This window comes from Drosophila miranda, chromosome XL, assembly GCF_003369915.1.
Source record: "Drosophila miranda strain MSH22 chromosome XL, D.miranda_PacBio2.1, whole genome shotgun sequence".
Classification (NCBI taxonomy): Eukaryota; Metazoa; Arthropoda; class Insecta; order Diptera; family Drosophilidae; genus Drosophila; species Drosophila miranda.
Genome location: NC_046673.1, coordinates 12,228,022 through 12,343,830, shown reverse-complemented (window position 1 = coordinate 12,343,830; position 115,809 = coordinate 12,228,022). Strand labels below are relative to the sequence as shown.

Genomic DNA, 115,809 nt, shown 5'->3' with positions numbered 1-115,809 from the left:
TGGCTCATATATGCACATATATATGGAATTTTCCTTGTATACACACACACATTGACGCAGACGACATGTGTGTGTGTATACAAGGAAAATTCCATTTTCCATACTCAACTGTACTGCTTCGGAATTCGAATTGCCAACCGAAACATTCGAGGCAAAAAGTGTTCAAACAGGCGCCTAACCGAGGGCGAGTGGGGGGACGGGTGACGGGGGACGGGGAATATAGTAAGTCGGTGGGTGGGTGAGGTGGTTGCTTTTGCCAGCCCCCTTCTGGCTGTAGCTTTGTCGCTGTGGCTGTGGCTTTGGCCGAGGGGGCGCTCTCTGTGGCCTGGCAAAAATAATCTGGGTAAATTTTTAGCATTCGCAAAAAGTTTGCAGTTCACGGTAAATTCTCATTCGATGGATGCTGCCTGTGGCACCCAATCCCCTGCCCTGCCGTACCCTGCCCTGCCCCTTGGGAGTGAAGTGGCTGCTGGGCAAACAAGTGGATGGATGGAAGCAATGGGAATGGGATGGTTGGGTTGCCTTTGCATTTGCCATTGCCTCTCCGTATGAAATCAGCTGGAAGGAGAAGCATGTCCGGGTCCCTAGTCCGGCTTCCCGGCTGGGTTTCCCTTCAGTTGGCTTTGGTCTGATGCCAAGTGATTTATATTTTTGATATGCAAAACATTCTCAAACACATCGTCAGGGGCGTGGACAAGCCACCGTCGAACATTTGCAGAAATACACGACTACGACTGCGAGTACGAGTACACACAGATACACACGCCATTCAAAAGTATGCGGGCATTCGTCCTCTGTCCTCTGTGTTTGTATGTTTGTGTGTGTGTGTGTGTGTGTGTGCATGGGTGGAAGACCGTTGGCTGGATTTTGTGCGAAATCGGGAAATTTTGCAAAATGCTCTCCAGCATCCCAACATCCCAGCATCGCAGCTTCTGCCCCTCGTCCCCATCCAAATGACAAATATGCGAAGGACATAAGCATAAGCAATGGCATAGGGACACTCGCAGTCACGGGATAAGCAGCTGAGGATGGAGAACGGAGAACGGAGAACGGAGAACGTAGTCCTCCTATACTCAACTCCTCCTTCGCCTTCGCTGTCGTCCTTGTCGTTGGTTCTTGGTTCATCTTGGTCTTCGTCGTCTGCCACTGCTCCCAGCGCCCATCTCCCAGCTCCTGGCTCTGCCTCCGCCTTTGTGTGTGCCCGGATGTGGTCGTTAGATTAATGCGCTTTGGCAACTTGCCAGTACATAAAATCTATGTATGAGTCCCGCCGAACACCGAACACTGAACACCGAAATACGTATACGTATACGTGTATGTATGGATATATATACGTACATCCCACATACATCACACATACACAGAAAGATAAAGAGACTTCGGCTCCATTGCGCTTGGTTGGAGTTTGGAGCACACGTTCCACTGTTCGTCCTGGACCCTGGAGAGACAGAGACAGAGTGTTTCCAATGCTGGGTACCAAGGGGTGGAGGGAATGGCTAAAAGGGAGGTTTGGCCAGCATTAGCGACCATCGAAGTCACTCTGCGCCATGAGTCGAAGGGCAGATGCTCTGCAAATGAAGATGTTCCCGGTATTCGGTATATCTCTTCACAATAAGAATAGATAGAATACAGAGGCTTTTTCTTGGTTTTGTTTGACCGAAGATCATCAACATTTTTAATGCTTTATATTCATCCTTAATGAAGTATTGTAATCATGTCATTACAATAGCTCGAAGAACTAGGAAAATTAATCTAACAAACAAAAATAAAACAAAGGTTATCTAGACACCTTAAAGATCTACTTCTGTTGTACTTTTACAGACAGTTTCACTAATGATTTTGTCAATGAAAATGGTTTTTTTAAGGCTATTCGAAATTTTGATTATTTAAAATTTGTGTGATCATTGAAAGAGTTTATTATCTAGCACTAATTATTCTTGATTCTTCATGTATGTTTGAAAGCCAAAAAGACTGTTCCTTAAAGGTTTCTTAGCTTGGGTTCTTAACCCTCTGCCGGTCTTGTTGTTGTTAACTGAGGCTTAACCCTTGGACTGGCCCAAGCGTGCGTGGCAGCTGAGTCTCGGCAATCCGCTCGTTAGTCCAGATTCGTTTCCCTAACTTTATTGGATTCGAATTTGCGCTCTCCGCAGCCTGATGGCGGGATATTGATGGCTTTTGCGAGCTGCCTTCATTCGGTTTCGCTCATTTGCATATGCCGCTCGTCCTCTGGGGGAAAAGGGATGGGAGCATTGGACGGTGGGGAGGGGGCGATAGGACATAACGAGCGATAATGCTAATGCCTTTATGGTGCACACATAAAATTTCCTTTTTTCGCGAACATTGTTGCTCGATGGCGGTGCAGGAGCCAGATGGGATGCAGGAGATGGTCCCGGGCATCCTGGCGATTCTTGGCCTGGAGTTGGGCATGTGGTAAGGGGGAGGCAGGGCCAAAGGGTGGTGGTTCGGCTGCCATTTCAACTGCCATTACGGGGCATCGCCAGCAAAAACATTCGCGAAATGAATAACAAACCCACCACTGGCCCGTGTGACCAGCTCTCGACCACCACCATCGCCCTCGCCATTGCCAGTGCCACCGCCACCGCCACCACCCCCCAAGGAATCTGCCACCTCACCACCCACCCCATACACCCAACAAAATTCAACGCTTGCAAAAATTATCCCAGAGACGTCTCAGTTTCGGTTTAAGTTGTTTTGCTCCTGGTCTTTGTCCTGGGCATTGCCAAAAACCGAGACCAAACCAACCCGGACCCAGCCCCGGACCCGGGCCGTCAACTTTTGGCCATATGTAAAAGGCGACCGAGGGTGGCTCCCCCTTCATCTGTGTGTAAGTGTTTCGCTTTTCTCCCGGCCTATGGGTGGGTGTCTGTGTGTGTATCACACTCTTATATACGACTACCGTACCCCCATCATACATACATATATATATACATATGTGTGGGCTTATGTACGTACATGTGCCGTTTGGACTCTCGTTTAGGGGATGGTCGTCTCTGACAGAAACAGCAAACTGGCCTCCACCCCATCAGCACGAAGAGAAGAGATGCCTCGCATTTGTTGGGTCTTTTATGTCCACCCAAAAAATCGATCGCCTACTTTAATTAGGTTTGCGACTGTACTATCTTTTTATGGCAGAAGAGCAAAATATCAGTTTTTATAGCAACGATCGTGTGCTGCATACTTTTAGGTGCTCGATCATTGAGCTGACACCGGAACTAGTTCTCTTTTTCCAATTTTGTAAGTGGAACATTTCGGGTAAGCAATGTCGTATATTTTGTCTATAAATTCTTCCTTCAAATTGGATCTTCTATCGCTCATATTCATACAGCCCATATAATTAATCTGAAACTTTTGGCCTGCAGCACGTGTGCGCCACCTGGTGACCGGGCTAGCTTCGACGGTTCGCACACAGAGGGCGCCAGTCTTCTTATTGGACACGCGCAAACGTAAATGCCAATTGGAAGCCTTGAATTGGTTGCGTTGCCAATAAGGGTGGTTTCTATGGACGACAAAAACACACACACGCAAACAACCAGAGCTCCTCACACATATGTAAATCATAATGTGTGTACATGCATACAAAGGGATGGTTGAAGGATGCCAAAGGGACGGCAAAGAAAAGGGTCGAATTGGTCAAGGAACTCTAGAAGTGTTCGTGTGTGGATTTCCTTTGAATTTGTTTGAGATATATGGAAATGAGAGTGCAAGGGTCAATTTTCAGGGACCAGAGGTCGTCAAGAGGTGCGATCTTCAATTAAATGCGGTACAAATAACTAATTATCCCAGGACTTCTGGGTATCATGATATGGCTCCTGAATTGCTTTGGAGCCGCCTTTCTCTGTATATTGGAACTGTGTGGAACTGTATGGAACTGTAAATCAATGAACAATTTTTCAATTTCAGTCTCTTCTTACACGATACACCACAGAATGCCCTCCATTCTTTGTCTTTTCGTTTTTTTCTTATAAACAATTTCTTAGGGCACAGCACTCAACTGTACCTCTGTTTTTTTAGTATTTGGTGTGTTCTCTAAACACAACTGAGCTGTGAGTATGTAACGTCAAGGAATCTGAGATCCCTGTTCCTCGTTGTCGCGGGTCTCAAGATGTCATAAATAAAATGCTCAAGTCTGAAGTCTGGAGTCTGGAGCCTGGAGTAGTGGCTCTGAGCAGGGCAATAGAGTGGTGGTGGTGGCGGTGGAGCGTGTGTTTATAGAACGGGATCTCACGGCACATGTGTGTCTGCCACTCACATAGGGACCCAGAGGGAACCAAGAGAGAGGGCAGCTACCCCCGCTTTGACCTTGGAGGTGGGGCAACTTGAGATTTCAATTGAGAATGGTAAACATCCTGCTGCTGCAGTTGCGCAGAATGTCGGCGCTAGCCGGGCATCTCTAACGCACACATCACATCTTGCCGCACCATTTCAAGTGTCTTTCAACGCGGCAACGAACATTGCAACAATAACCAAGCCCAGGGACCCCACCCTCTGCACGTGCACCCTTTGCAAAGGGTTGTCAATGCGGGATCGTAATTTATGCCTTCAAGAGGCGCATCATCCTGATGAGAGTAACGGCTTACAACGGAACCAGATCGATACGAGTACATTGGGGCTACTGAAGAACAAAATGGACTGTACTGGCAAATCAAGCTGAATAGAATTAATATTTTACGCAATTGAAGGTCTCCATTCCTGTACTAAGAAAGTACAACTAATTGAGTATAGTACCAAGATAACATTCTACTAGTATTTTGATTGAACTAAGAATACAATGACATATGCCTACATTTAGGTTGATTAGTTGAGTTTTTACATGGGATATGCATAGAATGCACATACCACTTGAATCTATACAGTTCGTCGGTTTAGAAACCATCAATGGTTTTCATATTTCACCAGTTATGACAAGAGAGTTTCCTCGAATATCCCACAGAGTTTTCTCACCATCGAGAGGGGAGGACTCTGAAGACCGCCATGGACAATGGACAATGGGATGGCGGAGTCATCATCCGCATCGAATCGCCTGACAAGTGCGCTGCCTCTGACTCCGACAATTGTTTTATGATTTGGGCCCTGCTGCCCGGGCAATTTGCATACGGCAGAGACAATGGGCCTGATTGTGCGACTGAATGCCATGTCGATGTCGATATCAACAAAACGTCCGTGTCACATCACCGATGGTGATGGTGATGGTCGTGTGGTTGCGTGGTTCTCTGTGAGATTCTGTGATTCTGTGATGGGTTGGGGATTGCGTTAATTAGCGGCGTGGTGCGGCCATGTCGAATGTTTTCGTATCCAGACAAAAGGGCAAATGCATGAGCTGATTGATTCCGATGTGATGGACAGATGAGGGCCATGCTATGCGATGCGATGGCTGGAGGGCTGGACGGCTGGAGAAGGAACGTGTTGCAGAAGGAGCAGCCGACGCGACGAGCGGGGACCACCCAATGCTGGCAGACGGATCAGGGCCATTGAAACCAATACGTCAAACGTGAGATTACATAAAAACCGCAAAAAATCTCCAAAACAAAGGAGCAAACACACACATGAGGCACATCGAAAGCAAAAAGGACGCAGGAGGAGAAAAAACCGAACCGAACGCTGACCTTTCGCCTGGCATTGTCCCGACGCAAATACTCGTAAAAAATGAATGGATGGCGCAAAAAGCAAAGGCAGCAGAAGAGAGAGAACAACGAGAAGAGCCAGCATGTTTAATATTAAATCGGGATATAGGGATATCCCTATCCCTATCCCTATATACTCGTAGCCCCGACATCGTTCGTTTTTTCCGCATTCTGCACGTTCGCCGCAGACCCAGGATCCCTGACAGCTCTCTTGGTCTTGGACTTGGGCAGCCTCCTGCAGGCTCAGCCACAGCCACAGCATCAGCGGACAATGAATCCTGTTCTGGGCATGGGCTGGGTTCTGGTCCTGGCTCTGGCTCTGGTGCTGGTGCTGGTCCTGGCCACCCAACAACAAAAGACTCTTTCCAGCAGGGGGAATGGGTTGGATTGGATCTAGTCATGGAGTTTGCTGCCGAAGTAGTGCCAAAAGGCAGCTGTGTCAGCCAGAAATTTGCAATAATGGCTCTGCATTAGCAGCTGAGAAGGAGGCTAAAAAACCATGTCCAGCCATTCATTTATCCCCCTGTTCCCTAAGGTTTTAAGCTATGAAACAGTATGACATGACTTCACCCTAAATATAAAGAAGGTGAAGATTTCCACCACATTATCTTATAGCTGGAAGACATTGAAATTGTCGGTCGATGACCAATTGGAACAAAGAACTATTTTGAAAAAAGTAACTAAGCCAGACATTAATTATTTTTATCAGGCATATAATCACAATTTTCGTAGAAAACATATCTGTGCTTAATTTGTACTTATTTATATTTTAAGCAATCTCTGGTAGTCATATTCTTATATTTTATGAATAAAAATAGACCAGTGAATAAAACTTCGACAGGGAGAGGATACGGGTATTGATTAGTTCTTGAAGACCTAAAATATGTTTCAATGAATCCTTATTTACTACTTGGTGAAGATCTAATGCTCGCAGGATATTTTGTCTATCTGAGTACTGGGCTATAGAAAAGACATTTTATCAAAGACATTGCCAGAAATTCGAGTAGGTCAGGAATGTCTCTGAATCGTGGAATCCTGAGTCCTGGAGAACCCTTTCACTCTGTCCTTCCTTCTGCAAGCTAAGGTCTGCAGCTCCATTGCATTTAGATGAAAAAAGTACAATTATTTATTATTCATTCGTGTTTTACTAATTCCAAGATATAGACTCAGAAGTAAAACAGTCCGAGTGTGGATTGGGGGATGCTAAATATAATGATAATGTTGATGATACCCCCCTACAGTACTACCAGCTACCGCCCTTTCAAAAACCCAACCGAATACACTGATAGAAGATAAACTGATATTTTTGAAGAGCATCCGACCAGCATCGCCCGCCCTTGGGTCGTGCCCCAGACAACGTTCTTCAAACACAAACAAAACACACAAAAACCAGAGCCCAAAACCATTTGCAGCCCTCGAAGTCTTTGGGCTAATTTTTGTTATTTTGTTACGTTTTTTTCCTTATGGCTGGATGCAGCAATTCAATAAAAATAAATCTCAACCGCAAACAGAGTGTTCGATTCAATGGACAGCGGCCGGCTGCCGTTTGAGGGTCCGCTGAACAGGGGGATTGCCCCTGGAATTTGAATATGGATTAGACAAATCGTGCGTGCAACGTTGCATGCGGCGTCAATTTTGCATACGCAAATACCTCACGCCCCTCACGCTCTGGGGTCAGTGCCGGACCAGAACAGACCATAGACCATAGAGCATAGACCCACAACATTGTAGATCAAACCCTCGGACCATCGGACACAGGATGGGATTTAGAATGAGGGGAAGGAGAGGGACTTAGCGGGCGGCAAATTGATTTTATCGCCGCACGAAAATGCGTCAGATGCCAATAAAACAATTTGACGGTTCGTTCCTCGTCCTTTGTTCTCACATCCTTGATGTTTGCCTGTGTGTGTGTGTATCTGTGTGTGTGTGGGTATTGTTTTACCCAAAAGTCAGATGAAGGCAGCAGCGAAATGACCAACCACAAAAAATATGAATATTCATACAGATATTCGGATATTCGGAAGGAAATGAGGTGTATTTCGTAACAATTCTGTATCATGTCTGTCATGTCGCGAAACTTGACAAACGTTTTCCAGAGCTTGAATTAATGTACTCCACTGTACTTGTTGCATAGAAGTGTGGATGGATGAATGTATCAACAAACATCGATAGCAAGATATGTAGAACTAACTTAAAGAATATTCCCTGCTTCTAAAACCACCAGCTCGGGCTAATTCTTTCAGGATAAAGGATGAAAGGATTCCCAATTCGAATCCCATCTAGCCACAATTTATGGATAGATCTATAATCGGAAACTATAGTGAAGCGATCGCCGTTGAACTTGACTTTGGCATTGGGAGCGGAATAGAATGGAGAAGGGGAGCAGATCGAGGCGACCCTCGAAACATTTTTGGACCAAAATAGATAGATTCTTATGACTGCAGTGGGATGCAACACAGACACACACACATACGTATAAACACTGTCTCTCACTCGAAGATGGAGTGACTAAAATAAACATGCGCATCCGTCGGACTGCAGTTCCCCACCTCCCCCCCCACCCAGCACAGATGCGTGGACGCTGGAGATGAAAATGATGCGACCTCTGTTGCAGTCTCTGCGGCTACCACCGCTGGAGCTGCTGCTGATGACCGTGAGGATGCCACTGAGGCGACAACTAAAGAGTCAGAATACAGATACATCTAGTAGCAGGGGTCGTGCACGTCAGAGCAATAGTCTTACGTCTGAGGGGGAGATGGAGATGGAGATGGAGATGTACCCGCAACTCCTGCCGGCGGTGTCCACATCACAGCACATCCTCTATCTGTACGTTGCATGGCCACGCACATGTGCACGCCTTCAACTGAGTCGAGGCCTCGGCGGCCTCGACATTGCACATCGCCAGCGCCATTGCCATTGCCATCGACGTCAATGGCATTGTGTAAGGCAGAGAGCGAGTGCGAGTGCGTTTGACATTGACATTGCTGCTGCGCTGTTCCTCTGTTTACTTGACGTCATATCGAATGTGTGTTTCATTTAGCCCAGCCTTTAGGCACAGCAGCAGCAACAGCAGCAAGACTCGCCCCTGGCAAAAGATAGCCGCATCCCCAGACTCAGATTCAGCCGCAGTCGCATCCTCAGCCATAGGTCCCAGTATCCCTGATATTGATGCGCCACAGCCGTAGTCTTCGTCGCAGAGGGTGTCTATTTTTAGTGTCCATTTCGATTTGTGTTACTGTACTTTGCATTCCGCTTTTCCCCATTTCCCATTTCCCAGTTGTGGTGCTCATAATCCGTTACAGATACTCCGAACCACACAGGCAATAAAAACGGGAAGCAGTCGAAGGCTGGGTTTAGATAATCAAAAAACATTGGCAATGGATTGTCCAGGGAAATTTAATGTGGTGACACATGAGATAAAACGTAGGCGAATTTCCCTGGAAATTCCGATGAAATCTCAATCCAACAGCGAGCAATTGTTTTTATGGCAGCTGTGCTATGTGAGCTTTTAAATAGCTTGAGGAATTGTTCAAGTGCTATTTTAGGATACATATGCATAAGTATACTATATATGGAAGCATTAAGGAGATTCTGTAAAGGCCAGTTTTCTATAGGTTATTCGAAGAATGAAAATATTGCCTCCCAAGAAAATTTGTTCAATTTGAGACCCCTTAACTACGAGTATTCCTATGGTACATTATCCAATATCCAAAAAAAAAAAAAACCCCATTAATTTATGCGTTTTTATTCATGTTCGAGAATCATATGTCTCTTCATAAATATGTACATATATCATTTGGTTCCTTATCCTCCCCCCGAGATTTCTGGGAAATTATGAAGACATTGACCTAGTGAAAGAGGGAGGGGGAAGATCCTTTCAGAGCAGGATATGCTGCAAAAGGAAATGGGGATCGGAAAGGGAATAAGAATGGGGATGGGGATGGTATTGCACAGAGTACTTTCAGGGCTCTGGGGGAGGTCATGGACATCCATTTCCACCCCACTCCACTCCACTACACAGTTGGACCATGTGACACATGTGTGTCCATTTGGGTGCGTTGGCTCCCTTATCCGACTCCGACTCCGACTTCGACTCCGACTTTCGTTTGGTTTACATTTCTCGAGTGGAGCAGTGAGGCCTGCATCCGCTTGCTAATGATGCCGGCGAGAGATGCAGCTCTGTATCTGCATCTGTAAATGTATCTGCGGCTCATGTATCCGTATCTGTCTCTGTATTGGGCTGGCGCTGCCGCTGCTGCTACTGCACTTTGATTTATTTCGGCGCTTTTCAATTCCCACGACAGCCGCAGCAACAGAATCGCTTCGAGCCATGAATGCAGATGCAGAAATCCATATCATACTCGTACTCGTGCTCGTACCCATACGAAATGCGCCACTTCCTGTACCCGCGAATATTGAATAACCCATACGATGACGGGACGATGGCCTGGGACCATTCGGCATTGATTCCTACCTCTTTCCCTTTCCCTTTTCCCATTCCATTCTAACTTTTTCATTCTTTCGTATATTTTTTAAATATTCATCCTCGTCCCAAGTGGTGCAATGTCCTGCCAAATGGTGAAAGGGCTGCCAAAAAAAGAGTTTACCCCTAATAAACCGGAACTAATAGAAAAAACTATGAACGGGAGGACGGTAGACAAAGGTCGTAGACAATTTTTTATAGGCATTTGACATGGCCATTCCGGTCGCACAGGGGCAGCAGCAGCAGCAGCTATTTTTTATGCAAACAGGAGAGAACGAGAGTGAGTGCACTTCCCATCTTCCGTTTCGCTCCTTTCATTAGTTGACTATAATTTATTAATTTACATGCGTCCTTTGCATACGCACGCCATAAGGGTACGGGTAAGGGTGCATCCCGCGGGAGAGAGGGATAGGGTAGGGTAGGCACTCGGGTCACCAACCAGCGGCCGCATCTTCAGGGTAACTCCATGGCCAGACCTCGAATGACCCGCCACTCTATCTGATCCCATCCCATCCCATCTGCATCCACATCCGTATTGTCAATTCCAAAATAATTTCGCACCCCATTCCTTGGTTTTGTTCAGGGTTCACAGCTTTCCTTTACCCTGATTCAGATTGGGTTCACAGGTCACAACGCATCATAAAAAACGAGAGACTCACGGTCTGTGTGATTCGATTTTCATATTTATGCATAATTTTTTGGGATGCAAGGGAAATATAATATTATGTTGACCAGCCAGCATTCTGTAGCATATTGTAATGTCATAAAAGGTCAAAGGTAGAACTACTTGAATAATTGTTGTATTATTGGGCCAACTTGGATTCATGCTGAAAGTGAAAGATCACCAGAATGCTGCCAAATAAGCAATGAATGCTTCATGAATGCGCTTAATACTTTCCTTAAAATCAGATCAGATCATCACTTTTCAGTTTAAACGGATGTAAAATCTTCAAAAATGAATTAATGCTTGTGCATTTTTGTTTTATATTCCTTAACTATATAGAAATTAAACAAAAAAAAAATTACAATTAAAAAAGAACGGCTTCTTTATGAGTTTTTATTATTTTCGAAAAAAGTCAAAGTATCCATTTTAGTACAACTATTTTTTTTAAAGAATATTTATTTAGTGATTAAGAGGTTCAATTAAGTAAGGACTAGGCCTCTCCTTATTTGTTTTTAGTCCTTTGAGATCTTTTCTGGTCTAAAAACAATATATATACATACATACCCTCCCTCCTTGGCAACTAATATTCATTAAATAGTTCTTTAAGGCATCTTAATAACCATAATCTTCTTTCAATGTCTATCGGAAAACCTTCATTAGTTAACTTTCCGCCATTTCCCCCGCTATCTCTTTTGTTCAAGCAAATCCCATCAACTCTTTCCGTTCAATGAAATTTCGCCGACTTTTTGTGGTGTTCTATCCAGTCAATTGATTCGGAATGACCAAATCGTTTGACTCCACAGCTATTTCATTAGTTTCTTCTGCTATTTGGGTTTGAGTTTTGAGTTTTCGGCTTTCGGCTTGTGTTTGGCATTTCCCCTGGCATTGTTTTTCCTCACATTCGGTCCGAAACAGCAATTAAGGTGTAGATCCGCAAAAGGATCAATTGTTGGACACTTGGTCGCTGTGGTTTTTATTCTTCCCTTCCCTTCCCATTCCTGCCCTTCCCTTCTCTACTTCGTTTTCTATTTTGGGTTTTTTTGATTTTGCCGTCAGTAATTAGAAGGGAACCCTCGGCCCTTCCGACATGGTGCGGAAGAGCCGTGAGCTAAGCAATTTTCGCTCATAAACGCTCTTCATTGAACAGCATTCGACGCTCCCCGAAACGGTCGAAAGATGGAGAGGGACAGGAGATTAGGGCCAATGTCCTGGGAGGAGCAGGAAGTGAGTGTACTGACCGCAGTCGACACGAAAAATGAATCGCCTGCCAAGTGCAATGATGAGAAGACCGACCAACCTGCGATGTCCTGCTGCGTCCTGGTCCCACGTCCCAGGAACAATCTCAGGCCCCGTCAATGATGCCCATGCCCTTTGACCGCTCTGCACGCTTAACGGTACCAGATGGGCCTCAAACCCTCTACAATTGAGGCACAGGCATTCGCACAGGTAGAAAACCGTCTGTTTCGGATTCAGATTTGGGTTCAAGCTCGGGCTCGGGTTCTGTTTCTGGTTCTTGGGTCCTGGCGCTGCTGCTGAGCTGTGATGTGTTTGTAAACACGCTGAAAATAGAATAATAGATCAAAGACAGATACAGATACAGCAATACGAATACGAATACGAACGCGATCAGCATGCCCGACAACGGTACTGAGACAGAGATGGAGATACGGCCGGTGTTCTGGAGATCCTGCACCATGGCACTTGTGATGCGGGTGCGGGTGCGGGTGCGCATGTGCACGATCATTCCGCAGTGGCCGCGACGGACTGTGGGAATCACCGGAAATCGCCGCATGGACCTGTCCATAATTTCCCCCCATCCGCTAGCGTTGCAATTGGAAATTTGTAACACACATGCTGCACGTCCCCGTCCCCGTCCCAGTCCTTCATTGGCATTCCAGCCGCATGGCGTTTCCTCCCAATCAGTGGTGCATCAGGTGTCTGTTCTTTTGGCCAAAGAGCGTTTGTTGATAATTATAATAATTCCCACGCAACGGTCAAGCGGGTAATGGGGCACACCTACGGATTGATGGGAGTTCCATGGGGAGCTTAAGGATCTCCCGCTCTAGGAAATCAGGATATTTAAAGAATGAAATTATCTGAATCTAGAATCTAAAATCTTTCACCAAACTTTCTAAAACCTCTTTCAAACACATCCTTTAGCATCGGCAGGTCTCTCCGCTGAGATGCGTTATATCCTCGAACTTCCTACAGCTCTCTTCTGCCTCTCCCATGACCACTCTGACCCCTCCACTCTCACCCCTAGTCCCTTCCATTTACAGTTATTCTGTGATTGAAAACAGCAGAAAAAGGATCTCAGTGCTTCAGTGGGGATCAGATCGCGGGGGTAGAGTATCTTTCATTGGCCTGAATAGGCGAATGGCGAAGAGGAACGGCGAACAGCGAATGTCGAATGGCGAATAGAAAAGGAAACTTAAGACGGTTGGATCGTTTTTATAGCGGTACCAACATCCTGCGCGGCGGATCCCCAGCGGATCGAAAAACGGACCCGCGCCGGACGTGGGACGATCTTGCATACTTGAGGAACAAATGCCTAGCGGTTTCTCTATTCTTCTCTTTTTGTTCTTTCTTTTTTACGTTTCTTTCTTTCGTTTTTTACAAATATTATACAATGATCTAGGGTTTCCTAGATCCCTCACTCTCTCCACAAACTGCTCCATGGTTGAAGGTTGTATACATTTTCGCACGCCGTCCTTTCTTTAGGCCCCTCAAAAAATAATAGCAAAAAAGAAAAGGAAAATAAAAAGGAGGAGTAGGAGAAGAAAAAAAAAGGAGAGGGGCAAGCAGTGCCCACATGAAGATGCTCTGATCTGATGACGATCGTTTTTCAATGGCTTATCTTCTTATGGTGCAGATCCTCCGGTCCGTTGCCCAACGAAAATGTGATTGATTTTAATTGGGGACCAGCAGCAGCAGCAGCAGCAGCAGGAGGACGTAATATTATTTGCCAAAGTGATCCTCGTAGATCCTCGGTGATCCTCGTATTCTGTTTGTTCTCGATCGACACACACATGCTGTGCACTAGTTGGATGAGATAGGATCTGGGGACATCTTCGGACCAGATTGCAATGTGTGCAAAATCCATTAGATATGTGAGATCGCTTCGATGGGATTATGAGCTCCTTCCCCTGCCTCTATCCCTCTCTTTTAGTAATCTATTTGCTTAAACTGCAAGATCTAAGGCTACCTAAGGGACTTTCCTTTTGGGCCACCGACTAATTGAGATTCCAATGTATTGTCTTTGAACATGATCCTCGGAGGAGGAGAAGGAGGATCATGTTGTGTCATTTACATGCTAACTTGGCCATAACACGATCACCAGAACATATTCGAGTATGTGTTCCTGATTTTGGAAGCTCTGGTAATTATTGATCTGGGTGAGAAATTGTTTTGCAGCTGTGAAGCTTTCTGTTTGGATTGGACAACACTGTCTGTGTCTGTTCTGTGTCCATCCATTCTCTGGCTGCATCCCTGGCCCCCTTTTTTGGAGCTGGAACACATAATGTGACTGCTGTGAATTTCACGACTCGCCAGTTAGCTGCCTGTTACTCGTACTCTGTACTGCTGCTGCCCTGCCATGAGAAAACCAAAGACGAAAAGAGGGAATAAAGTTCAAATTGCTTGAACTTTATGGTGTTCCAAATAGACCAAGTCTGGGAGCAGAGACCAGCGACCAGCAGAGACTGGACCAAGCCAATTCGGGACGAGGGCAGCTGGGCGGCAGGTTGTCCCTTTTTTGGCCAGGTCGGGATACGGTACGCGGTACGAGGCCATTGTGGATGGAGATGGAGTGGACAAGCACCCCAGTGGCTGAGGCATGACCAGCGGTCATGAATTGGAATTGGAATTGAAATTGGAATCGTTCTATGACCAGTCTCCGGGCTTACTTCGGTTTTGGTTTTGGTTTAGCTGTTGGTTCGTTTCGGTCAGGCTTTTTTCCTTTTGCTTTTGTTTTTGGGGTTGACTGAAAATTTGCCTGGCTCTTCTTCGCGCTGGCTGCTGCTGCTGCTGCTGCTGGCTTGGCAGGCGCTTTTCTCCCGGCCTCTCCCGGCAATCAAAAGTCAAAATCTTTTGCTGGCTAGCCGGCGAAAACGTGATGCAGTAGGAAATGCTGACGATGACTCTTTGGTCTCTTGCTCTTGGAGTCTCCCTCTAGCCTCCCTGATGCACATGATGGCATTTACCCACACAGCCAGACGAGAGGCTTGGACAGCCACCAACCGTCTAACTGACTGACTGACTGACTGACTGACTCTCTGGCTGACTCTCTGACTGACTGAGGAGCGTCTCTTAACATGGACTTGGCCAGACATTAGCTAGCAAATGGCACAATTGCTTTTATTGGCTGGCAATGGCTATTGCATAGCTCTAGCTGTGGCTTTGGCTCTGTGGCTCTATGGCTCTATGGCACCATGGCGTTGAGTGCAGAAGCCGCTCCCGTTGACAACTTAAAAATTATGAACATTTTGTGGGCTTGCCTGGCGTGTCTGGTGTGGCGGCTACAACTACAGGCCCAAGCTGCGCCTCTTCCAACTGATTTTGCCCCCGGGCCAGATGAGTCGTCCAATCGCTCCCACAATTCCGTATGCCTTCTGCTGTACGAGTACGAGCTGTATGCTATATGCCCACGCTCCAGCGGCAGGCAGTCCGAGTCAAGTTCGCACTTGGAAGACAAATTGAGAGAGGCGGCATTAACAGGCACAGATACACAGATACAAGTTGCAGATGCAGATACTTCTTGTACATTTCGCAGCTCTTTCTGGCTGTGCTGTGCTGTCTGTCTGTCTGTATTTTTAGTTGCTGCTGCCTTTCTGGCTGTGGCCAAATGTGTCAATTGCTCGGCTGGACATCCATTTGGTATTTATCTAGCTGAAGAGCCACAGACCCATCGGGGGGCTCCACTCTGCGCGGAGGGAGACTGGGTGGCTGGGTGGCTGGGAGGCTGGGAAACTCGTGAGTGAATCTCTGGCATACAATATTTTGACAATTCAAAGGATTCTTCACCCAGCAGCAGCAGCAGCATCATCTGCAGCATCAGCTCACCTTTTGCTCACCGCTCAATGCTCGTGCAGTATTGGAGCTGGAGCTGGAGCTGGAGTTTGTGATTGTGAAACTGATTTTGTTGGCCCGGAGTCTGGGTCTGGTCTACGTCTACGTCTCTGGCGAGAGGTTTGTCGATTTGTTTTTGGCTGCTTGCTGCATGTGATTTTTTCGGCAGTGACTGGCATAAAAAATCCTTCGACCGCTTGCGGCTTGTGGCTTGCCGCTGCCTTTACCTTCTATTTTAAGAATTTTCGTTTGAAAACAATTTGGCAACGATATCTTACCTTGGCACAATAACGTCGCCAGCCAACAATCATCATCGTAGTCGTCATCATCATCATCTGCAGCATCAGCGATCATCATCGAATATTCGACAGTTGCAACTTCAAACTCAACTTCAGCTCCAGCATCAGTTCCAGCATCAGCATCAGCATCAGCCTCATCATCAGGCATCGGCATCAGGCATCGGCATCGGCATCGGCTTGCAGCTCGTTGGCTGGATGCTCATTTACATGCGCTCGCTCGCTCCACTCTTGAGGCCAAGACAGACTTTCGGCCACGTTAAGCCGAAAGTTCGGTTACATCTTGGGCAGTCATGATTATATCGTAGCTCGTCCCCTGTCCCGACTCCGACTCCGACTCCGGCCACAGCTACAGCTACAGCCGCCTAAAACACTCATCATCATGTCGGACAAACAACCTTGTTGCCTCTTTGCAGTGGAGTGTACGTTTTGGGGTATGTCGAGCTCTTCCCCCCGCCTCCGAATGGGGATTCCCTGCACCCTGTCATTGCTTCCTCGTGGCGCTAATGTGGCCGCCGTTGCAATTGCTTTGCCTGCCACAGCCACACAGCCACACAGCCACAGCCACAGCCACAGCCACAGCTTGTGCTGCTCCATTAAAGCCCAAGTCGGAGTCAGAGTCGTAGCCAAAGCCAAAGCCAAAGCCAAAAGCCTGGCCTGCCGCATATGACAGGCGATGCCGCTTCATGCCCGACCGACATGCAACCCAAAACCCGCAACAAGTGAGAACATTGCCGATAAAACGGGTATTGACCGAGGAGGTACCCTGGGATTGTATGTGCTCCTCAATCGAAGAAGAACGAAAGAGGCCTCTAAAACTGATAATAGATCGTATTTGTTGAGGGATTCAAGTGTCATAAACTCTTACCAATGATGATAGTTATACTGTGAATGGATACACCCGGCCCCAGAGCAGCAACCAACATCCCCTTGGGCCCAAGCCAACCCTTGTGAGCTACTCCCTCCGTTTACAGGGTATCGAAGCAGTGCGCGAAATATCTCGACATGAATACAATCTTTTAATGATCGTGTGTAATTTACAAACATGTGGAGATGGCAAACTATTGCACGCTGCCACTGCCTTCATCGTCGAAGTTGGAGTTGAAGCTGAAGCTGAAGTTGGAGTTGGAGTCGTCCATCACCTGACCCCAACTCGACTCGCATACAATCACTCACATTCAGCTGGGGACCTGAACGGGCTGCTGCTTCGACTTTCGGTTGCTTTGCACCTTGATTCGGTGCATCATTCACCCACTAACTGATGTCCGCTCCGACCGCCGCTCTGATCAGCTCCAGCTCCATCTCCATCTGCATCTGCATCCCTACCGATGCATGGAATGGTCGCATTTCGCAAGACAGCAGCCACTGCCACAACAGCAACAACACAGCGAGACGCTCGTTCACATGCCACTCAAGAAGTCGTGGCACTGAATTCCCTTCCACCCCCACACCACCCACCAAATGGAGAGTGCCCACCACTCGCATTGGTAGCAGCATCACAGAGAGAGAGAGAGCAACCGTAGAGAGACCGAAGATGGATTTGAACGTTTTGTGCAATTACAATAACTCAATTTGTACGGCCAGCAATCGTTTGTCAATTGCACTCGTACTCGTAGCAGTCTCTCTCTCTTTATTTCTCTCTGCGATCCCCAAGGATCTCAAGCGGAGTATCCTCCCCTCGAGGAGGGATGTTTTTGGGTACATATATCCACAGATTTGACCTGGTATTTTCTGTTTCGTTTTCAATTAGCGAAGAGAAAGGCAAAGAGAAGGGTTCCACTTAGTGGAGTCCGACTGTGGTCCGCCACAGATTGATCAATTAACAGCAAAAGACGTGTGATCCACCAAACGATTGTTTAGTCGAGCATTCGATAGAATTCGATCCAAAATAGGATTAAATTTTAATAGAACTCTGCGTTCTTAGCATCCCAGATACCCCATCGCCCATCGGCTGTTGCGTACCGTAAAGTGTGTTGCCACACCATAAATGCCAGAAAGGGTTAAGCAAAACACGCAATGACGTCTCTTACTTTGCCACACGGACAGCACTGTGCCACCTACCAAATTCCAGTAGCCACTGACCGACTCCGACTCCGACTCCGACTGCGACTCTGATCGCAAACCGAATCCGAATCCGATCCGCTTTCGGCCTGGCCGTTGAACTAATTTAATCGACATTCGCACGGCCTCACGTAGATGGAGATGGGGCTGAAGATGGGACTGAAGATGGGACTGATGGTGGGGGCTGGAGACGGAGCAGATGGGGGCAGTGGCTCGGTCGTAGTTTGTTTCCCCGTCCGATATTGTTAATGCATTTGTATCGGATTGTACCGGCCATCGCGTATCGACGTATCGCGTATCTGTATCTGCTCGTAAGTATGACTGGGACGGGGACTGTGCTTAGGTTTTTAGTGTCTGGCGTTTAGCATTTTCAATTTACATATTACACGGCAAGTCAAACAAGAGGAAGATTTGTGACCGGTCTTCTTTCGGATTGGGCCCCTCCGAAAACACACAGAAACAAAAACGAAACAATTTATTGTGACACGAGGTAATTGCCTCGGGCTGCATTGCCTCCTCCTTTACTGTTGCCTGCTTCTCTGTTGCCCCTGCTGCCGGTTGGCAACTAGCAACTTGCGACTCGATAAGGGCATTGTACCGGGGTCCAGCAATTCGAGCATCACTGTCTCATAATGGGAATTTACTAAGACTAAGACTGAGACTAAGACTAAGACCTAGACACGGGGGATACGGTCATCAAGGCGAAGATAGATCAAGAGGCCAGTTCAGTGCCAGCACGATGAAGAAGGCAGGCAGCAGGCAACAGGCAACAGGCAACAGGCAGCAGCAGCATCAGCATCAGCATAGGAAGAAGACTTGCAAGAACTTATTTGGTGTAACAATTATTTCGTGATTTAATTTCGACCTTTAGCGACCAATTTAATCGATCCCCACACAGAAGAGCCATATAGCTGCGAACCATTGTTGGCTGGCCAACAGCATTACTGGCACTGGCACTGAGCTCCGGCTATGGCTTTTAGCTAGTGGATAGTGGATACTGCTGGATGGATGTGGCATGGGGCATGGGGCTAGTGGCTGGCGGAAACTGGGAGTGGGCAGCAGGCAGCAGGCAGCAGTCAGCACTGGGAGCAACCTCAACGGCAGCAGAAGCAGCAGCAGCAGCAGCAGCAGCGGCAGTGGCGGCAGTTTTCAGCTAGCGGTTCGCCTTCATTGTTTTGCCCCTCAATTCGTGCGCGATATTCTGTGGCAAGCCTGTTGTGTGCAGCGCAGCCCACGGGGCAGGCTCGACACTGACAGAAAATAAAGAAAACCCAAATATCAAGCAAGAAACCACGAATAATCTTTAGTATACGTTAGTTTTGAGAGCTCTGAAATTAATATTTTGGGGGCTATTTCATGTGCAAAACTCGAACTTTGATGTATCTTAAATATAGTAAAAGTATCTACATTTGACACAATATAATGACAATTGGTAAAGCCACAGGATGCAGTGCCACATTTCAATAAAGAAATATAAATAAGGGAATAATGTTACCTAATTTTCTTTCAGTGTTGGGGCAGCATGCAGCAGGCGGCAGGGCAGCGGTCGGCGATTGCAGTTGCAGTTGCCAAGAGGCAAGCTTGGACTTGGTCTACAACTAAGTAAGTTCCCACGTCTGCGCCGACGCTTGGGCTTTGCTTTGCTTTGCTTGGCTTTGGAGCAAGTGCTCGGCTCGGCTCGGCTCGGCTCGCTCTGCCCCACTCCCTATCCCTCCCCCGGTCTCTCTTCCTCTCTGTCTTTCTTTTGGGGCAACCGCGACAATGTCCCCAGAAGCGTTTCGAGCGAAAATTTAAATTTCGCACCGCGCCATCATCATCATCGTGGGCCTGGGTCGTCTCTTTGTTTTGGCCACTGAGCGAGCGCGCTCCGACTGTTGTGGCTCTGTGGCTGCCTTAAAGCCATTTGCCTGCTGGCCGTCCTTAGTCGGGGGTCAGGTCTGCCATAGTCTCAGTCTCAGTCTCTCAGTCTTTCAGTCTTTCAGTCTCTCCGTCTCAGTCGCTGTCTTGGTCAGTCCAACACGATTACTGGCCGCCTAATAATTGCCATTGATTTGGATCATGGGAGCAGGGCCTCGAACTGGTAGCTGAGGCTAAGGCGGAGGCTGCGGCTGTGGCTGTGGCAGTGGCCGGGCTTTGGCAGAAACTGCTCGCAATTTGTGAAATTACATAAATCAGCTTTTATTTATTTATACATTTGTTGAGTGGCAAAGCTGAGAGGGAGAACCGAAGTTCGATTGGGTTGGGGGCTTGGGTGTCGTGTTTCAGCTACCAACTATCGGTTTCCTGTGCCCATTTCCATTTCCATTTCCATTTCTAAGCGTATTCCCATTTCCATTCCCATTCCCATTCCCGCCATTGATTACTTATTTTCCCAAATAAATATGCATAGTAAATTGGTCGGTCTCCTCCGTGGCAAGAGGCTCTCACTGCAACTGCAACTGCAACTGCAACTGCCACTGCATCTTCGGCTGCGGCTTCGGCTGCGGTTATCGAGCGGCCATCTCGGAGACCAGCCAACGGTGGCGATGTCTCTGCTGATCGCTAATCGATCGTCGGCCTACACTAAAACCAAATCGTATATAAATAATTGAAAAGAGATGGGCGTGTGGACTCTCGAGAGCCAGAGAGAAAGGCGGGAAAGAAGGGCAGCAAAGTATCGCTAAAGAGTGTCCCATCGGCAGTTTAATTAAGTTATTATCGGTCTGCCATGATCAGTGGTGCACTGGAGCTTTTAAAGAATACAGAGTAATCGAAAATTATTAATAACCGATTAAATACCGATTGGCTTAAATATTCCATGATGATCGATTATATTATATTTACAGAACTATCGCAAATTATCGACTATCGATTAAAATCGGGTTCCAGACACTCATAATTGATAATTGACAGATATGTGCTCGATTTTCGATAGTAAAATCCGATAACTATTTTTGGTACATTAAACTAACCCTAATATGATTACAATCATAGTATTGCCATTAATTATGTTGCATTTATCACTAATATACATATTTATCGATAAGCTTTAGCTGAATCGATAGTTATTGGTAGAGATTTATTGCCCTCTGTCTCGTTGTTCCCACATTTGTCACATTAAATCGCCTACATTTAGCGATTAATCACTCACCTTGCATCGCTTTCAATTGACTAACCACATGCCCCACTCAATTTTAAGCCCCTCCGCTGACCACTTGGCGTCTCGTTTGGCTGGGAAAGGCCTTTCCAGCGGAGGAGGCACAGGTGGAGCAAAGCCCAGTAAAGGAGGAGGAGCTGCAGAGGTGGATTTATGGACTCGTAGTCGGAAGTGATTAGAGTGGTGTTACCCCCCCCCTCCTTTGGTAGTGCGTCCAAGCTCTCCTCCTGTCTGGGGTCTTCGTCCGTCTGTGTCCGTCCTGTTTGTCGTGTTCGATTGACACGTTCCAAGCGCGCCCCCCCCCCGATATCCCCAAGCTGGAAATCGGGAGAGAGAGGGCAACGCAGAATTGGAATCGGGAATGCGAATGCTGGCAATGCGCAGACGCCAAATTCATTCATTGAAGTGGAGCTGATCCGAGCAGATCCCAGATGGAGATGGCGATGGCGATGGCGATGGAGATGGAGCTGAGGATGGAGTGTAGCCAGGCGATCTGCTGGAATCGTGTCTGTGCTGAAATTGAATGAGTTGTGCGCGTGAGCCACGATCAAGCGAAGGCTGCAAATGCAGATGGAGATGGAGACGAAGGATGGAGGATGGGAGATGAAGGTGGTGCAGCAGAAGGAGGTGGTGGTGCGGGTGGAAGATGCAAGCAGGAGGAGGCAGGCGACTGGAGACTGGAACTGGCAGCAACTGTAACCTGCAACTGCGTAGCGGTGTCGCCTCAAGCCTCCACAGTAGTGGCTGGATGCTAGATTGACTTGGACCCGAACCAGGGGCAGTAGTGCATAGTGGGTGCCCACTGTTCAATGGAGGATGGAGTACGAAGCGTGTGGCGCATGGTTCGATCCCGCTTGGGTTTTGGTTAATGAAGAATTATTGTGGCTCATTGTAAATGTCTCTAATTATGGTTCATTAATCAATAAAATGGTTTAAGTCGTTCGCTGGCTCTGGTCTCTGGTCTGTGGTCGTAGGCCTGGTCTTTCCTGGTCTGCTCTGGCTTTGGCTCTGGTCTATGGTTCCTCCTCTGCTCTGTGGTTACTCCGGTCTAACCCCTGGCTAAAATTATGTTTTTTAGAGTTGAGCACGCCGAGAGTGCTTTATGTTGCAGCCACATGTATCGACATGTGTGTATGCATGTTAGGCCAAATCGTGATATTTCTATAGTGGACACACGTTGCCCCCACTCTGACTCTCTCTTCTCTCTCGTTCTCACTCTCTGTGTCTCTGTGGCTCTTCTGCTCTGCTTCAAGTACAAACGAAACTAAACTAAAACTAAACTAAGCCTGAAATTGCTCGCTTCAGTTCCGCTGAACTTTCTTATCGCCGCTCTTCATTTAATGGCCTAATATGCGTTCTCTCCGTTTTGTCTGCCAGCCCCATACTACACCATTTACCATAGACCATATGCCATATACCATACCATCGAGGCATTGACAATACTTAGTGGAGCCGCCAGCAGCGACCAGCGCCAGTTGATAATGGACCCCGAGCCCCGGCTCCTTCTCGCTCCACTGACTGAATGGAAGAGCGCCCTGGTCTGGCCGATGGGTTCTTTGGACGTCTTTTTGGAGTCAAACTTCAACTTCCACTCCAGTTCCAGCTCCAGTTCCAGGCCGCCAGAGATCAATGTGCGCCATTCGTTGGCGACATTCGTAGTCGCGTCCAAAAAGTGTACGTCATGCACATTTAGCCAGAACACAGATTCACCCATACACGTACACCCCAATCCTCCTTGTGGCCTGTACTCGTACTCGTACTCGTACTCGTACTCTAAGGTAGATGACACCAGTCTCTGTCGCCTCTGTCGTCGTTGTCTCTGTATCGTCTCTATAGATGGGGTTGCAACGCTCTTGGCGCTTTACCGGCGTGAAATTGGTTTAACCCACTGGTCACAATTGCACGCACAAGAGCAACAGATAGCCAAGAATACTTTGGAGCACATTAACATTAACATTAACTGAGCCGCGAAAGCGACAAGGGGCAGCCAGCCCGAAACCGTCGACTGTCGACCGGCGACCAGTCTCAGTTCCGACCCGGCCAAGACACCCCAGTCCCCCGTCCCCCGTCCCCTTGACTCTATCCCTGCCCCCCACTTCCACTCGCGTTATCTTTGTCTCGGTATCTACACATGTGTACGAGTATTTGCCTTTTTGGACGCTTGCCGCTGCCCCTGTCCTTCCAACTGTCCCTCCCTGTCCGTATCCACGAGCATATGACAATTTTCGTGTGTGTAAAGTGAGTTGCATTCGTGTGGAGTCGCGGAAGTCATTGCACTGGCAATTAGCCCCCGCTCTGGCCACTGGGACTCTTGGAAATCCAAATTAGATGGTTCACTCACCAGATCAACAGATTGGGAGACACTATTCTTTTGAGTGAGGGACCCTTGCCCTCAAAGACCAAACCTTTTCTATCTTTAAGTTGAGCTGATTCTGCGGGGGGCATATTCTAAAACAGAGGGTGTTCTAGTAGCATTTTTAATCCACATTTGCATAGTAATAAGCAGGTGACAAACCATTTTATTGGAAGTAATCATAATATGGTTGCACTCGGGCTTAAGAAACGATCAGGGACTCTTTTTCTAACTTAAAGTTGAAATTATTTACAAAGTTGCTAGTACTATATGGAGTTTTTGGTTGTCTACAGGTATTCCTTATCCAAATTCCCACTAGATTGAAGTGAAATGGATCCCTCTGCGGTCATTGTGCCTTCCAACTTGGAGAGAGATTTATCCACAGTCCTCCCAGTAAACCAACTTTAAAATCATAATATCTTTAAAGAGTGCACTATAAAGATTGGAACTAAGGAATATATCCGCCAAAAGAGCCCTTGGTCTCCAATCCAATCCTTCAATCTGAAGTAGCCCTAGTTCCTAGTCTAAGCTCTATATCAGTGGGGTCTATGGGGTCGGTAGTTATTGTATGGAAATGGCCATTTGAAAGATGATTGTCGAGACTGACTTTTTGATCTACATACTTGAAGATAATTCCCTTGGCCGCTTTCCCTTTGGGCTTTGCGGTCTATGGGATACAGAGCACCGCACCGCTTTGCGTTTCGTACTCCTTCTATCATTAATCTGAAGTAAAAAAAAATAAAAATTGTACCTTACTTTATCGGGCCATGGGCATCTGGAGAGCTCTTGCCGGTTAGCGGTTAGATGCGCTTAGCCTGGCTAAGAGTGATTTTTAATAATCGTCGTCTTCGTCGTCATCATCATCAGCGTTGCGTCGAGGCAACGTCAACATCATTCCCATTAAACGAGGCAACGTCACCTACAACAAATAGTGGCAGGCAGCAGCGGCAGCAGCAGAAGTGCCAGTGCCAGTGCCAGTGCCAGTGCCAGTGCCAGACACAAAGCAAGAGCAAGAGCAATAATACGAGTAATAATAAATATTTCTAAACAGTTAGTTACATTAAGAGCCGCAATGAAAACAGTAACTCACTTGTAAAGAAATAATTTGACTCGCACTTGGACTTTAATTTGCCACACGGAGAGGCACATCGTCTCTCTGCGGTGTGGGTATTGGGCAGAACGCTCTGCTTTTCTCCAGCTCTCCAAAAAGAGCTCCCAAAGAGGGGGCCATATGGAGAGGCGACAGTCAGCCATGCAACGAAAGCACACTGGAAAAAACCAACGTACCAATAAAGGCACACGTGCTTCGACCTCAAGATAACCAAAGAAGAGCAGGTTTCTCAGGAGAAAAGGGAAGAAGGTGCCGCAATTTATTCGGCTACAAAATACCATATTGGCCTCATATTGAGCTTTTGTTTCTTTCTGTGCACCTCGGTGCTTGGGCACTTGGTAGGAAGCCACTCACACGAGAAGCGTCTTCGTTTGTCTTTTTGCTCAGTTCCGATCTTTTGATGATAATCAGCGGCTGTCCTCAAGCCCCCAGTCCCCCCCAGTACCCCCCAGTACCCCCAGTCGCCGCTTAAGCAAACATTTGTGTTTGCCTTTGGTGGGCAGCGAGCGTGGAAACAGTTTGGGAAATCACATGCGACATTTGCTCAACGGCAGGAGAAGGAGAAGGAGATATACTCATACTTGTACTGGTTATAGGAGGAGAAGCAGCCGTTGCTCCGTCCAGGGAGGTGGTAATCTTCCATAGATACTCGTACAGATGGGTACCACCGAATGCCTCTGCCTGCCTGTCCATGCACGATTCCCCCCTCTTCAAGCAACACCCACCCCTATGCCGCATGCCGCATGCCGCATGCCGCATGCCGCCTGCCTCAATCCAAGTGCTAGTCCCGTGGTGGCCCCGTTACATGGCAGCAGCCATTTGGCGACAGTTTTGCCAGCCTTCTCGCTTGCTGCTTTGCTGGCGACAATTTGCTTAAAAAATAAATCACGAAAACCACAGCAGGAGCAGCTCCAGCTCCAGTTGGCCATTCAAGAGCCGCCACGACGAGGCCACAATCAAATGCTCGGCAATATTAATAACGGCCCAGCGACAGAAAGAGCCTTGGCAGGGGATCCGGATCCTCATCCATTCGTCCATCGATGTAGTCAGCGACTAATCGAGGGATCGATCAGTCGATGGTCTGGGTTTTTGGGTGAACGACCTGTTTTGGATATGCTATAGCTAAACGATCGATACTGTAAGAAATGAGGTACAGAATTGGCTAAAAGAAAAGAGGGTCTACCACTCGACATATCGATAATGAGTGAATATATCGATATGAATTAATTGCAGCCTTGTCTCGTTAGCCTTGCCGTTGTCCGCCGCCCACTCCTGCTCCCAGGCAAGAGACATCATTTTTATTCTCTCTTGCCATCCGAAGGAGGAAAACCTTTATTTTTCCCTACTGCTGCTGTTGCGGAGGTGTCAGTGGTGCCCCATCGAAACGGTAGCACGGGGATGGTGGTGGGGGGGCAGTGGGGCAGCGGCACATAAAGTCTGCGGAATTGTCAAATGAATTACATCCGACATATGTATGCTAAACTCACGAATCTATCTACGGCACGATTAGGACACAAGCTCGAAATGCGAATGTGCCACGCGGTGGTGGTACAGCATGCTCGTGTCAGCGTCAGCGTCAGCTCACACCAGACTCAAAAGAGTACCAGTGGTGCTGCTAGTGCTGGTGGTGCAGCAGTGCCAATCCAGTCCTGGGGCAATCGTAATCGTGGTTATGACAAATTTCAATGTGGCTCTTTTTTTGGTAGACCAGAGGGCAGAGAGCAGAGCAGAGCAGTCAGTCAGTGGGTGCTCCACTGTACCTACGTACCGCACTGTAGACACTGTAACCACCGGCAAAAGCCCAACTCTGGCATCAAAGTAATTGGGACCTTTCTCACTTTCACGCGCACAAATTATACGGTCGCGCAATTTTCGGTGTCTGCCCGAAATAATGTACGAACTTTCTTATTTCAGTTGTGCTCATCGTCATCGCAGTCATAGAAGTCGCGGATCCATGGCCCCTGTCCCTGTCCCTGTAGCTGTAGCAGTCGCTGTCCCAGTCCCCAGTCCGTGCCCCTGGGGCAGCCCCTCCCCTACCTCTAGCGTCTAGCGTAAAGGCTATAGCTCCTGGTTCATGCTCATCCTCATCTCATCGCTTCGTGTTTGGCTAGTCATGACTTCCGCTCTGGCTCTCCGACTGCACTTTGGCACACATCCAGAGACAGGCGACAGCGGCAGCAGCTACGTTGCCCCATTATGTGGCATGTAGAGCGCGCTCTGTACGTACATATGTGTACTCGTCGTATGTTGCACAGTGGCTGCTGCTGCTGCTGCTGCAATGTTCTGCTGCCCACACAACTCGAGCAGGCAGGCAGACAATCGAAGGCGCTTGATCGATCTGCAAAAACAAAAAGTGCTCTGATTGAGGTCCATCCCAGGGATCCAGGATGATGGGAGATTTTTCAACATTTCCTCCTTTTCCATCCAGCCCTTCGCTTGGATGATGCCACATCCGAGAGTCCGGCATAAATATTTCATACGGGGCCAGGGGCTAAGTTCTCTCCACCCCTCCCTCACTCTCGCTCGGGCGGGGGTCAGCCTTATCGGCCTGGCTTTACGGCCTCCTCCCCATTTCTCCTGCTCCTGCTGCTGCCAACGAATTTTCTTTTCACCTTTTCAAACTGGCCAAATTAAAAGTTTTGTTTGCGTTCACATAACTTTTCAAAGACTCTTTGAATGTGGGCCTTGGCCAGTGGAAGGGGCACATGGCAGGAGTTGAGTGGCTGCTGAAATGGGCGGAGGGCAGAGGGCGGAGGACGAAGGACGGAGGGTGAGATGTGTCCTGGTCATGTGTGGTGCGTGTCCTCCTTTAAATTTCCTTGCGTTCGAGCGCAAACTTTTCAATTCTTTTTTTCCATACCCTTTCTGGGGGTATTAGGATTTTGCAGAGCAGAAAAAGTATATGTATTCTTGATTGGAATCCCTTTTTTTTGACTTAAAATTGTCTTTAGATGCAAGGGGAAGATAATCGACTGGTGTCTGAGAAACCACCTAAAATCTTCGAAGTAAGACTACACAATTTTTAATATGAACAATCTTCTTTGAGATATATTTTTGTAAGAAAAACTTGTTTAATTCCAAGGATAATTGAAATAACTTCGGAACAAAATCATAAGAAAGATGGACCCACAAATGTATTCTGGAGAGGAGCAACTCAAAGTTCAGCTAAAAATCGAAACGATAGCTCCCCAAAAAGAGGGAAGGGTATATATCGAAGGGTATATATTGATTCGTCTCCAAAAGCCTTTGGATCTTAGGTGATTTTTATTTTTGCTTGTGTTGTGCTTTTCCCTTGACGAACCCAAACCCCCGCCGAGTGGGGGAGGTCTTTCCCCCTGGAAAAGAAGTGGAAAGCAAAGGAAAAGAAAAGACTGCGCAGGAAGGCTTATCAGTTGGACATGCTGTATTTTAATTGTGGGCACTCGAGTGTGAACCACATGGAAAAGGCACACCCGGGCAGTGGCAATCATGTGGGGGGCAGGGGCAGGGGCAGGGGCAGGGGCACGTCGCAGCCGAAGCCGAAGCCCCCAGCAGTCGTCAGGTACAGCAAGCGACGACCCGCACAAATGGCCAGCACCAGCAAAAAATGCCAAGTTTTGTTTTTGAAATTTTTGTGTGGTTATCGGCACAGGGTTTTTTTTTTGGAGGGGGGGGCGGGGGGTTTTTTGATATCAAGGCATTCCTCACCACGGCTCTGGGCCTCGACCCAAATTGAGTTAGAACTTCTTTTCTGGGGCAATGGGGCAATGGACATCAGGAGTCCATTAGCTAGTGGATGAGAGGATGAGAAGGAACTTCATTACGTCTCTCGGTAGCCGGGAGATTTTAAATCTCTTACAATGAAATCTTAGCGACAATCTGTATCTTCCTTTCAAGCTGAAGCTGAGGCTGGAGCTCCAGTGACTCTGTCTCTCAGATTGAGATTGAGACTGTGACTGCTCCCATCCGCCTTCGGGTTGTGGTGTGGCTGTGGGTGCGGTTTGGCGAGCGAGAGACAGAGAGACAGAGAGAGGGAGAGAGATAGAGAGAGAGGGAGAGAGATCCCCAAGAGATCTGAGAAGATCACTGCCCACCCACTCACATTTGCATGCGGCAATTGCCAAGCCCAGTCCACAGTCCCCAGTCCCCAGTGTCTACAGTCGACAGTACCCAAGTCCCCAATCCCCACAGAGTGGCCCTGGTGGTCATCTCTTTGGCTAGCCCCTACGGTTTCTTTATTGATGACTTTTAACAGCCAAAGCAGCGTCGTTTAAATAATGAGCCCATGGGTCGAGGCCACCAACTGGCAGTGCTCTGTGTGCTCTGTGCTCTGTGCCCACACCTCCGCATTGGCTGTCAGAGCAAGTCATCGCTGGATCGGATGGATCGATCGATCGACAGACAGGCGGAGGGACAGACAGACCAGACAGATCGCTCGCTCGCTCGCTGTCCTAGGATCTGCTCGCCATCTCACCGTCTCACAGCTGCCACACATTGGGCAATCCATTGCCCATTGATTAGGCAATGTCCGTGTGCATGACTAATTCAAAATCTCAATGCAAAGTGTCGACTCACTGAGCGAGAGCCCTACCTCTCTGACTTTCTGGATGTCCAGCTGAAATGCATCAGATGCCACAGATTCACTTTCAATTTCGCGCTGTCCGCCATCCGCCAACCGCTGTCCGTTGTCCGCTCAAGCGGGAAATTGCCCAAAAAGGAAAGGCAGCTGAGACCCAGGGCCCAACGCCAAAAGGTAAGTTTGATCGAAGCGAAAGAAAACTGAAGCTCCACATCACTCAATCAGCAACATACTCGTACTCGTACACTCATACGCATATTGGTGCCATATGATTAGTTCTCAACGTCGCGTCGTCGTTGTAGTCGCTGGGGCATGACAATATTGTACATCAGATGGCTGAAGAACGAAGCCAAACCAGAACTGAGGCTCAGTTCCAGCTAAATCTCGGCCCAGGCCCAAGCCCAAACAACAACATCATCATCATCCAAGTCGTTGTCGTCGTTGTTGTCGTCTTGTGTGCCATTGATGACCAGGAAAGTTGGGCGTGGCCGGCATGCCCCGTCAATTGCCCAACATGGGCATGGGCAGACTTTGTCTGGAACTGGAACTGGGATTGGGATTGAGACTGGGACGTTGGGGCACAGCACAGCCTATGCTTATCCCAGTATCCCATGAGGCATGGGCGCGTGTGCACACCCAAAAAACAAAAACAAAAGCCAAAAAAAGACACACAAAGTGCGATCGCTTACAAGTACAAAATTGTCCCGGCCTACGCTCTCTGCTCTTTCTCCCGACTGTTGCTGTTGCTGTCTCTATCAGTTCGTGTGGCACAGCAGACGGGAGATGGAGATGCAGCAGCAATGATATCATGGATATCATGGATATCGGGGGCATCGAATGGGGAGCAAGACATAACATAACGCCAGGTACGCCCCAGCTGTAGCCGCAGCTCATTTGATATTCATTGATGTGGAGCACCACCAATAAGGGGCACGGCCACGACCACGACCACGACGATCTGTGGCATTGCTGGTAGTGGTGGTGGTGGTGCTGCGTGGAAGGTGGATGCGAGAGTGTAGGACTAGCAGGAAGTCCCCCAAAAATTACAGATTACAGAGAGGAAGGAGCTGTCTATTGGCACCGTACGATGCCTATATTTAATCAACTTTTTCGACTAAATACTTGGATTGGACCTGGCCCAGTAGGCCTTCGAGTGGTGGTGTCATGCGCCACCTTAACAGCATTTTTTTGCCAGTCCCATTTGTCATTTTGGCCAGACCCAAGCACCAAGCACCAGGCACCAGTCGCAAACCCAGGGCCAGACTCAGTCGCAGACCGAGGCAGAACGAGGCACAGAGCAATTCATTCATTATGTGGATGATTTTGTGGCCGGGGCCACAGTCATTCGAATTCATAGAGCAGACTGCGTGGGTTGTCATCGCTTAAGCTAAAGAGCAAACACCACACCACACCACACCACACACAAACAGCGCGCAAAACAAAAGACTTTGGAGATGTAATAAGTACTCAAGAGAGAGAGGGAGAAGAGAATCGGGGGGGCACCCCGCGATCATGAGGTGAACTCATGCATACCCTTGCCCCCTATCCCTATCCCTATCCATATACCTATCCCTATCCGTATCCCTATCCAGCTGCTGCCAGATTTCTCTGTTCTCTCAGTGTGATCCTCTCTCATTTGTCATACTCGCATCTATCGTAAGTATCGCTGGGGCAATGACACACCCCATCCCATCCTGTACCAGTCGCAGGCCCCTGAATCATCATCAAGCGACAGATAGAGAGATATGCAGTACCTATAGCTCTCTGCCCAGCCGGCAGATAAGTTTCGCATTGTGCACTATGATGCGCCAAAAACACACAGAAGATTGCCATCGAGAGATATCCCATCCCGCGAGAGAGATATTGCAATTAAGATAAACCCGCTTACGGCATATGCGAACCACAAGAAACCAGACTAGGGACCAGGGACCAGGGCTAAGAGAGCTATGAGCCCAAGACAAAACCAAAACCAAAGCAGACCGAAGGCCCATAGGCCCGAAGGAGAGACCCGACTAGAGCTTGGGCCCTGTGCCGCTCCCCCTTTGGTTGGGGCATCGTGACTCTGCGTCTGTCTGCCAGCTTCATTCTGCCATTCCCAGAGCACGCAAAAAGGAAAGAAAACCCACGGGAAAAGTTGACTTTTCCGCTGTCTACCTCTGGGGGGAGATCCTACATCAGGAGTGGGGTTCCAAATGGTAGCCCATGAGACCTTCTAACGTACTTTTAGCTTCCAGAAATATTTGCTTAATCCAAACGTACTCTTAAAACAAAGATTTTGGGAATCACCTACCCGCCCAGAGTTCTTTGGAACAATGGAAATGGAAAAGGATCTATCTGTTTCCGCTCGGATGGCATGGAAGTTAAGGACTAGCGAACGAAGCGAGTGTTCAGGTGGCTTGCCCTCTAGTATTCCATATAATTGCAAGTCTTAGTCCTATGAAACCATAAAACAACTCAATCAGACCCCAACTACAATGATTCTAGATATCGTGAGAGGTATATTCCACTGACATTCCATCGGTAGGATACCACAAAGGGATGGCATGTCCCTGTGCCCACTGTCAGTTGACATTTCTGAGTGAAGAACGCCAGTTTTGTGTCCTCTACTGGAAAATCGTACAAATAATAAATGTGAAAATGTATAAATATCTCCTCTCACACATTAGAGATGAGATTTTCAAGTTCACCCCCTGCTACGAAGGCGGTTTTTCTCTCCCTGTCTCCCTGTCTTCGTGTATGCGTACGCGCGTTGGGGGCTGGTCAAATGAAGCCAAAACCAAAAACGATGCCAAGACTGCCAATGCCACTGGCACTGGCAGTGGCGGCTGGCGACTGCCAGTGTGTTCCATCTTGAGGCCTGTCCCCTGTGTGATCTCCACATTGCAGAGACTTAAAATAACATTACGCCCGCGATGTGCTGACGATTGTGATCTTCAGAGAGGGAGAGAGAGCGAGAGCGAGAGAGAGCTAGTCTCCTTCTCCATGTGCTGCTGTCTCTGTCTCTACTCCTGGGTCTGGGTCCGGGTCTTGGTCTCTGTCTCTGAGTTGGGTCTCGGCTATTCTGAGGGGCGCACCATGTGTCTGCCATATGTTTGTCCATGAGGCGATGCCAGCCAGCCAGAACGGACCGACCGACTGTCCGTGGGGCTGTACTCCATGACACTCCACTCCAACAATCCACAATCCATTCCCAATCCGAACTGCTCTGATCTGTGCTCTCCTCTCCTCTCCTCTCCTCTCCTCTCCTCTCCTCTCTACGGTGGACCGAGAGCGAGACCGGGACCGAGGCTGACACCGACCCCATCATGTCATGTCTTTTGCCTTTTTGTCAATGTTCTTCCATTTGTGGACACACTTGAGATTCCATTAATTCCAAAATATTTTCATTCCCATCTTATTTTGTTCCCCATTTTACTGAAATTTCAAGACATCTCTCGCTCGCATATATCCATCCACTGTGTACTGTGTGGTTGTTGTCGCTTCAGTTGTCACTGGCCTTATTTATGGCTAAAAATGCTACCGTTTCCCCCCGCCAACGCCCCCCACCCATGCCCCGCGAGAGAGCTGAAAAATTGTCACAGTTGGACAGTGTACATTGTCGAGCGCAGGGCCGCCTCAAGATGATCGCATCAGATCTCTCGAAAGAGAGCAAAAGAGATGACACCACACGCACTTGAGTAACGGAATCTGTGCTAGTAGTAGGGGGTGAGTAGGGTAGGGGTAGGGGTAGTGGTAGTAGAGGGTTATGTGAATCAGAATACAGACTCTGAAGTGGACCTCTCTCCGGGTTAACCGCAGTGCACTGAAACATTGAAAGCCGAAGCGGAATGTCGATCGCCAAAAAGAGTTCCCAAAGAAAAACAGTTGGAAAATCCATCTCTCTCTGGGAAACCCTGAAGCGGTTTCGTCTCCGATTACTGCTGGGGACACTGCCCATCGGGATTCATGTAGGTGGAGTGCCTTCAAGTGCTCGATGCACTTGTGCTCGGTATTCAATTAATATTAGCTCTGGCAATGTTTCCTCAGATCTACTTAGATGTTTGCCGATGCCTTGAAGGGGGTAAGGAGGGAGGGTCCTTAGGTTGGGAAAATTTTAAACGGCAACTACGAAACGGCAAAACCATTGAAAAGATTCAGCGATATGAGTGATCCTGAATGGTATTGCTCAAGGATCACACGCTAAAAAAGGCCAAAAACTCTCACAAATAATGGAAATTATCTTTCATATCCAAGAGCTACATTGAGAAAATATTGAGATAATGGAAGAGATGGTAATATTTAGAGATCTACAATGAGCTCCGATCCTGGAGGATCAAGGAATATACAACTCCAAAGATCTTCTTGAGATCCATTTATTTTATCCCTAAGATCTCTGTCACATCCAGGAAGTATAATCCGCCCAAAGAATCCAAAGAAACAGTGAGCACCAAAATGAAAGATAGTTCTCTGGATCACAGACAAGAAACCCCATCTAGGCCTCCATTCCTTCAGTGATTCTATTTGCGATTCCATCACCCAAATCCTTCTTCCACCGAGTCGGAGGGTCCGCAGGAGCAACCACCGCAAGGCAATGAGGACATGCAGCGGTTTTGTTGTTAGCGCTCCTTCATGGCCATCGAATGTATAATCGATCACTTGGGTGGCCAGGACACGCGGGCCTGGCCCCTTTTGGGCCTGGCCAACGCTCGAGTTTGTTGGGTCATCTAAACAATGGGCTGGGGGACTAGGACAGGGACAGGGGCGAGGACGAGGACAGGGGACACCAGCAAGAGTCAGGGACCAGAGAGCAGAAGAAGACTATATCAAAATGTGGCACTCTGGCATTCTGTACGCCCGCCCGCTCCGCTGGTGGTTCCCGCTGCTTGTTAAATCGATAAACTTTGTTTAGTCCTCGGAAACAACAAGAAGCAGCCGGAGACCGGCCCAGAGACCGAGACCCAGCGACCAAACATACAGCCAGCCCATAACCGAAACCACAAAGCCGCCCGGCCGACCCGGCGACCTGCCAAACGTTAGCCATGGCTACGCGGCCCCTGGGCCTGCGATTGCGGCCTCCGTGGATTGCGTCAATCAACAATTTGTCAACGGGAACGTAACGGACCCCCAAAACAAAGCTCCACTCCACATCCAAGCGATGATTCCAGCGATGATTCTTTTTGGCTGTATATTCTGGTGTGACATTAACTCATTTGGTTTGCGGCATAATCCTTAGTCCTTTCTGCTGCTGGTGCCCCGAATTCTGCCCTGTCCTACCTCTGCCTGTCAGTGGCTCGTTTAATCGATCAACGGCCAGCCGCTGGCATTGAGAATCGGTGCCACGGGTGGTGCAGGTGGCAGGTGGCAGCTAGCGGGTGGCGTCGCTGCTTCTGCCTTTGCTGTTGCTGTTGCTGTTGCTGTGGCTGGGTTGAGTAACCGATGGATGAGCCAATGGTTGACACAGCGGGACAGTGTGTATGTGACCCCCAAATCGATCTAACAAAGCTGTTCACGCGACAATTAATAGCTGGCGGTGCCCCACAGAAGCCTGGCACGGACAGCGGAGGCACAAGGAATGGGGGGAGGGGATGGGTGGCTCGGGTATGTCTATGGGGTTAATAGAGATTGTGCAAGACTGGACCCAGAAACAGACACAGACCCCAAAGAACCACAGAACCGGTAGCCGTGATAATGGCCAGCCGTTGGCCAAACGATTGAGCTGCGATCGTTGGATGGCTCGATGGCCACTTAGCCAACCGGCAATCATTTTGGCCAGGCCAGGCCAAGCCACGCAGCGGCAGCAGCGGCGGCCTTAATGCTAATGGATGGATGGAATGGAAGCCAAGAGTAGTCTGCTGATCTGCTGGCCTGCTGCCTGTCTGCCTGACTGCTCCTGCCCGTTGGCCAAGAACTAGAGCTCACTCTTTGGCCACGTCGATGCTCTGCAGATTACGGATGGGGGTCGAGGAAAGCCAATTTGTCGACACTTCTGGTGGCTGGACATGGATCCGCCGCAGGATCTCAGCTCCTCAACCTCAGCTGGCATAATGATGCAGTTGCAGTTGCAGTTGCAGTGGCAATGGCAGTGGTTGCACTTCCATGCACTGCAGTTTTCTGCCACTGCACCGCGCCGGAGTGCACTCTAAATCTCAAGCATCTTGTGCCGCTTCCTCTCTTTTTGGAATTTACCTTAGTCTGCTCTGCTCTGCTCTGCCCCGATGCTGCGTTTCTGCCCCTTTCTGTGGCACATATGTCACATGCGACTTGCCCGTCGCCCCTCAAGGCGGTAATTGTCGGCAATTCTGTAATTTTCGTTATTGTTGCTCGCGGTTTTTGTTTTATTTTGGCTTTTTTTTAGTTTTTTTGTTTTTTTTTGGTTTTTTTTCGGTTTTTTGTCAAGAAATAAACACAAGAAACAAAATGGAAACAATATTTCTTACATCTCGCCGACGACAACGGCAACGACGGCAATCGACAATGAATCGGTTAGAGCAGAGGCCGTCCATCGATGCCGATGTCGATAGCCGACGCTACACAGAGCCCTGCCTCCATATGCATACATTATCCATCCATCCATCCGTCAGTCCGTACCTTTAGACGAACTCGTGTATAACTGCCTTCGAATGAGATGAATGTTTAATGGATGTACTCGCAATCGCATTCGCACTCGTGAATTCTTGAATGTGTGAATCGGTGGATGTGTGAGGCCGTTGATTGCGTACTGCAATTGAGGCACTCCGAATGTCTTTCGCACTTGGATTCGCATTCGGATTTGGTATCGCGATGGTAATTGCTACCCTTTGATCGCGCCGAATCGTATACGTAACCTAACTCAGGACCCAGGAGAAACTACATAATATTATTTGATGATCAAACACTACATTTAACTCGATCTTAGCATACATAGAAGGAATATATGGTCAGAACTTCCACTTGGGAATATTATAATGGTATAATAACTAAAAGTAAAGAGCACCGCTTGCCGAATGTAATCGATAAGGGACTATGCGATCCGCTTTCCGGTGTATAGTGCTTCTAACGGGATATTAGAAGGGGCTTTGCTTCATGCTATTCGTAGCGAGTGAGTCTGATCGCCTATGGGACATTTGTAAACCAAGTAGCGTAGTTCCACGAACACAAACTTAAATCAATGATTGGCTTACAGGTTAAGTAGCTGAAAGTATCTGATATCGATCTGTTACAATCCATTCTTCTCCAGATAAACTGAAATCGAAATTAATAATTTCGTAGATTATGGCTCTAACAGTTAGAGCCCGTCACGATCTTGAGCTTTGATGCTCTGAGAACCATAGGAAAGATTGCGCAAAATCTGTATTTTGTATTCTGTACCTATTTTTATCGATGAAGCGCTTTGCATGAGCCCAAAGATAGGCCGATTTTTGTTGAAACTTTCCAAAAGATTCAAAGTCTATATTGAACGAAAAGCTATAAGATACTCCCTTAAAGAAACGACCCAAAAATACGAGTTGTATATGTATATACAGATTTCCATGTCAAAATTTGATTCCCGAAAAGCTTAAGATATATTTTTTATTTGTTTATAGATAACAATGGATGGCTTTAGATATACCCAATCCCATTCATGGTTAATTTTTTGGGAAGCCCCTCTCCGACTCCGGGCTTATGCCGCGCTCCGTGCGTCCTCGCGCCGTGCCGGCTGGCCCAGCGCTGGCGAGGCGACTGATAAGAGCCATGGCTCTGCCGCCGCACTTAACCCCATCCGACTGCCCAGAAGAAGCCCTCCGTCCCCCTGCCAGTCAGTCCCCATGACAATCCCTTCAGCCCTCCATCCCAGCCATCACCTTGGCGGCATATCGTCGTGGCACACATTGTTTTCTCTCGCGCTCTCTCTCTCGGACCAGGGCTCGGGCTTGGTCTCGGTCTTGGCATGAAACCTCACCCTCTCCAAAGGCTCTCTCTCTCTCTCTCGCTGGGCTTTTCCGCCGCTGCTGTGCTCTCGCTCAGTCAACTCGCTGCCTACGCTGGCAGAGCAGCATCGAGTCTCTCTCTCGGTCGGTCGGTCGGCTACCTGTACGGCGTGAGAGGCAGCAGCGTCGCCGGCAGCCGCAGCAGCGATAGCAGCAGGTGGGGAGGGATGGGCGGTGATAAGGGGTTGGGGGGAGTTAGGAGGCTGTGTGGGCCGAAAGGGGGCGGCGATTGTCAAACAAATATGCGAGAGCACCGACGGCCAATCGATGACGAACGCGCGTGTGCGACGCTCGTGTGTGAATGTCGTGTGTGTTTGTGGCTGTGTGCACATGCATGTGTGGGTGCACATAAGCGCCGATATATATGCTATAGATGTGGACATGACTCTCCTTTCCGCCCCAGCCCTCTCCTCGAACCCATCATGCGTGTGTACGGAATGGGGCCTCTGGACACACTCATACGCACTCAATTACATGTGTACACCTACCACCCCTACCCTCCCCACTGCACCCTCCCAGTCCCAATCCCACTCCCACTCTTCCACCCACAGAGACCACTCACACACACACAGATAGTCACTATTCACAATTAACAGTAAAACAAAAGCTCGCATTCACTTTTGGCCCCTCAGCGAGAGCACACACACACACACACTGCTCCTCCGTTCTCCCACACACACTTCTCCCCGCACTCGACCATACACATATGAGTGTGCGCTGGATTCCCATATCAAAAAAGAGCCTGACATTAATGGCTGCAGCGACGTCAGCGACGTCAGCGCAGCGTCCAGTTTGGGGGCCACCTTGCAACCTGTTCGATGTTGCGGCTCGCAGCGAACCAACAGCTAACTCCATCTCTATCTCCATCCCTCTCTCGCTTACTCTCTTCCAGACTTCGAAATATATATTGACCCCACCTGAGGAGGGGTGTGGGGGGGCGAAGGTGTTTGGTTGCCCCGAGTGAATGCCAGATCATTCATTGATTCATTCACTGCCGATCTGCACCCTCCCTCCCCATCCCTCCTCCATCATCTACTGCTGCGATCGCCAGCAAAGCCCACCCACCCCCCAAGCCCCCTGACACCAAACCACGTTGCCGGCAGTTCGGTTCGGTGTTGGATTCGGTTGGCGCTCGGCTCTGGCTGCAGCTGCGGCCCCCCAAATGACTAGATGCAACCGAGCAGCCGCGTGGCGAGGACGTGCCCCACAAAACGAAGCAGCTCCACCACGGAAAACCGCGCGAATCTCAAACGGCGCGAAAAGCCGGGAAAACTTCGCGTCTCTAGCGGCCTCTTTCCTTTTACTCTCGAGTGAGTGTGCGGCCAGGCAAAGCTGAATCTGAATCTAAATCTCTGCGGAATCCTGTTGCGGCTGCTATTAATTTTTGGGCGCGCGGAAAGGTGCGCGCGCGCTTTAAATGTTGCTTTGTTGTAGTTTTGTTGTTGCTTCATTCATTCATAAAACGCCGGCCGCTGTCGCCGCTATTTCCGTTGCCTCTGCCGCTGCCGTTGACGCTGCAGTCGACGCAGCCGCATTCACAGGGGTTGCAATCAAACTGCTGGACAATCAAACTGCTGGCCAGTCTTGTCCATTCCACCCATCCACACACAGACACCCAACAACCCCAGCCCCGTGGCCACATGCACATGTATAGCCACCCCCCACCCAACCAAATAGTTACCCCTTCTCCAAAGCACATGTGTGTGTTGTGTTGTGTGTTATCAGCGGCGACTTCGCTGCCCGCGCTGCGTCGAACCTGGCTCACTCACTCGCATGCCTGTTCGCTCGCACTGCCTGGCTGTCCACCCACCCGCACATACGCACACACATGTGTGACGGCCAACGGACCAACGAGTGGCAGCGCAAGCCAAATAAGTAAACGCTGTAGCGACAGCAGCGGCAGCAGCAGAGCAGCCCACCCAACCCCAACCCCAGCCCACCACCAAACAAAAACAACAACCACCATCAAAGGGCTGGATGGCTGGCGCAACGGTAAAGCTTGCTGCGTTGGCGGCAGCATCAGGCAGCCGGGCCCAGCGTCGGCGTTGACGCTGCGCCACGCCGGCATCGCTTAGCCAAAATCAAATTTTCAGATTGGCATTAAAGTGCAAAACCCTAAATAAAATTGAATTATCTGAACGTGTGCGTCCGCAGTCGCTCGCAGGACATCGACGCGTTCGGACATGTTCGCCTTTGCCTCTAACTAGCTCGAGCTTAGTTGAACTCTCTCTCACATAAACACACACATACATACCATTTCACAGCAGCAACAGCAATAGCAGCAGCAGCAGCAGCAGAGCCACTGCTCTCGCTCTCGGTCTCGCTCTTGCTCACCCTCACACACGCACGGTAGACCGACCAGCCACAGCCAGTCGTCGTGTCAAGCTTTTCGGTCTGCAACGACCAGGTTCGTGTTCGCCGCCACTCGTTCGCTGTCGCCGTGGCTGGTGTTGTTGGTATTGTTGCTGGAGTGTTGTTGGAGTTCGACGACAGTTGTCGGTTGTGTGCTGTTGGGCTTTGTGCTTTGTTGGTTGGACAACACAGATACACACATACAGCCATACACAGTCATACACAGAGAACACAACGGCACATTGCCGTGGCAGCAGAAGCAAAAGCAGAGGCTGAACAGCGCCACAGTCGCAGCCGCAGCGAAGAAGCGCTCGCCGCTAGCAGTCGCAAAGCAGTCGCGTACTTCACTTCCGCCGTTACCGTTAGCACCACACAAAAACCGGACGACGACAAAAAAAGCTCCCGCCATCCGTCGCGCCACAAACAGCAGCAGCAGCAGCAGCAGCCGTTACTGGAGCCCCGCCGCAGCAACCCGACAAGCAGCAACAATTAATAAACAATAACTAATATTAACTACTTTTCTAACCTCTCTCTAAATGTAATACCATCCTCTAAAAGTAATACCCAACACAACAACCAAACAACTACAGCAACCAAACAACAACAACAACAACAACAACAAAAGAAGTGCAATTTTTTTTCAAGTGTGAGCAAGTGTAAAAACAAAAAGAAATCAAAATAAACGAAAACAAAAACAAAAACAAACGCAAAACAAAAAACACAGAAGAGGATAAAAGATACTCCAATTGGAGAAATGATAAAGCTGTTTCCCAGCTCCTATTGTCGGGGGGGGAGCGATATCTGAGAGACGAGAGACGGGACACACCGACAGACAATATGGGTGGCAAATGCAAAAATAAAACGAACGAAACAAACAACTGTTTTCAGAGGCCGCCACCAAAAAAAACTTCTAACTGAAAAAATACAAACAGCAGCAGTAGAATCCCCTGTGAAGGCATCACCACCGTCGAGGAGAGGAGTAGGCAAATAAGAACAGAAACGGTTCCTAATACGAAGAAAAGCGGAAGCAGGAAGGAAGAAGAAGCAGCAGCAAGAAAGAGTGACCCTTTCTTTGCCATCATCCAAGCCAGGGTCACAGATCGAGCCTTGATGGCATCGCAGCCCAGAAAGGATATTCCAACTGCATTTAACGCGCGCGTGTGTCCATTGTATGTGTGAGTGTGTGTCCTTTTTTTGGTGTGATAATTAAAGGAAACGCTAAAAGAAACCGGGTGCAATAATAACGTAAACGTAACGGAACCTAGAACAAGGAATAAGCAAAAAAATCTACAACGAAAAACAAAACAAACAAAAAACCTACACACGTATCCGGTCAATCGAAAAACGGGAATCTAGTTCTAGGATTGATACCTCATAGGACCGTTACATACCACCCACCGTTGCCACAACTGGTAGCGGGGGGCACCCCTGTGTGTGTGTGTGTGTGTGTGTAGGTGTGTCCGAAGCCTGGAAAAGGAAATCTTTGGAAATTGGAAAGAAAAATGAGAATTAAAATGCCAGCGGTCCGAATTGCACAAGGTAAGTGGAGCAGGGCAGCTTTCAACGGATGGGAACACCACCATATTCTTAGTGGAATGTGCTTCTATTATGTATATGATCTATTGTTTACGATTCTCATTCCAATTGGACGCGATGTGTTCCTGGTTGGGTATACGATGCAAGCATGAGAAAGCTCTTCCCCAGAAGAAGTAGCAAGAGTTCTATGATTTGTAGTCCATGTCAGGGTCATCTTTTGCTTTCAAAGTGCAGTAATATATGTACATCATGTGGGTTGGGGACCAACTGACCCATGGAACACCTGCATCTATTAAGAGTCGGGGTCACCACCTGTCATAGTTTGGCATTTATTTGAATTCCATTCACTTTTTGAAATAGATTTTGTATCTTATAAATGAATCTATACATTCCTTATTGGGGTTCAGTTCGTTTACTTGGATTCTCCTTCATTTCCTTATGAAGCTCTATTTTTCAATATCTTACCCAATTTGAATCATCAAATCATTTCACATGCTTACTAGTGACCTTTCTGGATAATCGATAAATTTTCCTACCTTTTGATGAATGACTTTTTTGGTTTATATCCTTTGACACTTTGTCAATAACAGATTATCCCCAAGTTCATGTGGACCCAACACATGAGTGTACGCTCCCCACCTGGCCCATATGGCACGTCTTCCTCTTCCCCCGTCTGTTTGTATCTAGTCGGAGTTATCGCTAGGCGATATCGCAATGCGTTAAATCAGAGCCCCAGTACGTCCGTCTAACCGTTCGTTTTGGGTGTGTCCCGCCATGATTTTTCAGATTTTGGTTTCGCTTTTTTGTGCTGATTTTTGTGGCATTGGCGTGGTGTTGTAAAGTCAGTCGCCAGTCAGACATACCCTTTCAATTTTCGGCTCCACGAATGCCCTATCCCAATGGTCGAGGGGTTTTCGGATCGTTTTTGGGGCTCTCCGTCGCTCGTTCAAAGGGAAATCAAGGTGGCAGTAAACCCATAAAGCAGCGGTACGGCCGCTTCGTCGAGCGACGCCTGCCCATGGGTGTATCCCCCCATATCATTGTCATAATATGGATTGTGGTCCCCCCCCATAAAAAATATTGTGGATTGTTTCGCCCTGCTTTTGGTGGTTTCATTTTTGCACAGATTTTCCACACACTTTTATTTGCCAGACACCGTGCAAGCGGGGGTCAGTGAGGGGGCCGTGCAGAGCAAGCAGTGTTATCGGATAGATATCTAGATAGCGTGAGTGGACAATGACGCACTTCGGTCAGTCGAAAAGAGCGGGGGAGAGAGGAAGATGGAGAGAGAGTCACGAACCCCCTTCTCGCCCCCCCACAAAAGTTTTTCAAGTTCTTTTTTAAAACAATTTTAATTGCTCGCAAAGTTGTTTGTTTCGGTTTTTTGTTGTTGTTGTTTTTTTGTAGATGGTTTATTTGTCTTACAAATCAAAGTCAACAAAAGGCAGCACCACGCCCCAGAGCCGAAGCCCCCCGTGCCACCTTTGGTGTTGCGCTTTTTCTTGATAAAAAGTAGAGCGGCTGCTGACGATCGCTTGGACCGACCTGAGGCTTGGTTCTGAGAAGTCTGCTGTCCCCCCTTATCGATATCTTCGCATTCTGCTGTCCCCGAAAATTGCTGTTGTTCGAAATAGCCCCCACACCCCTGTGGCGGTAGGGGCGGGGGGCAGGGGGTGGGCCGGGGTCCTATCATAATTAATTGCTACAATTTCAATTTTGATTTTCGATTCTCTTGTTCTTGGTTTTTTTTTTTTGGGTCTGGGAATCTTTTTTGTGGGATCTTTTGGAGGCAGATGAACATTTTACAACATTTCGTCATGCCCGTCACCCCAATGGGCATACTGCCTCTCGGTCTCTTATCACAGGTGTTGGGGTGGGGGGATGGGTGGTCGTGGTCGTGGTCTCTCGCTTATCACAGGTGCTGGGGCATAGGCATGTGTGGGATGGGTGCTTCACTGATGAGTAATTTCCGAGAACAAGTCTTTGCTTCATGTACGACAAGTGATTGAGAAGTGCCCCAAAAAAAGGGGAGTGGGTGAAAGGTGTAGCGAGAGAGCTGAGTGGCGGAGATATGCACGTTCTTTGGGGGTGGGAGCCTGAAGGAATCGAATATTTCGATTGCAGAAGCTATCCATTTCGTCTCGATTAGTGCGACCATTCGATTACATTTCGATTGGTTTTGTATCTTTCATTGCCATCAATCATCGATGGGCACTCACACCATCAGTCGAAATCAATAGGTATATCGAATCACAATCAATATATTATTCATTCTAAATTCCATAATTCATTATATTTGTGTCCCAAAATTCCACAAAAATATATTTTTAAAGTTTCCCATAAGCAAACGGCCGGTCACGAAAAAAAGTCTGAATAATCATGAATCAATCGCTTTTTTGGTATTTTTGGCACCTATTCAATCCTTTAAATGACCCCATGAATGGGTGTACTCATGACTCGTGGCACGCGCCGACAGTCAAAGTACTTTTGGTGCCGTTCGGCTTCAACGCACAGCCGTCCTGGACAGGCAATCGGGGGTACTGGCCTCCTGGTCATCACCAATCGAGCGGCACGCGTCCGTTCCGTTCCTTTTTGCAGCTGGAAGAACGGCAGGGCTGCACCTGCAGCAACCCACCTGACCCCCACCGATTCGATGACCGATTCCGATTCCCTCCCCTCTGCAGGGCTGCAGGTTGGGCATCTCATGGTCGAGCGCCGTGTCCTCGTCCTCGTCATAGTCCTGGCGCCTGGCTGTGCCTTGCATTTGCTGTTGTTTTTTTCCTGGCTTTTCGCTTCGTTTCTTTTAATTTGATTATCGACCAAACAGTGTCCATTAAATGGGCGAAAGCGACCGACAGACCAGGCGACCAGAGCGCTGCCCCTGCCGTTGCCTGCCGCTGTTTTTTTTTTGTTATCCTGCCGCTGTTTCGGGCGGCGCCATGACAACCACCGACCACCGATGGGTGCTCCTGGTGCTCCTTGTTCCTGCTTTTGGGCTTTTGGCATTTGCAATTGTTATAACAAATAACAGTGGCAGCAGCAGCAGCAGCAGTGGCAGTGCCTTCTCCTGCCACTGCCTGTGCACCCGCAGTGTCAACGTGTCGTCATGTGGACGTCAAACTTTTGTCCAGCTGCGGCCACAGTTTTTGGGATGCCTCCCCTTCCCACATAAAAAAAGGGGGTGTGGATGCCAGGGACTGGGACTGGGTCTGCGACTGGGACTGGGCTGAATGCCAACTCTTGTATTTATGTATAATTAAACTGCTCCACAGAATGGTGGGGCATGGGGCACTCTACAAATTGAAACGGGTCTCTGCCTCCGCCAGGGGAGAGAGAGAGGGAGAGCTGGGGCGAGAGCGCTCTGGTCGCTGCGGGAGAGACGCCAGCGCCAGCCAACCAGGGACTCATATGCGAGCAGCAGCCGGGAGTCCGGACAGAAGGAAGAGCAGCCGCGTCTCTGTTCCTGCCACACTGCCACTGGCAGCATAATCAGCCGCAACAGCGGCGCAGCAAGTTACTTCCGCTGCGGCGGACTCTGGGAGTCGCTGGAGTCCATCGCTGGGTGTCCCAGGATTTGGGGGGAGCCAGAGCCAGAGACAGAGGCAGAGGCATCATCCGGGAGTCCAAAAACTGTCTCCAACTGACGCGGCAGAATCGTCTCCTTCTTCGTCTCGCGCTCCACTCCGAGGTGCATCCGCTTTTTGGGGTCCTCCAGGACCTTCGCCACGGTTTTGTTTGTTTGTGGATGGAGCTTCATAATATTTTCTGGAATTGTTTTGCACTTGCTTTTGTCTTCGCAATTCGCTTTTTGGCTTTTGTTTTGCTTTGTTTTCAGTTCTATTCTACGCTTCCACGCTCCTTCCCCGCTCCCCCTTTCCCACTTTCCTTTGCCAGCTCCTTTTCTTGTTGCACATTTTCAGGAGAAGATTTTTGAGAATCCCAAGAAGAAGTTTTGCAGTGGGGACAAAAGTCAGGGAGCGGCACAATGGGCGCAATAATATCTGTGTGAATGCCAAAGGAATTGAATGAGTGCCTAAGAATGAGTACAAAGAATAGGTGCTAGGAGTGAATACAACGAATGAATAATAAAAGGAGCTGTGGGGGAGTGGGCGAGCCACTGGCCAGTGTCCAGTGCTCCTCCTGCCCCTGAAACGTGGCGTATACGCAATGCGCGTTTAAACGAAACGATTGAGAAATGGAAGTCAAGCTTAAGCTGTGGAATGGAATGGCAAGTGATACAGCTGGGCTTTCGGTGGAACAGAGGAATGCCTTCGTTTGCAGAATGGAAGGGAAGAGTGGAATAGAGTTAGAGCTAAAGTTATCCATTGGCATGGAATGAAGTGTAAGATAGAGAAGCTCTTAAGCAGTGGAACCGAATGAAATTGAAAAGTGTATGTAGAATAATGAGTTAAGCATAAGAATGATGAATCAGTAATCCAATGAAATAATGGTCAAGCGAAAAAGTCGAGGACCAGTTTCCTCAAGCAATACCAAGCTGTACCATCGAATAATCAGAAAATAAAGTAGCCGTCAAGCAGTCCAATCGAATGCCGATCCGAGGGGCGTATACAAGTGTTTAAGGAATGGAATGGAAGCAGCAGAATAGAGTAAGAAATTCAATCCTAAAGCAGTTTAAATCTCTTACAAAAATGTCCTTCGAAGAACGATTTACCAAGCAGAAGGGGGCGAAAGTGCCACGCCGCGCCACCCACAGAGGCCAACAAGTTAATGAATCTCTTACCCAGACCACCCCCTTCTCCACCCCCGTCTTTTTTTAACGCCCTTTGTTTTGCTACGCATATTCTTTTCAGTATGTTTGTCCGTTTTCGCGTCCTTTTCAGCTCTCCGCCCATTTTCCTTTACTGCTTCTCAGTTTTTTATGTTATTTTTTTCTCTCTTGGTATACGCGTATTTTCTCTGTTTTTCTTTGCTTGTGTTTTATTTTGCTTCTGTTTTCATCGGGGCTTTCTTTGCCGCTTTTCCTTTTCTCAGAATTTGCTTAATTTTCTGTTGCTTTTGTTTTTATCAGGCTTTCCTTTGCTGAATTTCCTTTTCCTTGGATTTTCTCGCGGTTTTCCTTTTCTTTTCGCTCTTTTTTTTTTTTGATAATTTCCTCTTTTTTTTCGGTGTTGTTTTATGATGAGGAGGCGACCAGGACCACCACCCGCGTCGCTTTTCCGTTCGCTTGCCCCGCACTTTGGCAAACTTTTCACTTTCAATATGGGCGGTGGGATGGTGGGATGGTGGGGTGGCGGGGCGGTGGGGTGTGCTGCAGTGTCTAGAACTTGGCACCTTTGTCATAGCTCCCAGTGGATGGGAGCCCCACTCTCTCCACCCTCTCTCTTTCTGTCTGTAAGCAAACACAATTTTGTATTCCTTCATTGCCGGCTGTTACTTTTCCGTCGTCTCCTCTCCTTTCCTTTGCCACGTAGCTGGCGAGCAAAACAAACCGCAAAATTCTTCGTGGAGGCAACATCTGATGACTGGATGGGGTGGGTGTAGGGCAGGCATCCTGCCAGTGCCCTTCCCCCTGCGCAGGCGCCTCCCCATTTTCCTAGGCGCGAACTCACATTTCAATGGCATTTTCCGCATTTATTTCGAGCGCTTCTCACTTCATTTTTTCCCCTAATTCTGCACTCTTTTAACCCCCGTTTCGCGGAGCACGTGCCGAAAGCGAATCCGACACTCGCTCAAAGGCCGGAAACGCGCAAAGATCCTCGAATCAAAAAACCCAACCGAAATTACGGAAAAAAAATCATAATTATTTTGCATAAATTAGGCCAAGATCAAATAACTCTTCATAAAGAGTGGAGATGGAAGAGGAGGAGGAGGAGGCAAGGTTTCAGGGGGGAAGGGGCATCGTTTGAGGGGGAATCAATGTGATTAGTTTCAGACCCAGAGAGAGAGAGAGAGAAGTCATTCATTAGGACCCATCCGAAAGGGCTTGGCCAGCGCCTACGCAAGTGTCATGCCACAGAGCCCCCAACGAAAAGATGTGGCAGATGGAACCAGCGTCCGTCTCTGTGGGCCCCAAAAGAAGTGGAAAAGAAGCATCTCTGAAGAAGAGTCTTTCCCTCCGAATGATGATGATGATGATGGGACGTAAACCTTTTGTCTTTTTGGTCTACATGGGGTCTCTCCTCCTCCTCCTCCACCTCCTCGTCCACCTCCTACTCTGAGGTTTGTTTCGCCTTTTTTTAATTGAGCCAAGCAATTATTATTTCGCTGCCTTCGACTCGACTTGAACTCACTCATTCATTGATTCGTTTGCTCATTCATTGCGTTTATAAATAGCTCATCGGTGGCTTGGGCCTGGGGTCCCCGGGTCTTTGGGCCACAGATTGAAAATGATGCACGGCCCACGCAATCGGCTGCGGTGGTGGACCCCAAACGTGAGTCCCCACCCAGAGAGAAGAAGAGGTGGGTCTTGGGTCCGGCACTGTATGTACAGTGCGTTGTAGGCTAGTAGTTTCAATTGCAGACAAACGGGATATTGGGTGATTAGCTTTTGGAATCAAAAAATGTTAAATTATTATTATTATTAATTTAAAAAATAAATTAATCTTTCAGCTATCGACTATTATCGATTATCAATGGAAATATAAATATAAAGGCATACAGATGGTATACAGGCATGGTATACAGATATCGGTTACCGCTGATCAAAATAAGTTATCGAAAATCGATCAAATGATCGATAATCGGTATAAGCTATCAATAATCCATATCAGCTATCTATAATCGCTATCGTCCATCAATAATCGATATTGTCTGTTCGTATAATTTATCGTCTATCGAAAAAACGATTAAACAAGTTCAATGCCAGATTGTTTTACACATTCGATACGCACTGTTTCCGATTCCCGCATATCGGTTACAGTTTTTTTTGTGATTTTTGAGATATTTGTTTTGTCTTCGATTTCGTGTGGATCTTGTGGATGGATTCTTCTCTTTTGGATTTCTTGGGACACCCATGTGGGTGTTTTTGGCAGCGAATTCAATAAAAACTTCACAGCCAATGAGCTGCAGTTGTTGTTGCCGCAATTATTGCTGTTGTTGCCACAATATTTGTTGCTGTGGCATGTGACCAACTCCTCCTCAATGATTGCTGCTGTCTGTTTGTGGGTGTGGGTGCGGCCGACGGCTGCTTGGACGGATGGATGGCTATGTGGTGGAGATGGATGCGGTTCTGTTTGGATATCTTTTGGTTTCATTTTGTCTCCTCTCTTCCCCGGTTATTTTTTTCCTTCATTTTTGAGCTGTGGCATAATTTAATTCAATGATTACTGATTTTAAAACGAAGCCAAGATGCGAATCCCAGTCCAAAGACGCGATGCGACGCGACGCGACGCGTGCGTTGCTCTGTGACTCAAATAAATAAATCAATCATGGCCCGAAACGAACAGCTACGCTTCTCGGATTGAGGTCTTCTTGGAGCTGCGCCCAGGGGACGCATCGAGCGGAGAGGGAGGGGCTGGCATGGGCAGGGGACCCCACCTTCAAATGCATGTGGATGGGCCTCGGGTCCATGGCACTCCCCATTTCCGTTTGCCAGCGATTTATATCGGCCCATGGCATGGCCCCCCTCCCCCCTCATCCTGTGTGCGCCTCTCTCTGTGCCTCTACCTCTGCCTCTGTGCCCCACGCATCTTATCAGCATAATTATTATCATTAAGATGCCATTGTCACATTGCCATTGCACACCTTAAAGTGGAGCCTGGTGGAGCCAGACGGAGATGGAACTTGAGATGGATATGGAGTCACGGATGAAGGCCCTGCGTTGGCTTCGGAGGAGCCTTCCTCTCTGCTCGAGCCTCGGGAGTAGAATGGGGAAGAAGTGGGTGCAAGGAGGAGTGATTGGAATGCAAGATGAGGACACATGTATACGATTCGTGAGTGAGTGGCCAGAGTGATTTCTCTTATTCTTCATGAGTGCATTCATTTAGTCATTAGTTAGACCACTCTAAAGTGAGTGTATTCGTATCCTCTCTTCTTCTACTTCCTTCCTATACAATCACCTTTCTTCTAGACATTCTTCTTGACGATTTCCTACCTCTTCTTCTTGTTCTCTCTTTGTTCTCCTCCTTCATTTATGTACACATAGCCCCCGTATATGTACGTCGTGTAATTTTCTGATTTTATTGCCCATCCCATCCCACGGATTCGCATTGGAATCATTTTAAATGGGGGGCACGCGCTCGCTCACCAATCGCCAATCGCCATTCGTTGCGCTTAATTCACATGCGTCCCACACACACACGCAAGCACACGCACACACCCTGGCTCCCCTCTGATGGGTGTGTGTGTGTGCGTAAATTGACTCTCTTCAGCAGTCTCCAGAGTCTCCCAAGACGCGCTCTGCGTCTCTGATCTTTGTCACCGTTTGCCTGGTCTTCCTCGCCCTCGCCTTCACCATCTGCATCTCCTTCTGTTCCTCTGGCCTGCACCTCTTTCCACCTTATTCTACTCCTCCTCCCCCCCCGTCCTTCCACCGCCACACACTTCACCGTTTCTTATTGTGTGTGGTTGCTGTTGCTTTTGTTGGCGTTGTTGACGCCTCCCCTTTTATTTATTCATTCATTTTTTGTTGCTTTTCTTGTGCGATAGAGAGAGAGGGAGAGTTTCCAGTTACAATTCCACTGATAACTTATTTACTTTTGTGGGGCTTTGGGCTGTGGCTCGCCGTTGGCTGCCGCCCTCTCGCCAGGGGCTCTGCTCCCCTCGCTGTTCGGAAAGCCCCTCTTCAGTCGATGACACTGGAATCAGTCACGGGTAGAAGAGATTCATGCCATGCCGACTATTGTCAGTGGGGGTGGAGGGGGCTCCGTGATCGGTCCCCTCTTCCTAAGCCTCTGCCCAGCTTTGGTCTGCTCTGTCTGCCCTACCCACACACACAGACACACAGCCACACAGACACGCGACGACCGACACCCAACTCTGCCCAGTCGCTTCGGTTTGGTTCGGCTTTCGTTACGCTTCGTTTTCGTTTTTTTTGTTGCTTCGTTTGGCCCCTGGATAGCGAGCGTCATCATCTTCGTATCTATCTCGTGGCTTCACGGCTTCGTAGCTTCGGTGGCGATCGGCTGGCGACAGAGTGAGAGAGCAAGCAAGCAAGAGGCGGCATTGAGCAGGTTTTTCGTTGCTCTTCCTCCCCGCCCCCTCCCCGTACAGCACATGGCCCCCTTCCATGATTGCTTCGTGTGGCTTATCTGCCGCCGTGTTACGATTTTGTTATTGCTTTTGACTTTCTGCTTCACACCTGTCTCCGTCTGTCCCTCTGTCTGTCTGTCGATCGGTGGGTAGGCTCCCCATGCCTCCCCCATCCCTTGGACTGTACTGTGCTACGTCAGCTGTCTCACTGTCTCTCTCTCTCTCTACTTCGCTCTCTCTCTGTCTCGCTTTGCTCTCCCGCTCGGCTTGTGTGCGTTGGACTTTTTGATTGGCCAGACCTTGATATCAAGTCGAAAGCACAATACAAAAAGCGGACAACAGAGCAGAGCGGAACGGAACGGAACGGTAAAAGCCAAGCCCAACGGTCTCCGGTCGCTCCATCTCGCTCTGGGCTCGGCCAAGACGCCGTCGTCGCATTGTTGCGTCTGCGCCGGCGCAACAGCAACAGCCACAGCATCAATGCAGAGGCGACGCCATTTTGCAATCGCCATGAATTAAAAAAAAAAAAACAACAAAAAAGTATGAAAAAAAATAAAACATTCCTCAAGAATCTTTTGAGAAGCTCTGGTAGTCACAGCGGGAGTCGGGGCCACTGCATTGGTCGTCCGTCCCCTTCACAAAAATAAAGGGGTTGTCCACCCCTCAAGAGGGATACGAGGGATAGCTGAAGCACGGATTCCCAGATTCCGGCGGATCTGAAGCTTAATTGAATCCCGAATTCTGGAAATCCTGTGACTCCGCTGCCAAGAGTTCCGGGCTGCTCCTTCTGGCTGGAGTCCAAAAGGAGTGCTGGACCCCGAAGTGAAGTCAAAAGTGCAAAGTCCTTACAATGCATGAAAATTACCGTTGCAAACACACACATGCACATACATACATATGTATGTACATACAGGCACTTCTTGTGCGTGTTGCATACATATGCTGCAGGAATTTATGCATCAACAAACACACACAGCAGAAGGAAGAATGGAACAGCTGGGTGATGGTGATGGAGCAGGCCGCATGGAGATCCTTTTGCTCCTTGTCCGGGACCCAGAGTCACTTTGCATCATCATTTCGACGAACACAGGGGACGGAGACGGGGACGGGGACGGGGACGGGAGGAGGAACACAGTCGCCATTGTTGGGCCCAAGTTGCGCATAATTGAAACATAAAACGCTTGGACACCAATTCACAAAAGCCTGGTGCCCTCCAGTCCCCAGTTCCCACCCCCTGGGAGAGCGAACACCCCTTGTGTGCATTGTGCGAGGCCCCAAAGAAAAGAGACAATTGTGTGTAAGAAAATGCAAGGCCCGAGCGGTATTCAAACTCAAATGTGAACGAGAAAAGGAAGGAAAGTGCCCTCCAAAGTGGCCACCAGTGGCGAACCAATGGATACCCTAGAATGCATACCTTTCGTATGGCAGCAATGGGATATAGTCATCCGATTTGGTTGATATCTGTAGTCCAACCCTTAGGATAGATTGTAACCGTGACAGCTACTGGGGCTACACACTGGGAGCGATATTAAAAGAGTTAGTGATAAGCCACACTGCGAGAGATACAGTTACAGACTGCTAAGCCACACTGTGAAAGATAGTAGTAGTGACATTCCGTGCTTTGGAGATTCCGGGATATTCCATACGTCAAATCATGATACCCTTCTGCACAGAGTAAAATGAATGTGTGAGTGCATGTGTATGCGAGTGTGTGTGAGTGCATATGAATGAGTGCGTGTGTGAGTGTTTGAGTGAATGAGTGCATGAGTGCGTATGTGATTTATGGCCCCCCTGTTGTTGGTGTTTGGGCTGCTGCTGCTGCTGTTGCTGGCCCGCTGAACGATTTGTTGTAGGATTGAAGAGTGCCAAACCGCATATTTGAATATGGCAGCTGTGTGGCAGTAGCTGCCCGAAAGGGTGGGGCCCGAATGGGGCAGGGAATGTGTGGCCTGGAGCCAATGGATGGCAGGACTAATAGCCCACAAGGCATATATGGAGCGAAAGAGAGAGCCATCCATGGAAAAGTCTTCTATTGATTTCTGGCAGAAACTTTCTACGCTTTTCAATTATATCAACCTATCAGAGAGGCAGGACCAGGACTCGCCGACAGGGAGACAGAGACAGAGAGAGAGAGAGGCAATGACCAGGACATCCACCCAGGAGCGGGTGTGTGCGTCAGCAGTTTTTGTGCAGAGCCCGGATCCAATGGGTGGGTATTCCTCCACTCACTTGACCTCCAGTTAAACTGGCCGACAAAAACGATGGCTAAGAACAGAAGAAGCAGAAGAAACGGAGAGGAAAGGAAAGGAAAGAGTGGAGGACACATGACAGAAGACAGACCCCCAAACACATGTACAACATTACAAGGGGGGGAAGAAGGACACAAAGCAGGAGTAGGAGGAGGAAGGAGCCAAAGAAGGAGTCAGAGCCGCAGACAGACAGAGCTCCAGAGCTGGACCGAAGCTGCGGAGTCGAACATTTTCGCTACTTTCATTTGTTCGCAATTTGTGTCCTGCCCTGCGGTGCTCCCTCTGTGTCCTGCTTGCCCCCACAGCCCCACCGCCCCTCCTCCAGCTGCTGCCAGTTGCGGTTAAGTTCTCCAAATTGCAGTCATAGTCTGGCTACATGCTACATGCCACGCACACACACAAACACACACACCCAGGCAGAAGCAGAAAGGCAGCGTTCGAGTCTGGAGGAGCCCAGGACATGGCCAGCAAAATACATAAGAGACGGGGGTCCTTGGTCCTGTCGTCCATGGGATGCTGGGATGTTGGGATGCTGCGATGCTCCTGCTGGAGACTGTCCAATAAGTGGCAAAAACGACGCGTGCTATCTAGTCATCTGCAGCTGGAGCGACGACTCCTTCTGTGGCAGCTCCGACTCCGATTCCGGCAGACATCGTCCAAGGTCCACTTCTATGTGGGGGCGGGTGGGGAGAGCAGAGGAGGCGACTCCAACACGAATCACTCAGCCGCAACGGCATAAAGTTCAAGTTGGGGCGATTGCCGGAGAGAGACAGTTGCCACAGAAGCAGGCAGCAGGCAGAAGGCAGCAGGCAGCATAGAGGAGCCATGGCCATGCCACAGGCCAGGATACCAAAAACTCCTTCCAAGCAAATAAAATCAACAAAATTCAAGTTTTTATTGTTGCCCCGGGACGAAGAGTAAGTCGAAAGAGAGGGGGGCAGAGTGCAGAGAGGAGGAAGCAAGCTTAGCATTCGCTGTTGCAACCAGCAGACTCCTTGCCACAGCCGACCGGCACATATGTATCCATCCATGTATCCTCTCCCTCTATCGCTATCTCTCTCTCTCTCTGTATGTGTGTATGGGTGTGTGTGCTACGTGGACTATCAACGTCATCGGCTCCACATTTGGTCTGTTTGTCCATGTGTCTCTGGCGGGCTCTCGGTTTCAGCCCCACTTCAGCTCCTCCATTTTGCTCCCCTATTCTGCTCCTGCATCTGCTCCTCTCTGTCATCGGTATAGCACATCGTTTAGGTGTCGCATCCGACTGTCCGAGGACCCAAGGACGAGTCCAACTTCGAGTCCGAGTCCGTCGGGGCCCGAACACATGAGAGACCCCACCCACTGGAACGTAACCCGACGATTGGGGCGCTATTGATTTTGGGCCCAAAAGGGGGATGTATGTATATGTACACCCCCGGTGGGGGTGGCAGCCCAAAGAGAGGGAGAAATAAAGGATTCCAGCGCGAAGGGGAGGCATGGGTGCCCGAAACGGACACCGGAAATGGAATGAAGACTGGACGAATGGCCCACGAATGACCGTCGCACGGGCATCTGGGGGATGTGTGTATGCCTGGGACTCCGCCCCCATTTTGGGAGTTCCTGCAAGGATATTCGAGAGGAAAGTAAACCCTTATGTGGATACCCACAGAATGTGACAATATTTATGTACGTAGCTATTACACGGCTTTAAACGAATGTATCCGTTCACTTAGGGGCAATTTATACTGCATTTACTACGAGTATTCCTTATTTGCTGTCACTGAAGCATCTGATTTGGAATAGTCTTCTGACTTCCAAAAGAATTCAAGTGCCGATTCGATTGATTCACTCCACTCACTCTCGAGAGTGAATCAATCATTGGACTGCAACACCATTCTGCAATTGCAATTGCATTTCCATTTCCATTCTGAAATTCCGAATGAGTGCAACCGCAATGCACTTCTATAAATAAATGTCATCGCCCGCTCTCCCTGCCCCACCTGTGCTCCTGTTGGGGATCGTGCCCCTTGGGGGCGAAGCCATTTAATTGCCCCGAACCCGAGTAGCCGCCGCTCCTGACCAGCGCACCAGAAGCTGGCAGAGATTAGCCCTTCCTGCTGGCTAATAGCCAAGCCATAAAACAATAACAGCAGAAGGCAAATGGCTGGAAGCCATGAGATCATGTAACCCAGGAGACGTGTAACTGAGACGCAGCCAGGCGGCGACCACGAACCATGGACCACGGGTCCACGCCACACGTTGCCCCATTCCCCATGCCACTCCACTCCTGCTCCTCCGCTCCTCCGTTCCTCCGCTCCTGTGGCAGCCACCAAGGCCTCGCGACAACTTTGACTTATTGCTGCGACAGATACAATTACAAGCGATTGGGTCGCCTGGGCCTGGGCCTGGCCCTGGGCCTAAGCTTGTGGCTCTTGCGGTCAATGAATGAGTGCCTGAATGAATGACTGAGTGAATGAATTGTCGGTAGGGCCCAGAGTTTTCTCACCTTTGTCTGGATGCTGGTCGGGGATAGATCGGAAGCGATGCCAATCGCGATTTGTTATCATGGCTAACGACGGTTCCAGGAGACAGACACAACACCCAACGATTGAGAGAGAGAGAGAGAAACCATATATCCATATCCGACTTCTCAACTGGGCCCTTTCCATAGGATCATCGAACTTTTTGTGGTGTGTTGTGGTGTGGTGTGACTCCTCCATTGTCTCTCCATTGCAGATACAGATGGAGATGGAGATGGAGATGGCGAGTCTGTGGAGTCTGGGACTTTGTCTCTTGCTCTTCCTCTGCGGTTAACCGAAAGTTGTCTATAAATTATTAAAATTGTCTCATTATTCATATAGAATACAATAGATTTCATTTACGTTTCATTTTATTGCAACACAAACAAACAGCGCAGAGCGAAACAGGAACCACAAGAACCACAGAGAGCACTAGAGCAACAGAGAAACAGATCGGAATAGAACCCCAGAGACGACCATAGACAAGAGACCAAAGGCCGTGGTTTCAATTGGTCTGTTCAGATTGGAATATCTCGGATCCACTGAGATCTGGGTTGAGATCTGGGCATCTGAATGCGTGGGAGAATTTGTGGCATGGGCCCAAAACAACAACAAAAAAAAACACCTTTAGTCTCTGAAGAACATCATTTTCGTTCCAAAAGTTACATTAGTTATTATTTGCTAGTATTATATAGTTTTTGTATAGAATTTTTAAAGTATTTAATGGAAAAATCTTGAATCTCCCATTGCTAATGGTCTGTTAGTGCCTCTGTTCGAAGGTCTTGTGTCTATTCTCGTATGGGAAATTTGAACAGCGAATCAACGTCACTCGACGAATATGACATATTGATTTTATTTTCATAACCATTTAATAAATACCATTATTTTTCTCTTTTCTTTGCAGGTGAGTTCTGGCCGAAAGAAGACTCTTCTTCTGCTATGATCTGTGGCCTGGTCTGCGGCTCGGGTAGGTACGGGAGCCTGTAGCCTGGAGCCTGGAGCCTGATGCGCTCCCAGGGTCCGTGGGCCCGTGGGTCCGTGGATAATCGCCGTCAGTTGTTTTTGGCATTTCAATCAGAGATCAGAGAGGGCCCCAAAGAAGAACAAGCCCAACATCCGAACATGGCCCCATTACATGGCCAACGCGTGTAATCGCAACTTGTTTCAGATTGAAGTTCAGTTTCAGGTTGAGGTTGAGGTTGAGGTTGAGGTTCGGGTCTGGGATGGGATGGTATGGGATGGTCCTCTAATTATGCTAGTAGCAAAGGTGAGCCATGGCCAGTAGATCCCACCGCTTCTGGCTTCCTAGCCGCCTGGCTGCCCCCTGCTCCGTCTGCTCGTTAGCCTGGTCTAAGTGACTCTCTGTGGCATGGTCGGTCGTCGGTCGGTCGTCGGTCGTCGGTCGTCGGTCGTCGGTCGGTGTGTTTGAATCCAGATGACATCTCAATAGTTTGCCTACTGCCGAACCGGCAGTCCGCGGCAGTCGATGTCAAAAAACCTCTGAGGGCGCATTGTCAATGTCCGAGCGGTGGATGTCAGTGGCTGGGAAACCGATTGGAATTTTCGTGCAGCAGCAAACGCAGAATTTTCATTTCGTGTATGTTCGTTCTGGGCTTCTCCGAATTGGAGTCTCTCGTTGTTGGTCGCTTAATTAGCAGCGCGGGGGGCGCAGAGTGCGGCAGAGTGCGGCAGAGTGCGGCAGAGTGGAGCAATGTTTCACCTAATTAGTGGCCTTGACTGCGGCCCCACCGATACGGTGCGCTGCGATGGATGGATGCGCAGGACTTTGCTGCATTGATGGATGGATGGTTGAATGGCATTCAACTTGCATCAGCAGCAGCCCGAAAAATCCAAACTGACATCCAATCTGTGTATGTGTGTGTCTCTTGTCTCTTGTCTGTTGGCTGTTGCTGTTTGTTGTTGTTGTCATTGACTGACTTACACGACATCTATGCACATACTGCTCTGCAGGGGGGAATGGGGCGGAGGGCGCGCAGTTTGGGGCGCCACCGCCGCGGTAATGTTGCGTGCATGTCTTACACAATCCCAAAATCCCAGCGACGCCGTACGCAAATTTCCAACCCAATGTTCCATGGAGGATGAGAGAGGCTGACGGGCCAACGATGACGGCAAAACTAAGTGAAACAAATCGCAGCTGCACTGAAATCCACCTGCATGCCGCAGGCCGCATGCCGCCACCTCATAGACTTGCCACATGCGCCCGGCCCCTGCCGCTGTCCCCCCCCCCGAGATGAGTTGATTGGGGAAGGTGTCAATGCGTGGCGCGGAGGGCGAGAGTGCGAGAAGTTGTCATCTCACTTACTTCCTTCCGTTTTGGGGCTCCTCGGAGTGAGTTTATTGGAAGCTGTCGATGGGGCTGCCATGGGTTAAGAGTGTATTGGAGGTGCGAGCGCCATGGGGCTTGAGACGGGTTGAGACTGTAGATGGGAATTGATTGAGACAATTTTGGGCAAGGGGAAATCCTCCTTGAATATTTGAAGATAATTTCGACCTATTTATCGATAGATCGGCTTTAATTTCCATCAGTTATCGGTTTTTGTATCGATAACTCAATTGATTACGCCTTTTGCTAATAATCATCATAATGAGAACTCCTATTCGATTAAAAACTGAAGTATTCGATTCGATAAATAATCGAAAAATCAAGAATAACACGAAAAATCGATAATTATCTGGGGAAACAGTAGAATTGTAGATTATAGCTATGAAAAGCGATACACTTAACACTTTTTAAATCGATATATGCATGATAATCGATAACTTCAAGAAATTGATATTTCCCAATGCTAAGAGTTACAAAATCTACAATAAACAAGACTTTGAGAATGATTTTCCACATCTAGAATAATCGATAAATCAATCAAGAGTAATCGAGAGTCCACAAACTTTAGTTGCTTATCGATTCCTTCATATAAGCACTCTAAAACATAATCAGCAAAGCTGCCACACACTCAATTTATCCGTAGTCTGTTTCCATTACACATGCCTCATGCACCATGCTCATGCCCCATTGTCCCCGGACTCTCTTTCACGCCTCAAATCCGATTGATATCCATAGAGGAAGGGCTGAGGTTGGGGGGCTGTGATTGTGTGTGTGGGAGTGGGAGTTCGTCAGTGTGGAGCTTGTGGCATGTCCGACTTGTGGCAAGTGCGTGTAAATGCAAATGTTGTCAATGCGCAGCCGAAAATTGGATTGGTTTGTATTCTGTGTGCTGTGGCGCAGAGACGGAAAGAGGAGCTTTAGTTAAATGCGCGATGTTCGCACAGACCGCAGACGTGTCTCTCATCTGGCCCGACCCTTGCCCATACCCCTACCTCTGGCCCTGCCCCTGCCCCGTGTGCCCCATTTGGCTGGGAATCATCCTTAATACAAATTGCAAAAGCAACCGCGACCAGTGCCCAGTCTTCTTCGGCTTGTCGAATGCTTTTGTCGCTGACTGTTGTGGCTGTTATTGCTGCTGCTGCTGCCTGTGGTTGATTTTAAGCCAGAAGAGCAAATCAGGCGGCAGTCAGCAGGCAGCAGGCATCGTCGTACTCGTATCTGGGGCCCAAACGACTGGGCATTCAATGAATTCAATTGCCCGACCGCAGACGGCAAACGCCGTCGTCGCAAAGACAGTCAAAGACTGGTACAATCAATACAACGACTACGGGAATACCCTGTTGACAAAAATCTATATATCTTTTAAAGTGGAGGGATTATTAGTACCATTAGATTGCAGGAAGTAATTTTTGGGAAAAGTATGAGAAATGATGCCTTAATAAAACATCCTTTTCGTGTCCTGACTTTAGTTACTGTTCGATTGAGTTGATTTTGGGTATTCCGGTGAGTGAAAGGTACATTTATAACTATGCCAAATGGTAGCCCTATAGCTTTGAATTTGTCGTCTTATACCCCACTATTTCTCCCTCTCCGACTGCATTGGGTATCATTAAGGTCCGTTTGCTCTTCAGCATCAAACATATGTGTCTACAGTCTGAACACATCCACCCTTCTTCGCTGCACTTACAGGGTATTAGAGCAAACGAAACCAACACGATGTTGCACTTTCAATGTTACGCTAAGCGATGCTGCCGATGATGCTGCCCCTGCCGCTGCTGCAGTTGTTGCATTTGCAGGTCGGTCGCTGTTTTGTTTATTCTATAATGTAGTCTTGTCTTCGATTGCGTCACTGGAGGACAGAAGGGGGACCTGGGATTGGGGATGGGGATGGCGAGGGGGACTTAGGGACGCACTAGGCCGTGTGTTTTCGGCCATGGGGCAAGCCAAATGGAGGAGAGTGTGCATCACTTGTACACATCTATGGCAGGCAGAAGGCAGAAGGCTATGGCTCTGGCTCTGATCGTGCACCTTCGAGAGACGTCACATTTTATATTTTTTGGCCACATTGATATGCAAGTGACGACAACCAAGCCAAGCGATGGTAAGCGATGGCAAGCGATGGCAGCAGCAGCAGCAGCAGCAGCGGGTGGCAAGCAGCAGCAGCACAGGTGCCCCGTTGCAGATATGCAGATACATTTTTTTTTTTGGTGGGTATCTCTGCAACATGACTTTCAAACGTAATACAAACAGAGCTCATCCATATGGATGGCGATGCCCAGGCCCCGGCACCTCGTATGTCCATCTGTCGGGACAGTCGGCCGCCTTCGACACACGGTCGATCACGCGGAGTGTGTCTGCCTCTGGGGCATGCCGCCTGCCGCCTGCCGACTGCGAGCATCTTTTCAAGTACGAGTACGTATCTGGCAGATACTTCAGACGCGACTTCAACTTTCAACTTTTGGATGTTTTCTGTCGATTTGTGGACTTTTTATTTGTAGGTTACTCCGCCGCTGCATGGTACAGTTAGTGTCTGCAGGTTGCAAGTTGCAAGTTGCACGATGAACGTTGAACGTTGCACGTTGGCTTTTGTTTGCTTGCTACATTTGAAGGCCTTCAAGTGGCGGCACAAACGGAGCCCTCTCTCGGTCCTCTCAGGGTTTGTGCCACATTCTGATGGAGTGCCTGGAGGGGAAAATCAAAGATCTCCAAAGGGTGACCTTCAATGCCACTGGCTCTCAGGGCTTCCCATGACACCTGCCCCCACCTGCTCGCGCTCTCTCCATCTCTATCTCTCTCTCTGTGACGCACACACAAAACACTTTCGGGCGCTGACATTCATCAATCAGTCGCACGCACACACACAGATACGCAGATACACAGATGCATGCCTCATGCCTCATGCCCCTCCATTCATGGCACAATGGTCTCTGTTTCGTTGTCAACACTCTGGGCCAGGCCCCAGAGTACCGTTGCGGTGTGGCAGCCCTCCTGCCGCCCCCGCTTCCGTCCGGCTGGGAGTGTGGGAATCTGTTACCCTTTCTCTTGGTGCTGCTGCTGCTGCCGCTAAGCAAACAGCAAATAACTTTTCCGCAACAGTTTTCCAAGCAGCGACAAACCACAGGGGCAGAGACAGAGCCAGAGCCAGAGCCAAAGACGAAGACGAGGCATGTATCTGAAACACTTTCCAGCTTCAGCTTCAACATTTTGGCTACAGTTTTATTGCAGATTCAGATGCCGCTGCAGCTCAGTCTCCAGATTCTGCTGCATGCTGCAGACAGCCTCAGAGAGAGAGAGAGGGAGCGAGAGAGAGAGAATGATTCCAGCCCGCAGTCAGGTGGATTTTTGCCATTGTTTCAACGGCTTGGAGGCGCCCCCGCAGTACCCCCAAAAAGGGTGAGACCCAGCGCCTACACTCGGAATATTGCCCCCCCCCTCCCCCAGCCCTGCCCTCCGCTTTGGGGAATCCGCTCAAGAAACGGCGGAGCTCCACAATAAAAGAAAATCAAAAGAAAAAGAGAGAGAAAAGCCAAGAGACACACAGAGAGAGAGAGAGAGAGAGAAGAAAAGGTTGAACGTGTTGTTCGGATTATCCGTGAGATAATTTCACTGTGCCCCCAGTGCAACCTGCCCCCAGCAGCAGTTCCTGCCTCAGTCCCATCTATGCGCCGCCGCCTGTCTGCTGTGGGTAGCGATGCTGTCTTGTTCGCATTTGCTGCCTGTCAACGCTCCACTCGGACTCCGGACTACGGACTACACTCTGCCCTCTCTTTCACAGAGTGGCTACCCCTCCCTTGCTCCCTCTCCCTCTCTACCTTGCACTCTTTCAGTGGGGGGGGATGTCATGTGCAGGCCATAGCCATTATTCCTAATTTCGGGCTTAAATCAGATCTCCAGGTACTCCCGTACTCCCACTGCCGCCTACAAAAGCCGCTTGACATTCCCCAAAAAACCCCAAATCCCAAATCCAAATCCCCCCCCAGTGGCAAAGGCAGTCGCAGTGGCAGCTTCTTCCCATTCCACATGGCGCTTGGCGCTAGCTACTTGCAACTTGCAACTTGCAACTTGAACTGGCTGCAAGATGCTAACTCTTTAACCTCTCTCCGTCCCGCGGGGCTTAGGGCCCATTGTATTGTCCGTCGTTGTCCATTATCGCCCCTCAGGCCGTCCCCTCTCTGAATGTTGCTCTTGTTGCATGCTGCCGTTGCTGTTGCTGCTTCTGTTGCTGCTGCTTGGAGTTTCCTATTTGTTATGGGCTTTCCTCTTAATTTGAGGTCGTGAGAATCATGGCTAATTAATTGACTCAAACACACACACACACACACACACACAGAGACACAGAACCCATGCCACATACGATTACTTCTACGAATGGGAGGCATGCCACATTTTCTGTGTGTGTGTGTGTGTGGCAGGACTTCCCTTTTGACAACTTTATGTATAGCGAAAGTCCTTCCAATGGAGTTAGTTCTGTGCAGGAACATTGATTTTTTAACTCTTTCTCTTTTCCAGTGCAGCTTAGCAGTCAAGACTCCTAAGAACCCCTTCCTGCTCTCCCTTTTACCATAGAGAAAACATAAAATACATAAAAGCTGAGTTTCGGGTATCTTGTTGTCTTAGAAGAAAATATTTCGTATTTTTATTTGTTGTAGAATTTCCTTTCACGATGGTTTTCATCCATGAATTGTGTATATTTTATTATTTCAAACAGGATGTATCCTATCATATATTTTCTACTATTAATTCTACTAAATATACTACCATTCCACTCCTTGTTTCTTTCAAAATATTCTTCTATTAGGGATTCGCTTACTCTTCAAAGCACTAGCATTATTTGCCTCACTCATATTATAGGATCTGGAAGACTTTTTCGATAGTTCTGTCGCATTTTCGAATAAATAGTATCCTTTCGTTTATGGCAAATATTTTACAGCGCATTAAAGTGCAATTACACACAATTAATATTATATTTTGTATGCTTTCTATTGTATAAATGATAACTTTTAAGTTTCAAAACTTAATCTACTTCTTTAGTTTCTGTTCTATTGCTAATCGATCTCTTTCCCTTGAATAAATGTGCTTTTTAGAGATTAAAAGCCTCTTGAGAAACGATCTGTCACTTGGGTGTCCATCAATGGAGATTCTTGGCGCGTTTTGACCAGCTTTAATGTTGCTGTTGTTGCTGTTGCATGTTGCATTCGTATTTAAATATATTTATTGCTGGGAGCCAGGGAAAATACTCGCGGGTTACAAGCAAATTACAGTTTGGACGAATTGGTGGAAAATTCCTAGACCCAAAAACAAAGCTAAGGTGAAATTTGTTATAGCTGTTGTTGCCCTTTCTGGTGGGTGCCTCCGCTGTCGCTGCCGCTGTTTGTTGCATGCTTCCGCATCGATTTTCACATTGGCCGCTGTCTCTTCTGCTGCTGCTGCTTCCAGTGTTGCCTCTGTTGCAGCCTCCCTCTGGTGTTGCCTCTGCCTCCTTTTTCTGTTGTTGCCTGCCTCCCCCCCTCTCCGTGGCAGAGTGTCGTCTCTCGCTCTTCCCTAAGTTCATTACAATTTATTTTTATGTGTAATGCAATTATTGTTGCTGTTGTTGTTGCTGCCGCTCTGCTGCCGCTGCTGTTGCATGAATGTTTATTCGCGCTACTTGGCGGGGGCTTTGCAACCCAACGACGGGGGAGTGTGGTGTGGTAGCAGCGGAAGGAACGACAGTATTGGGGCCATGAGGGGTAGGGGGAGGCAATGGCATTGGGGGTATTCTCAGTCGAGGTCTTTGTTACACTCTCGGACATGACAACGGTGGCACGACCACGACACGTTGCGAATTTGCCATGAACATTTGCTGTTGTTGCCACTGGTGGGGCGGTGCGGCGGTGCGGCGGTGGGGCGGTGGGGCTGGCACCGTTTGCGCTGACCTGCGCCGTTGCACTAAATACAAACACTCGCAGCAAGACACACGGACACACGGACACACGGACACACGGACACGGACACATCTGGCGCTGAAGATCGCGCGATTTCTTAATATGAGAATATTCCCACCATTGTCTCCGCTGATGAGAGGAGCAGCTCTCCATTCCTCCGCTGCGCCGTCTCCTCCCCTGCCTCCTCCTCTGCCTCTTCGGGAGTGACTGTTTTCGGGGTGACTGACTTTGGGGCTGAGGCTTTTGGAGTAGGTGACACGAGGAGGAGAAGGCACGAGGTGGTGCAGGCATGGACTGTGGGGGAGTGTATGGTGTCCACTCCAACAGATTCGATTGCATGTGGAGCCCCACACTACACTACATGGCTCTCCACTCCTCCACTCTCCCTTCACTCTGTGGCCCATTTAGCACTCGCGCTACCCACGAGCCGGTCGTCGTGCTACTCAGTTACTGTCATGCATGCCCTTTAAAGAGAGGGTATTATGATTTGTTCTTAACTTCTGACCGTTTTTATATATTTCATATGAGATATGTAGATACCCAAAGATCGTCTCTGAAATGCCTGTAAATATCTAAAGATCTAAATCAAATCCTAGATACATTCGATATAGAATAAAAACATATCTTTTGCACCAAAAATACCATCATGGGATGCAAATGTCCCCTAAGTAAAAGGACACACTTTGGTCAAACGATTTTGTTTCGAATTTGCACAAAATATGCAGTCCTTTCGCTTATGGGACATTTGCACCTATCTCCATCCCATGTAGGGTATCTATGTCTGTGGCCTTTGGCTACCTTTTCTGCCGTTTGTTGTTTCTGTTACTGTTACCTGTGGATGGGCGCTGCTTTAATTCCAGTTATGCGAACTTCTTTTGTTTTCCTAGAGACGTGCAGCAGCGGTGGCACCACCACCACCATCCGATCACCGACTCAAGTGCAGTGTGAAAAATTCCTCATTCCGCATTCACATGAATGGTGGCGGTGGCGGCCCTTTCCTTGGGGGTCATTACTGGTCACTGGTGCTGTTGCTGTTGCTGTCGCTGTTGCTGCCTGGTGGAACGGTTATTGCGTGTGCCACACGTGGTGGCTGCAGCGGCTGTGGCGTTCTCAGAGGCCCAGTCCCACTCCCTCTACCTCCTTTGCTTTGCTAATTTATTTGCACTGGAATCTAGAATCTGGTGCCTGGTGCTCGTTTTCTTTTTGTATCCCATTCTTAATTAATAATTTATGCGCTCGATTCGCTCTTCTCTTCTCGTTGCAGGTGAGTCTTCTAACGGTAACGGCACCACCACCGCAACGGGCACCACATTGTGCGTCCGCCCAGAATTCCCACGTCTAATGATCACTGGTTCCACAAGTGCCACAAGTGCCCCAAGAGGAGCCGCCCTCCCAATCGCAGCCAGTGAGTAATGAATGAACCACACACGGGGGCAAGGACGGGAAGGGGTTGCTTGAGAGAGAACCTCAAGGATAACATCTGATCATCGCCGATCGAGGAATCGTCTCTGAAAGAACTTGACATCCAATGGGAGTGATCGCTAAACGCTTCAGGGCTTACTAGAAACGATCCATTGATTTTGTAGGATTCTCTACGATCATTCAAGATCACATTTTGAAAGAATTATGAAGTATGGTTTCTTGAGCCACAAGGTGGCACTCTCTTTGGAAATATAATGATGATTATTTTGATCATTTGATCATTCCTTGAGCTTTAATGCAATTCCTGCAATATATTCGATCTCTGATAGATCCCTCCGCTCTGGAAACTGTGCAAAGCGCGACCAGAATCTCTGAGATCTTTTGAGCGGAGGAGGAAGAGGAGCTGGAGGCAGAGGCAGAGGGAGAGGCAGAGCTCTCGTTTCTCGCATTCGATAGAACAATGGGGGCATGCACCTGCGAATCGATCGAACAATTCATCAGCGCAGGGATTATCGAAAGATTTTCCCACAATTTCCCACAGCCAGAATACCATTTGGTTTCTGCTGTTGCTGCCGTTGCTGTTGTGCCTCTGTTTGAGGCAGGAACAAGTATACAATTTCATTATCGCCGCGCACTTGTGAGGGAGCAGCTTATCCCATTACACTAAGCGCATATGTACATGCATATATGTAGCAGGACGACCGACCGACCGATCGGCCATCCTGTGTCCTGCCTCAGGACTCAGGACTCAGGACACTTGTTGGCCGCTTCATGTTTCAGCTGAAAAAGAAAGCAGAATGCAGGCACAATGCAGCGCCCCTTAGGAGGAAAATGCGAAAAGATCGCCCCTGGTCTGGTCCCGCAGCCACTTGATTAGCCCCGCAGACAATGGGAGCTCTCTTTCTCCCTCTCTCTCTCCCTCTCTCTCAAACAGAGAGAAATTGTGTGAGAGGGAGAGAGAGCTGTCCGCGAAATATTTTGTCATGGGAAAAGTGAGGAAAGGACGGACGAGCAGGTGACGGAGGCTCCTCCGATTCCTTCGATCAGGGGCTACCAATAATTGAATTGATCATGATTCGGATTTTACTGCGTTGCCATTGTTGAGGCATGAGGATGCAGATGTGGCAGCTACTGCTACCTGGATTCTGGGGCAGGGTTCTTTCGTCTGAGGGTTCGTTCCGTTGTGGCGAAAATCGCCAGGACAATGAGTCGCTGCTATGTGTCCTGCCCTGTCCTGTCCAATATTTGCAACGTGTCATCGATCGATGGAAGGATCCTTGAGAACTCTCTCGTTCTCGCTCTCTTTTTATTGAATGTTTTTTGGTGCGTGAGAAAAAGGATTAAGGACTGTCGCAGAAAAATGTGCGAATGTGACGGCAAGGCGAACGATCTGAGAGAGAGCGAGCGCGAGAGAGTCCTGCGGGCAAAGAGGTGTGCAAAAAGTAGAAAGGACACAGAGCCGTTGAGGATGAAAGGGGCAAGGCAGACAGCATTTACGTGGCAGCTGTGGAGAGAGGATGCGTCGCTGCTTTCGTGGGAAATTTCATTTCGTTGCACTCTGATTTTGATCCATTTTCCATTTTCCAGGCTAATCAAAGCAGCGGGGAAATGGCTTAAACCTTTTGCAGCTCCCTCTGTCCTCTGCTGTTGCATGCCCCCTCCCACCTCTCTCTCTCTATGGATTGTGCAGTCGCAGCCCCACTGTCGCTGCCCACTCGCCATTTCATTGGGTTGGCATTGTCTGCAAGTTCAGTGTTCGATAAGCATCAAGTTCTCACGAACTTTTATTGTCCTCAAGACGACGACGGAGAGGCGCAGAGACGGAGACTACGTTGCAGTTGCAAGTTCCAATTCCAAGTTGGCGCTGCACGAGCACCAAGAGGAGAGCGGTGGTGGCTCCTCTTTGGAGCGACATTTTCCAAGCAATTAATGCCAAATTTAGACAAGCCCTCCGCTGCCTCCCTCTGCCTACTGCCTCCCATACTCGGGATTTGTGTGCCTCCTCCCGGCATGAGAGGGGGGGCCACGGGCACGGGGACACGCTGCTACTCAGCCGTGAAATATGAGGCAAAACGGCAAAGCCAGTGGCAAAGGTAGAGCCAGGCCGGAAGCAACGCCTCACTGACGCATGACCAAACTATCGTCTGCTCCCTGACCCACTTCGGGCCCGTGCTCGGGCTTTACCTTGAATCATTCAGCCAGAGGTAAGACCCCCAAAGAGATACGGCCCAGAGGCCGCTCTGGTGCCACGCCCCAAATGGCAAATGGAGAGGCACGAGAGCCGCATGCGCAGCGGCATCAGAGGCAGGGGCAGGGGCTGGGGCAGAGGCAGAGGCAAGCGGCCGTAATAAATTTCTTGATATGCGGGACATGTGGAAATTCAAACAAATTAAATTGTAAAAATAAAAATTAGCTAAATAATTTTTGAGTGGTTCGGGTTCGGGTTCGGGTTCGGGTTTAACCCTTTTGGTGCATGCACCCGCATGTTGCATGTCGCTGCATGGCATAATAATGCATCAGATGCCAAAGGCAATTCGATATGCAACCGATGCACAACACTCGATCGATATTCGATTGCCAATAATTTGATTAATGATTACGGATCAGGGAATGTCAGTCTCTGGGGGAGGATTCCAATGGCCGAGATTGGAGATAGTCCTTTGATTTAGATGCAGCAGATAGGGCTTCTAAATTGTGGAGCTTTTGAGGGGGAAAGAAGAGCCTAATAGATTTCTAGGGATTTCATATTTCCTCGAGTTTCCAGAGAGGTTTTCGTGCGATTCACTTTGCTATCGATCTGTTTTTGTGCTCTATTTATAAAATATTTCTAGCTGCGATTCTCGAGGCTCTCGAGGCGCCACTTGTCGCATCATTCGCCTTTAGGGCAGCACTGGCACTCCTCTAGCCCGTCGGCTTCCGCACTTTTGATGATGATGGCTGTGCCCCTGCCACAAATGCAATTTATTTATGATTACGAGAATGCAACAGAGAGGCTGCCTCCCGTGTGCTGTGTCCTGCGTCCTGTTGTTTGTTTTTGTTGCTGCTGCTGCTGCTGTTGTTGTTTTTCTGTTGTGACTGGTGGAGGACAAACGAGAGGCCGCTGCTACCGTGGGCGTTGCTGCTATTGTCAGCGTCCGGGCCTGGTCAGTGGCCAGCATAGTGCCGCCAGGTTGACACACAGTTTGTGGCACGGCATCATCTGTGCGTGTGTCCATCCCCTGGCAATTGCTACCTCGTTATCCCTTCGATTTTATTGCGGATAAATCATTAGGGCCAAACGATTGGTATTGCCATTGCCCCTCGGTATTGTGGGTGGACACGCCCATTAGATGTGGCATGTCGGGATACGAGAAAGGAGAATGCCCCGCGACTGCCGCAGATGCTGCGAATGAGTAGCCCTAAGATTGACAAAGTTTGATTGCTTTAGTTTACATGATTGTTTGATGAACAGTCATTGAATCCATCCAATAGAAGGCGTATGTATCTGCGAATATTAGTCGAAATTTGAGATTCTATTTCCATGCCAAGCCCCATGATTTCTCTCCGCCTTTGAGGCTAAGAGATGACAAGCCAACGGAGACGGACGGACGGACGGACGTATGGATAGCCATTCAATATGCCAAACACGTACCGCACGGGAACAACCGCATTGAGGCTGAAGCTGCGACTACGACTGCGACGCCCCAAGCCGTAAATCCGAAATGGGGCACACAACGACCGAGCGCAGCCGTGGTCGAGAGGCATGGGCACGTCCGCAGCAAGGTCCGAGATCCCCCCACTGATGGCAGATGGGATACGGGAGATGATGCGATGGAGATGTCACTTGAGTAATTGTCGTCATACGCTTCGCTTCGCTCCACTCCGCTCCGCTCCGGCTGCTACCTGGGCCAACAAAAGCCGCAAAAGTGAAGAAAGTTTCGTTTGCGTTGGCGTTGGCTATGGCTTTGGAGTCGAGTCGAGTCGAGTCGCCTTGCCTCGCCAGAAGGTGCTTTGTTCCCGCACTGACGTTGTTGTGTTGCACAATCTGCGTAGAGAGCTGGCTAGAGCTCTCTGCTCCCCAGAGACCGACCAACCGACCGACCGACCGACCTCAGTCGCTCGCTTGTCGATCGTTTGGCATGTCCAAGACGCACTGTGGCAGTGTCCAACGTGCAGCTATTTAGTGCCCCACAGATGTGTGCCTGTGTGAGTTTGTTTCTTTTTTTTGTTGTATCTTTCTGGTCGCATCTTTAGGATAGCCTTTGTATCTGTATCGCTGCTGCTGCTGCTGCGTGTTTTGTATCTGATTTTCTGCCCGATTCATGTGTGTGTGTGTGTGTGTCTGTGTGTCGTCCCACGTTTTGTCCGGCCTTTTGGGACCGACCTGTGTCCACGTCCAAAGACAACATTTCATCATCATCATCGTCGTCGTTGTCGTCGTCGTTTGTCGAGCCAGAGGTTGAGGTGCGGTGAAAGGAGCACCTTGAACAATAATTGTCAAAAAAAAAAAATAATAATAATAATAATTTCAGTTTCTTCTTTTCTTCTGCTCTTTCCCTGGGCTATTATGCATGATCTGTACGATCTGTACGATCTGTTTTCGTGTGTGTGCTTCGGTCGTTGTATGACGTGTTTCACTTTATTTTCGGGAATTAGCAAAGTCTCCTCCCACTCCTACTCCGCCGCCTCAGCCCTTGCCCCTCGAAGGTGTCTGGCCTGGCCTGGTCTCTGATTGATTTCGGCCGACAAGAAGCGTGAAGATGACAAATCCAATCACAACAACAATAGAGTCCTAGGAATAAGGCCCTGCAACGGCAGGTTGTGGGTCAAGAGAGAGTCCATCTCTCTCTCTCTCTCTCTCTGATGGCAGTGGCAGATAGAACACTGATTGAAGATCGTAAATGCAGTTTCAGAGTGCAGTTCGTAGGAGGGGGGAACTGAGGAGAGTCTATGGCTTAAGGAGAACTCTTCTTCATAGAGATGTGTAGGGAATATACACATTTTGGTACGGGGTATCTTTATGTCCTATAGAGGTAAAGGTATAGTAGGGGTATCTTGGCGACTAATAGTCCCAGTAAATGCTTATGCTCTCTGCTTAATAATAGACGCGAAAGGCTGCTGTTCCTCCTTAAACCAATTCAGAAAACGATACACTAAATGATATACCATTTCCAAGTCCCGAAAACCTTTAAACCAATAACCGATCTGCTAGTTTCTTTCCCAAAAATGCTTTTGGAAGACTCTCCTCTCAAGGATCTGCTATTCTTGGTAACAACAAGCAACCACTGTACCCTTTTGATGAGGTTTCACTGCCAAAAACCGTTACACTAACCCCCAGCTTAAACCTCTGATCAAATTTCCATATGCCATTCTGTAGTTTTTTTGATTTTGCACTCAAAGACAAAAAAATGCCACTCCTTTTTTCCACAAAAAGATCGCTGCGCGGCGAAGGCCACCACAGGATGCCTATCTGCAACACGCAACAAACCAGAAAGCAGAAAAAGCGAATGAAAAAACCAAAGGAGCAATGGGTGAACCGGGGGCAACCCTTTTTTCTGCTCGTCCTCATAAATTTTCCGTTAAAAACGAATGCATTTTCGGCAAAAGAAACGATGAGGATTTGCTCATTTAAACCAAAACTTGGGCAAAGAAAAAAATGAACCTGAATATCACAGGGAAATTATCCAGCGATCAACTTACAGAAAAAAATTTAAATACAAAAAAAAAACAGAAAAACATGAAGCAAAAAAACGTATGCCAGAGGGGGGGGGGGGGGACAATTGCCCGTCTTAGGTCCTGGGTCTGTCAGGGGTGGCTGTGAGGCTGTGAGGCTATGAGTCCTGTCTTCCCATCTTCCTTTTTGAATCATTGTTTGAATTGAATTAAAAAAGCGACGGTAATCAATGCGAAAGGACGAGAGCAGCAGCAGCAGGAGCAGCCGGCACAGCAGCTTTCCCACTCCCAAAGTCCCATTCCGGTCCAGGACCCTCCTTTGCCTGCCTCACACATGTGACACATCGCGCACCCCATCCCCGCGGCCTCATATCTTGGGAAAATCTTTTGGCCACCACCCAAAAGGAACCCAAATGCCGACTGACACACAAAAAACGGGTCCTTCCTCCCAGGGACACACACAAAAAAAAAAAAACAATAAGAAAAAATGCGTCTTTGGGGTGGGGGGATGCGGAACCGGGACTGCCACTGCCACTGCCACAGCGACGCACGAGGGGCATAAAAAATTAATATCACGGAAAGGACAACACAAATTTGCATAGAAAAAAAATGCCGTTACACACACACACACACACACGTACACACACGGGGGACAGGAGTTGGTCCGAGGGCTACCTGGGCGCACAATTCGCACACACACACACACACCCAGAAGGAAGTCGTCCTGACGTCCCCTACGATCCTCCGAGGCCTCCTTCAGGGGTTGCAAAAAACAAACAAAAAATCACACACCCAAGAAAAAAAAACGCGAGAACAAAAGGAAATATAGGAAAAGGAGGCGAAAATAAAAAGGAAACTTTAAGGAAAGCCGGCCGATCGGTAAAAATTGCATAAAAAATAATTGCAAGGCGACAAGCGACAGGACGACAGGACGATACGAAGCGGGCTGCTGTCCTGTCACGAACCCGCACCAACCCCCCGCTCCCAACCATCCGGGGTTCCGTTCCTCCCTACAGCTCCCGGCGTTCCTTCTGCCGCCGCTCCTGAGATGAATTGCGTTTGATTAAACGGCACAAAAGCCGAGACGCGATGCGATGCGATGCGATGCGATTCGAGGTTCTCCGCCTCCTTCTTCTTCTTCTTCGCGGCAGGGAGTGCCAGGACATTAGCAGCATCCTTTTACACGCTTCGCATCTGCGCAGGCGCCGCCGTCCCCTCCCGAGGGTAAAGCGAATGCGCGCGCAAAAAACTCGATCGACATACAAAAAAAAAAAACAACACACAGACGGACAGGGAAAAAAACCGTTTACCCCCTGACAAGGGAAAGGATTAGGCACTGAAGGGGAAGGACAATGAAGAAGAAGAAATAAGTAGACGAAGAAAGGGGTGGAGAAAGAGCAGTGGACGGAGAAGGAAAGAATGAAAAGCTGGGCTTGATTTTTTTAGAAGAAGAAACCTTGAAAGATGAGGGGAAGGAGTGGCAGTAGAAGAGTAGAAGGACGATGTGGAGCTGAGGGATGCCAGAAGTATAGGAAATTTCTAAGATTATGAGAAGGAGTAAGAGAGGAAGGCATCCTCGAAAAAGGAACTAAAGTTTGGGGACTAGAATCAGATCTAAGAAGAGAAGAATAATATTCAATAATTATTAAAGAAATCTGAAAGAAAAGCAGTACAAAATGAAGTTTTATGGAAAAAGAGATGGAAAAGGAGGAGCCTCAGAATCAGGAGATGAAAATATTACGGCACATCCGCCTGTCCATTCCACATGGGCTCTCTCTCTCTCTCTCTCTCTTGTACTGCCTCCCCCCCTCTGGCCATCATCTATTCTTAGAAAATGTTTAAAGAGAGCAAGGAATGAGAAGCAGGAGGAGATCTGGAGAGGGGAAAGGGGACTGAGAACTGAGAATGAGAGAACGGCTGGTCGCCACACTTATTGCGCAGCTTCCGCGATGCGATGCGATGCGCGATGCGGCATTCAACACAAAAGATCCCCGGGGTCCAGGGGAGGCTGCCACTGCGCACATCCCAACGCTTGGCAAAGGGCGACGGAAAGAGAGCCGCAGAGCGAAAGAGAGAGCAACAGAGAGAGAGCAGGATCTGTGTGGAGCATTGTCTCCATAAATAGCTCACAGAACTATGTAAGATGGAAATCTCTGATGATCTTCGAGGCTATGATATGATCTTGAATGGGAACAAGATATCCCAAAGATGATTAAAGGATGATATAGAAAGTGGGGGAAGATTGTTTAACGAAACATCTTAGAAATCCGACTCATTCCTTAATCCTTTGTATCTACAAATATTAATTTGATCTAAAATACGATTTGGTTCTACCCCTAGATACCATCCATACAAGACCATTAAAAGCTAATGCTATATTATGTATTTAAGATATGAAAGCTCTTCAAAAGGTGCTATTTTTTATAAATGGGATATACGGAGGGATCCAACAGCTAATTCTAGAATATATGCGATAGTTACGCAGATCCTTAAGCTAGGAAAATAGAAGATATGTAGAATCGTCATTCATGAATTAGTTGATAAACTGTCCCTAAGGATTCTTTAATTTCTTGAAATTTTAAGAACTGGAACTACTGGAACTGATGATCTGTAAATTGATTTCTCATGTACATATCTATTTATATCTATCTGTAGATTCTGTGTGGATTGAGTATCATTTAAAGATCTCCTTAGATCTCGTACATGGGAATACTCTATTTATCATCCAAGTGATTCTTTTGGGGGTTCCATTGAAGGATCTTCCCCATCTACTTTCGGGCCACTGACCATCCCCAATGGAAGGAAAAACTGCCCTTTGGATGGCCAGTGCCCGTCGATTGCCATTGGTCATCGGATATTGGTCTCTTAACTCGTTCTCCCTCCCCCTCTGTCTCCCCCACTCCTTTCCTTCAGTGAAACTCTCTCCCTCACTATCTCCCTTTCTCTCTTTGGGACAGTTTTTCTAACCCTCTTCTGGCCCCCCGTCCGTCCATCGGCTGATGGCTGGTGGCTGCCGCAACAACTCAATTTTCGAGGCAGCGATTAGCAGCGGACGGACACTCATATGTAGACCAAGACATCGCCGGAGGGGGGGAGCAGGGGGCAGAGAGAGAGTGAGCGTAAGACAGAGAGAGAGAGCGCCAACGCAGGGCAGCGACGCTGAGGCTGACGTCTGAAGTCGAAGTCGCTGCTGGCGCTGGCGCTGGCGCTGACAGCGACGGCCAGTCGGTCGTCGGTCCAAAGATGTTTTCATCCCCCTGTTGCCTTGAGGTCCACTCGCAACACGCACACACGGCAGCAGGAGAGAGAGAGAGAAAGAGAGGCAGAAGCAGCAGCGGTGGCAGTGGCAGCAGCAACCCCTCTGCATGTGTGTGCGTGTGTGTAGTGGTGGCTACCACACTTTTTTTTTTTTGGTACTCTCCTCTGCTGCTGGCCCCGGACTACGGGGCATAAAAAAACTTACGCTGCTGCTGCTACTGACGCTGCCGCCGCTGCCTCTGTCAGCGTCAGCGTCGACCGCACAGCCTCTCACACAGACACGCATTGGAGGGGTGTGGGGAGAGGAAGGACCGTGCCCCGGGGACGACTGAGAGACTGAGACTGCGACCGACCTCGACTCGACCGTGTGGACGACCGTCACAGGAAGACATCGAATTGTCAGTCCACGTGAAGCCTCTGAGGGGTCAACAACACACGCGCTCTGCCCTTCCAAATGCGCTTCCTTCGAAAAAACAGAGAGATCCTGTGGCATAAAAACGTAACCGTTAACCGATTGAACCGCTTGCACCGTTAACCCATTCGTGTCGTGAACGTGAACGAACATTCGCTTAAAGCCCCCACAAGCCACCACACGCAGGACAATTGGATTACCTACGATCGTGTGTGTCCTTCCCCCCCAGTGCCTCCCCAACTTTAACTTTTTTTTAAATTATTATTAAACATAACTATTTTGTTTTGAAATCAAACAAAAAACCAAACAAAAACAATTTGAGATGTGTTAAAAAACGAAAAGAAATCCGAGAAGAAAAACAAAACAAAAGACAAAACGGAAATCCTTCTTATTTTTTTTTTGATTTGTGGAGCAGAAGGAGCCGCCCAACAAAATGTACAACAAAATGCTGTCGATCAGTGAGGATCATGGATTCCGTTCGCTGAGTCGTAAGTGTCCAAATAATACCTCTCTGGGGGCTACGATCTCCACTGGAAAATTGGCTTGCAATTGGGTTTGTTTTTCGTGGGGATGGGGAGGAGGTGGGATGTAGCCGATACCATCATATCGGTCCGAGAACATTTCCCAATAAGCGACCAAAAAAAAACACAACGCATGTATCTTGCCCCAAAGATAACCGCAGAATTTCTTGGAATTCCACACACACTCCGTGTGTTCTTCTTCCTGTTCAGTTCTGTTCTTTCGAATAGGTCGCTCTTTAATCATTTGCCGTTGCTCCGTCGCCGTCTCCGTCTCTGGCTCTGTCTCTGCCTCTGCCTCTACCTCAGTGCTTCCCCAAATAGATACAACAGGCAAATGTGCGGACAATTTTTGATAAGCGGACTTCTACTGGGAACAACAGCCACAGCAATAAGCCAACGCCCGCACCCACAACCACATAGCTATAGCCATAGCCATAGCCATAGCCGATGGGGAGTACGTAGACCTACTTATTGTACAGCGAGGGGTACGGGTGCCCCCTACCTACCTATATAGATCGCAGCTATTTACATATGTCCGTGGCTGTTGTGCTGTCGTTGACTTTCGGGAAATAAAACACACACACACCACACCACACCACAGAACACTCCGCCACTCCTCCTCCACTCTGAGCACCTTGCCTCACAATACAAATATAAATACAAATATTTTAGCGACAAAAACGAAAAGTAAAACTTACACAAACCACATGTCTTATCAAAAATGAAAGTACCACAACAATGGGAACATTCTCTCCACTGGCATTGGGCAAACAGAGCGGCGGGCCTTTTGGTGGACCCTTGTCCACCTACAGAACCCACTACGGAGTGGAGGAGAATTCCCAGATACCGACACAGACTCAGCCAACATCAAATAGGAGTGCACCCTGCCAATCAACCCAAGAGGTACAGTCTTAAGCTTGGCTTAGCAGAACCCTATAGATTTCCAGGGGAAGAGGAAACAGCTACATTTGATTTCTCTTGATTTGCATCGATTAATCCTTGAAATCCATGCCTTGATAGATAGAAAAGTGGCAAAAAATCCATCTACAATCAATTTTCTCCTCCATTTCTTAGTCTTTTCCAATAAATAAATAATGTTAATAATAGTGTTCAATTGCCCTTAAACTCCTTTTGCTAGCCTTGCCTTTTGGGGCACATTTTATTCTTAATATCATAGAATTTTTCTTTGGTTTTGGGTTTCTTTTTGGGCTTTACTTTTTTTTGTCATGTCTTTCGCCTTGTACCCATTTCCTTTTGGCTTATCAGTTGGCCATGTGTGTCCAGCTTTGCCCCCCCCCCACACACACACAAACGAACACCCACGCACAGACAGACACAGACACAGACACATGGATATACTATATGTTCATGCCTGATTCCAGGCCGCGACCGCTGCCGCCCATATTTGCATATGGCTCATTCACTCAACCTGGCGGCATAGCATAGCCCAATGCCCATAGCCACGAGAACGGGTCCGGGTACGGGTACGGGTCCGGGTCCGTTGGCTGTTCATTTGTTTGCTTGTTTGTTTGTCCAGATACGCGTTACCTTACCCGTGTGCTCTGTCCGTACTGTCCTCAATCGGGGGGTGGGCAAACGCACATACAATATGCGGGTGTTATCAGCAGTCGGCGCTCTGGCTTTTGGCTAACCGCTTCTTTTGCCACCCTCCAGAACCGCACAGCAGACCGCTCCACCGCAGCTCCACCGCAGCTCCACTGCAGCTCTGGAGCCCCAGAGTTCCAGCTGCGAGGAGCGGTTCCGCTCGGGGCGGACAGTGGGCAAATAAAACCAAATTTTTGTATGCTAAAACACTTTGCGAAGGGCCTTTTGCTGTTGATAAGAGAACCGAGAGAGAGAGAGACCCCCAGAGGAGAATGGAGAATCGAGAGAGAGAGAAAACCCATACAACAGGAATCATTGTGGCGGGATATGGCTACATACATATATGGGAAGTGGAAGTACTCTGTGTAGGAGTGGGACTCCGACTGGGACTGCGACTGGGACTGGGAGTGGGAGTCGCCGCTGTGTTTGTTATAGTTTCAGCTGCTAAACACCTTTCCATTCCACTGATAATACATACATACATACATATGTGTATGTGTATGTGTGTGTGTGTGTAATTTGTTTAAACAAATTAAGTCGACTTTACTTTAGTGTTATTTTTTTTTTACCAGCTGCCCCGCGCCGAGGCGCTGCTGCTGCTGCTGCTGCTGACGTCGCTTTGTCACTGTCAAAAAACCGAAAAATATATAAAAAAATACATACTTATTGCTTATTTGTATGGGTAATGGACACACACACACACACACATAGGCAAACGCCCCCGCAGACACTGTGTGTTGTTATCTGTCGTTCGTGCAACAAAATATATAACGACAGACAAACGTACAGAATTTTCGAATTTGTTTAACCTTTTTTTTTTTTTTTGTTTTTTAAATGAGTTGGCCAGCAAAAAATAACACCAGTCACAGGCACCATTTTTCGAATATTTACACAGCATTTCTGACGGCCTTTTGTTGTATTTTTATTTAACCCAAAAGACAACGAAGTGGAGCACTTGGCGTCATTTTATAATTGGTTCCTCCCCGCACCCCCTCCTTCCACTTGGAGATCGATTCTTTGCTGCTACTTTTGCAAATTGCTGTTGTGATTGAAGGTTGAAAGGTGTTTATCCTCAAGATACCTGTACAAATGTACTTTTTCCAATTACTAGATTACTTTCTATCTGCATCTGTATCTGTATCTGTATCTTTTCTCAAGTGCCTCAACAGTCGTGTGTTTAAAGAGCCCGCGCTTCTCTTCAACGGATTCGAATTGACCCTTGAGCAAAGCTTGAGATACGATTCCTTTGCTTTCGGTCTCCCTTCTCCCTCCTACCTCGATAGTTGGTCCAGTTTTTCCCTGTGGCCGTGACGCCATTTTTCATTTGGGCTTCCTTGCGACAGGAGCACCTAAAAACAGCCGACGAGGACGAAAGGACGACCATGTGGCGCTCTCTGCCTGGTTTTTATGGGGATATACACACTAGAATCCACACTCCCCCAACCACCACCCTCTTCTATGGCCCCCCCACGTAACCTTTTGGCCATAAAACCGAATCCTTCGACTCTGTCTTGCTGCCAGAATGGACTGTGTGTGTGTGTGCCACGGATGGGGGCATAAATTAGCACAATCAACGTATTGTTTTCTGTTTGCCACGCCTCCAACTACACACCCTCCCTCCTCCTTCTCCCCCTCCTCTGGAATCCGCGGGGCAGTCAATAACATGAAAATGTTATAAATAACAAAAATACACACAAGGAGCCAAGCAGCCAAGGAGCTCAGCAGCCAAGGACCAGGGAGTGTCGTCTCTGGTGGGGATTCATATTTTCTTGTCGCTGATAATTTGCGCAAAACTTCTATTAATATGTTAATTCTTAATTGTCCTACTTTGAGGGCTGCTGGTCCTTGGCCAGGGGACCTAGTGGCAGTGCCAGTGCAGTGAATGGCCACCCGCCCCACCCCGCCCTGCACCGCACCAAGAAATGGTAGCAGCTCGTAAATATTTCGCTTAAGCCGAGACGCGGCTAACAAATCGACGGCACTTCAATTTATATCCACCCAAAAGGGGATCTGCGAGTATATGGGATGTGTGGGATATCTGAGAGGGTGGATGAATTAATTACGCATATCCTGAAATGAGGACAGGAAGGAGTATGCGTATGACATCACACAGCATCAATAAATACAATATATTGTATCCTTATGCGCCGGGCACCAGGGGGCACCAGCTATGCCACTCTGATGGAAATATATTTGATGCGTCTCTCAATTCAATCTGGTCAAAGGTTTCGCTTCGGGAAGAGAATAGCGAGAAGCGAAAAGGGTTTTTGCTCAACGCCAAAAGATAATGCAATTTATGACTTTTGGCCACGGCTTAGAGAACACTCGCACATGTACGTGGCAACCCTGGTGCTGTTGACACTTGTGTCAGGCGGACTGTCAGCACCGCTGTCTGACATTTGACAGCTCCACAAATAGCACCACCACCGCCGCCACCACCACCACCCTTTCACCTTTTCTGGCCAGCAGAGGCAGCTGCTATATCGGTCTACCCTCTTCAGCTGGCGGCGCAATATTGCATGCTGCTGCGGCTGTCAATAAGTATTTTTCCGTCTTTGTTCTTTCATGGACTCCTCATGGACTCCCCTTAACCCCTACTTGCTGGCTAATCTCTGGACAAACATCTAATCTAATCGCTTAGGCAAATAGCAGGCAACGCCCCTGCCTCTATGTCGCTGCCCCTGTCTCTGGCCACGCCTACGTGCGGCATCAGCAGCCGCACCAGCAGGTAAAAACCAGGTAGCAGAAGCAGGGTCTCCGTCTCCGTCTCGGTTTCGGTTTCGGTCACTGCCTCTGCCTCTGTGTTTGGGCCAATTGCAGGGCGCATCGATTTCACGCCAATGATCGCCAATCAATAAATACAATAATAATCATCATCAGCGATACAAAAAAAAATAGCATATTTTTTTTTACTGAAACCCAAAGAAAAACACCAAAAAAAAAAAAAGGAAAAGGGAAACCCAAAACCGAATCAAATCGAAATGAAGCGAAAATTGTAGCAAGGGGCAAGGGGCCACCCAGGCAATCAGGAAAAATTACCGAAAACAACATCATGTCATATGTGTGTCACCCCTCCCCTCCCCTCCCACCGTCCCGTCCCGGCTAAAGCAGAGGACGAACAATCAATTGATAAAAAAATACATATATATATATATATATCTTCATGCGAGTATGGGGGAAGGAAAAGTCAGTTAGGAAAAGCCAGAGAGAGAGAGAGAGAGTGAGGGAGGAGGAGTGCGGATGTGCGGTCACGGACAATGGGAGTGGAAAAAAGTTCCCTGAGAGATGATCAAATGCTTAGGGCGCATTAGGTTTTTTGGGAACAGGGAACCAGGGGCCAAACCGCAAATTGCTTCAAACTGGACATAAAAAATGGACAAGGGATGCGGCAGGAGGGATGAGGGTGGTGGCAAGTGGCAAGCGCGACAGGGAGTCAATAATTCATAGATATATTTCCTAATTGATTGGCAGACACAGGCAGGAGGAGTAGCGGGAGGACATGCGGTAATTGCAAGTGCGATATCGATAGCCCTGCGTCATAGATTAAGGATTATAATCATAGCCATAGTTTATGACATACAAAATAAAATATATATATATATATATATAGTATATCTATTATAGAATCAATAAAAAGATGTGACTCTTATTCTTTATAACTCACGGGAAAACTTGTATGAGATTTTTTTTTGTGCCCAGCCAAAGAAAAACAGGACGATTGCCCCTGAGGCATCCCTCTATTTGGGTTGGGTTGGGTTGGGTTGTGGGTCTCCCAGAAGTTTGTCCGGTCAATCAAGTTCCATCGATGAAAAGGAATCGGGAAACACACAAAAGTTAGCAGGACCGCCCCAGGATATACGAGAGTTTCTGTTGTTGCTGGTGTTGCTAATTTCTGGGGCAGATAAGCCATGACAACAGAGGCAGTGGCAGCGGCAGTGGCAACAATCAGTTCATTGCGCCTCGAATTAATTGCAGGAGAAGCAATTTTAGTTGAGCCACTGGAATTTATGGGCATACTCGTCGTACAAAAGAAACAATGTACAATCAATCTCACCACCAAAAAGCACCACTGCATCACTGCCACTGCCACTGCCCCTTCCGCTTCTGCTTCTGCCACACATGTGTATGCAAATAATGCGGCCTGAAATCAGCTGAAGTTTGTTGGCGGAGGGTTCCCTTCCGTTCCCTTCCGTTCAGCATTTTTATTGTTGTTTCTGGCATTTAGGCAGAAGGCGTGCGACACACAGCTCAGAGGCAAATAAATTAAAGTGCATATATGTAGATGCCACTCCCCCACTCCCAATGGCACTCCCACTCCTCCTGGTATCTGCTTATCTGCCGCAGAGAGTCTGCCTGCCCTCTGTCCCCTGTCCATATGTAAATATAGAGAGTTGTGCCAAAAGCCAGGAGAAGGAGAAGGAGAAGGAGGGTTGCCATGGATTGCGATTTTTGCATTTTGTGATGCGATACAATTAATTAAGGGACAGCTACATATCGATATCGCCATCAGTTATCAGGCGATAAATTAGCCTGGAAAAGGACTCTAAAATAAACGTAAATGGTGGAAAATGTCTTTCTTCGTTTGATACTCCAAGAATTTTCCGATCTTTCGATGGGTTATCAATGTTGCAAGCGAAAAAAGGTCCAGAATTTTTGGATATCCAAAGTCTGGCTGTGCTCCCCAGTCCCCCCGTTCCGCTACAAATTATGCAACGCCAATCGACAGCCAATTGGTGGCGTGCCCCATAAAAATGACAGAATTAAGAGGCAAGTCGCAGATGAAGAAGAAGCAAAGGAAGGGAACTAAATTAGAGATACTCCCACTCCTACTCCTGCCAGGATACAGTAAATTCAATTCAATTCCACATGCCACATTCCTGGGCGCGGAATGGCTTCCTTCTGGGGCTGGCTTCCCTTCCCATCTTTTTTTCTTCGCTCTGGAATTAAGCCAGAATTGATGGCCACCATTGGATGGCCATAAAACGGGTCGCCAATTGGCGTGTGTACGGAGGGAGGGGGGGGAATATTTATGAACTTAAATGCTACAAGAGGCCATTAAACCGAACCGATTCTCACATCCACACGTGTCCTGCTCCTCTCCCTACTTGCAGATTCTGACTCCACAGAGAACGATGCGGTTGCCGCACAGGACATCCTCACGTGCGGCGCCTGCCAGAAGGCATTCGCCCTCTCGGACATTGTCAAGTTCATCCAGCACAAGGTGCTGCAGTGCAACAAGGAGAACTATGGCCAGTGCTCCACGCAGGGTCCCCAGATGGACCGCGACGCGGAGGAGGGCCGCCCCCTGAGCCTCGTCAATCGCCGGCCCTCGATCTCGGCCATACCCATCACAGGCCGCAAGTCCGCCCCATCCGTTGTGGTCACCAGTGCTGGTGGCGCCTCTGCCACAGCAGCGGCCGTGGCAGTCGCCGCAGCAGCAGCAGCAGCGGCAGCGGCGGCGGCGGCCAGCAGCACGGCCAGCGGCTCCCGCATACACACCCCGCCACCAAGTCCTGCGGATCTGCTGGCCGATGGCGCCAGCAGCACGCCCAAGCGTCTCGTCGACGGTGAGTCATCGGTGGAGAGTCCTTCTGGATCGCTTCGAGTACTCAAGCCCCTCCCTCTTCTTTCGTTTCCCTTTCGTGCAGAGAACGACAACACAACGCCCAAGGACAGCGAGGCGGCAGCCACCACCTTGGACTCGAATGCCGTGGCATCCGTGCGCGGCAGTCCGGCGACCATTGAGCGCCAGGCGGCCGGCGACAGCAGCTGCGATCTGCTCGACGAGGAGCAGCATCCACACACCCCCAAGGTCAAGCAGGAGCCCTATGCCGGCGACGAGGAGATGCCCCATCCCGCTGAGTCGCACCAGGAGCAGGAGCAGGAGCAGGAGCAGTCGGTGGCCGATTGCCAGCCCCTGGCCAAGCGGCCCAAAATGGAGCTGGTCGATGCCGAGGCCAACACAGTCCACACAGGTGAGTGCCCCATGCCCATGCCACCCATGCCACCCATTCCACCCCATTCTTGTCGCATATTTGGGTGGCAAAATTAAAATTCACAAAGTGCCACCCAGCCCAGTGTCCTCTTTGGGAGAGAGTTTTGACCAGGGGCACAAGCAGCGAGTAGAGATGCGGAACAATTTTTGTGCCGGGCAAAAAATGTGTTTGATGTGTGGTGGCCACACACAAAGGGAGGCACGGCCAACAGCAGCAGCAGCAGCAGCGGCAGCAGCAGCAGTGGATAAGTCGCAATGCTGATCGGGCCGCGGGCCCTCAGCGATAAGCTGCAGCTGCAGTACGTCCGAGGAAAAAAAAGCAGTGCGGATGCGGACACTGGCTGGACGGACATCAAAGCGCAGCAGCAACACTCTGATAGCCACGGAGAGTGCAGCAGCAGCAGCAGCAGCAGCAGCAGCAGCAGCAGGAGAGAGGCAGGGACACTCGGACACGGGGACAATCGAAGCTTCCATTCCCAGTCCCAGTCCCTGTCGCATACCCAACCCCCGCTTTTGCCATCTTCCATTCGCAGTTGAACTTCCATTCCATACCAGACCATTCCATTCCCTTGCCCTTTGACTTTGACATTTCAATGCAAATGATGATGAAAAGCCAAAGACAGCAATAAAAATGCGACAGAAAAAAGCAGCAGCAGCAGCGGCGGCAGTGGAGATTGGGAGTGAGCGGGGGGGGGACAGAGCAGAGGGTTAAGGACGGACGGAACAAAGCCTCTCTGCGTTCCGAGGATGGGCCTCGAGGGTAATTTGAATGCCGCCTCAGAAGCACATCCTGACAGCAGCCAAAGGAGGCAAAGGAATGTGCCACGGGGCAGGGGGAAGCCACTTGACTGGACAAAGGACATGGCACTGCGGAGAGAAGCGGGCACAAGCTGGCACTGGACTTGACATACGCACAAAAGAGTAGAGGAATCAGAGAATCAGCGAAGGCAAGGGGTCAGCTTTTTCAGCTGGACACGTGCCATGATCTCTCTCTCTCTGTGTGTGTTTCGTAGGTCAAAGGTCAGAGCATAGATCACAGGTAAACGGTCACGCGGCAGTGGTCATCGGTCAAAGCCGAAAAAAGGCTCGCCTCCCTCAGCTTCACATAGGAGATGCGCGCAGATACAGATACGCAGATACACGACGACACATACAGTTTAACCCTTGAACTTTTCTGTGCTTGTGACATGAACACGAACAGAAAAAAAACACAACACAACACAAAAGTCAGTGACAATACAACAAAGTTGTTTGACTCCGACAATGCCAAACGACGACAACTGACAGCCTTTCAACGCACATCCACAGATACAGATACAGCCACAGATACACAGATACCGAGATACCGAGATAGCGAGATAGAAGCGCGGATGTGGAGAGATACGACTGGGGATCCCCGCGTTAATTACGCATTGTTTTCCCCACTACGTTCTCTCTCTCTCTCTCTCTCTGTGTGTCTGTCTGTCTATCTGTCTTTTATTTTTGTTTGTCGCTCTTTTCTTTCTTTTCGCTGTGTTGCCTGTCCAACCCAACTCCTTTGCCTCCTGCCCCCCAACTGAGTGGAGTGGAGTGGAGTGGCAGGGCCATCCATTCATTGTTGGCCATTTGGTAATTATAAACGTGAAGAGAAAGAGAGAGGCCAAGGGGCATGCCATGGCAACCAACCATCCATCCATCCATCCATCCATCCATCCATCTGTCCGTCTGATCTGATCCATGGACGAAAGAAGAAAAAACAAAAAAAAAAAAATGAATAAAACGAACAAACTGTCAACAAAATGGATATTCGTTGCAAATGTTGCAACATGTCTTGTTTTCTTTTTGCCACCGCTCCATGGCGCTCCGCGGTTCACGGTCCACGGTCCACGCTGTTCACCTGTCAGCGAATCACAGAGCGATTGTGCGAGTGCGAGTGTGAGTGGCACAGTGAGTGGCAGTATGAGTGTTAATTATCAATTTGGTGGCACACAGCATGTCGCGACCGCAATGACAATGAAACACCATCAGCACTCCTCCCCCCTCAGCATCAGCCTCCGGAGGAGGTTGAGTGAAGGTCGCCGAAGGGTTAAGGGTCAGATAGATATAGCATGCGGCTTAAACCACACAGAGCATCGAGCATCAGGCCATTCAATTATTGACTCATGCTGGCACTAAGCCAGTGTCCTTAAAAAACGACTGACCCCAGGACACACGGGACACACTGGAGACCCGGGATATGGGATATGGGATATGGGATACACGGGGGCATCCCCCGACACCACTCTCATAGTCTCGCGGTAGTTGCTTTCCATTCCATTCCTCTCCTTGCCTTTCCTTTCCGAATCAATGGCTAATGCGCACAGCTCATGCAATTTCACGTCCTGGCTGGATGGCTGGCTGCTTCCCTTGGCCGCAAAGGATTAGAGCTGCCGGCTCCTTTTGTGTGTGTGGCAGAGAGAAAAAAGCGGAAAAGGATACAGCCAAGGGCTTAAGCAAAAGGTCGACTCGCCCAGCAAGGGCCATGCAAATGCGTTCTAGGACGCCATGGCCCCCGGGATGCTGACAGTTGGCAAAGCTGCAACAATTATCCCATTACAGGGAACCCTTTTTTCTTGAGCTGTTTGCTGTTTTTTGGCCACCCCCCGCTGCTCCTCCGCAACGTGGAGCGGGTGCAGCAAGCTCAGGCGGGCGGGCGGTCAATTTGCCATTTCCTGTGGCAACTTGATGGCTTTGTTTGCCACCAGCTTCCGCCTTACGGGCGTCCCGTCTTACGGTCACTTGAGCCGAGTCGCCTCCACACTCCGCCCGCAAGCAGCAAGGCAGGAGGAGGAGACGCTGGAGCGGGGAGCGGGAGATGAGCAGCTGACAGAATCAGAACGTGGCACTCATACTCTCCGAACAAAGGACATCACCTTCCACCTTCCAGGGCGCATCCTTTTGGCGCGTGCTTTGCGCGGGTCTACGGCAAAGCAAAAAAAAAAAAAAAAGGGATCGCATGGAGGATCAAATGCCCGATGTTTTTCGACAACTTTTACCTCTTTTTTTATGCCGATAATGATAATGATGATGGTTATATACGCTCGGAAGCGAACGTGTGCTGCTGATCATGCGCAACCCTTGACAAAAGGGATGAAGACCGAGCGATGAATTGTCTGTCAGATTCATTTGCATTTCCTGCTACGCTACGTGCGGCATGCGGTACGAGGCTTGCGGCATGCGGGGCCAGGCGATCCGATCCCCTCTGATCCCCGTGATCCCTGATCCTCTACAGAGGGACAAAAAAGGGTCGCGGCAAAATCATGTTCAACATGCCTCACCTTTGACAGAGGAAGCTGCCTCCACCTCCTCCTCCTCCTCCTCTTCGTCCTCTTCGTCCTGCCGCGCGTAACGTCATAAAAATACAGGAGTAAAAAAAAAAGGAAAAGTGTGGAGAATGCGTGTCCTGCTTAACCCCGCGGCAGTGTCTCGTGCGCGACAGGCGTTTTCCTACTCATCCCCCACCCCCTGCTCCTGCATTTGCTCCTCTTCCTCTTCGTCTTCCTTTCAATTTTTATTTTTTTATATTTTTTTTTTTGGGAAAATTCTCATTTTTGAAAGGGACGCAGGACGAAGGGACGGGAGGCAAACCGTTTTAAAGCGTCATTTAAATGCATAGAGCGTCGTCGCTGTGCGCCACCATATCCGTCGGGGGTAGTTGTTGTTCCTCCCTTCCCCATTCTCCGTTCGCCATTCGCCATTCCCCCGTCCCCCGCCGCGGTAATAGTTGGGCATTAACACCTTGTCCACCGCCAGTGTGTCCTCTCCGCTCATCGGTGTGATGTCCTGGCGACATGTGGTTTCCGCCTTCGATTAGGAAGTGCCTTTCGCTTTTTATATTTTTTATATTTTTCGGTTTTCCATTTTTATTTATTAGAAATTTTCACATTTTTCATAAATTTTCATTTTGCCCGCTGGCGCATCTGTTGCGTGTGTCCTGGCAGGACATGCCACATCCCACATGCCACACATGCTGGGGTGGTGGGTGAGCGTTTTCCGATTTCCCGTTTTGCGGTGGTGCCTGTGCCCCGTGCCCCGTGCCCCATGTTCCATGGCAAATTAACAAATGTCGCGACAAAACCGCAGCGAAAACTACAAGCAGGACATACAGGACGTGCCCCATGTGTGTGTGTGTGTGTGTGTGTGTGTGCGGCAATATCCTAGGCAATATTGGCAATCTCCGTTGCCGCTGCCGCTGCCGCTGCCTGGGCAACACATTTGGCACATGCCACACGCAATAAACGTGCCCCGCGCCCCTTGCCCCTTGCCCCATGCCCCTACCTCCCTCGCACACCCTATTTATAATTAATATTTGAAATATTTGTGGTCTAGACTCTGCCACTAATCACAGGACCCTCCTCTCTCTCTCTTGATGTCGTTGCAGAGCCCAGCAATTACACATGCTCCACTTGCAAGACCCGCTACACATCCGCGTGGCGCCTCATCCAGCACGTCCAGCACTCGCACGGCGTCAAGATCTATGTGGAGGCCACTGGAGGCGCTACCCTCACCGTGGCCACGCCCGCCGCCCTCAATAACAGCGCCTTGGCTGCCGCCGCAGCCGCTGCAGCAGCCGCTGCCGCCGTTGCGGTTGGCGCTAGTCCACAGCCCGCTGAGGCGGCGATAAAGCGCAGCAGCCCCGCTGGAGCGGGAGTCGCCTCCGTCTCCCTGTCCACCTCCGTCAGTTCCACATCCTCCGCGTCGCTGGCCAACACGAGCATCGGCAGCGGCAGCGGCAGCAACAACAGTCACGCCAGCGGCAGTGCCGGCGTGAGCATCAGCGCCTCGTCCCCCCAACAACAACAGCAGCAGTTGCAGTTGCATCAACAGCAGCAGCAGCAGCAGCAGCAGCAACAGCAGCAACAGGCGGCGCAACAGCAGCAACAGCGCGTGCAGCAGCAGCAGCGCGAGAACCTTGCTTCGGCAATGGCCGCCGGAATGCGGCATCATCCGCTGCTGGCGCCGCCAGAGGCGATGCATGCCAATCCCTTCCAGCTGCTGCGCATGCCCCTGCCGCCGGCGCTGGCCCAGGGAAATGTAGTTCCTAGCGTGGCGCCACTGTTCGGCCACGGCCGCCCCTCGCCCGCCGACCACTACCGCATGGAGCAGCTGGTGAGCGAACAGTTCCGGCATCACGGCTTCAATCTGGCAGCAGCCGCCGCCGCCGCCCAGGCGCAGTTCAATGCCAACGGGCAGGTGGGAGGACAGCAGTTGAATGTGTCCGCCAATGTTCCTACCGTCGCCAGTGGCGAGCCGCGTCCGCCCTCGAGCTCCAGCAGCGGCAGCCAGCGCGGCTCCGTGCCGCCCGCCGCCCTGCCACCACCGTCGCTCAGCTCCCAGCAGCAGCAGCAGCAACAGCAGCAGCAGCAGCAGCAACAACAGCAGCAACAGCAGCAGCAGCAGCAGCAGGTGGGAGGCGCCTCCACGCCTGGTCTGGTGGGAGGAGGCAGTGGCTCCCTGAAGCTGGAACCGCAGCAGATGGATTTTTACTCGCAGCGATTGCGTCAGCTTGCGGGCACAACAAGCCCTGGAGCTGGCAGCATTGTTAACTCGAGCTCGCCGAGTCCTCGACAGAAGCAATCGCCGCATTTCGCGAGCCCCTCGCCCTCACAGATCCCCCAGCACCACCACCACCAGCGGCCCCACTCGCTGACTCCCCCAGAGAAGAGCGGAGATGCGGGCTCCGAGAACGGCAGCCTCTGCCTGGCCCTCGCCAGCACCCCGCGGTCGGCCAGCACACCACCATCGAAGGGCAGCAGCTCCGGAGTTGGAGCCGGAGCCGGAGGATTGGGCGGCCTGAGTCTGGGCCTCAATCTCGGCCAGGGAGGAGGAGGAGGAGGAGTAGGAGGAGCGGAGCAGGCCAGCTGCTTTGCGTGCAGCTACTGCGACAAGAAGTTCCGCTTCGAGAACAACCTGATCATCCACCAGCGGACGCACACGGGCGAGAAGCCGTACAAGTGCACTGCCTGCGACTTTGAGTGCTCGCACATCCAGAAGCTGATGAAGCACATGCGGGTGCACCGCAGTCCGGGCGATGACCAGGACGGACAGGATGGGCCCGACGATGGCAGCAATGCCGATTCGCTGGAGACGAACGAGGCGGACAACGACGAAGATCCCAATCCGGATGAGTCCGAGGAGGAGATGGGCGATGCCGACGGGGACAACGATCCCGATGGCGATGCCGATCCCGATGCCGATGGCGAGGGCGACGATGAGGACGAGGACGAGCTGGATGACTGTGAGGACATGGACTACAAGGCCGAGGATCTCAGCGTGAGCAACCGCATCGACGGCAAGAGCCAGAGCCCCAAGACGACCAGCTCCGGGGCCACCTCCCTGGTCGGGGAGCTGATGGACAAGTTCGGACTCTCGAACATCGCCCAATACAGCGAGGCCTACAAGCAGGCGCTGCAGGAGTCCGGCCGCAAGGAGGCCGCCTCCGTGGCCGCTGCCGCCGCTGCAGCCGCCGCAGCTGCCGCTGTGGACAACAACAACCGTGGTGGTGGCTCCGGACCTGGCTCCGCCTCGGGAGCGGGAGGAGTGGGTGGCGCTGACAAGATGAACGGCCTGCCCGTGGCCGCGCTCCGGCTGCGGGACGAGTTCGCCAAGAACTGCAACATGTTCCAGCAGCCGCAGGATGGGCCCGGCCAGGTGCCGCTCTTCAATCCCTTCCCCAATCCCTTCGAGCTGAGCAAGCGCATGAAGATGGACGGCGGCGACTGGTGGGGCATGTCCGCCCTGCACCGCAACGAGGCGCTCTTCGAGAACCTCAAGCTGAAGCCCCTGGGCCTGGGCGGCGCGAACGCCCTCATCCAGGGTCCGCTGCTGAAGAAGGAGAGCCGCCAGCGCAACGACACGTGCGAGTTCTGCGGCAAGGTGTTCAAGAACTGCTCCAACCTGACGGTGCACCGCCGCAGCCACACAGGCGAGAAGCCGTACAAGTGTGAGCTCTGCTCCTACGCCTGCGCCCAGAGCTCGAAGCTCACCCGCCACATGAAGACGCACGGACGCACCGGCAAGGACGTCTACCGCTGCCGCTTCTGCGACATGCCCTTCAGCGTCCCCTCCACCCTCGAGAAGCACATGCGGAAGTGTGTCGTGAACCAGGGCAAGGCGGCAGCCGCCGCCAATGCCGTGGCCGCGGCCCAGGCCGCCCAAGCCGCCGCTCAGCAGCTCCAGGCAGCCGCCCAACATGCCCAGGCCGCCCAACAGCAGCAGCAGCAGCAGCACCAGCAGTCGCAGCAACAGCAGTCCCAGCAGCAGATGCCCGTGCAGTCGCAGCTGTCGCCCTCATGCCCCATGGGCGTGGTCGGGTATCCGCCACAGTTCGGAGTCTCCGTTGGGGGCCACAACCTCTCGCTGCCGGGCAGCGTGAGCGGGGACAACGACTCGAATGCGTCCTCCAGCCTCACCGCTCATCCCATTTCGCTGAAGGAGGAGGCATGACTTTTTAGCAGCTGGAGCAGCGCGCCACCCCCGCCACACCCGCACCAACACCAACACCAACACCAACACCAACACCCGCATTTGCCACAACTGCCACACCATGCTGCGGCACATCTCCATCCGCATCCGCATCCGCATTCGCATCAGCATCCCCATCCAGCGCTCTCGCATCCCCATCCGCACTCGCACCTGCAGCTGCAGGGGCCGCTGGTAACGGCACCGCCGCCAACGCTCCACCAATTGGCCAGCAGCAGCAGTCGCAGTCGCATCATGTCGCGCATCTTTTAAAGATGTCCACAGCACAGCCCCTTGTACATAGAACACCTTCCCCCTCCCTTCTCCTAAGTTGACATCAAGTTACGGTTATGTACCGCCAGCAGCAGCAGCAGCAGCAGCCCCCACGGATACCCTGCAACTTTTACAAAAAGATTGCTCCCATGCAACCGCTCCATGCACCCCCGAGACCGACACGGACACCGCCAGCTGCACTCAGCCAAGCTCCTTGAAGGCGACTAAAAAAAAATACACGACCAGAGGCATTTAATACCAAAGCAATAACCGTTATGTAATATAATTTTAAAGATTCCAATTTTTTTTTTTTCCAACCCCTAAAACAAATCGAAACGAAACGAAAGTGAAACCATTTATATATATATACATTTTTTTTTTATCACCCAATTTTTTTGTGCTTGTAATCTAAAAATAGATCCTTAGATTATTGTATATTTATATGTATCGATGACGATGGGTAATCGAAACTTATCGATCGAGAGAAAGAGAGTAATCGCCTAGCCAGTAATCGTGTGGACACACATTTTCCAGTGTATTTTTAGGCCTAAGCTAAGGGATTTGTATATGAAAAATGGGGAAGAAAAAAGAAAGAAAAACCAAAAACGAATCAAAAACCCTACAAAAAAAAAAAACACAACTACAACTACATTTAAAAACAGAAAAACTGAAAACTAAAGAGGGGGACAAAAGCGATACAAGAAAAATCAACCACGACAAAAATTCAAGCTCCCAGCGAGCCACAAAAATAAGCAAAAATTATACTCTAAAACTTAACTAAATATGAATATTATATATAATATATAACTATATATAGGAGATCGCATATGCGATATGCGGTATGCGTGTGTGAGTGTATGAAAAAATTAAGGATATTTTTCCATCGATGTACATTTTTTGTAGTAAATCTAGAGCCCTAGAGTCCCGAAAGGGGCGAGCACTTGTAAAAACTCTTAGACCCCCCCCCCCCCCCTCCCCCGCCCTTTCCACACTTCTGACACTCGATTATCGTTTATTCGTTTTATTCGATTTTCGTTGGCCAGAAGTACCCCCTGCCCCATCGTCCCACTAGTTTACTTAATTTTCGATTATTCTTCTTTTGCGCCTAGAAATAAATTCTATTATTAAATGTAATTTAAAGAAAACAAAAAACGAAAAATAATCAAATTTTTTTACATACATAAATAAATATAAATGTAAAACACAAATTTTTTTTAAACAATTTTAGCATAAGAAAATCATAAAGAAAAGAAAAGAAAATTAAGAAAAAAACCCCATCTGAAATTGAGGCGAAATGCAAATTAGAAATGTGAATGATTGGAAGGCGACCGCAAATTTGTACGTAAAACTTCAAGTGAAAGCAAAAGACAAAAAAACACACAAAAAAAAAACAAAAAAAGAGAGGAAAGCAATTAACGAGAAAATACCGAAGCAACAACAAACAAACAACAACTAGATTTTAGAAGACTGAAGAACTGAGGAACGAGACGAAAGATGAGATGCGTTTTCTTGCTGTTAAAGACAAGGTCAACCCGGAACCGGAAAGAGACGGACAGAAGAGCGACGGAGACGGAGACGGAGACACACACACACACTCAGAGAATACGGACGGACAGTAGAGGACGAGAGAGAGATTTTTTTATGAATTGTTTTTTTGCTGTTGATTTTCGTTATTTGATTGAACCAAAAACAAAAGATAAAAGATTGAGATCCAAATTTTGATTAATATTTAATTGATTGTTTTTTAGTAGAAAGAAATGTTTGTGAGCAAAATTCAAAGGCAACAACAAATGACATTAGTTTAAACCTTGTTTGTCCTTTCCCTTCCCTTCCCCCCCGCCCCCCTCCCTTCCCCAGTTAACTCCATACAAAAAAGGAAATCCCCCTGCTATTGCAGTGGCAATAGTAGGAGTCCCTCCCTGAAGGACCCTGAAGGCCAGGCCCTGCAATAGCTCGGGGATTTGTTGCATTGCTATTTCTAACTCTCAGCGAAGTTTATCGTGCACAATTTATGGAATTTGATGACTAAATGATGATGAGCTAAATTTAAGGAACCAGGTTTAATGCATTGTGTTTCAGAGAGAACCGACAAGAGTATACCCCGATATACGAGTACACCTATAGATATATGTATATATAAAACGTATATGAAGCGAAAACTGAATAAAAACAAAAACCCATGAAAAACTATTAAAAACCATACAAATTATGTTTTATTTGAACCACCCTCGAACCCCTTTCTACAACCCTTCCCGAACAGGAAGCGAATGGATCCTTTTTATAATTTCTACTTTGATTTGATTTCCACACACAGAAAAACGAAACGAAAACAAAAGAAAAGAACCACAGCAAAAAGCAGAGAAAACAGAGAGACGCGAAGAAGATGAAACGGAAACCGATACCGAAACGAAACGAAATGAACCGAAACGAAACGAAACGAAACATAGCCAGCAAGCAAACTAAAAAAAACTATCATTAAATCTTAGAGAATTAATTGTAGCTATAAAAACCAAACAAACAAAATGCAAAAACCAAAAACAAAAACACTTTATACTAAATAAACGAAAAAACCACGTAAGCGACAAAAAACAGAAAAAGCGAAAAAACGAAAAGAAAAAAATATAAAGAAAAAACCGAGCAACAGCACGGGATTATTGTTGTTGTCAGTTTGGCCGAACAATAGCAGTACGAATGCCGAGGAGTCAAATTTATAAACAAAAACAAATCCGACAAAAAACGAAAAAAAAAATATTTTTCAAATGTGTGTAATTTTTTGAACGTAACAATAATGGATACGAAAAGGAAAAAACAAACAAATTTAAGAATTAATTAATAAAAAATAGTTGTCTGTGTTACAAAAATACGAAAAAGAACAAAAAATACAATTGCAAAAACTGTAAGCGAGACGGTGTCCTGTTATTTTTCTTTGGTACGGAATTTTTTCCAGGAGCCATAAAGTTTATGGTAGAAAAGCGCCCCTAAAAGTAGGCAGCCCAGCCAAGGCGCTGATCGTTAACGATCGAGCGAAAACTGTTGCATACCCCGGGGAGCAGTCGGTAACCACCAGGTGTCGCTATCGTTCGCTCTCCTAGCACACGCATACACATGATAGTCCGCCGAAAACAGCCCTTCACGCGAAAGAGAGAAATAGTGAGAGACAAAGAGAAAGTTGAGGTTGAGTGACCCAATCTTAACGCCATTGGCCACCGTCTGTCCCCCACTGACCCACGCCGGCCACTCGACCAGCCACTGACCAATCCCCACGCCGCTGGCCGCCCCCATAATTCTCATGTGTGCGGAAACTTCAATTGGCATCCATCGCACGACTGCGAGCAGAGCTGAAACGAACCTCACACATGCGACGCCGGCAGCTCAGCCCGCGACAGCAGCAGACAGAGCAGAGGCCAAGCCACAGCACCGCCACGCCACCCACAAGCCCAGTGGGCAGTGCGAGCTCGCTCGAACACACACACTCAACATTGGTTCGCTGTCGAACATGTTCGACTGCCTCGGCTGGTGGTTGCAAACGGACATCGAGCCAAGCAGCGAACTTCTCACATGAGGAATAGCTGGTGGGTGGAGGGAGGTGACCAAAGCTGATGTGGGAGAGTCCTCAATGGATATGTGTGTGGGGGGTCTGCAAATAATAGTTTCCATGCACGGTACACTGGCACGGAGCAAAGGTATACTGTACTCGGGCAAGCGTATGTGACAGGCATACGTAAACCATCGTAAATCTGCAGAACAAAACGTTTCCCACCTTATTAGAGTATCCACTGGCACGTCCTTTGTCTGTATAAACACCTTGACTTCGGATGGTATAAAAACATATAGACATGGACATTCAACATAAGGAGAATCGCTTAAGAAAATCAGCTCGAAATTCTCAGAAATTCTCTTTGGCGATATTGGCATACCTTTCTAAAAGTATGCTTTTTGATGCACAAGAAGTTATTACGAGTAGCGGCTCTCTTGCTGTAAAATTGACTGGTAGCTGCCAGAAAATTAATTTTTGATTAGACTTACAAACTAGATGAACCAGAAGTACTCTGCCGAAAGCGATTGCAGCCAGTTGCGTATTTCACAGGGATTACCCATTGGCCTGTCTGTTGGAAAAATGAAAAAATATTCTGCTTATTAAAATACGAAAATACCTCTGGTATCCACAGTTTTCTGGAAATATATATTGTCTCTCGATCCATTAAAAGTCAGAATAAGGAACACAAGTACATTTCAAAGGATGATATTGGATTATATTGTTAAATTTCCCCCCCTATTTCCCCCCCTAGTATATCTACTAGCTCTTCAGAAAAGCAACAGCTGATTTTGCGTTTCAGGCAGAATTTACTAGGCAATCAAGAATTTTAATGCTTAATTTTGCTGACATGGTAAAAAGTTTCAAGGAGAATCTGATATTTCACAATTTGCCCAGCTGATTCTTCCAGCGGGATGTTAAACTTAAAAGTCTACTGTTCTCCTGTGAAATACTGATATTATGTTCCCTATATCTACAGTACTTTGTTACCAGAATTTTACCAAAAGGCACAACATTTTCTCAATCAAATTCTATTCTTTAATATTTGTCATTGATTCCCATTGAAGGTTTAGTAGAAGACCAACATCTCTAAAACATTCGACTTTTTGTATGACATAGAAATACATATATTAGATTTAAGCGTCCATTGAGTAATTATAATATTATATTATATAAATATATAATAATTATAAATGAAAGTCAAGGATTTCTACTTTCTTGTGTGAAATGCTTGTCTTAAACTTGTATCAGTTCTTCCACTCGCAACATTAGATCATTTTTTTTATGGGACTTCTACCTCGGCGCAGTGTTGAGCAGAGTATTGGCCTGAGGAACAGTGTTGTGTAGCGACTGAAGGTGGGCAATTAATAACAGTTCCTTTACCAAATGCGGACCCGGACCCCACTTGGTGCGCATTTTTCATTCTCCATTTGCATGGGCCCTGCGTCCTGCGTCCTGCGTCCTCCTCCTCAGACCTCAAACCTCATCCCCAAACAAGGACTGCGATTCGGTCTGTGGCTTGGTCCTGGCTGCTGGAGGTTCGTGGTTCGAGGGGGCTGTGAGGAGGCAGGGTGGTTGATGGCTGGTCGGAGGATGTGTGTAGGCGATGGGCGACATTTGTTCCTGCAACGACTAATTCAAGTACGTGTGTGTAAGTGTGTTTGTGTGTGTGTGATATATAACGGGTAACGCACACATGCGTCCCTCTCTGCATGTGTGTGTCCGCATGGCGTAAGGGTGAAACTTTTACTGTTAGCTCGCAGAGATTCTTTTCTGATGATAAATTAATTTATTATGTTCGAATTGAAGCACTCCTGCAGCCAGCCACCAATGTGAATGCGAGCGAGCGGATGTAGCCAGCCATGTATGTACGTATACGAGTGCGAGGATATCTTCTGCCCAGGACCGGAGTCGGAGAGTCTGGGTATCCGGACCCACAGAACGCACGGAACGCACAGGACGTATAGAGCTCTTTCTTGCTTTCTCTTTCTCTCCACGGCTATATACGGGTATATGTATGTATGTATGTGTGTGCTTCCTTGCTCGTTTCAACCCCATCGAGTGTGCACAATTACAAAAACAACAACTACAGAAATAATGAACAACACCATCTGACCACTTGAATAATTCCAAAGTGGCGGGCGGGGCGGGTGATGTTTTAATTGAAACCCTTGCCAGGGAATGGCGTCTGTGTGCGACCACTGCCACTGCCACTGCCACTGGCACTAGCACGGACACCCACCCGGGGACCGAGACCAAGAATAAGCGTACAGTTGAACAAACATGGCGTCGCCGTCCACGTCCACTGGGGGAAGAAATACTTTGAATGAATACCCCGTTGTTCTGAGCTCAACCAAGGAGATCCTCTGAGGAGATCCTATGGCCGAGAGCTTCGGCTCTGACGAGCAGGCAAGTACTACAAAAAAGTTAACATTTCACGCTTCCTTCGCATTGTTTTCATCATTTACGCTCTTTTTTGTTTTTTTTTTTTTGTTAGTTAACAAAACAATAAAACAGCCCAAGAGACAGAGACAAGTCAGTCTGCGTCTTCGACAACGGTCTACAAGTCTCCATTTCTGCCGCTGACTCTGGCTCTGGCTATGGCTTCCCAATGCCATTGGAACGATACCGCAAAGTTCTGCACAGACGCGAATGAGGAATCTTGGTTAGGCAATGCCTCGAGAGGGGAAACGTGGAGACGTGGGGGAATGAGTGGGTGTCCATCCCGGAAAGCAGAGAAAGTCAAAGAACAAATGTCTACGACTCCAAAGGCAGAGCACATTCATATTCACCATTTAATTGAAAGGAAATTGCAGACTATGGAATGCCCTATAATTCTACATCCAACTAGAGGTGTAAGCGACATCCCTTTCATTGAAGTTGAGCTACTTTCGAGGATACAATGATTAATATAGAATATCTTCTATACAAATCTTTCTATGCTCTTTTCTGATCGGATAGATCATTCCTTTGAGGATGTAAGAAACCTGCAAAGTGTTCGGAATACGAGCAGGGAAAAGAAAAGTAAAGCGTTTTAATATGATATGATTCGACCTCTCAGGCTATTCGCTGGAGTCATGTCCACAAATTAAGGACTACACATACTCGGAGATTCCTCCATAACTTTTCCTGAGTGTTTCTGACGCGTACCCCCCATAAGAATCAATATGCCCGTCAGTTACGCATTGGCGCGAGTGCAGGGTATAGACAAACCGTAAAGGATGCACGCGCATTGCCACCACAAGCAAAAGGCAACTGAAAACCAAAACCCAAGCGAGGAGTGAAGAGGCGAGACGAGTCGAGTCGAGGCGAGGCGACGAGGAGCAACCCGGATCCGAGCCCAAGCCCGGACAGAGGCCCGGACCTGACTCTACGGCTACGTATGCGTCTACGCGGCTACGTCTCCAGGCCGGGCCGGGCCAGCTCTAAGTACGGCCACTGTTCGGGCAATGGGCAATGGGCCCCGGCGTCCCCTCATTCCGCTTTCAGCCCCTCCCGCCACCGGGCCACGTAATAGCTCCACCAAAACATGCAGGACACACAGACACACACATGGCCATTATGTACAACTGTACATATGTGCACACACACACACATGAGGATGTGTGTGTGTCCTGATGCTGGATATCGTGCTCTAGAGACCAAATGGAAACTTAAGCCTTTCTTTTGTGCCAGCTAAGGACTCTCATACTGTCCATGAACCTTTGTGGCGTTATAAAGAGCGAATGAGAGGGAGCGGTGGAGAGTGAGGGAGCATGGAGAGAAAGGTGGAGGAAGAGGGATAGGGGGAGGACGAGCGAATGAGAAAGCGGATGGTCGAGGTCCCTTTCAATGCATCCTTTTCGGTGCGGGCAAATTTTGTCTTGCTGTCTGTGTGTTTGTGTGTGTGTTTGTATGGGTGTGTGGAGTGCAAGTGCACTCTCTGTCCTCGCATTGTCTTTGCCCGCTCACATGCTCACACACAGGACACACATGGACACACGGCAGGACACATCGCACGCTCGTTCGCGCACTCGCTGGTTCGTTAATAAGAGCCCCAAAGCGGAGCTCCAGGCCGTCCCCTGGCAATGCCCAAAGCCCTTTCCCCAGGGAACCCCCTCCCCCCCCCCCCCCCCCCACCCTCCTTGCAGCAGTGGCTAACTTTGCATCACTGTCCACACACCACACAGAGAAAGAGAGAGGGAGACAGAGCCAGAGAGTGACAGAGATAGAGAAAGGTGGAGTTGCAAAAAAGAGAAATAATGAATAAAAGAATCATTAAGCCGGTGGGATGTGTGTGTGTGTGTGTGTTCGTGTGTTTTCCTGTGTGAATTTCTGCCCGCCCGTCGCCCCCCCTGCCCGCCCTGCCCCTATGCCACGGCGGCAACGGCAACCCTGGCCAGTGGAGAGTGCAACTTTTCGCCCCTCTGCCAGTGGTCTGCTTCTGCCGCTGCCTCTGCCCTGCTCCACTCCATGCCACTCCACCTCCACTCCCCCGCTCTGTTCACTTGCTGCATGGCTGACATTCAATGACTTCTCTAACTTTTCACTCGGTTGTTTGCATTCTTTTTCGCCCCAACCCCAACCCCAGACCCCAACCCACAGCCACCTTCCGCTTTCTTTCTCGTTACACCCCGCACCCCACACCTCCCCCTCCCCCTATTCATTACACCCCCTTTATAGGTGTGTTGCTGTTGTTCTTTGGAGTTTCAAACAAAACGCGAATACGAATGCAATCCCGGAGTTGGCTCCCCCACCATTCCCCTCCTGCTGCTGCTGCATCGCTTCGCTTATTTGGAAAATCCATTTGTCCACCTGCCTCAAACGGGAGGAGGGAAAGGATGTCACCTCCATCTCTCTCTCTCTCTCATACACACACACACATACATACTCGTACAGCTGGAAGAGTTTTGCCGCCTGCTGGACTTTTGGATTGTTGCCTTCTCTGTTGCTGTTGCTGTTGCTGCTGCTGCTGGCTGCACTTTGTTGCACGATTACTTGGAAGGATGGAAGGAGACACTCAACAGAAGAGATACCAGCACAAAATTTAAACAAAATACCCGAAGAGATAACATTTGAGGGGATTAATCACAGCCTCGGCGTCACACAGGCAAAAGGGTTAGGGCATTGCAATTGTCGTGTGCCTTAATTAAACGCTAATTGCAGGATTAGTGAGAATTTAGACAGAATTTAGATGGTTCGTGCCTATGGCACTCGCTTACCATAGCACATGCTGAAATTTTTATGGATAGCGAAAGAGTGGAGCTGCGATTTGCATTGTGGCACGTCCGGGGGCCACAGGCCCAGGCTCACCTGTGTGAGGAGAGGGGAGAACTCATTAGCCATTAGCCCCCGCCCCCTCAGACCCCGTTTCAGAGCACTTGAACACTAATTAAATTCCACACTCGACTAACCCCCTGGGATGGGTCTGCCAATGGGAATGGTGGATGCTGCGTCCTGCCCCTGAAATGAAGGGGTCAACGAGCCAAAAAGACCTCTTGAAAATGATGTTAAAAAAGAGATCCTGTTTTTTGTCAAATTTTGGGAGGGAGATCTGCAGCTTCCGACCGAGATCAGTGGGGTTAATTGGCTTGATCTTTGACCACACTGACCCGACACGACCCCTCTCTCTGATCCTGGATGAATGCTTGTAGAACACCAAAAAACAGCATCAAAAATCTGCTAAATTCTCCAGCAAAAGCCCAGGCAAATGAGGCGGCAGCAACCCCTGCTGCCTGGACCACGACGCAGGACGCAGGACACAGGACACAAACACCGGACCCACAAAGCAGTAGGCAGGAGGCAAAAGACAGGACCTGCGGGACCTACATGGACCGGTTGGCCGGGTCTGCTGCTGCTGCGGTTGGATGCCTTTTTGCTAATGTCGCACTATTTATTAGCCTTAGGATTAATAAATTTTATTTGGTCACCGTCTTAATGAAATCAGCAACGCAAACGGCGCAGGGTTCAGGGCTCAAGCGGTTGGGGCGGGGTGGGGCAGGGGGTTTGTCGGGAAACCATTTCAATCTGCTTCGTTTTCGGTTCGGTTTGGTTTTGGTTTTTTGGCTGCCCAGGGGGCATGCCCCATGTGTCTCTGGCCTGCCTAGTGTTTGTTTGTATGCCCCACGCAATCGCACTGCCAGAAGATATTGTATCTTCACACACACACACACACACAAACATCCACGCAAGGAACATGCACACACACCCCCTCACACAGATTGGGGCAGCTCCGAAGTTGCCAATTTGCCTTTTTGAATTTACGCATAGCTAAAAGTATCCTTTCGGTAACCACAAATATTTACCCGGCTCAAGGCTCAGGTCCTGCGGTCGCCTTCCCCACTAAAACCAGCACCAGCCCCGCCGCCGCCGTCACCACCGCCTTGCCTGCTCCTGCCACTTGGATGTGGATGTGGATGTGGATGCGGATGCGGATATGGATGTGGAGATGTCCTGTCCTGTCCTGCCCTGTCCTTTCGCTTCGTTTCCTACCCTGAGGCAGCAGGCACAACTTGCCTGACGGCTCTCCTGTCTACAGCTGTCGACTGCCGCCTGCTGCCGGCTGCCCTCTGGCCTCCGTTGCTGGTAATTTTCAAAATCTGTCGGACCATCATTTTCAATCTCTCCCTCATGGCGGGCCCCCCGCCACAGGCCCAGCCCCAGTCCCAGCCAGACTCCACCCACACCACAAGGAAAGCCCTACTCCTCGACCAGAACTTATTTTTCCATCAGCCATTTCCCGCACTAGCCGACTTGGACCAATGCTCATATTTACACATATTCCAACACCCCAGCCCCTCGCCTCAGTTTGTGCCAGTGTGTGTGTGTGTGTGTGTGTGGCAGGGACTTTTGAAATGAGATTAAAAACGGTAAATTCCTGACTGTGGGGCATCGTTGCCGGCTTGCCTTTCCACTTGCCACTTCGGCTAAGAGTAATGAATGCGGTTTCTGCCCAAGTCAAATTTTAGAAAGTGTTTTATTTGACTAGGTTGGCAATGCGCCCCTTGGCACGAGCACACACGCTCATATACCCACACACAGATACTCGCCCATGCATACATACATATGTATGCATATTTTTACATAGAGGCTTATGTATGTATGTAGAAAATGGAGACGAGCCTTTGGATATTTTCCGAAAAGTTGCAAAAATCAACAAACAAATCGCAGAGAAAGCCAGAAAATCCACAGTCAAAGGGCCACTGGAAGCAGAGAAGTTTTTCAATGTTGATGTGTATTGATGTACCACTGATGTACATGCTAATACTAAATATCTGTGGTCTCAAATAAAACGGCAAGCAAAAGTAGCGTACTAGTATATATACTAGTACATCGTATACCAAAAAGTAAATATAAAATCCCCGCCACTAAAACCCAACATCAAAAGATAAGAAAGCAGTCCCTTAAATTCCCATTCGTTTGTTGTGCCTATGATGTAGGTACATTTAAGGTAAATACTTACTTGTGCACTCTGAAGGCAATCCAGCCCGAAACAGAAACATCAAATGATGGAAACTTAATTCTATTCCACTGTGTACTTTTCGACGGATTTTGAAACATACATTTATGTACGAGGGTGGTTTGATATTTGCTTAGCCTACTTTTTCAAGTTTTGAAAATAAACAAAAGTCACACAGTAGATTTTTCAGCAGTTCGTAGTGTAATTCAACTAATTTGTCCACTTTTATCTTCGCCAAATGTGGCCGTTTTTTCTGCAACTCGGAGTCGAATCGTCCCAAAATTCGGTATAGTAGAGCCCTGTGATCGTTTTGCCCTGCTCTAGGTAGTCGATGTATATCACAACTTGTGAATCCCAGAAAACGGTGGTGGCCACCGATGGTGGCCTTTCCGGTCGATATGACAGTCTTCGCCTTCTTCGGAGCACATTCGCCGGGTAAAGTCCCCTGTTTCGACTGTTCCTTGGTCTTTGGTGGGTACCAGTGGATCCATGGTCACGAAACGATGCATAAACTCCTTCGCATTGCGCTTAAACAGCGTCAAACACTGCCCTGATGTGGTCTCACGGTTGCGACTGTTGTCGGGAGTGAGCAAACGCGGCACCCATTGCACCGAGAGCTTTCTCATACAGATTGCAACAGATGATTCAAATTCCTTAGAAACATAAAAACAGATTATTTGTTCAGCGAAAGTCCGTATATTTTACAACATTTTCACTATTTAAATTTTGTTTCTATAGAATTATAAATATGGTAAAGAATCGAAGAATAAAGCACACACCGGATACATACTTCAACTAGAATAATCGATAGACATTTGACTTTTTTTTAAATTCGTAAAATAGAAGTGGAAATATTGAGGTCAGAACCCGCCCGCAAATTCGATGCATTACGATCTAAAAGAGGTATCTTCATCTTGTGGGCAGTGCTATATTGCTCTATACTTGATCTCCATATTATGAACATTAAATGCAGAAAAATTTAACAAAAGATCTTAGATCAAATATATGTACATCTAATTAAGAATGACCCTTTATGATAATATTGTAGCAACTCAATCTTAAGATATAATAACTCTCAAGTTTAATCCCAACTTTAAAAGATAAGTAAGTAGCTGCTTGAAGTACATTTTACGATACATCGTATGTATTTTTTGTACCAGAAGCTATAAAATAGAACATATAGATTGCGCGTAAATGATTCGCCAAGTAAAACTATTTGCTGTTTCCCCTATTGATGTGTTCCCCTAATGGAAAACTATATGTTAGACAAAACTGATCCAGATCGCTCGGCCATGGCCCATGGCAGAGCAGAGGTTATGGCGTTATCGAAATGTTTATCGGGATGCGGTGGCATAATCGAAAACATTGAAACATTTTGTAGGCATTTATGCAGCTCATTTTGATTTACGACTCACTCAAATGGGTTGGCCCCGGCTTAGAAGCACCGACAACGAGCACGTACATGCCACAAGCTGCTTGCTGCTTGCTGCCTCCTGTTTCAGGACTCTGGGCTACGACAAGGTCGCGAGTGGTAACCTTTAATCTCTGCGTGCGTGCCTGCCTCTGCGTCTGCCTCTGCATCGTCCTCTATCTAGCAAGCAGCCATGGCTGGTTCCTGTTTCCATTCGTATTCCCATTCGGATCCCTCTCTCCGTTCCCGTTTTGGCAGCTGAAGACGGCCGATCGAAACGTGAAATGTTTTAAAACAATCACCGCTTGCCTGGTGTCCTGGTCCTGGTCGTTTCCTGGCTCTGATCCTTGGTTGTGGGCCTGGTCCGCCATGACAGCACTCCCTTCCTTCCAGTCACTGTCCCCGTCCCACTCGAAAGTCCCAGGAGAAACAAGTTTGCTTCGAGGGTTGCAAATGCGACAAACGGAAAAGCATCAAATGTCCTGAATTTAAAGCTGACGCTCAACAAATTACCAAAGGCCAACATTCTGGATGACCGGCCAGCCGACCAACGGCCAGCCCACAGCCAACAGCCCACATCCCCCTGGAATCCACCATCCACTGTCCTGTTGCCCTGCCGCTTCCTTGGCCCATTGTGTGTAAATATTTTGAGGCACGCGTGCGTTCCTTGCTCTCATTATTAAGTTGAGGAACCAACCCCCGGCGTAACTGCGTAACGATTCCAATTGCAGTAAGCGGACCTTTTCCAGGGTCCGAATGATATTGGAATACCATTTACGAGTATGTACCTTGAAAGGAGCAGCAGCAGGAGCCATGGCCAGTGAAGATTTATTTCGAAACTTTCAACGAAAACTCCCAAATTGTAATCTTCCCGAAACGTAACCCAACTAACTAAGAGTAGCAATCCAAGATCAATTTGAATTTGATGTAAAGGTTTACTTATCCAATCAAAATTGAAGGTCTATTGTTTTGAGTACCTTTGAAAATGGTTTTTATCGTATGTATAATGGTTTCCAAAATTTCCAACAATAAAAAATAAGCTTTTCTTAGACTACAGAATAGATAAATACCTATTCTTGAGCGGATGCAATCTGCTCTAACAATCCGATGTTGTTCAAGATAAAATATTTTCATTCTTGAAGATTTCTTCCTGAAAGTCTACACAGATTCTTTTTTTCGATGCAGGTATAGACTAGATGGAAGGATGAAACGAAATAATTTTTTTAAGAGGTGGAACTATCGGAGATAGTACAAAACAAATTGTAGCGTTTTCCTTTTATACAGTCAATAATATAAACGACCAATCCATTCACATTTGATCTGACACCAAATGCTACTCCTTTTAAGCACTGGGCTGGTTACAGCATAATTAAATATTAGCCGTGTATCTAAACTGATTTTTGGAATGATCCAAAATGGTCCTTTTGGGGAATATACATGAAAGAAAATTGCTGGCTATAAGTCCAAAAATATGTCCAGAAAATGTATATCCGAATGGTATTCCATCATCCTTAAATTTGTAGCCAAACTATTGGATTCCAGTTCCGTCGTCGATGCTTCCAAGTTCCTTAAAATCGAGGAGCCACAAATGAATATTAGTGTTTAAAGTTTAAAGTTTGAAGGCCAAAGCAATTTTGAAGTCTCCCGTTTGTATTTTTTTCAGCCGTAAAATGGGAAAAAATGTTAATTTATTGTTATTAATTTTTTTGAATCGTATACATTTCAATGAAAATTGTACAGCATAAAAAACAACAAAAATGTTTTTAATATTTTTTCAATTACTGAGATATTTTTTATTTTATACAACGTTTATATGTAGCTAAGGCCGATAATATGATTGGTTATTGATCTAACTTGATGATATTTAATCGCTTCGGCTTTAAAAAATATTGGGAAAGGTCAGACAAATTATTGTCAGCCAAATCCTAAGAAAGTATCGCTCAAACTTTGATCAACCATTAGATATCTTTAAAGATATTTTATAAAAACCTATGGTGTACCGTGTCTTTCCCTATAAAACAAGATGCGTAATATAGTTCTCAGGGATTCAGAGAGACTCTAAGTAGATCAACCCAATCGGAACAATTGCACCCGTAAGCCCTCAAATGGGATGCGTGCGAGTACAATACATCCCAAATTAGTTAAGTCCATTGCTAATTATTGGTAATCCCGGTTCCAACGGACATCTTGAAAGTCATTCAACAATTGCCGTTCAGCTTCGTGGGTGAAAGCCCACAACGCACAGGACCCAGACAGAGAGCGAGGGAGAAAGCAACAGAGAGAGAAGAACAGGGACAGAGACAGGCACAATGGCGGCAGCGGGTGGATTTACGGCTCGATGGTCCGCACTCTGTGTGTCCGTGTGTCCGCCTGTGGAATAGCCGGTGGTGTTTACTTGCCGCCAGCAATAACCCTTTTCAGGACAACTTACACGGACACACTATTTCGGAAAGCCCACACACACACACACATCTCGAGAGAGAGAGAGATAAAAGTCGTTGCCTTTGTGTTGGTCACCCACTCAGTGCGCCTGCCTGTCCGCCATCATCAGGAGCCAGAAGCCACCCAAGGGCCCAGACTCATACTCATTAAAAGATTCTGACCATTTGAAAGCGAATTTAACCTTTTGTTTTCCCCAGCAGCCATCCTGTAGTCGTGCATGTGTCTCTATACGCAAGGATGTGTGTGTCCTATGAGACACTCGCCTGTGTGTGCGGTGTGTGCTGTGTGTGTGTGTGGTGGGGGAAATGGAAAGGGAAAGAGCCTCGACTTTGTCGTCCCGGCCTGTTCGTGTCTTTGTGCGAGGCGAGTCCTTCTTCCTGAACGAGTATGTGTGCTGGGTTTTTTGCCTTCTAATTGTCACTTGATGGCACTCACAGCATGCATGTGTGTATGTGTGTGTGCCGCGTGTCCTGTATGTCTGTGTGTTGCTGCATGGGTGTAAATTAATTTGAGACTACTTGAAAAATATTTAAATAAGAACTCCAAGGCGGCGGATGTGTGTGTGTGGACGGGGAAAGAGTGGGCTGGAAAAAGTATTCCAAACAAATCACAAACAGATATTCAGCATTCATTGTTTTAGGTCTAGACAACATTTGCCATTTCCTCTCTGATTCCCATACCCTTACCCTGCATCCATCCCACACATCACATCACTTTGATGCCACGCTCAAGGATATTCAAATATCATGAATGCTAGACATGATTTCAGGTTTCAGTCCCATTAATATGGCATTCCATTCAACGGGGAATGCTGTCCACCCCAAGAAATAGGCTATGGAATTTTGCTAAAACAAGGATATCACATTCAAGAATGACAATATATTCGTTATGTTCGTTCCCTATATATGGTTCGTTTGGGAAAGGCAGCACTACCTTCCAACTAGTACAGAATCCACATCAAGCAATGGCTTTCTAAGACCTCTCAGATAGCCCTCAAAAGGGTCATCAAAGTGCAAGTATCTCCAATTTTAACAAGGTTTCAATTTCAAAGACCCCTACCAATCGATTAGAGAACACCAAACTCTTTGTAAGTTTTTGTAACTATTCAGAATGTAAATTTGAATTGTTGAATTCAGCCCAGATGTTGCACAAGCGATCATCTTTTGTTAGGTAAAGAGTTCCGGCAGTTGGTGAAACATAATCCGTTTATGTAAATGCTCGAGGCAAACGAAATTTCTCCCAAAAATGCAAGATCTATTGGCTGCTCTCTCGCTGCAACCCCTCGACGGTCCTTTGGTAACTATACTCGTTGTCTCTATAGTCATCTCGCTCATGCATTTGCTCACTAGGGGGTTCATCGGCGTCAAGGATCGTGAGCTACCCTTAGCTCTAGCAGGACTATGTGCGATTGGCTAAGCGAAATTCTGATCAAATAGGGGAGTTGACTACCGCCTGACCCCTGGCAAGGTGACTGGCAACAATTTTCGGGACGGCACTGTCAAAAGGGATCGCTGATAGTCGATCGCCAGGGAATTCGAGAAACAACCTCAGTTGTAGACATTCCGCTGCGCGGTGAGGGTTGCGATTGAGCGAAGCGATCGCAAGAGTTTTTTAAAATATCCAAATATAAAAGAAAGAATCAATCGGAGAAAATACGAGTATGTTACGGGTACGTCCTTGCAACCACCAAGATCTCACTCCCTTCCTTGGTCACCTGGTCCTGGTCATCGACTCCACCCTAATCGCATTGAACTCTGTCTCAGCGCTAATCAAGATGACCAGCAGAGGTAGAGGTGATCGCGTACGTGATCTTGCAACATCTGACCCAAGTGCAGGGCTCAGGCCACGGACAAGACGGGCATCAACCCCGTGGCCTCAAGATGGAAATTAAACGGGTTCCGCGAGGGTCCTTGAGACACACACGTCGACCTGACCATTGGTCAGCGGGCAGGAGGCGAGATGCGGTCGCACATTCGACTCGTCTGGACAGAAGGCCAAATGGCGAAACCCCAATTAGGCTTTTCATTAGCGGCGGAAAAGTAGCCGACGGAAAATTCAAATGATTGATCACATTTCTCCTTCAAGGACAACTGACAGTGCTCTCCAAATCAACGCCAAAATTAATCATGTTCGTCCGTCAAAGCCAACGTCAAAAGAACAGTAACAAACGGGGAAAAACGAGAGAGAAATTTTCACAACGTAGCGACAAGGAGGTGGAAAACGGGCGATGGTGGGGGGGGAAAACGTATCGGGTTTCAGAGCCATAAGCCATGGCCACACCCGGACACCGTCTCAATGGATTGCTGTCAGTGTTGTTATTGCTTTTTTATAAGCCATAAAAAAGCATAAAAATTGCAAATTTTCCACGCTGCCCATTTGGCAGATGGGCCAGTTGACGTCCGCCCAATTCCCAATTGCCAATTCCCGGCGGGAGTTCGGGCCCGAAACTTTTCTGGGCCATAACTCTCGCAAATAATTGACAGATCGCAATTAGAAATCGATGCAAAAAGCCCAGTGCCCAATGGCCAATAGAAAAAAGTATCGAATTTCATTCGCACTCTCGAGCGGAGTGCTCCAGAGACCTCAGGACTGAATGCCCATGAAGGATTTTGGACAGGACTCGGCTTGGAGTTTGGAGAGAAAGTTATTTGGCTGATGGATTCAAGGTGGAGGGGAATCAATTGGTTTCCCCAAATCGTTGGGTCATCTGGGAGTGTCCTTTGGGGACTGTCGATAAATACTTTAACACAAAACTAATGCAGTGGAAGGGTATACTATACTCGAAGTATTGATTCCACTTGGAATCGCTGATCGGATTTTCTTTAACATTTGAGAATATTCTTATAAAAAATAGGCAAGAGCTTAGGCTGTTTCTTTTGCAAAACAAGTGAATACATATATTTATTTATTAACGTTACAAAACAGATCAAATAGATTATTTATGAACTGCTATGCGTTTTTTATTTAACTAAAAGTACACTGCAAGAAAAATATCATATTAAAAGTAACTACAGCCATATTTAAATTAAATATTCGGTTAATATTAGTAGTGGAATAAAATAGATTTCACTTTTATTTAAACAAAATGTTTTTACTCAATCTTTTTTATACGGCCCATATTAAAAATTTATAAATAGAAAGCACTTTAAAATAAATATTTTATAATACATTTTTAGTAAATGAAATATGAAGTTTAATTAGATCAAATATTTTCATATTAATGTCAAAATGTAAAAGAAAACACTGCCATATTAATAATTCCACTCTAGGGGCAAATATAATGGCATAAATATTTAAATTTCATTGTAACTATTCGGGACTTTTTTCTCTGGACTTTCATACGTTTTTTATTTAACTAAAAGTATCATTATCAGTCGCAAAGCAGTAAAAACATTACTAAAAGAATTACACTCTATGTGTATTTTCAATTGCTGATGAAGAATAAATTATATATATTCAACGCTTTCCGAAAGGTGTGTGTACATTAAAATATAATAAAATATAACATCGATAAACATATTCTATATGCTCGATATACCTCGTTCTGTCTTAAACACATTTGTACATCGCGAAATACCCTCCCTTTTAATATATTCTATACTCTACATATTCTATTGCCTCCATGAATATGCCCCTCTCAAAACTCTGATACATATGTATATCCCATTTCAATGAATCTCCAAATGAGCCCAATATCCCCATTAACCGGTTGGGGGCTTGGGCATTGGGATAGGGCATTCAATGGCCGGGAGAACGAGAACCCCGCCTGTCCTACCATATCTCCCCCACATGGTGAAATGAACCCAAATTGGAAATGGACGGTGGGGCAGGGACTACTATTCAAATAAGTGAATGATGGAATGGATGGTGGGGACGGGGGTGGGGGTCTATAGGATTGGTCGTCGTCGGTCCGACATGTGACATCAAAAGGCGAAAAAAAGAAATGCTTGTTGCCGCAAAAAGCTTTAACAGTGGCCATAAAATACCCCATGTTTGACGGCCTGCCCACCCCCTAAACAAAACAAAAAAAACCAAACACACACACACACACAGTGACAGAACAACCCTCTCCCCATAAAGGACAGGACATTTGGATACTGGGAGTGTTTGTGTGTGTGTGTGCTTGTTTGCTTATCCCTCGTCCAACCGTCCGAAGTGACCGGCCGAATCGTAAAAATGTAAGACGAAAACGAGCTCAAGAATAAAAACACATTAGATACAAGCAAATATCCTTTCCGCAAGTCGCATGTCCTTTACCGCCACACACACACACACACACACACACGCTCATATGTATGTCTGGGTGTGTGTGTATACAAATTTATCTCCATTTGACCCTCTTCAAAGTGCTTTTTATAGTCATTTAGTGTTTTGGCCCTCCCGTCAAGTACTTTTATTATACACGTATAAATCCAATTCGGCATTCGGCGGAGCCGCAAGCAGGGTCCAAGGATCCGTCTCCATGTGTGAGTGGATCCTTTTGCACGTGTGTGAGTGAGTGTCCTAGTGTTTGTGAGCTCCCTGCGAGGCCAGCTGCTGGGATGAAAAGGTGAACTTGTACCAAAGCGAGAGTCCAACTAATGAAACGGAACCAAGGCGAACCCTGGGACGCTCTCACTTGCTCGCTCTCTCTCTCCTTGTTGTGTCCCCTGACTCCTTGGACCGTGGCACCCAAAAGGACCACAAAACACATGCATACACAATGGCCCCCAACCCCCCGGCCCCCCAAAAAACAACGGCAACAATTTGGTTGTCAAAACTACACCCGAAAAAGGCAACCCGCACGAATACTCGTACTCGTTCTCATACTACACTCGGAAAAATATAGATATGGTATTGATAAATTGATTGAAACACAAAGGAAAAGGCGAAAATTACATAAGATATATTGTAGGGCATATTCTTGATCAGCAGGAACAACCGATCTTTCGTCTTTTTCTATGAAGAGAAGTCCCTCAATCTTAAATATTATTATCTTCTACTTTGAACTATCTTAGTGCTGCACTCAGTGCATGGGTCGGAACTATTTAGATGTCATAGCTATCATAGAAGTTATAGATCTTAAGTGATAGACCCGAGTGTTCAAACTTTTAGCAACCAAAAAGGTTTTGGAACCTTCCATTCTTGTTTTCAATGTGGAAAATACACCAAAATATAACCAATTTTTTCCGGTGCTTGCAAAACAGATGCCAAGGCCAACCCACTGACAGTCCCCCTCTATGAGAGTGTGTGTGTATGGCAGAGTCCTTTTTAAAATTTTAAGACATGTAAATATAAAAGGTCCTGCATCGTCCTGTACTGTGCCGGGGCTGTCCTCTGTCCTGTCCTCAGTCCCCATCCATTCGGTTCACAGTTTGGCAGTTCCACCCCCCAAAAGGAAGGTCCAAGAGCCCATCGTCCGTTCTTTTGCATCTGAATATGTATCATCCGACTCGATCTATATATATATACATATATATATATATGTATATATAGAATATGTATATGTGTTTATGTGTGGGTGAGTTTATGGCCTTGTATGTTGCCGATGTTATGGGATTGGGGCTGGACTCGGGCTCGGGGACTGGGTATTGGGGTCCTGGGGATAGCACTGGGGACTGGGGACTGAACTGGGGGATATATCTACGTTCGTTTATTTGTTTGCTTGTCGGTTGGTTTGTTTGTTTGTGTGCGTGTCCTGTCCTGTCCTGCACGGTCCTGTCCGGCCCCTCATACAATTTTCCAGGCCCAATATCACCACAATGGAGAGGGGGAAAAAGGGGGAAAATATCTGCAAATGTTGTTTTCCTTTGGGTTATTATTTCAAATTTTTGTTTTCGGTTGTGTATTTTTATTTTGTTGTTTTATGTTTGCTGTTTTTTCCCCCCTGCGTTTGCATATGCTTTCGTCCATGTCTCCCCAATGTCTCCCACCCTTTCTAACTATGTATATATCTCCCCCTCCCTCTGCCAGTTTTTTTTTGCTTTTTACTTCTGTGAGGACTTTTCTGGACATTGTTCCTTTCATAACTAAAAGTCCTTCTGCCTTTCTGATATTCCTCCACTATATATACATAAATATTCTTCTCCGTGAAAAATAAAACCAATTGGATTATAAATATTATCAGAACCAGGCTAAAAAGTTCCTATGCGAGTATATTGCCAGAATATGTACATATATACAAGAAATATTCTGTAGATATTGGCAAATTTTTGGAGGATCAAATCTTGTATTTAAACAATGTTTTCCTCTAATTATTAGATTATAGATTATATATGTTGTTCAATAGAATAGCCCCATCCTTTATTGGTCAAACAAGAGGAACGTTTTATGCGTCCATCAGTTACATTAACATATAAAAAAGAGAATCTTATTGGAAATAAATGAATTAAAGCTCATTAAGAACTTAATAATACTAATACACTCAAAAGCTAGGAAAGTTCAAGGACTTCTGTGTCGAGCCCAACACCTGACTCCTGGCTTCCTGGATGGCAATCATTCTCTCTATATCGCGGAAGCCAGTCCTCGTCCATTGGCTCTTCTTCCACTATAATCTCTTATTTCCGTTTATGGATTACCTATTTCTATCATACTTTCTGAATTCTTGGATGCTTGCTAGAAGAAGGATTCACTAAGAAACGATATGTGTATATCATTGGATCAGAAAGAAAGCCGCAAAAAGCCATTGGCCTGCTCCCACCCGCCTCACTCCCCAGTCCCCACACCTCACACCCATTAGAAGGGGAAAAAAAAGGAAGAACCCTTTAAAAAACAATACACGAGCTGTAACGGGGCCATTAATTTCCCAATTTACAGTCTATTCGCAAGCCGTTGCCAAAATTGTTTAAGGTTTTAAAACCCACACACAAATACACAGAGATATACTGATAGATGTGGGTGCAGAATGGGTTGGGAGATGGGGATGAGGATGAGCTGGTCCAGAGGATAAGGCGGAGGTGAAGGCGAAGGCCCACTCCTAGGGGGGAGTGAGTGTGGGCCAGTGGCCATATGTCCATTTTGGAGAATAAGAATTTCAAACGAGGTGTGTGTGTGTGTGCATGTGTTTGTGTGTGGGTGTGTGTGTGTGCGTGGGTTGTCTTCGAGGACCGCCTGTGAATGGGGTGGTAAATGCTGCCCAAGGGACTTGTAGCTGGATACCAACAAAGTTTTTCAAAAAATAAACGAAACGAAAAGAAAAAGATGGTCCAAGGAGCAGAGAACACCACCGCAGAGAGAGGCAGCACACACACAAACAAAACAAAAAAAAAACAGCACGAGAGTCCTGCTGCCGTTTCGGCCAGGACAACCCATTCAAATGCGCTGCAGACCAAAAGGGACTCCACAGGATCCGGCACAAGGTGCAGAGTGACTGAAGGGCGAACCGAGGGATCGGCTGGAACGCAAAAGAAACGCCACCACATGGTTTTATTATATTGTGAATGTGATTACCTTAAGGATATGCAATAAGCACACACACACACACACACACAAAGGGTGAAAAGGGGGGAGAGAGCGAGGTGGAGAGAAAGAGATGAAGCTGGGAATGATGTGTGGAGATAACTCCGAGTTGGCGGAGGAGCAACCCATTTCGAGGCTGGACAGACGACGACCCATCGCCCATCGCCCATGCCACTCCTTTCCATTGCATGCCCAGCAGTCAGTCGTAAAAGCCAGCCCCGAAGAAGGTGGTGAGGTGGGGAGGGGGGCTGAAGGATGAAAAGCCACAGCTACAAAGATGCACGAGATACGAGTGCAGAAAAAGCATCTCACAGATACAGATACCGCGCTGAGCGGTGCGCTGCATGAGCATTTTCAATTAGTGAGCACAACGCAGAGGCCGACCGAGAGAAGTCTCAAGAATTCACAAGAAGATATTTATGGGTAGGGATTAGGAAGGGTATCAGGGATTATGCTTAAGCATACCTACTTTTGTTTTAAAGAAAAAAATCCAAAATATGAATAAAAAACAAATCAAGACAGCTGAAAGAATACTTTGGGAATGTTCAACTTAAACTTTATTCATTATGATTATTGGTAAATAAAAAAGTTGAATCAAAGAATTCTTGAGTAATTTTTAATTTTAATGGTATATTATAAATTCTAATAGTAATTTTGGGACATGAATCACCATGGTGGAACATGGTTCACTTGAATAACAATAGTTTATTATTATGAAGGGAGACGGAATACTGTTCATATAACACACTTCGAACATTGACCAACTTAAGGAATACTTGAAGAATGTTTTATAGAACTTAATTATTATTCAGTATAGAGTCATGATTCATTGAAAGTCTTTTAAGGACATGCTTAGTATGTCTCAGTAATGGATTGCTAATCGCCTTCCCACATTATCCCATTTAATTCAATGATGATCAACTCTCTCAGTCAGTGATTCTCTACTCAAAGATTTTCTTAGCTACAAAACTGTTTGGAAAACCCTCGTACGCTGCGAGTCATGTGCCTCGAATGAGTTGCAGTTGAAGAAAAATATAGAAAGCGAAAAAAAAGACAGAAGAGAGGAAGATATAAGAGAAATATGCAGATGTCATGTGGACCATGTGCATCACGTAGCATCGGGACGGTGGACCACCTTGGTGAGTCCTGTATCCTTTCTGCACGTTCATGCTGGGTGTCAGAGTCTCTCTCTCTCTCTGTCTCTCTCTTTCTCTGCCTGTGTTGCTGTGTATCTGCGAATGTGCATGTGGCTGTGCCTGTGCGAATCCTGTGATACCCAATGTGACTAAAAGGGTAAAAACCAAAAATCGAGGATAAGAACGGATAATCTTATGTCGCAACTGAAGTTCCACTCACCTCTCATTCACTCACTCAGTCACTCACGGGTCCAATGAGCCGACGAGTCATCCCAAAAACACACACTCACGCGAATCAAGAATAGAGAAAGAGAGAGAGAAAGAGTTGAAGGCCTATAAATAACTGCAAATAAATCAAAATCTATCAATGCGAACAATTCGATGTGTTACAATTGACTTCACCGATCAAAGCCGTTCCTCCTCTGCTGCTGCTGCAGTTCGTCCTCCTCCTCCTGCTCCTTTTTGTAGCAGTTTTCCAATTTTTTCCCTGTCATACCTTTTGTGTGGAGTGCGCGACCAGAAAGTATCCTTTGTGTCAATATTATTAGCAGCAGCAGAAGCAAGCAATCGAACGGATAATGGCCGAAAGGGTGACACGGACATGGGATATCATATATGGGACGGGACGGAATGGCATGGGACGGAATGGCATGGGACGGGATGGGTGTATGGCCCAGCCACCACTCCAGAGGTCTCTGCCGGGGTCTGTGTCTGTGGCTCCGTGCCTTTCGGTGAGTGTGCGAGATTTTACAGTAATTTAAAAAAAAAAAAAAAACTGTTTCACCAATTTAATCAATATTACACAACCCATTCACACAGATACGAAACACACACACGGGCACACAGAGAAAGATAGACAGACACCAGGCGTATCTGATATCGATGCGCTCCTAATGGACAGGAGTCGCCTCTGAAGCGGCGCGCTCTAATTTTATTTATGATCTAATGTGTTGCCAATGATGGAACGTAGAGCCTGGACACGCAGAGTGGATGGAGAGTCGAGGGGATGGATATATGGAGTGGGGTGGGGTGGGCTGCAGGGATGCAGAATGCAGTGTGAAAGGGCATGTATCTGCGGAATGATATCCCGTTGTCCGCCACACACACAACACACAAAGCAACACCAGAAGCAGTCCCTAAAAATCGAAAGTCCTCTGATTATATTTATGCGCTCTATTTGCCATTTGGCCTGTGTGTCCTTTATTCAGTTTCCTGTCAGTGGGCGATGGGCAATTTTTTAAAATAATTTCTGTCTATTTGTTGATACAATTCACCGCAATACAAACGAAATAGAATCAACAGGGGGGCAAAGGACCGAGTATTGGAGTGGGATAAAGGGAGAGCCTTGAATATAAGCAGAAAAGTCGAGGCTCCCAATGGAAGATCCCGAGAAGATCCCTGAGATTCCAACAGAGATAAATAATTCAATCTCCATTCCTGGAACCCTTCATTCTCATATTTTAACAGAAAATAAGCTCCGAAGAAGACTTTTAGGAGTACAATAGATATCCATAATCAAAATCATATCACCATATTATCAAAGATGGTCTATCATTTACCCATGTATTCTCCAAAAAAACTACAATTGATTGCTGTACCTAACATATTTATAAAAATACCATTAAAAATAAATGAAAATTCAATTCAATTTCGCCTGATTTACGCTCTTCATACATCACTCAAGCAATTGCTGAATACAATCGTTCTAAAGTGGATAATATTCACAGATGAATCAACTCATGTCCCCTTTGGCCAGCCAGACATTCCGCAAAATCATTTTACCTCCTTTACCGCCAGCGCATATCCTTAATCAGGAAAGCCACATGACAGGGATAGGGCTGGTCCGAACCACCGAACCCTGAACTAAAAGATGGGCAACCCAAGGGGCCCCCAAGGGCCGTTTTGCACTAATTAATAACAGTAAATTCTCTCCAACTCCAAGACGAAGAGTGCGGAAAGAGCTGTCTCAAACCAATCCCTTGCCTTTCCTTTTGCTTTCCTCTCCTATCGTTTCGTTTCGTTTCGTGTCCTTTCAATTTGAGGAAACTTTCGAGTGGAAATCTGTTGGGTTACTGTACTGCAGAGCCGGGGGGCCACGGGGCCACTGACAGTAAAAAATGTTTCATAGTTTTTCTGCGTCTTAACGAGTGTCAACCACCCAAGTCAGGATTCAGGATTCAAGACTCAGGGACTCACGTGACCAGCTGCCACACACACACACACACCTAGGATGTCCTGATGCCAGGATGTCTGTCTGCGCATGTGTGTATGAGTGTGAGTGTCCAATGGTCGACAGATAGCATCGCAACAAGATTCTCCCTTTTAGCTAAATTGGCAAAATTCTATTCTATTCCAGTCCATTCAACGATGACCCACCACCGCCACCACCCCCAATCCCCACCCCAACCCATCCCACACACACGAACAGAAGAAACACCCATGCT

General features: G+C 48.0%; 1 protein-coding gene and 1 long non-coding RNA gene across 5 annotated transcripts; one reads left to right on the top strand and one right to left on the bottom strand.

Moving 5' to 3' along the window:
• The first annotated feature begins 39,430 nt into the window (after window positions 1–39,430).
• On the top strand, window positions 39,431–90,601 carry LOC108164555 (ras-interacting protein RIP3). 4 transcript variants are annotated; one of them, XM_033389742.1, is made up of 6 exons: window positions 39,431–41,187; window positions 64,614–64,754; window positions 81,331–81,786; window positions 81,868–82,194; window positions 86,614–87,638; window positions 90,056–90,601. In XM_033389742.1, exons 1-6 carry the CDS (start codon window positions 41,151–41,153, stop codon window positions 90,182–90,184), a joined length of 2,115 nt encoding a protein of 704 aa, XP_033245633.1. In that variant the 5' UTR covers window positions 39,431–41,150; the 3' UTR covers window positions 90,185–90,601. The 4 variants fall into 4 exon arrangements, with proteins under 4 accessions (XP_033245633.1, XP_017155858.1, XP_017155860.1 ...); XM_017300369.2 differs by having other exon boundaries at window positions 39,439–41,187; window positions 86,614–90,147; XM_017300371.2 differs by lacking the exon at window positions 64,614–64,754 and having other exon boundaries at window positions 39,439–41,187; window positions 86,614–90,147.
• A 4,047-nt stretch (window positions 90,602–94,648) lies between these two features.
• Window positions 94,649–101,070, bottom strand: LOC117190892. The gene is made up of 3 exons (XR_004473871.1): window positions 100,943–101,070; window positions 94,885–95,133; window positions 94,649–94,827 (listed from the first exon to the last, which is right to left on the bottom strand). It is a non-coding gene; the product is annotated as an uncharacterized LOC117190892 (long non-coding RNA).
• Window positions 101,071–115,809: the final 14,739 nt, after the last annotated feature.

Excerpts from the sequence above, each read along its gene's own strand:
- LOC108164555 (XM_017300369.2), top strand. The coding sequence starts at position 41,151 with ATGAGAATTAAAATGCCAGCGGTCCGAATTGCACAAG. Across the intron at positions 64,755-81,330 it reads CGCCCTCCCAATCGCAGCCA|ATTCTGACTCCACAGAGAAC; the intron begins GTGAGTAATGAA and ends CCCTACTTGCAG. Across the intron at positions 81,787-81,867 it reads GCCCAAGCGTCTCGTCGACG|AGAACGACAACACAACGCCC; the intron begins GTGAGTCATCGG and ends CCTTTCGTGCAG.